General features: G+C 39.3%; 4 protein-coding genes across 14 annotated transcripts in view; 2 read left to right on the top strand and 2 right to left on the bottom strand.

Annotated features, from left to right (window-relative positions):
- Positions 1-12,445, top strand: part of DOCK5 (dedicator of cytokinesis 5) — a 214,915-nt gene extending 202,470 nt beyond the window's left edge. The window contains exons 48-52 of one of the 2 annotated variants that reach the window (XR_014247657.1): positions 790-956; positions 8,796-8,964; positions 9,644-9,782; positions 10,745-10,934; positions 11,442-12,445. Coding sequence is in view for 1 of the 2 variants with exons in the window: in XM_082402765.1 (XP_082258891.1) it covers positions 790-956; positions 8,796-8,964; positions 9,644-9,782; positions 10,745-10,848; positions 11,442-11,546 (684 nt within the window). In the remaining variant the exon portion in view is untranslated. The remainder of the gene's footprint in view (positions 1-789; positions 957-8,795; positions 8,965-9,643; positions 9,783-10,744; positions 10,935-11,441) is intronic. The other variant, XM_082402765.1, reaches the window with a different exon arrangement.
- A 990-nt stretch (positions 12,446-13,435) lies between these two features.
- Positions 13,436-22,480, bottom strand: GNRH1 (gonadotropin releasing hormone 1). Its single transcript, XM_082402930.1, has 3 exons — positions 22,207-22,480; positions 20,406-20,501; positions 13,436-18,882 (listed from the first exon to the last, which is right to left on the bottom strand). Exons 1-3 carry the CDS (start codon positions 22,369-22,371, stop codon positions 18,844-18,846), a joined length of 300 nt encoding a protein of 99 aa, XP_082259056.1. The 5' UTR covers positions 22,372-22,480; the 3' UTR covers positions 13,436-18,843.
- Positions 22,481-28,600: 6,120 nt separating this feature from the next.
- Positions 28,601-86,308, bottom strand: KCTD9 (potassium channel tetramerization domain containing 9). 4 transcript variants are annotated; one of them, XM_082402876.1, is made up of 12 exons: positions 86,024-86,293; positions 76,022-76,143; positions 73,382-73,425; positions 69,859-69,955; positions 69,198-69,256; positions 68,863-68,991; positions 59,912-59,979; positions 59,728-59,823; positions 58,864-59,013; positions 32,007-32,112; positions 31,129-31,262; positions 28,601-29,318 (listed from the first exon to the last, which is right to left on the bottom strand). In XM_082402876.1, the coding sequence occupies exons 1-12, from the start codon at positions 86,069-86,071 to the stop codon at positions 29,202-29,204; spliced, it is 1,170 nt and encodes a 389-aa protein (XP_082259002.1). In that variant the 5' UTR covers positions 86,072-86,293; the 3' UTR covers positions 28,601-29,201. The 4 variants fall into 4 exon arrangements, with proteins under 4 accessions (XP_082259002.1, XP_082259000.1, XP_082258999.1 ...); XM_082402874.1 differs by lacking the exon at positions 73,382-73,425 and adding an exon at positions 80,820-80,908 and having other exon boundaries at positions 86,024-86,146; XM_082402873.1 differs by lacking the exon at positions 58,864-59,013 and having other exon boundaries at positions 86,024-86,308.
- Positions 86,309-86,469: 161 nt separating this feature from the next.
- CDCA2 (cell division cycle associated 2) lies at positions 86,470-139,689 on the top strand. 7 transcript variants are annotated; one of them, XM_082401943.1, is made up of 15 exons: positions 86,470-86,959; positions 87,733-87,796; positions 87,921-88,094; positions 89,540-89,685; positions 102,456-102,606; positions 104,169-104,365; positions 106,129-106,216; positions 110,687-110,895; positions 112,936-113,020; positions 113,484-113,728; positions 117,983-118,061; positions 119,000-119,088; positions 120,397-120,534; positions 132,415-132,586; positions 135,038-139,689. In XM_082401943.1, exons 2-15 carry the CDS (start codon positions 87,733-87,735, stop codon positions 136,243-136,245), a joined length of 3,045 nt encoding a protein of 1,014 aa, XP_082258069.1. In that variant the 5' UTR covers positions 86,470-86,959; the 3' UTR covers positions 136,246-139,689. The 7 variants fall into 7 exon arrangements, with proteins under 7 accessions (XP_082258069.1, XP_082258072.1, XP_082258071.1 ...); XM_082401946.1 differs by lacking the exon at positions 86,470-86,959 and adding an exon at positions 87,048-87,290 and having other exon boundaries at positions 117,983-118,031; positions 120,400-120,534; XM_082401945.1 differs by lacking the exon at positions 86,470-86,959 and adding an exon at positions 87,049-87,290 and having other exon boundaries at positions 117,983-118,031.
- Positions 139,690-144,179: the final 4,490 nt, after the last annotated feature.

Below are 144,179 nucleotides of genomic sequence, written 5' to 3'. Positions count from 1 at the left end.
TGGCCGGTAGAAGCTAAGCTGGAGAAGCAGACAGAGGGGTTTGCTATTTTATTGATGAGTAATGAACATCTTGCTTTCCCTCTCTCATGAGGCTGGCAGAAAGTTAGGGTGAATTTTTCTCTAGTTTTAGAAACAAGGTAGGCTTAACCGAAGTTGTGTTTATAACTAAGAATATAAGAGGGGTGGGGGAGGGATGGACAGGGAGGGTGGAGAAGGGATGGATTGGGGGACATGGATGGATTGGGAGTTTGGAATTAGCAGATGTAAACTAGTATATATAGGATGGATAAACAACAAGGTCCTACTGTATAGCACAGGGAACTATATTCAATATCCTGTGATAAACCATTATGGAAAAGAATATGAAAAGGAAAAAATATGTATATATTTAACTGAATCACTTTGCTGTACAGCAGAAACTAAAACAGCATTGTAAATCAACTATACTTCAATAAAACAAATTTTTTAAAAATGGAGAGTTGCTTAATATACAGAAAATGAACTCACAACCTAGATGCTTAAATGTCAGGATGTTGTGATAGGCAGTTACAAAATATCTCGTATGTCATATTATAATAAACAAAATGTCAGTAAAATCTTTCAAACTACAAAAAAAGAATACAAGTATTTGCAATATTTAACAACCGACGCAACACAGGCACCAACCCATCAGAATGGGGTGCCAACCCCAATACAGGTGGGCACTCGCCACAAACCAACGGGGACTGCACCAGTTCCTAAGGGCTGAATTCCAAGCCAGCTAACCATGAGGGGTCATGTCTCCTTTAGCCGCCCAACTTGACGGAGAGGAAGCAAAACCGCACAGGGTCTATGGTGCTCCCCTACATCATGTCGTCCACACTGCGGAGATTGTCCATCACCTCGGTGACTTCCTCTGTGATCTCCAGCTCTTCTAACTCATCTGATAATGCTCCTTCCAGACCAGGATCTGATGGGTAAGGCTTCGATCTTTAATTGCCAGGAGGGGTGAGGTAAGTCCTTCCTAATGTTTGCCTTTAGTCCCCAGAGTGAGACTTGGTTAGTGTGGATGCATCATCTTCGTAAGGGAAATAATTTACAGTACCTGGGTTATTAGTTTTTGGGTCTTTCTCATCGTCTTCGTCATGAGGAATATCATTATTTACGTGATAGTAGCAACAGTTATGAAAAATGGAAAAAAAAAATCACCCATAATGCTATCACACCCTATGACCCAGCCAATCATATCCTATTTTGTTTGTTTCAGAATAATTTGTAGTTATTGCTTGACTTTTTTTGTTTCAATTTTTAAAAATAATTTTTAAGTTTATTTTATGAGTAGGCAATGTAATCACATATGAAATTTCAAAGGTACAAAAGGACATATCATGAGAGGTCTCCTGTCAGTGCCCGACTCCCAGCTCATCAGTACCACTCTCCAGAGGCCAGTGATGTTAGCATTCAGGTTCATGTCCGTGGTGCCTTTCCAGCAGCTCTTTCTCTGTACAGAAGCAGTTCCTAAATATATATCCTTCGTCACACGTTTTTTATTTATAAACGGCAGCATATAATACTCTTTGCCTTGCTTTTTAAAAAATTAGTTTATTTATTTATTTATTTTTGGCTGCGTTGGCGAGTGGGAGCTACTCTTCGTTGAGGTGCGCGGGCTTCTCATTGCGGTGGCTTCTCTTGTTGCAGAGCACAGGCACTAAGCATGCAGGCTCCAGTAGTTGTGGCACGCGGTCTCAGTAGTTGTGGCTCACGGGTCCTAGAGCGCAGGCTCAGTAGTTGTGGCGCACAGGCTTAGTTGCTCCACGGCATGTGGGATCTTCCCGGACCAGGGCTCGAACCCGTGTCCCCTGCATTGGCAGGCAGATTCTTAACCACTGCGCCACCAGGGAAGTCCTGCCTTGCTTTTTTCACTGACTAGATCTTGAAAATCCTTCCATTTCAGAACTGCGAGAGCCTCCTCTTTCCTTTGAGTTGCAGACATCTCATGATTTCCCTACCCGTGATACACTCCATCATTGTCTATTGATGGACATTTGGTTGATTTCAGCCTTTTACTATCACAGTAGTGATAGCAATGAGTAACCTTAAAAATATATTATTTTGTTAATATTCAAGTATATCAATATGAGAAAAAGTCCAGAAGTGAAATTGCTCTGTCAAACATATATAGCTGCAGTTTTCAAAATTATTCCTAAACTGACTTTCATAGAGATTATACCCATTTACAGTCCCATCAGCAACACACAAGGGTGCCTGTTCACCCACATCTTGCCACCAAATTGTGTATTATCAGGCCTTTAATTTTTACCAATCTGATAGGTGGAAAATATTTTCTTGGCCTAGGGCTTTTGTCTGGTTGCATATTGGTTTTCTTTCATCCCTCTTGTTTTGTGTGAGGTTGAGCATCTTTTCATTTGTTTAGTAGCTTGTATGTATTTTATTTTCTGTGGTCAGATATTTTGTGTACATTTTTCTGTTGGATATTGACCCTTTGTCTGTGATATGAGTTGAAATATTTCCAATTTCTCCTTTGTCTTCTGACTTTGCTTCTAATTTTTTATTTAGTTATGCTGATTTTTTTATGCAGTCAAATAAGTTAATATTTGATTTTATGGCTTCTGGATTTTATATCATAAAGGCCTTCCTCACTTTAAGACTACAAAAAGCCTAATTTTAGGTTTTCAGTATTTATTATAAAATCTGTGATTCTTTGCAATTTATTTTAGTATAAAGTGTAAGGAATAGAACCAATTTTCTTTTCCTTCTTGGCTACCCAGTTCTCCCTATAACATTTAGTGAGCAAACCATCTTTTCTCTACCGATTTGAAATGTCAGCCTTATAAAAAAATCAAATTCCAATATGTTCTTTAGTCTGTTTGTAGACTTGTTCCCCATTTCTTAGATCTACCTGTGTGGTTCATGCACTTGTTCTAATGCAGTTTTAATTACTATAGATTTTAAAGGTTTTAAAATTTCTAGTAGTTTTTTTTTTCAGAATTTGTCTGGCTAGTTATACTCATCGCTCATTTTCGTATTAACTTGTCTGGAATCCTGTTATTTTTATTGGGATATGTTAAATTTATGGATTGAATTTAGGGCTTTTTGATGTTGAGCCTTCTTGCGAGAAACATGGAGTGCCTTTCCATATGTTCAAATTTAAAATATTTTAAAGGAGTGAATTCATAATTGTGTTCAAGTGGAAAAGCATGGCATGTACCATTTTGTGACCTATTGCTTAATTTTATGTACGTGATGAGTATTTAACATCACTGTGTGTTTTAATGTTGAATATAAGTTAAGTCAGTTGACTTAACACTTATTTATAATTTTGTAATTCCATATTATAATAATCATATGACAAAAATAGCCTGTCCAAATGGCCTTCTACCTGGCAATCAAATATTTTATTTATTTATTTACTTACTCACTTATTTATTGGCTGCATTGGGTCCTCACTGCTGCATGCAGGCTTTCTCTAGTTGCGGAGAGCGGGGGCTACTCTTTGTTGAGGTGTGAGGGCTTCTCATTGCGGTGGCTTCTCTTGTTACGGAGCATGGGCTCTAGGCACGCGAGCTTCAGTAGTTGTGGCATGCGGGCTCAGTAGTTGTGCCTCATGGGCTCTAGAGCACAGGCTCAGCAGTCGTGGTGCATGGGCTTAGCTGCTCCGTGGCATGTGGGATCTTCCCAGACCAGAGCTTGAACCCATGTCCCGTGCATTGGCAGGCAGATTCTTAACCACTGTGCCACCAGGGAAGCCCTCAAATGTTTATTATTTTCTAAATTATTTATCTATCCTTTACCATTGACATAGATATCTTTACACAGCTGCAGTTGTAGCACAGATTTAGTTTGGTAATTTGCTTTTCCTCTTTGTCTTTTTGTCATAAGCATTTTCCATATTGCTATATAATTTTATTATTAGTTTTTAATTATCACTTTTGATGGCTCTCTACCATTACATCATATGAATGTGCCATAATTAATTCTTCTCCCTACTATAGAATGTTTAAGCTTTGTCACTGTTTCTAAACAGATAATCATAAAAGTTCATTATAAATTTAATATAAAGACATTTAGGGAGTACCCTGGTGGCTTAGTGGTTAGATTCAGTGTTTTCACTGCTGTGGCCCAGGTTCAATCCCTGGTCGAGGAACTGAGATCCTGCAAGCTCCTCAGTACGGCCAAAATTTAAAAAAAAAAAAAAAAAATTAGGTTGTATCAATATAAAATGCATTTATACTATTAAGAATTGTAACAAACATGTGCCCATATAGCTTTACGATTATTTAAGATATAGTCTCAGATCACTTCTCAGCCTTTAGGTTAAGATGGAGTGTAGGCTTTACTTCCCCAAAGCATATATTACTTATTCAGGGAGTAATATTTTTTACAATTCTTGATATCACAAATGCCAATATGCAATGCCATATACAATGTATGAGTGACTATATAATTTTTCATAATATAGTCACCCGTATTAGGTATTTGGACTATTCTTAATCTTTTGAATTTCAAAATATTAAATAATACCTGATTCATTTGTTTATTTTTTTCCCATCTATTTTTTTTTCATGCCGTAAAGAGATACTACCTACTTTGTGGCAAGCGTAGAAGTTCTGTTCTGTTCTCTTTTCTTAAATAAATTCTGTCTCATTCAAAAAAAAAATAAAAAGTTTTCAGGCAGCTGTTGAAAATTAGAGACACTGTAATTGCTGATCCATTAGGGCAGTAAATAGAGAGCAGGTGACTGGGGTCCTCTTTATGTCATGACCCCGGGCAAAGTGGGTTATTGCTCTTGCCCACATTTGCCCAGTACGATGACATCATTGATACCATTTTCTAACATTTATTCAGGATGTTTCTTTAAAGCAGGTCAAACTGATTCACACCCAATGACCTCAGTTCTCCTATTAGCTAGCAGTGTTATGTCACAGTATTCATTAGAACTTTCATGGTGATTATTGGGTGTGCAGTCTGTAAAGGCTCACTTTCTTGGTTGGGTGTATCCATCCTGTTTGGCACATGGGAGGCTGTGGCCCAGAAAGAGAATAACTTTATGAAACACAGTGCATCGTGTTAAGGGAAGCTGGAAGGGCTTGCACAGCAGGTCAACTCAGTACATGCTCAGAGCTCCAGCCAAGTAGGGGCCCCAAACCAAAATTTTTTAGAAAAAAAATTACTCTTTGGTATTTCAGGAAAATCATTGAAATAGTCAGTGTAAGAAAAAAATAACACAGGCACTGTGGTACTACACTATCATTATTTTACTGTTTAGTTTGGTTCATAATTAGGCCCTAATGAAACTCACATCAGGGCCTAGATCTTTGCCTGTAGATCTAATGACCCACAGACACTTACCTTCATTCTCAATCTCACAGGTAAAGTAATAGTAGACTCAGTAGAATACAGGATTGTTGTTTTGGGTTTTTTTTTCCCTCCCTGACCAACTACTGTTTGAAGTGATTCTTTTTGTTTGATTTGGCTCGGTTGGTTTTAAGAATAATAGGCGTCTGTTTTGGAATTTAGTTCTATGATTTTTTTTAATTAGTACAGATTTAAGACAAATAATAGTGAGTGGCTTCCCCTTAAATATACTAATAATTGGAAAATACCAAAAAATTGCAAATTCAGGCATGTAATCTTTAAAAAATAATAATAATAATAAAAGATGATTCAGAAAAGGAGAGAATAATTTGAAATAAAAAAGAAGAAGAATTGTAGTGTAGAAGCATCTTCCATTGTGACTCCAGTGGTTCTTTAACCAGACTTCCCTGGTACTTTCTCATCCTGTATCTTCACTGAAGAGGGCAAAATATTTTGTAGAAAGTGAGACCTAAAGTATTAAAAAGCTTAAAATGACTTAAGAAGTATATCAGCCAAATACAATGAGTGAATCTTCTTTAGATCCCGATTCAAACAAATCCCTTGCCAAAAAAATTATGAGACAGGAAATTTGAACACTGACTGGATGTTTGATGAAATTAGAGAATTATTCACTTTTTTAGGAGTGATGATGGGAGTGTAGTTTTGTCATGAAGATGAATCCTTGCCTTGTAGAGATATGCACCGAAATATTTATAGATGAGATGTGATATCTAGGAATCACTTCCAAATAACCCAGTGAGGGGTGAGGGCTATGACTGGATGGATATAAGAAATAAGATTGGCCATGAGTTGATCACTGTTGATGCTGAGTAATGTACACATAAGATTTATTATATTCTCTCGGGGACTTCCCTGGCGGTCCAGTGGTTAGGACTCCGTGCTTCCACTGCAAGGGGCGCAGGTTCAATCCCTGGTCGGGGAACTAAAATCGTGCATGGCACACAGCACAGCCAAAAAAAAAAAAAAAAAAAAGTTTATTATATTCTCTCCACTTTTTAATGTTCGAAATTTTCCATAATAAAATGTAAAAAAAAGTCTGCCCCTTCCAGTGATCTCATTTTAATATTTACATATTTAATAATTAGTGATACTAAGTTTTTAAAAAATTATTTGGATTTCTTTGTTTGTGAAATACCTGTTTATCTCCTTCGACAGTTTGTAAAAATTGAGCTACTCATTTTTTTCTTTTTGATTTGTAAAAGTTTCTTATACATTAATGATATTTGCCATCTAAAGTATGTACAGCCAATAGTTTTAGTTTACGAATGATGCTTTCTGCTGAACAGAAGCTTTTAATTTTTAAATACTAAAAGCTGATAGCTGTTTTTCTGTTGTCTTATTTTCAAAGCTTTTTCTAAAAAAAAAAAAAAAATAGGCTTTATTTTTTAGAGCAGTTTTAGTTTCACAGCAAGAATGAACAGAAAGTACAGAGAGTTCCCATGTACCTCTGCCCTGGACACGCCCAGCCTCCCCTACCATAAGCATCCAGCACCAGAGCGATACATTTGTTATACTTGATGAACCTACATTGACACATCACAATCACCCAAAGTCCATAGTTTACGTTAGGGTTCACTCGTGGTGTTGTACATTGTGAGTTTTGATAAATATATTCACCATTGTAGTATCATATAGAATAATTTCACTGCCCTAAAAATCCTCTGTGCTCTGCCGACCTACCCCTCCAAACTTTTCATTTTTATGGAGTAAGATCTACCAATTTTTAATGAAACCAGAACTGATTAAATACCCATTTAGAAGCTATAAGCAATCTATACATCACAAAGATAGGTTTTTAACCCCTCCCCCCCTTGTTTTTACATTTTGCCACCTCATTCCTCTCTGTCTCTCCCCCCAACCCCCAGTCTACCATTTGAGAGTGGGCTGCATACACCATGGCTATGGAGCAAGCAGATTGTCATATTGTAACCACGTACTACATCCAGTACAGCCTATACATTCAGGAAATGTGACATTGACCCAATACTTAAAGCTACAACCCATATTCCAGTTTTGTCAGTTGTCCCAGTAATGTCTTATAGCAATTTCTGGTACAGGATCCAATCACGATCACACATTGTATTTAGCCATGTCTCTCTATTCTTTAATTTGAAATCGTTTCCTTAGCCTTTCCTTGTCTTTCATAATGACACTTTTGAAGATTATGGGCCAGTTATTTTATAGAATTTTTTTTCGTTTGGGTTCGTCTGATGTTTCCTCGTGCTTAGGATTCAGGTGATACATTTCTGTGTGATATGTTCTTTTCAGGTATCGTATCTGGAAGCACATTACCCATTTGTCCCTTATTAGTGATTTAATTGATCCTGTGGTTAAGATTTGGTCCATTTTCTTTTCTATTTTTAAAATAGTACTTACTATTTTTCCCTTTGTAATTAATAAGCAATTTATGGGGAGATATTTTGAGACTCTCCTGTTTCTCATCAAACTCTTCTCCTCTATGTATTAACATCTAATTATGGTTCTTGAATGGATCCATTTTCACTATGGTGCTTGAAAATCTATCACTGTAATTAAAAAACATTTGAGGAGTACTCCTATATGCTAGGCACTGTTGTAAGCATTCTGTAATCACCCTATGAGGTAGGTACTATTATTATCCCCATTTCACATATAAGGAAACTGAGGTATGAAAAGGTTATCTGCCCAAGGTCACCCAGCAAGTCATTGTAGGTAGGATTTGAACCCAGGCTGTAGGACTCCAGAGAATGTGCTATTATCCACTACATAAAGCTGCCTATTCATCTTTTACTGTGTGAACTCTGTCTTTACCTCTAAGTTTAATAAGACCTTGTCTTCCTGAGATAAGATAAATATTCACTAGTATTTTCTTTCCGTACTTGGACGGCCTCATTTCTGTACACGTAGACCTTGAGAGATTCAATTGGCAGTTGGAAATTCAGATTACAACCTGAGAACAATGCCACAGGTCAAGGTTCGGCTGTGGAGTCATATCCCCTGGTCTTTTTGGAGTCAGTTTTTTGTTTGTTTGTTTGTTTGTTTTAATTTTTATTGGGGTATACTTGATTTACAATGTTGTGTTAGTTTCAGGTCTACAGCAAAGTGAATCAGTTGTACATATATCAGTTTTGACTGTCAGGTGATCAGTGTTTTCTGACTTTGTCCTTGTTCATGGCTGATAGGTCAATCCTTTTTTCAAAAAATTTATTGAAGTATAGTTGACTTACAATGTGTTGTTAATTTCTGCTGTATAACAAAGTGACTCAGTTATACATATATGTATTCTTTTTCGTATTCTTTTCCATTATGGTTTATCCCAGGATATTGAATATAGTCCCCTGTGCTCTACAGTAGAACCTTGTTGTTTACCTCTCCTATATTTACTAGTGTGCCTCTACTAACCCCAAACTCCCAATCCTTCCCTCCCCCACCCCTGATAGGTCCATCCTGGAGCCCCTTTTGGAGCGCAGGGCCTCGTCAGGGGCCAGAGTGGAAGATCTGTCCCTCAAAGAGGACAGTGAGAACCGGATGAGCAAGTTCAAGAGAAAAGACTGGAGTCTCAGCAAGTCCCAGGTCATCGCAGAGAAAACGTCGGAACCTGATGTGATGGTAAAAACAAACAGACAGACAAACACCATAGATTTGCCAGTTTGCCATTGCTTCCCCTGGAGCCAGGCATTTCACCGTGTACTTCACAGCTGTGAGTCACCAGACAGAAACCTAGCGGGGTTTCTCAGGACGCAGCAGCCTGGGGTAGGGTCAGATCTCAGATGGTGCTAAGAAAAACACGTACAGAGATCGAAGCCTCTAAATCAATAATGGTGCAAGATTTACCCACAGTATAAACATGTGGATTAATGGTTGGAGTTGTGGTTTTCGCCACTGTGGTCCGTGACTCCATCCAAACATTGTCACTTCCCTTCTTTTAACTTAAAAAAATAAAAGGTTCTTGATTCTTCCGTAAGCCACATCAAGTTGTTAAGTGTGGCAGGACCAGCTCTCCCTGAGAATCAGGGTGGCTCATCTCCAACCTAAATGGCACAGTCCAACTGTGATTAAAATCAAGTCTGTGGCCGGCCAGAAAACAGTCTATGGTCCGGTGATTCCCTGTTGGTGTCTCTGCCCTGGTGCCCCCAGCGTGCCAGTGCGGTAAGCTTAGAAAGGGCTCCTGGAATTTTGCCCTTTAACAGTTTCTGCTCTACTGATAAGGTTGTTCTGAGCATGGATGAGCCCAGCGTGCCTCACTGTGAGAACGTTTTGCTGTGTTTCTCCCCACCCCTGCTGCTAGAGCCCAGCCAGAAAAGCACAAAGGCCAAAGAGTCTCCAGCTGTCGGACAGTCGGCTGACACCGTTTCATGGCTCTTCCCCGCCTCAGTCAACACCCCTGAGCCCACCCCCGCTCACTCCTAAAGCGACCAGGACCCTGAGTAAGTCTTCCTGTAGAGACCCCTTCTATTCATTTTACTAGAGGACGGTGTATGTTTATGAATCTGGGCCATTTTTAACCAAGATAGCCACAAGGTGTATGAGGTTATCGTCAAGTAGGTTCAATTCAGTGGTAGTGGGTATAATGCAATTAGATTAGGGTTTGGCAAGGAATCCTTAGGTTGCTGAGACTCATTAAAGTTTTCTACACAGGGAGCCACAGGGTTTCACTGCCCCTTTTCCAACTGTGATGGTATAAATGAGGTAGATCTGGAATAGGACTAGACAGGAAGTGAGTAACTTTGGAACTATTGGGCAGATAGCTGTGTACTTGATATGGAGAAGGGTCCAAAATAAGGACAAGAAATAGACCCATTCCATATATTACTTACAGTCAGGCTTGGGGACTCAGCAATACACAAAGCCTGAGAAGAATTACAAGGACCGCTTAGTACAAAGGAATGATGGAGGGGTAAATCTTCACATCAAATGGGAGACAGTAGTCAGCCGAGCGTCGGAGATAATGAGACAAGTTTTCCTGGAGGAAGTGGATATTGCACCCTTTAAATGCTAAAACTATGACAGTTCAATTTAACCAATATTTATTGACTACCTAGTATGTGATAGATGCTTTTTCTAAGCACTTGGGATATATCAGAGAATAAAGTAATACCCTAAGTTCTAGAAAATATTCTCATCTTCAGCTTAAGAGTAAAAACCTTCAACAAAAAAAGTGAGATTTTTGCTTAAGAACTTTTGGTGAAGCCTTCAGTTAAATGAAAGGTGCTACATCTGTCCCAAGGCGTAGGAGGTCTTCTTCATTCTGTCCACAGAAACTGTAGAACGTGACCGTAGCGATTTGCTTGACCAGGTGGGTTTAGGTGTTACCGTGGCCAGCAGAAGTGTCATGAGATCCCTTGGTGAATTTTTCTCTCTGCCTTCATCTACTTTGTGTCCTTTCCAGGCTCCCCATCTTTGGAGACAGACGGGCTGATGATGGCTGCGGTCCCACCTCCCCCTCCCCCCAAAAGCAAGCCCTACGAGAGCAGCCGGAGGAACTCCACAGAGGTAGGGGGGTGACGGCAGACGCTGGGGCCAGAGAGAGCCCAGCACTCATGGGAATGCAGCATTGGATTTCCCAAGATTTTTAAGAGGCAGGTTTTCCCATCAATTTGTCCCTCTAATCGATTCTTGGTTCATTCCTGAAACCATAAAGAGAGGGGAATTTTCAATGGGAAGGAACAGTATGCAAGGAGACCTTTCATCAGATTGAAGGTACCTCACCCTGGGCCCCGGGGTGGGGGGTGAAAAAGAAGTGAGTTCTCGTTCACACCTGAGGAGTTTACTTCTTCTGAGTGAGTGACAGTCATTCTGCAAGGGGCCTCCGATGGGTTTCCTTCATTCATTCAACACAAATTTATTGAGTCCCTACTATATATACGCCAAGTATTGGGGATATAGCAGTGTTAGTGTATATCTGATTAATGCAAGGGAAAGGGGGAGATTAAATCAGTCTAATTTCCCTTTTCACCTTGCAAAGGCTGTGTAGAGAAACTCAGATCAGTGAGAAGCTAACGCAGAATGTCGGAAATGTGGAGTAGAAGGCAGAATTAGGGAGAAAGGTAGGACTCATCTCTCCTTTTGTATGTCTGCTCCACCAGATTGCAGCCCCACTGCCTGTCCGGAGAGAAGCCAAAGCCCCGCCCCCTCCACCTCCAAAAGCTCGGAAGTCGGGCATCCTTTCTTCTGAACCTGGATCCCAGTAAGGATCTCGTCCTCCCTCTGGAACTCTGGTGCCTGGGAGCTGGCCTCGGGGAGGCAGTGTCCTCATTGCCTGGGTCCCCTGCTGCCTGCCTCTCCTCATCTGGGATTGAGGTGCACCAGCTCAAAACTGGTTTCATTCTTTGGAAAGCTTCTCTTTGATCGATGCCCGAGGCCACGCCGTATCTCCTCCAGTCCACGAGGAATCCCGGAATCGGCCGTGCCCTGTGTTTCTCCCTCACCATCATTACATTTCAGCCTCCAGCACAGTGCCACTGGGGTCCACGAAAGCCTGGATAAGTTCTTCAGTGGTGGTGGGAAAACCCCAGTAACCTATTCCTTGGAGGAATTTCTTGCTTTGCTTCTGAAAAGCTGTGCTTATGACGTAGTTTTTCTCACGTGGACATACCTTGTTCCATACAACATATTGGAAGAGACCAACATCAAGTACTCTGGTGGCCGGAATCATCTATCTTTCTGAGGTCTCCTGTGTCTCCTCTGTGGAAAAGAACCTCTTTTTGATGGAGATTGGCTGCTTTCAAGTATGGATGGCTCTCATTATCGAAAGAACATGGACTCGGTCGTGAGCCCTGAGCACCTGTGTCCCCCCACCCACCTGTGACGTGGAAAAGCTGCCCTCCTTCCCCCTGCCCCACGCCAGGAGTTCCCTCACACTCCCGACTAATGGTCCTAACTGCAACCATGGACTCCTGAGGCTCTGTCTTTTGCACACAGTTTCTTGTCCTGTTACCTCCTCTGAGCTCAAATCACTGGATATAAGGGACTTAGAAGTCCGGATCGAACTGCTTCTCTTCCAGATCCCATTGGAATGGCTCGGCAGCCCCTGTCTGCAACCTGATTTTACCCTGGAGAATACAGTGCAATATCTCACTTTGATTATTTATTCCTCTTGATTGTGGAATTAATTTGATGACATGTTCATGGTACTCATGTCAATCCTCTTTTCAGAAGAAAAAGTGGGGTGCTTCAGAGAATCAAATATTACCACCAGATACACAAACAGCCACACAAAGTTAAAGACCTTTTGAGCTGGAAGGGCCTTAAAGCTCATACAGACACCCCCCCCCCTCATTTTGTAGATAAGGAAATTGAGGCTAAACACAGAAAATCCTACTACAGATTCTTTCTAATAACCCAGCTTGCTCATTGAGGTTATACCCAGATAACATCTCTAGAAGACAACCCTGACAAATTCTTCAATCCCTACCCCTAGTTGGAACAACAGTGGAAATGTCCCAGATGTTTCTATACTGTTTGGGTGTTTATGGCAAAATAGAAACCTTTTTGACTGTGGATGCCCTGGGTCAACCTGTGGGTATGCTCACCGGGGGCTCTTCCACAGCCTGGCCAGGTCCCCTTTCCTTCGAGGTAGACAAGAAAGAGAGAGAGATTTCACCTCTGAGAATTTGGGTTTGCTTGCCTGCATCTTCGTGTGTGTGTTTCACCCCTTTTAGGAGAGCCATGTGAATTCATCACAGGGTCAGGGAAGTAAAAACCTCTGAGATGTGTCCATGGTTACTCAAGAAATGAGTGTGCATATTTAAAAGTACTGCGTTCTTTCCTTGGCTCCACGCAGGAGCACCTGCAGTGTGATGAAATGGGAAGAAACCCAGGCTCTGGAAGTAACCCGTTGGGGTTTGAATCAACCCAGCTCTGTCCTCTCTCAGCTTTGCAAACTCCCTCAAATTATTTGAAATTGTCTTGAGTTTTCATGTCTTCACCTTTCAAACTGGGGACCATCCCTACCATGCAAGCTGCCTTGGGGTTCAAGTGAGACCGAATACGTGAAGTAAGTCCTCACGAAATGTGCCTTTCTTGTCTCTGCTGGGCCTGGGTAAGATCTGGAACTCTCCACGAGCATGATTGATGTTCATTTTTCTATTTTTCAAAGATAATTTGGAAGGTGGGTGCAGGTTAGTTCGGCACACAACAGCCCCTTTCCAAAAGGTGGCCTCTTATATAATTATGTATGACTAGAGACAAAGTGTTAATAAGACCTGGAGGGGGGGACTTCCCTGCCACTCCAGTGCAGGGGGTGTGGGTTCGATCCCCGGTCGGGGAACTAAGATCCCACATGCCGCGCAGCTCGGCCAAAAAAAAAAAAAAAAGACCTGGAGGGGATTTTAAGTGGCAAGAAAAGAGCAGGAAGGGACAGAGTCTGCAGGGCTGACATGGTGCCTGGAGCAGCTTCTGAGAAGTTGCTGGGCAGACTGGCTGGAGGGGATTCGTGGGCTTCACCCTGCTTTCCAGGCTGCCGTTAAACTAGAAGGACGTAAACTAGGTCACAGAAGAAACAAACCTGAAGCCTGTCCCTTCCGAGCTGTAGGGATGAGTTGTGAGCCTGGTCTTTGGTCAGAGGCTGGGGACATCGGATACACTGGTGCCCAAATATCTTCCCTTTTTTAACGTAACATTTTCCCATAGGCTTCCCTTTCCACATCCATGGAAATCCTAGATCTCTCCTGCCTGAATACAAAGGATTCCAGGTAATGTTGTGAATAGTCAGTCACAGGGGACATTGGACAGTTCATCTCCTTGGGAAACTATTAAGTCAGAAAGAGTTATATTTGACAAAAGATCCTAAGGAATGTTTGTCCTGAAGTCAAAGAGGAAAACTGCAAAGAAATGCCTTAGGATTACCTTAAATGTAGGAGAGATGAGGGGCAGGGCATAAAAAAAGAAACAACTGGTCTTTATATTCCTTGATAAGAATTGTGAAGTATTGAAAGCCCTTGGTTGTAACCCCCAAATTGTCACAACCTTTGTGGATGTTGGTTTATGGGATTTTTTTTGTTTTTTAATCCTTCTTTTTCCTCTCTCTCTGTCCTGGTGACTTGTCTTGCTTTGAGATTTTTTTTTTCAAGAATTGTTTTCATTCAACATATTTTAAGCTCTTACTGAATGCCAGACACCTTCCTAGACCCCCAGGCTGTGGCGATCCAGTGTGTTCTAAGGGAACAGCCCCGGGATATAAGGACTGCGGTGTGCCGTGGGATTGGCAAGAGAGTGGGGTTAGAGGAAAGGAAAACCCTAAATCAGGCTCCTGGGCCATGGGTTCCCTCCCCCTCCTCCACCTTCACGCCTTGATTCCAGAATTACAGTCATTTTCCCCTGTCAGAGAGACCCCTTAAAAACAACTGCCACCCTCAGATCCCTAAGACAAAACCAGCGATAAAGCAGGATCTGAGATGACAGTCTTTCTGCTAACTCTTCCCAAGCTTCAAGGGTCCTGCCCCTCTGCTTGCCCCCAGATCGTGGGGTGATTTCTTGTTTTAAAATTAAGACATAACTGGGACTTCCCTGGTCGTCCAGTGGTTAGGACTCCACGCTTCCACTGCGGGGGGCACAGGTTCGATCCCTGGTCAGGGAACTAAGATCCCACAAGCCACACGGCGCAGCCAAAAAAAAAAAATTAAGACATAACTTACATACAGTTAAGGGCACAAATCTTAGTGTACAGGTGGATGCACTTTTACAGTAGTGTCTACCCATGTCACCACCTCTCAGATGCACAGGCTACTCCCAGCCCCACAGAAGTTTCCCTCGTGTCCATGCTGTCATTTTATAAAAGGTATTTAGAAGGCCCTTCAATATGTACTTCCCTTCCTCTCACTTCTCAGCTATAATGAAAAGGGGAGAAAAACCCCACCATCAACACAAAACAAGACGGTGAAGGGTGTACCTTTTGGCAGGTCAATTGGTAATCAGTCCCTGGACCTCAGTTTCCTCATGAAATCATATATATTTGAGGTTACATGATTTTTAGAATCCTTTCAGCCCTAGCTTTTATTCTAAGTGAATGAAAAAGAGAGTCAGAAGAAAACTAACTTTCTCTTCAAAGGCTTTTAGGTCCATACTCCGTGACTAAGTAGGATTGTAAAATTTAATTGGAAAAGGTAAGTTGCTCCTTGGGTGGGTTGAGAATGGAAGCATCAGTTCTAATCTACAAAAGGAAAAAGTTTTCCTTTCAAGCTGATGACTTCAGGCTGATTCCTGCAGTCCAGCCAAGGCTCGTCTCCTTTATATGCTGCCCAGATTCACCCAGTAGTGAAATTTTGTGAGTTGTTCACCCAAACTTGGTCAAAAGCTCAGTTGCCTTGATTTTGTAAACTAGTCGGGTTTCAAACATGAACAGTTAAGAAGATGTGCGTTGAAGTAGAACAATTTTGTTCACATTTGCTGTTATTTATTTTTTAAATTAAAAATGGAACTGTATTTTAAAGTTTATTGTGTATTTAGTTATTACCCTTATATTAATGAAATGAACTCATTCCTGTACTTTTCCTTATTGACACATCACACTCACCATCTCTTCTGGTCTCATTTCATTACTGGTCCTATTTGTTTAAACTTGTTCTGTGAGATCATAGAGTCATCTTTGCCTGGAAGCAAGAAAAACTGCAAACTATTTGGTTTTTACTTCACCTCCACCCACACCCCATTCATCCCTTGGCATCTGAGCTGACAGTTTACAACAATTTATTTAATACAATTAGTATTAAATAAGTAAGTATAAAATAAGTCCTATTTCTTCACTCATTCACCACAGATAATTAGGCAGAGGTAAAGGGAAATAAAGGGGTTAAAAGGTATATCAAAGAACTTACATTGAAGGGATGGGAATGGATTCTCAAACCAAGTTCAACAAAGTAGGTTGAACCCGGGAAGAGGCCACGCCCCAGACCAATTAGATCAGAATTTCCGAGGGAAGGGAGTGGGACCCAGGCATTAGTATTTCTTTTCAGTCTCTCCATGTTACCCCAATGTCAGGCCAAGGTTGAGAACCATTGCCTTAGAGGAAATAACAGCTTTAACGAATCAGTGTTCAAGGTGCTTTTCTTAAACTCCCTGCTGGTGGTGAGTCAGATTGGAAAGAGGGGGCCAGCCTCACTCCGGTTAGAATAGCGCCACTGTCTTAAGTCCTGGGTTGATGCATAGATTTTTTTTTTATTTTAAAGAACGTGTCCTAGTACTTTAAAACATGTGCAGTTTATTGCCTTTCAGAGCAATGATGCTTCACTGTCTGTGTACATAAGAATCACCAGAATGCTTATTAAAAATGCAGGTGGCTTGGGCCCCAGAGACTCTGAGTCAATAAACCTGGGGAATCTTTTTGAATCTAGGGTCCCCATCAAGAAATACTACTTTAGAGCATCTTCCACTGTCAAGATGTGTACGTGCTGTTATCTTGTGCAGTGATTCTTAGCTTTTTTTCCAGTCACCTCGAGGATACTACAACGTCTAAAACTTTTGCTAAAAATGGTCTATCTTCAAGCCATTCTTTCTGTTACTTGATCATTTAAAGCCCTGTATGTTTGAGAACTCGTCTCTTTAAAGTGTATCATTTGGTATGTTTCCCCATCCTTTATTTTGAAAGGCTGCAGACTTTTTTTGAAGCTGTGTTTCCCCATTTTTTATTTTGAAAGGTTTCAGACTATTTAGAAGTTCTTGAGATTCAGGAAAGTGTTTATAATTTTAATAAAGTGGTCGTTTTCTCTCCTTCCCCTTAGTCACTTGAGCCATTTGAGAATCAAATATTCATCGTGTTCATCCCAAGCCTCTAACCTCAGCATCAGGGAAGCTGGATGAGCACGATCTTTGCCTCCCAGTCAGGGAGGCCCGCAGCTACCTCCGAAGAAATTGTCCCAAAGACGTGCTCTGGTGAAGGAAAGCTGATGTTCCCAACAGGATGTATTAAATAAATGGGTGTGTGGCCTCCCTCTTGCAATGTGTTAACTAACGCAAAGATTGTTTTTATAAAAACAAAAAGAGTTCCTGAGTGATTGGCGACGTTAAGCCCCTTATCCTGCCTTGTAAGTATTGATTAATGAAATAATGCAGGTTTGCCTTTTGTTCCATAAAGAAACATAAGGTAGCTTGTAAACCACATCACTGCCTAATTTTATTAAAATGGAATTGAGGTAGTTCTTTGATTCAGTTTTAGAGATTCCTCAATAGGAGATACTTGGGAAATCTAGTGTCGTATGGTAGTAAATATATGTTTTAAAAAGTAAGGGTTTTCTCCCCTGTGGAATGTTTCTGACACCTGTTCAAATTCCTTAGCACAAGTCCTGCCCTTTTTTGAAGGGGTGGAAGAAGGCTTCATCTGTCTGATTAAGAGAGGAAAGAAGGCTTAGATCTTTGCCGTGCAAATAGAGGCACAATTTGTTGCTGTGACATCATGCAAGTTATCTGAAATTTGGGGTTTTCAAATGGCCTCATAGCCACTGGGGAATTATGAGAATAAATGAGACAGCTAGTGTCATAGTGTCTGGGACCTCATGGAGAAATGGTCACCAGGAAAACTAAGTTGACACATGAACCCCAGTAACCAAATAACTGGGCTTCCAGGTCCAAGCTCATTGGCGGCTCATCATGGTGCAATACAGGAGCACTGACCTTGGAGCCCAGCAGGACCCGGTGGGTCTCGTAAACTCTCGGAGCCCCAGTTTCCTCATTTTAAAGGGAAGACAATATCTACTTTCCAAGGCCGTTACAAGCGTTAATGAAAATATTTATGCATCTATCTAGCCCATTCTGGAGAATGAGCGGTGGCCGTGCTGTTTGACCAGGGGACACGGGAATGCCTGAATCCTGTCTTCAACTGACTACAATCCGTATGTTTCTTAAGAGAAATACCAAAAACCTCAGACAGGTGAATGCTATTATTTTTAGGCCTTGATCCAAACCTCAGTGGCACCGCTCTCTCTGATGAACTTGGAGGGACCACGTGGAGCCGGAAGGAGCATTGGACCTAGGCTTCTGCTAGCGAGGCCTCCTTTCCCCAAGGCCTCTCTCAGGTTCCGGTTGACTTTCAAAGAGATTAGAGACAATCTGGCGGGGAAGCTTTGGCCATGGCCCCATCTTGCTTCTGTAGGGTATGGTCAAAGAGAAAGCTACCACCCCATAGAAAACTGGACTGACTCAGTATTGGCCAGGGACCAGTTGTCCTGTGGGTGCAGGTTGGTGGTGGTGGAAGTGAACCATGAGATTCCTTTAGTCAACAATAACGGTGCCTTTGTGTTGTCTCTCCTGTCCTCTGCCCCCTGTCGACACACTTGGGGGACCCCCTTTGGGGGCTTACAATGTCCCACCCTGACCAGAGTTCTGAGTTAGAGAAAGACTTCACATTTATGCCACTTTATTCCCAACACAGCACTTCATCATGTGCAACCTGGCGTAAGAATTTCTGAAAATCACAAAATTTACAGATATTAAATGGGTCACAGATTTCAAAGTCAGAATTACACTTGTGTTGTCAATTTTTCTGGTCCAGTGGATTTACATCTTCTGCCCAGTTTCCTCTTCGATCAGACTTTCCTGAAAAATATGTGAGTAGCAAATATATCAAGGTTGATTTTCCGAGCTGAGTTTCATTATGTCTGAACATTTTAATTTCTAAAATATTGATATAGAAAGATTATATCCATTTGTTTTTGCACACTAGATAGTGCTAGAGAGCTAGATCATGTCTTTATAAGTCGTTTAATAAACATAATATCTACATTAATAGTTTAAAGGTAGGATGTGAGGACAGAGGTGAAAGAAAGGTCTGATCTTTTTGTCTTTTTTTTTTCTTTTTAAATGGCTGCGTCGGGTCTTAGTTGCGGCATACGGGATCTTCGTTGCAGCGCGTGGGCTTCTCTCTAGTTGTGGTGTGCGGGTTTTCTCTCTCTAGTTGTGGCATGCAGGCTCCAGAGCACGTGGGCTCTGTAGTTTGCAGCACGCGGGCTCTAGTTGAGGCGAGCGAGCTCAATAGTTGTGACATGAGGGCTTAGTTGCCCTGAGGCATGTGGGATCTTAGTTCCCCAGCCAGGGATTGAACCCACTTCCCCTGCATTGGAAGTCGGATTCTTTACCACTGGACCACCAGGGAAGTCCCCATCCATCTGTTATGAATCCAGTCTTTGCCTCAATTCTGTTTTTCTAATGTCATGTTTGGAAAATTTCACTGCTTGCTATTAGTTTTATCATGAGATAAACAGGATTAGAAAAAGAAAGGAAATAAATATGTCCACTTTTTCTCTGTCCTATGGGTGTAGAAATTGAAGTCAATGGAGAAAATAAAAACTATTGCTCATCTTCATATATGATGTATTCAGGCTTTTTCTGCTCCTGGGCATAACTGAAAATTAATGCCTTCTAACTGCTGCAAATAAGTGGACCATGGAGCTCAGAGGACATCAGAATTGAATTCAGGTTTCAATTTCTATATTCAATTCTCTTTATATATTTTTTTAAATCAAAAACCTACATTGGGTTAGTAGAGTTCCATTTTGGGTGGGAATTTGGAAAATTAGTATTGTCCAATCAGAAAACTGGAAGTCAAATCTGTGGCTCTGAATTATAAATTTACTAGTTTGGGAGTTTTTATTCCAAAGAGAAAGAAAATTAATTAGAGCACCATTTTTGATTTCTACATTTCCCATGGAGAACCGTGTTATACCAAGAACTGTTGAAGAATCCAGTGGAGAGGTGTGGATTAGCCTAGAGAAGAATAGTCTAGAGAGTTTGATGAACATACTTGAAGAACTGACATGTAGCAGTGGGAAGAAATTTGTTTTGTCGGTCATCCCTTAGGCTAGAGCTGAGATTAGTAGATAAAGGTTGCAAAGAGATTTCAATTTAAGAAAGAAAGGAAAAAGGTTCCAATCATTAGTACTGTCTAACCACTGAAAAGGGGTGTTATGGAATGGCAAGGGCCCAGTACAGGAGGAATTCAGGCAGTCAGGAAGGTAAGCCCTGCAGTGGCTAGAGATGGTTGTCCTAAGTGGATGACCAAAGTGGTGGTACCCAGGGCCCATCCATCTCTAAAGCTCCATGTTATTAACGCTGTAACTCACCAGAGCTCCTTTCAGGTCCCTGAGTGGAGAACGGCGCTGGTGTATGGTGCACTCAAAGTGCTGAGGTTCTGCTGGTTGATCAACCTCTTTGGCTGTCTGCAAAAAAAAGAATGTGATTCTTGGAGATGGAGATACAGAAATGAAATGGTATTTTCCATTTCCACCAAAAACTGTGTGTGGGAAGTGAAGTCAAGGGGGTTGTGGGACTGAGAAAGCTGAGAATTGGGATGGAGACTTTAAAAGATCATAGAAATGCTGTCAGACACGTCTGCAGATTGGTGTGCAGTTCTGGAGGAAATGGGCCATAATAAGGAGAGAGAATATTTTTCTCCCTCCAGTTGATGAGAATGAAGCACTTCAAGCCTCATGACGGGATGGTATACAAAAAAATACAAGAGCTTATAGTTATGACTAAGGTTGATCTTATTTTCTAGTTTTTACTAAATATGTCCTAGTTAGAAGAGAGTTGCTTCACATATAGTCTGTGGAGAGGGAATGTCAGATTCTGGGCTTCTTTGTTTCATACTAAATTATCTTTATTATTTCTCCCAAATGAGATATTTCTTTTCAATGAAAACTAAATGGTTTTAAGTTTCTCTAGCTATGTTTCCCATTCTCAGCTCTATATTGAGTGTCCAGCCCTGAATCATTCATCCTTTAGGGCGTGGTTCATTTCCCATTATCTTAAAAAACAATAACAACTGTCTTTCATTAATCCATTAATGGATGGATCCATTAATCCAACCATTAATCCATTAATTCACTTAATCCATTTTTTTGGATTAAGCAGCCAAGATATATGGCTTCCGCTCATGCAATCCTCACATGGCCCCAAGAAGTCACATTTTATAGATAAAAAAACCCAAGTACCTGTGTTAGTTCTGGTACTAGAACTGAAAACTAATTTCTGTGGAATCAAATCTAGCATATTTTCCAGAATGTATTTTGTCTCCTTGAGCTTGCTAACTCCTCTCCTCTATGGGCCTCCAACTTCTTTGCTTGAATGCCCATATCATTAAAAAGAAATTGTAGGGACTTCCCTGGTGGCGCAGTGGTTGAGAATCCGCCTGCCAATGCAGGGGACATGGGTTCGAGCCCTGGTCCGGGAAGATCCCACGTGCCGTGGAGCAACTAAGCCCGTGCGCCACAACTACTGAGCCCGTGTGCCACAACTACGGAAGCTCGCGCGCCTAGAGCAAGTGCTCCTCAACAAGAAAAGCCACCACAACTGGGAAGCCCACGCACGGCAACAAAGAGTAGCCCCCGCTCGCCACCACTAGAGAAAGCCCACACGCAGCAACAAAGACCCAACGTAGCCAAGAATAAAATTAAATATTAAAAAAAAAAATTGTAGAGCATGCACCCTTGATAAGGATACTTATTTATGTTATAAAAATGTACTGCTGACCTAATATCACAGATATTTTTAAAACATGAAATTACAAGAAAAAAAAATAGGCAGAGTTCTAAGATTTTCTTTCCAAATCCCAAAGAATCATCTTGTACTAGAGACCTTGGCTCCATCCACTTGTTTCTAATTCCTTTGGCAAATCTATATCCTCAGAGAATGACACACCCCTTTGCGCTTGTTCGTCTAGGAATTATTCCTGCCCTTTGTCCCATTAGTCCCTGTCTGAATTGAAAGCAGGATTGGGACTTGACTTTGGAAGCGCCTTATCTCCCCCGGAATACCTAGGTTGGAGCCAAGAATCGGTAGCACCCTTGGGCACATGTAGGATGTTGGCATCGTTCAGTTAGATACCATAAGCCATGTCTCATTTTGAAGCTGAGAGAAACTTACCTCTTGGAAAGAATCAAGCACATTTTCAGCATTTCTCTTTCCTCCGGGGCGCAACCCGTAGGACCAGTGCTGGCTGGAGCAGCCCACCACACACAGAGTCAGCAGAATAAGTCCAGCTAGAAGTTTTGGAATCGGCTCCATTCTAAGGAACATCAATGCAACCATAAAAATAGACCCAGACTGGGTCGAGCAAAGACTCCTTTGGTGAAAAGCCTAACACTGGTGTCACTAACCCGGCAGAAGACCGAAGTGGGAGTCATCTACGGTTTTCACATGCAGGTACTTGCTTGCCTTGAGTTTCCTAGCCACTGGAGACAAAATCACTCCTTTAAACTCACATGTTGAGTGCTTTTTAGAACTAAACTATTTCAATGTGTATTATTTATTTGGTTATCCAAACCTCAGGATTCCTCCTTTATCAAATTCACTTTTTGTCTTCGTATTCCCCAGCCCCGCCCCGTGGTTGGTTTTCATTCCTGAGATAAAGAGAATCGGGCCATCTGCCCTGAAAAGGGGCTCCTACTAGGATTCTCTGGCTAATATAAGTTGCTTGACATTAAATGGCTACCCTATGGTGCTAATTACGTTTTGCTGAGTATCTGTCCTCTGGTCTTCCACACATTGCCTCTGGCTGGACCATCTGTGAGTGTGAGAGAGCAGTCCACGCTTTTCAAAGCACGGAGTTCCACACCAGCTGCCTCCGTGGCCAAGGCAGCCTTGAATTATTGAATTACATGTGGAATTCTCACAAAGGAATTTTCACTGGTGGGGAAGAGGCCAAAGACAAAATCAAATATTGGTTGATGCGCTGCTGTGATTCCCCAAAGTCTGGATCTCTGTGGCTGGAGGCGACAAGGATCAGGAAGATCAAGGTTTCTTTAGACACCGTACCTGGCCTTAGCTCTTATAAAATGCCCTATAGACAGACAATAGCATGCAGTCTAAAAAAAGTGCTAGAAATACAAAGAATTTTACCTGTTTGAGAGCAAAGAGTCCCCCCAAATCCTAAGCTTCCTTTGGAGTGTGTTGAGTCTGACTTTTCATTTTTCTAGCTTCCTTTTTATATGAAACTTTTACAGGACACTGAAATCTTCCCTGCTGGTTAATTGCACAGCACGTGGACTTTTTTTTTTTTTTTTTAATAGCAAATATTTTTTAAGCCTCACATAAAGCCCTTAATGCTGTATGTAATTGGAACACCCACTGGTGTATCTGTTAAATTTACTTAAGTCTTGGCCATTAAAACCTCAGCTAAGACTTTTATAGCTGAGGCCACAATTCAAAGCGATTAAAATCTAGCTAGGTAGGATCCCCTTGAGGAAACTGACAGACCTATCAAGAGTTGAAGGAAAATAGCTGTCTTAGAATGTCATGTTAAATGCACACATAAAAACTTTCACAGAGGAGGCCATGCAATAATTGTAGAGGTTGAGTCAGGATGCCTGGGATCTGTTCTCAGCTCTTAGATTCCTCGTGTGTTAAAAGGAGCTGATTTATAGGCAATAAGTGATTATTGGTACTATTCCAAACCCATATAGGATCTCTAGAGTAGATGGTGTGAGTTTGAAAATTCCCCAGTCTGCTACCCTCCAGGTTTCCTCCTTGACTTATTTTTTATTTATTTAATTTATTTAGTTTCTAAAATTGAAGTACAGTTGAGTTACAGTGTTCTGTTAGTTTCAGGTGTACAGCAAAGTGATTCACACACACACATATATATATGTGTGTAACTTCTTTTTCAGATCTTTTCCCTTATAGGCTATTACAAGATATTGAGTATAGTTCCCTGTGCTATACAGTAGGACCTTGTTGTTTATCTATTTTATATATAGTAGTGTGTATCTGCTAATCTCAAACTCCTAATTTATCCTTCCCCTCCCTTTTCCCTTTTGTAACTGTAAATTTGCTTTCTATGTCTGTGATTCTATTTCTGTTTTGTAAATAAGTTCATTTGTATCATTTTTTTTTTTTTTAGATTCCACATATAAGCAATATCATATGATGTTTGTCTTTCCCTGTCTGGCTTACTTCATTTAGTATGATCATCTCTAGGTCCATCCATGTTACTGCAAATGGCATTATTTCATTCTTTGTTATGGCTGAGTAATATTCCATCGTGTATATATACCACATCTTCTTTCTTGAAAGCCTTATACAGCATCAGAAAGGTAAGGAGAAACATTGTATTTAGAATCCGCCAAATGCAAAACCATCTAGAGCAGATTTAGGCCCAGGGTTCAACTCATTTCAGTAGATACTTATTGAGTTAAAAGATGCAAATCCCTGTGCTAAAGGTCATGGGAGTACAAAGATGAGGAATAATCTGGCATGTGAAAGAGACTAACCTGCTTCATTATTACAGTCCTGCAAAGTGGATATCATGATCCAAATTTTACAGGGAAATGTTTCACCCCAGCGGTGAGCCCTTGGACGTTTTATTTACACAGTACAAGCATTTAAAAAAGAGAGAGATCCACTACTCTTTATTACATTTATTTGAATACATGATTGTCTTTCCTAATTTACCCCTGGGCTTTAACTCATGATGGTCAAGGATCCCATCTTATTTAAACATCTGTTAATAAATCCCCAGCGTTTAGGGACTTCCCTTGTGGTCCAGTGGTTAAGACTCCATGCTGGGTTCGATCCCTGGTGAGGGAACTAGATCCCGCACGCGGCAAGGAAGATCCCGCGGGCTGCAGCTAAGACCCGGTGCAGCCAAATAAATAAATAAATAAATAAAAAATCCCCAGCATTTAATCAGCATTCAATCAGTATAGATTGGAATGAATGTATGAATGAGTGAATAAAAGGTAAGGACCTTTTAGCCAGATTAGACCTAATGTTTCCTCTACTTCTGCGTCAAAGATATGTGTTTTTTTTTCCCAAAGGAAGTGGACTTTTACTTTTTAATACTTCTTTCTTAAATTACAGAAAATTTAAGTCTTCGCCATCAGATCCCACTCCATAGAAAGTCTAGGGTGGCTTTAAACCAGTTTGATTTAAACCATTAAATTCTCTTCCCCTACTATTTTCAAGGTCTTAGTAAGCATCTCCCAGCACAATCGCACAGACGCTGTCCAAAGATATGTTTTATCTGACACAGAATAAACCTTCATGTACAGTTGGATGGAAGGCCTGTTACATTTGCTGAGCGGAAAAATGTTTAAAAGTAACTGAATATGTGTTCATTTTAGAGCCGGGATTGGCATTTCTCCTCGAGTAAGATGCTAAACCCGTCAGTTGTTGCCCAGTGTCCTGTGAAATAATTACATCTGCAAGGATTTTGGCATAAAGAGCAACGTTGTTCCACCCAAATAAACTCCTGCTTTGCCCAGCCACCTCTGTGGAGGTTGTCAGATCCATGATAGGGTAGGGAAGAGGATAAATTTCAAGTATAATTGCAAATAGAGGGGGAATTAAAAAATAGAACGTAAGTGATTGACTTTATCTCATTTAAATTATTTTATCTCATTTAGACACTGAATAAGCGCCATTCTGACATGGAGGAGTGCAATCTTATCTCACCGTAAAGGTAATGAGTGAGAGCCTGGTTTTCAACAAGAGTCCATTATGTTTGAACGATATTTGTTTAAATCGTCCAATTGATTTCATGTTTACTTAAAGAGATATGCTTCTAACAGTGTTGCTTAAGCAGACGTGGTCTTTGGTTAGAAGTAATGAAAGCGGAGTTGAGACTTCTGACCCTTATTGTCATGTTAATCACTTATCTCTGGTTAAGCATTCCTGGATTTCTGGTAGCTTATTTCTATTAGTTGGTATTAAATGTTTGAAAAATGCTTTGAAATTTTTAGATGAACACAGCCACATGGTCTGTGAATTCATCCAATATGCTTCATGCCCTTGAAGCCTGCCTTAGGATTGTCATAGATCTCAAAGGCAAAGGCCAAATTTATTTTCTACATCACCAAATAGGGTATCAAACAAATATGCAATTAATGGAATGTGGAGGTTTGGTGCCAAATTTTGATCCTTTTCACAGTTCCAAGGATAGATCGATTTACCAGGAAGCTGAATTTAGTTAATTGGGTTTAAATATTTGGATTTTATAGTTATCATACTTTTTTTCCCCCCTAAATTTAGAAATTTCCTAAATTTTAAAGTATGGCTTTAGAGGGAAAATGGCCCCATTTTTAGCATTAAAAAAAAATAACCCTCAAAATTATTAAAATGTAACAATAATGGTTTAGTAATCTTGCTGAATGACAGATGGAAACCTTCTTTGTCCTAATGTAAAATCTCAGCAGGAAGGACTCATGAACTCCTGCTGACATATCTAAGGTTGTGAAAGGGTTTTGGAGAATTAATCCTTGCATAAGCTACTTTATACCAAATGTAATGTAACTGCTTTTAGAGTTGTACATTTTAAAGATGATAATACTTCCTTGGAGATTTAAAAAAATTCTAGGGCTTTTCATATATTAAAGATGATTTAAAGTTGACTTGCAATAGATTTACTTCCAATTCATGAAATGAACAGTTGGAGAAAACACCCCAAGTCTTGATTTATGATGGTAAACTTCATAAGAAAACGAATTTACAATATTTCCTACTAAAATGGCTTTGAAATTATAGTTAAAAGACTAGACTATATTACAGCATATGTATTGCTCTAAACAGTTACATGAGTTCTGAATTTTCTCAGTGTAGATAATTAGCTAATTTAGGTTTAAACCCTTTTCTAGCCCTTCCCCACCCCTCCTCCAACAATTGTGTTTTTAACCTATGTGTACAGTCATGTTTCATTGATCGGGTTAATGGAAGTTTTACTATTTTGAAACTTCCCTTCCTCCTTAAACTTCTTTCTCCTGGTTGTCAGGCGAGAACATTTTAGGGGCAATGTATCAATATGTAACCATCCTAATAAAAGCTAGCTGGTAATAATGTTCATCAGCTAAAGAGTAACACAAAAATTGAATTATTGGAAGACAGTCTTTTCTTTCGTTAAGCGTTAATGAAATGTCTTTGTGTTGTTAGAATGGTGGATTTTAAGAGGAGGGTCATAAAATAACCATGCTTAAAGAAATAACTGTAACGGCACTTTCTTCCTTTTCCACCCAGACCCTCGGGGCTGGTCTTCAACACATATTGAAGAAATGTAAGTAAATTTGGAAAGTTCTGATTTTCAAAAGCAAGACAAGAAACTCCTTTTCAACATTTCACGTCATTTATTAATGCAGTATACATTAGATCCAAAATCTGCATTTTCTAAGCATACTGTGTTTGGATCTTTCAGATTCTTTTGCAGTCTTAGGTTATGTCTACAGATGTACCCTTAAGTGGATGAACAACACATTCTATGATTATTGAAAATATAGTACAGAGTGAAATGATTTAAATATAATTTAGGCACATATTGATTATGAAAATAGATATCTCAATACTTCTCTGTCTTGGTAAAAATAATAAAGCAAAGAAAATAATTCATTTCTGAAGTTGCTTTCCTTCACCTGTAAAGGTCTGATCTCCTCCCACTATGCATATATACCCTTTACTGTTAAGGAAAGCTTTGCATATGTATATATAGAAGAATAAGCTACGTAAATATTGAAGACATGTCATTCTCCCAAAGGAGACAAAGTGGTTTTTAATGATTCCTTGCCTCAAACCGATGAGTCTGTAGAACTCAGAACCCATTTGGACACAGCTTACACCCCTGCTCTTGGGGTAGACAGAAGGACACCGGTTACTGGTAAGGAAGTAAAGGCCCTGCCCCTGCTGCTGCAGAGATAATAACTCACAAAAGCCAGGCTAAAATTTATTAAAACAAAAGAAACCAGAAATATAAGAACCACAGGTGCTGACTTATTGGTATTACATCTTGGACCAGTCAAATGCCTTTATTTTCATTTAAGTTTTTTGATAGCTATAGTCAAACTGTCAGTTTAAAGTTCCTCATTCCCCGTTGTAGGGTTTGAGCTGCGATTATATTATGTTGACTTCTAAAAGATGAATTTACCATATTCATTCATATTTTATAGCTGATTGCAGTGGATTGGGATTTAATACCTATTTCGGAGCTGGCCCTGTTTAAACTATTTAGCATTTGAATTAAATGAACGTTAATTATGCACCTTGGTTTTTTGGTTCAGAACTGTCTTCCTCTGCTTGTTTTGACTGTACAGGAGGAAACTAGGCTAGCAGTGTAAATAGATAAAATTGCCTGGTCTGGCGCTGAGTGGAACTTGCTAAGAATGAAATCCTAAGGAATGCTCATTTAAAAGTTGTAGCTGTACGTAAATCCTTCCTCCATCTGGAAAGTTCCACTGTTACTTAAGCTGACAATGATGTACAACAATGTCTCTTTCCTTCCACTCTGTCTCAATCAGTAACAGAGGATTTCTTTAATTTAGCTAATGTTTTGTTCTTAAAGAAAAAAAAAATTATAAAAATGAACCTGAAAAAAGAGCCTTGGGGAGTCTGATCTCACCATATTCACACGGTGTGACAGGTATTTAAAGTAGGGGAGGCATCACTAAAGCTACTGATATTTATAAACCTGAACAACCTTTTCAAAATTGTCATAAAGGTTAACAGTTTAAATATCCATACTGCATCTAAAGATTCAATAAATATAATTGCATATGTTGTGCTTTTCATAAATTAAAATCCTCAAATGCATTTCAAACCAAGATGGTATTTCCACATCATGCCTATTTAAAAGCAAATATAATAGATACTATTCCTGGTCACAAAGCCAGGCAAATCCCCCTAACTCCACTCAAAAGGCAGCAATCTAATCGAGCTTCCCTACATCTACTACATGAGTGCTTCTCTGTTAAAATCAGAATGTGGAAAAAAAGTCACTTTTTTCCCTTATGCACCTCTGAGAACAAGCATAATCCTCTACATGTTTTTTTTTTTTTAAATTCCCTTCCAGTGTTATTTCTTCCAGACAGCTGAGTGGGTGGAGAAAGAAAAGTGATAAGGAGAACATTTCTCATCTTCGGCATCTTCCTCCAACCCTAGGATTCTCATCTGACGCTTTGTGACATATGTAGTGGTGTCAGCATCTCTTCAAAGATGGCGCCCTTCACGTTGGAACCCCTCAGGTTGGCTTCTTGAAGGTCACACCCAGACAGGTCGCAGTTCTGTAGGACAAAAACAGTATTCTTGGAAGTAATAGACAGATTTAAGGCCTTATCTGTTCCCTCTCAAAGGGATTCCTTGGGGCCTATCAGGAAAATGTTCCTATATAATAAAACTCAGTTACTTCTGGAAAACTTCCAGAAATTTTAGGAGAAAGTCATATTTTCTTCTATCTGTATTTATTCTCTCTAGTTGATGCTCAGGCTGACCACTGCAATATGTGTAAACAAAAGTTAATGATGAAGCATGTCCCTTCTGTGTTTTAGGCATTTAAATCCAGAATGGACTCCTATGTAGTAAAAAGTATCTAAACAATCCATGAACAATAATAATGCAAGGCGAGGGGGTGGGGGAGACTGTTTAAAAAGAAAATCTGAGAGAAAGGGATTTCACACTTCATTAGATCACATAATAGATTTTCCTTCAACCCTAACATTCTTAGAGCAAGGAATTACCTCTTTTTAACCCCCAAATTATGTGTACAGTTAAATGAGTTTTAACAAATGTATACAGCAGTGTAACCACCACCATAAGTGGGAGCTGCTTTCAAATTTCCCTTGAGATCAGGGAGTGACAGATGAGACAGGGGTTCTGGATAAGTCCTACATCCCTGGGGATGGTGGGGACAATGGTTAGAGAGCAGGGTGACTGCACACATAACCTGTCAGCAGCTGCCCCAACAGTCAACCTGATTAGTCTTTGCAATCAGCTGGATAAAGAGAAGCTTTTTGCTGTTTAACCGCATTGACTACATGCCAACTCAAACCAAGGACAAACGATCATCATCATAGGTGACAGTAACACATAATAAAAAACTAAATAATGGTGCTTATAATAGGTTTATACCTTCAGTCTTAGGCTGGTTCTTTTTGCCTTTAAGGTTAATGGGGCCTGCTACTACGCTGCTATCAAGAGAACAAGGCGAAAACATTTTAAAAAATCAACAGCAAGCTAAACGTTGACGTGCTAGTCTCTACAATCCAATCTATGCCAGGTTTTCTTCTATAGGGCTGTACTGTTCAATACGATAGTCCCAGCCACATATGGCAGCTTATATTTAAATGAATTAAAATTAAATACAATTAAAAAAATCCATCCCTCAGTGGCACTGGCCACGTTTTAAAGGCTCAGTAGCCGTATGTGGCTGGTGGTTGCTGGACTGAACAGCAGAGTCACAGAACACGCCCACTGTCGCAGAAAGAGCTACCAGAGAGCGACGACACAGACCTGTGAACAGCTGTGCAGTCTGCACGCCACATCTGCCAATCAAGATGATACGTACAAGACAGTGCTGATAAAAAAGGGGACTGGACAGAATGAAAATCTCAGGTTGAGATTCAAAAAAGAATATGATGCCGATTTAGAACAGGCTTTCCCTGAACCTGATTTCAAACACAGATGTCATGTCATTTCAATTTCTCAAGTAGTTCAAGAAATAATCTGGCCCCATTTAATTCTGTTTGGAATTAAAATTTAAGGAAACCACAATCAACTGGATTAAAAAAGCATCTATCAGACGTATCTACTTGAGGGAGACCCAAGGAAAAGAGGAGAAATGAAATCAGCTCAGACTGAATGCCAGATGAGTCTTCAAATCTGAACCTGGCATCTGTAACTGAGGTAACCAGATCCTACTCTGGAATTCAAATTTGTTTAAACAAGCAATTGAAAGGAAAGCATCCCTTCAGCTGCGCTGGCATGTTACCTGGCAGTTTTGACCAGCCAACTACTTTGTTTATGATCTCAATACATTTTGCAGGAGCTACTCAGTAATTCTAGATTAATAAAAACTCTTTCAACTTGCTGACTCACCTCCAAATCAGTTCCTGCCAGAGTCGCTCCTCTGAGGTTACAGTTCTTCAACTTTGCATTTTTTAAGGTAGCAACTCTCAGGTTAATTCCTGTCATTTGACTTCCTTCCATATCCACACCTTTCAGATTAGCACCTAAAGGGAATACATTTTAGGCATAGATGAACTTGAAAATATTTATAGTCATCTATCTTCAAAAGATGCAAGGTGACTTATAATAGAGGTGAATGATGACCTCTGGATCCTCTGGAAATGACTGTGAATTATAAATCTGTCTCTCAACCAATATACATATATAAAGAATTCTTTGTTAACAATTTGTTTGCTTACACTATGAATTAAGAATTCATGTTTTAGTCTGTATTTTTGATGGAGGAATTAAATTCGGTCTTATGATAATTAGCACTTTTAAATATGCTCTGGAAAGTTCATGGCAATGAAGATAAGCAGTGGGTCTTCTAAATATACAAATAAACGAACTGACCAGTTCACGGACACAACAAAGCAATAAGGAATTCATAAACAAAACATTATATCCAAAAATGACAAAAAACTGCCTGGCTATATGCAAACTGAATTTCTTAATTTTGGTCCGTGTAAGGCTATGCTGTTCTGTTTGGAAGTTTAAGATGCTGATACTTAATTCTCCAACTGAAGCCTCCTTAAACACTGGAGGCCACGTTTCCCGAGTTCAGCATGTTGGTTACCACGACTGAGACCAAGCAATGGCTTATCCCTTTGCAAATTCTCTAAGTATAAGACAGAAGAAATCTAACTCCCTATGGTTATCATGTTTTACCAGTAACAATTATTTTGCAGGGCTTTTTACTTAACAGTGTGTTTTTACCTTCGAGAAGGTAATTATAGATAGAATCTCACCTTCTAAATTGGCTTTAAGACCAGAAGGATCTTCAAAATTGCACAGTTTCAGGGATGCTCCTTCTGCATTAGAACAGAGCATCTTGACTCCCTGGAGATTTGCACACTGGCAAAGGAAAAGAGAAAAGTCCATGTATTAAGGTTCAGAATTTTGTTTGGAATAGAAAAAATTGGCTCAAACAGTAAAAGAAAAAAAAGGAGGGAAAAAAAAAGCTCAGTTTGATAAACTCACAATCAATTAGTTTCTGTTTACAATAAAGACTTTTCCAATTGAACCCAATAAAAACTGAGAAATGTTTTTTAAAAAATAGTTGTTTTAAAAGAAACAAAAGGCAAATAAACAACAGCATTCCTGCTTTACATGAAACTTAAGAGTTTAGATAAAGAAGCTGAGGAGTCTGGACCATGACATTCCTATTTCTGTTTTTATAAACAGCCCAGGCCATGACAATGTGACAGTTGAAATGTCTGGGTGAAGAAACTTGTTAGGGGTATGGATTTTCTCCTTCCTTATTATTGTAGGAATCAATCAGTGAAATTCTTGATGCTCAATAATGCTACCACTACCTTCTTTTCAAAGGCCAGACTGCTAAGGCCAGTAATGGAAGGCATCATCTAGCTACAAACACCACCAAGTTGTTTGTAGGGTCTTTCTGTACCAACCGGCAATGTTGTTGCTACACCACATTGTCAATCCTGAGTACCCAAGTCACAGTATAAGATGTAAAGAGGAAAAAGCCAGAAAATATATGTTAGAATTGTAAATTATGCTAGGTGGTCTCAGAGGATTCAATGCCATCAGATCTGAACTCTAACAACTACTAGATAAGGCAGGAAGCTATCTATAAAGGTGTTTTAAAAACTGTAAGGCGAGATAGCCTCAACCACCAGAGGGCAGACAGCAGAAGCAAGAAAAACTACAATCCTGCAGCCTGTGGAACAAAAACCACATTCACAGAAAGATAGACAAGATGAAAAAGCAGAGGGCTATGTACTAGATGAAAGAACAAGATAAAACCCCAGAAAAACAACTAAATGAAGTGGAGATAGGCAACCTTCCAGAAAAAGAATTCAGAATAATGATAGTGAAGATGATCCAGGACCTCGGAAAAAAAATGGAGGCAAAGATCGAGAAGATGCAAGAAAGGTTTAACACAGACCTAAATTAATTAAAAGAACAAACAAACAGATGAACAATACAATAACTGAAATGAAAACTACACTAGAAGGAATCAATAGCAGAATAACTGAGGCAGAAGAACGGATAAGTGACCTGGAAGACAGAATGGTGGAATTCACTGCTGCGGAACAGACTAAAGAAAAAAGAATGAAAAGAAATGAAGACAGCCTAAGAGACCTCTGGGACAACATTAAACACAACAACATTCGCATTATAGGGGTCCCAAAAGGAGAAGAGAGAGAGAAAGGACCAGAGAAAATATTTGAAGAGATTATAGTCGAAAACTTCCCTAACATGGGAAAGGAAATAGCCACCCAAGTCCAGGAAGTGCAGAGAGTCCCATACAGGATAAACCCAAGGAGAAACACGCCGAGACACATAGTAATCAAATTGAAAAAAATTAAAGACAAAGAAAAATTATTGAAAGCAGCAAGGGAAAAACGACAAATAACATACAAGGGAACTCCCATAAGGTTAACAGCTGATTTCTCAGCAGAAACTCTACAAGCCAGAAGGGAGTGGCATGATATACTTAAAGTGATGAAAGGGAAGAACCTACAACCAAGATTACTCTACCCAGCAAGGATCTCATTTAGATTTGATGGAGAAATCAAAAGCTTTACAGACAAGCAAAAGCTAAGAGAATTCAGCAGCACCAAACCAGCTCTACAACAAATGCCAAAAGAACTTCTCTAGGTGGGAAACACAAGAGAAAAAAGAACCTACACAACAAACCCATATCAATTAAGAAAATGGTAATAGGAACATACATATCGATAATTACCTTAAACGTGAATGGATTCAATGCTTCAACCAAAAGACACAGGCTCGCTCAGTGCATACAAAAACAAGACACATCTATATGCTGTCTACAAGAGACCCACTTCAGACCTAGGTACACATAAAGACTGAAAGTGAGGGGATGGAAAAAGATATTCCATGCAAATGGAAATCAAAAGAAAGCTGGAGTAGCAATACTCATATCAGATAAAATAGACTTTAAAATAAAGAATGTTACAAGAGACAAGGAAGGACAGTACATAATGATCAAGGGATCAATCCAAGAAGAAGATATAACAATTATAAATATATATGCACCGAACATAGGAGCACCTCAATACGTAAGGCAACTGCTAACTACCATGAAAGGGGAAATTGACAGTAACACAATAATAGTAGGGGACTTTAACACCTCACTTACACCAATGGACAGATCATCCAAAATGAAAATAAATAAGGAAACAGAAGCTTTAAATGACACAATAGACCAGATAGATTTAATTGATATTTATAGGACATTCCATCCAAAAACAGCAGATTACACGTTCTTCTCAAGTGCACACGGAACATTCTCCAGGATAGATCACATCTTGGGTCACAAATCAAGCCTCAGTAAATTTAAGAAAATTGAAATCATATCAAGCATCTTTTCTGACCACAATGCTATAAGATTAGAAATGAATTACAGGGAAAAAAATGTAAAAAGCACAAACACATGGAGGCTAAACAATATGTTACTAAATAACCAAGAGATCACTGAAGAAATCAAAGAAGAAATCAAAAAATACCTAGAGACAAATGACAATGAAAACACGCCGATCCAAAACCTATGGGATGCAGCAAAAGCAGTTCTAAGAGGGAAGTTTATAGCTATACAAGCCTACCTAAAGAAACAAGAAAAATCTCAAGTAAACAATCTAACCTTACACCTAAAGGAACTAGAGAAAGAGGAACAAGCAAAACCCAAAGTTAGCAGAAATAAAGAAATCATAAAGATCAGACCAGAAATAAATGAAATAGAAACAAAGAAAACAATAGCAAAGATCAATAAAACTAAAAGCTGGTTCTTTGAGAAGATAAACAAAATTCATAAGCCATTAGCCAGATTCATCAAGAAAAAGAGGGAGAGGACTCAAATCAATAAAATTAGAAATGAAAAAGGAGAAGTTACAACAGACACCGCAGAAATACAAAGCATCCTAAGAGACTACTACAGGCAACTCTATGCCAATAAAATGGACAACCTGGAAGAAATGGACAAATTCTTAGAAAGGTATAACCTTCCAAGACTGAACCAGGAAGAAACAGAAAATATGAACAGACCAATCACAAGTAATGAAATTGAAACTGTGATTAAAAATCTTCCAACAAACAGAAGTCCAGGACCAGATGGCTTCACAGGTGAATTCTATCAAACATTTAGAGACGAGCTAACACCCATGCTTCTCAAACTCTTCCAAAAACCTGCAGACGAATGAACACTCCCGAACTCATCCTATGAGGCCACCATCACCCTGATACCAAAACCAGACACAGATACTACAAAAAAAGAAAATTACAGACCAATATCACTGATGAATATAGATGCAAAAATCCTCAACAAAATACTAGCAAACAGAATCCAACAACACATTAAAAGGATCATACACCATGATCAAGTGGGATTTATCCCAGGGATGCAAGGATTCTTCAATATATGCAAATCAATCAATGTGATACACCATATTAACAAATTGAAGAATAAAAACCATATGATCATCTCAATAGATGCAGAAAAAGCTTTTGACAAAATTCAACACCCATTTACACCCAGTTATGATAAAAACTCTCCAGAAAGTGGGCATAGAGGGAACCTACCTCAACATAATAAAGGCCATATATGACAAACCCACAGCCAATATCATTCTCAATGGTGAAAAACTGAAAGCATTTCCTCTAAGATCAGGAACGAGACAAGGATGTCCACTCTCACCAGTATTATTCAACATAGTTTTGGAAGTCCTAGCCATGGCAATCAGAGAAGAAAAAGAAATAAAAGGAATACAAATTGGAAAAGAAGAAGTAAAACTGTCACTGTTTGCAGATGACATGATACTATACATAGAGAATCCTAAAAATGCCACCAGAAAACTACTAGAGCTAATCAATGAATTTGGTAAAGTTGCAGGATCCAAAATTAAAGCACAGAAATCTCTTGCATTCCTATACACTAATGATGAAAAATCTGAAAGAGAAATTATGGAAACACTCCCATTTACCACTGCAACAAAAAGAATAAAATACCTAGGAATAAACCTACCTAGGGAGACAAAAGACCTGTATGCAGAAAACTATAAGACACCGATGAAAGAAATTAAAGGTGATACCAACAGATGGAGAGATATACCATGTTCTTGGATTAGAAGAATCAGCATTGTGAAAATGACTATACTACCCAAAGCAATCTACAGATTCAATGCAATCCCTGTCAAATTACTAACGGCATTTTTTACGGAACTAGAACAAATCATCTTAAAATCTGTATGGAGACACAAAAGACCCCGAATAGCCACAGCAGTCTTGAGGGAAAAAAACGGAGCTGGAGGAATCAGACATCCTGACTTCAGACTATACTACAAACCTACAGTAATCAACACAATATGGTACTGGCACAAAAACAGAAACATAGATCAATGGAACAAGATAGATTTAAGCCCAGAGATAAACCCACGCACCTATGTCAACTAATCTATGACAAAGGAGGCAAAGATATACAATGGAGAAAAGACAGTCTCTTCAATAAGTGGTGCTGGGAAAACTGGACAGCTACATGTAAAAGAATGAAATTAGAATACTCCCTAACACCATACACAAAAATAAACTCAAAATGGATTCGAGACCTAAATGTAAGACTGGACACTATAAAACTCTTACAGGAAAACATAGGAACAAAACTCTTTGACTTAAATCGCAGCAAGATCTTTTTTGATCCACCTCCTAGGGTCATGGAAATAAAAACAAAAATAAACAAATGGGACCTAATGAAACTTAAAAGCTTTTGCACAGCAAAGGAAACCATAAACTAGACAAAAAGACAACCCTCACAATGGGAGAAAATATTTGCAAACGAATCAACGGACAAAGGATTAATCTCCAAAATATATAAACAGCTCATTCAGCTCAATATTAAAGAAACAACCCAATCCAAAAATGGGCAGAAGACCTAAATAGACATTTCTCCAAAGAAGACATACAGATGGCCAAGAAGCACATGAAAAGCTGCTCAACATCACTAATTATTAGAGAAATGCAAATCAAAACCACAATGAGGTATCACCTCACACCAGTTAGAATGGGCATCATCAGAAAATCTACAAACAACAAATGCTGGAGAGGGTGTGGAGAAAAGGGAACCCTCTTGCACTGCTGGTGGGAATGTAAATTGATACAGCCACTATGGAGAACAGTATGGAGGTTCCTTAAAAAACTAAAAATAGAATTACCACATGATCCAGCAATCCCACTGCTGGGCATATACCCAGAGAAAACCATAATTCAAAAAGACACATGCACCCCAATGTTCATTGCAGCACTATTTACAATAGCCAGGTCATGGAAGCAACCTAAATGCCCATCGACAGACGAACGGATAAAGAAGTTGTGGTACATATATACAATGGAATATTACTCAGCCATAAAAAGGAACGAAATGGAGTCATTTGTTGAGACGTGGATGGATCTAGAGACTGTCATATAGAGTGAAGTAAGTCAGAAAAGAAAAACAAATATCGTATATTAACGCAAGTATGTGGAACCCAGAAAAATGGTACAGGTGAACCGGTTTGCAGGGCAGAAGTTGAGACACAGATGTAGAGAACGAAGTATGGACACCAAGGGGGGAAAACTGTGGTGGGGTGGGGATGGTGGTGTGCTGAATTGGGCGATTGGGATTGACATGTATACACTGATGTGTATAAAATTGATGACTGATTAAAAAAAATAAAAAATAAATAAAAAATAAAAACTGTAAGGCACTACATAAATGACAACTGTAGTTATTATAAATTAGATCTAAAGAAGATTTATCTTTAAATTTTTAATGTTTTATCTTTAAATCTTTAAATCTAAAGATCTCTTCAGAAGATTTCTGAAGAAATCTAAAATCCAAAGGCTGATCAAGTTATGTGATAGCTATACCTAACAAGAAAAATCCTTGTTTCATAAGTGTAATTTCATTCACCCTACAGTCAATTCTAGTGAAAGGGAGATAAGCTATAGGCCATTTCAAATCACAGATAACTGACGAACACATGTGCATTTCCATCTATGCCTGTGCTTTAATACCAGGTAGTACAGAAGCTCAGACTGACAGGTAGGACAATGAGGACCTGGAAGGACCAACATAACTCAAAGATGACTGGATTTTATGTACTTGAAAATGTAACAGGACAGGAAGCCGATAACTTGAAAATAAATGTCTCTCGTTCCCTATGTTATGCTCCCAGGTAAAACAGACTGTAAGCATTATGAAAAGTTTCCAAGGTAATTATATAAGTACTGCTCTATACTCAAGGCTATGCTAGGGAATCTCAAAAAGAAAGAAATATATAAGAAATTCAAGTGAAGTTTTCTGTCTTCAACCACAGAAAGCGTTTCACCCTCTATTTATCTAATGGTAAAGCAGGTCACCAACACTGAGACCTCAGAATTCAGCTTACATTGCAGCTGTAAGAATTGGGCTATTTACTATATCAAGGGGCAATGGGTTTTGATGAAAGCAGTTAGGTTATTACTGTTTCTTTAAAGTACAATAATGATATTAAGATTGTTTTTAAAATGGCCCTTATCTTTAAGAGATAAATAAAATAAATACAAGTGAAATTATGAGTTGCTGTAAAATAATCTTTGGAGAGGTACAGACAATACACAATTGTTTAAACACTGATATTGTTGAAGCTGAGGAACGGAGATATAAGGAGGATTCACTATACTAGCTCATTTTTGTTTATGTTTGACATTTTCCAAAGGAAAAAGTCATTTAAAAAAGACATAAGGAAAAGAAAATACACGGCTTAGAGTCTAGTTCTAACACTGCTGACAAACTAGGCTTTGGGGCTTGGGCAAGTCTCCAGGTTTCAGTTTCTTAGTCTGTAACATGGGGTCACACTCGACCATCAAGGTCCCTTCCAGCTCTTACCATACTATAAGTCTTGCACTGGGAATGTGCAATGGATTCGTAACAGCCGGATTATTATACCAGCTTTTACACAGCAGACTAAAGTCAATAATGGCAGTTGGAGTACATGGAAGAAACACTCTAAAGGATGTTGACAGAACAGAGGGTGCAGCTCAGACATGGACCACGTAACTGTGATAACAGCTGAGGTCATCTTGGTCGACAGCAAAATTGGAGGGTTCCTATGGAAAGGTTTCACAGCCCATGAGGGAGGGATGAATTAGGAGAGAAGTTCAACAAGAGGGGTGGAACCATTAGGTGCATCTTGTGCTTAGAGCACATCATATTTTGTGGACACTGCAATATGTACAGCCATTCATCAGCAGTCATCTTCAAGTGCCAAAGACAATTAGTGATTAGTTTTGACTTTCACGGCCCACACACTCTGGGCAACAACTCCTCAACATGAGCCATTTTTTATCAATAATTAAATTTGCAATTCTATAGCACTCCAGTATGTATCAGATAAAATTACATAGGCCATTGAGAGACCAGTAAAAGGACCTTGAGCTCACCTCCTCTCATGAGCACACCAAAATCACAACTAACTGCTGAACAACCAGTGATAAAAGAGACTGAAACCTACCAAAAAAAAGATACTCTAAATCCAAAGACATAAGGAAGAAACTATGAGATGGTAGGAGTGGTGCACTCACAATATAATCAAATCCCATACCAACCAGGTGGGCGATGCACAAACTGGAGAATAGTTATATCACGGAAGTTCTCCCACAGGAGTGACAGCTCTAAGCCCCATGCCAGGCTCCCCAGCTTAAAGGTCCGGCATCAGGAGGAGGAGCCCCCTGAGCATTTGGCTTTGAAGGCCAGCGGGGCCTGATTGGAGGAGCTCCACAGGACTGGCGGAAACAGGGACTCCACTCCTGAAGAGCACACACAAGATCTTGCATGCACTGGGGCCCAGGGCAAAAGTAATGATTCCATAGGAGCCTGGGACAGACCTAGCTGCTGGTCTTGGAGGGTCTCCTGGGGAGGTGGTGTGGGGGGCGACAGCTGTGGCTCTCTCTGGGATCATAAAAGTTGGTGGCGGACATAGCAAGGATCTATGTGAACTCTGGCTGGAGGCAGACATTTTGGGTCCTTGGCACCAAGACCTGGCCCCAACCAACAGCCTGTAGGCTCCAGTGCTGGGATGCCTCAGGCCAACCAACTAACAGCGTGGAAACACAGAGCCACCTATCAACAGACAGGCTGCCTAAAGACTTCCTGAGCCTACAGACACCTCTAGACATGCCCCCAGACACAGCCCTGCCCACCAGAGGGCCAAGACCCAGCTCCACCCACCAGTGGGCAGGCACCAGCCCTTTCGGCTAGGTAGCCGGCACAAGCTTCTAGGCAAGCCTCACACGGCAGGGGGCAGACACCAGAAGCAAGAAAACTATGGTCCTGCAGCACTGAGTCCACAAACATAGGTCAGAAAGTACCCTAGGACCAGGCTGGCCCTTGGGTGACGAGAGAGGAGTGTACTGCTGGGACACATAGGACAACCCCTACTGAGGGCCACTTCTCCAAGGTCAAGAAACATAAGCCACTACATACATTAAAAATAAAACAGTAACTTAAACAAAATGAGATGGCAAAGAAATAAGTTCTAGAAGAAGGAACAAGATAAAACCCCAGAAGCAGAACAAATAAGGGCAGTGGAGATAGGCAATCTACCTGAGAAAGAGTTCAGAGTAATGATCGTACAGATGATCCAAGAACTCGGGGGAAAAATGGATGCACAGAGCGAGAAGTTGCAAGAAGGCCTTTAGCAAAGAGTTAGAAAATATAAAGAATAACAAACAGGTGAAGAATACAGTAACTGAAATGAAAAATACACTAGAAGCAATCAGTAGCAAAATAAATCAGGCAGCAGAACAAAGCAGTGAGCTGGAAGACAGAGTGGTGGAAATCACTGCTGTGGAACAGAATAAAGAAAAAATAATGAAAACAAATGAGGAGAGTTTAAGAGCCCTCTGGGGCAAATGTCAAACATACCAACATTCACATTAAAGGGGTCCCAGAAGGAGACAAGGGAGAGAAAGAGTCTGAGAAAATATTTGAAGAGATAATAGCTAAAAATGTCCCTGACGTGGGAAAGGAAATAGTCACCAAAGTCCAGGAAGCACAGAGAGTGCCATACAGGGTTAACCCAAGGAGGAACACACTCAGACACATAATAATCAAATTGATAAAAATTAAAGACAAAGACAAAATATTAAAAGCAACAAGGTTAAAGCAACAAATAACATACAAGGAAATCCCCAGAAGACTATCAGCTGATTTCTTAGCAGAAACTCTCCAGGCCAGAAAGTAGTAGCACGATATATTTAAAGTGATGAAAGGGAAAAACCTCCAGCCAAGAATACTCTACCCAGCAATGCTCTCGTTCAGATTCGACGGAGAAATCAAAAGCTTTACAGACAAGCAAAAATTAACAGAATTCAGCACCACTAAACCAGTTTTACAACAAATGCTAAAGGAACTTCTCCAAGTGGAAAAGAAAAGGTCACAGCTAGAAACAAGAAAATTATAAAATGGGAAAGTTCACTGGTAAAGGCAACTATACAGTAAAGGTAGGAAATCATCCACACACAAATATGATACCAAAACCAGTTAATTGTGAGGAGAGTACAAATGCAGGATATTTAAAATACATTTGAAATTAAGAGATCAGCAACTTAAAACAATAATGTATACATACAGACTGCTATATCAAAACATCATGGTAACTACAAACAAAAAAATCTGTAATAGATATATACACAAAAAAGAAAAAGGAACCCAAACACAACACTAAAGATAGTCATCAAATCACAACAAAACAAAAGAGGAAACAAAGAAAAAAGACCTACAAAAACAAATCCAAAACAATTAACAAAATGGCAATAAGAACATACATATTGATAATTACCTTAACTATAAATGGATTAAATGCTCCAACCAAAAGACATAAACTGCATATAAAAACAGGACCCATATATACGCTGTCTACAAGAGACCGACTTCAGAGCTAGAGACACATACAGACTGAAAGTGAGGTGATGGAAAAAGGTATTCCATGCAAATAGAAATCAAAAGAAGGCTGGAGTAGCAACACTCATATCAGACAAAATTGACTGTAAAATAAAAGACTGTTACAAGAAACAAAGAAGGACACTACATAATGAACAAGGGATTAATCCAAGAAGATATAACAACTGTAAATATGTATGCACCCAATGTAGAAGCTCTTCAACATATAAGGCAGATGTTAACAGACATAAAAGAAGAAATTGAGAGTAACACAATAATAGTTGGGGACTTTAGTACCCCACTTACATCAATGGACAGAAAATCCAGACAGAAAATCAATAAGGAAACACAGGCCTTAAATGAGACATCAGACCAGATGGACTTGATATTTATAGAGCATTCCTTCCGAAAGCAGCAGAATACACATTCTTTTCAAACGCACATGGAACATTCTCCAGAATTGATCACATGCTGGGCCACAAAGCAAGTCTTGGTAAATTTAAGAAAACTGAAATTGTATCAAGCATCTTTTCCAACCACAACACTATGAGATTAGGAATCAACTACAAGAAAAAAACTGCAAAAAACACAAAAATGTGGAGGCTAAACAATATGCTACTAAACAACCAACGGATCACTATAGAAATCAAAGAGGAAACCAAAAAATACCCAGAGGGGACTTCCCTGGTGGTCCAGTGGTTAAGAATCTGCCTTCCGATGCAGGGGACGCGGGTTCGATCCCTGGTTGGGGAACTAAGATCCCACATGCCGCAGGGCAACTAAGCCCGCGCGTCACAACTACTGAGACTGCGCATTCTGGAGCCTGCGCGCCACATCTAGAGAGAAGCCCACATGCCGCAATGAAGAGCCCATGCACCGCAACAAAAGATCCCGCATGCTGCAATGAAGATCCCGCATGCTGCAACTGAGACCTAACACAGCCAGTTAAATAAATATATATATTTAAAAACAAACAAACAAAACAAAAAATACCTAGAGACAAATGAAGATGAAAACACAATGATACAAAACCTATGGGATGCAGCAAAAGCAATTCTAAGAAGGAAGTTTATACTGATAAAAGCTTACTTCAGGAAACAAGAAAAATCTCAAATAACAACCTAACCTTACACCTAAAGCAACTAGAGGAAGAAGAACAAACAAAACCCAAAGTTAGTAGAAAGAAAGAAATCATACAGATCAGAGCAGAAATAAATGAAATGGAGACTAAGAAAACAATAGCAAAGATCAATGAAACTAAAAGCTGGTCCTCTGAGAAGAAAAAGAAAACTAAAGGGAAGGGCCCAAATCAATAAAATTAGAAATGAAAAAGGAGACGTTACAAGCAACACCATAGAAATACAAAGGACCATAAGAGACGACTACAAGCAACTATGCCAATAAAATGGGCAACCTGGAACAAATGAACAAATTCTTAGAAAGGTACAATCTTGCAAAACTGAACCAGGAAGAAATAGAAAATATGAACAGACCAATTACAAGTACTGAAATTGAATCTGTGATTAAAAAAGCTCCCAACAAACAAAACTCCAGAACCAGAAAGCTCCACAGGTGAATGCTATCAAACATTTAGAGAAGAGTTAACACCTACACTTCTGAAACTATTCCAAAAAATTGCACAGGAAGAAGCACTTCCAAACTCACTCTATAATGCCACCATCACCCTGATACCATAATCAGACAAAGATACCACAAAAAAAGAAAATTACAGGAGATTATCAGGCAAAAATCCTCAACAAAATACTAGCAAACCAAAGCCAACAATACATTAAAAGGATCATACACGATAATCAAGTGGGATTTATCCCAGGGATGCAAGGATTTTTCAACATCTGCAAACCGATCAGTGTGATACATCCCATTAACAAACTGAAGAATAAAAACCATATTATCATCTAAATAGATGCAGAAAAAGCTTTTCATAAAATTCAACATCCAAATTGGTTCAAGATGGTGGAGTAGAAGGACATGCTCTCACTCCCTCTTGTGAGAACACTGGAATCACAACTAACTGCTGAACAATCATCAACAGGAAGACACTGGAACTCACCAAAAAAGATATCCCACATACAAAGACAAAGGAGAAGCCACAATGAGATGGTAGGAGGGGCGCAATCACAATAAAACCAAATCCCATAACTGCTGGGTGGGTGACCCACAAACTGGAGAACTCTTATACCACAGAAGTCCACCCACTGGAGTGAAGGTTCTGAGCCCCAGGTCAGGCTTCCGAACCTGGGGTCCGGCAGCGGGAGGAGGAATTCCTAGAAAATCAGACTTTGAAGGCTAGCAGGGTTTGATTGCAGGACTTCGACAGGACTGAAGTAAACAGAGACTCCACTCTTGGAGGGCACACACAAAGTAATGTGCGCATCGGGACCCAGGGGAAGGAGCAGTGACCCCACAGAGACTGAACCAGACCTACCTGCTAGTGTTGGGGGGTCTCCTGCAGAGGCAGGGGGTGGCTCTGTCTCACTGTGAGGACAAGGACACGGGAAGCAGAAGTTCTGGGAGGTATTCCTTGGCATGAGCCCTCCCAGAAGCCGCCATTAGCCCCAACAAACAGCCCTGTTGTTGTCTGGCCTGAGGCTCCAGTGTTGGGTCGCCTCAGACCAAACAATCAATAGGGAGGGGACCCAGCCCCACCCACCAGCAGACAAGCAGATTAAAGTTTTACTGAGCTCTGCCCACCAGAGCAACAGCCAGCTCTACCCACCACCAGTCCCTCCCATCAGGAAACTTGCACAAGCCTCTTAGACAGCCTCATCCACCAGAGGGCATACAACAGAAGCAGGAAGAACGACAATCCTGCAGCCTGTGGAACAAAAACCACATTCACAGAAAGACAGACAAGATGAAAAGGCAGAGGGCTATGTACCAGATGAAGGAACAAGACAAAACCCCAGAAAAACAACTAAATGAAGTGGAGATAGAATTCAGAATAATGATAGTGAAGATGATCCAGAATCTCGGAAAAAGAATGGAGCCAAAGATCGAGAAGATGCAAGAAATGTTTAACAAAGACCTAGAAGAATTAAAGAACAAACAGAGATGAACAATACAAAAATTGAAATGAAAAATACACTAGAAGGAATCAATAGCAGAATAACTGAGGCAGAAGAACGGATAAGTGACCTGGAAGACAGAATGGTGGAATTCACTGCTGCAGAACAGAATAAAGAAAAAAGAATGAAAAGAAATGAAGACAGCCTAAGAGACCTCTGGGACAACATTAAACGCAACAAAATTCGCATTACAGGGGTCCCAGAAGGAGAAGAGAGAGAGAAAGGACCAGAGACAATATTTGAAGAGATTGTAGTCGAAAACTTCCCTAACATTGGAAAGGAAATAGCCACCCAAGTCCAGGAAGCGCAGAGAGTCCCATATAGGATAAACCCAAGGAGAAACACGCCGAGACACATAGTAATCAAATTGGCAAAAATTAAAGACCAAGAAAAATTACTGAAAGCAGCACGGGAAAAACGACAAGTAAGATACAAGGGAACCCCCATAAGGTTAACAGCTGATTTCTCAGCAGAAACTCTACAAGCTAGAAGGGAGTGGCATGATATACTTAAAGTGATGAAAGGGAAGAACCTACAACCAAGATTACTCTACCCGGCAAGGATCTCATTCAGATTCGATGGAGAAATCAAAAGCTTTACAGACAAGCAAAAGCTAAGAGAATTCAGCGCCACCAAACCAGCTCTACAACAAATGTTAAAGGAACTCCTCTAAGTGGGAAACACAAGAGAAGAAAAGGACCTACAAAAACAAACCCAAAACAATTAACAAAATGGTAATAGGAACATACATATTGATAATTACCTTAAACGTGAAAGGATTAAATGCTCCAACCAAAAGACACAGGCTTGCTGAATGGATACGAAAACAAGACCCATATATATGCTGTCTACAAGAGACCCACTTCAGACCTAGGGACACATACAGACTGAAAGTGAGGGGGTGGAAAAAGGTATTCCATGCAAATGGAAGTCAAAAGAAAGCTGGAGTAGCAATACTCATATCAGGTAAAATAGACTTTAAAATAAAGAATGTTACAAGAGACAAGAAAGGACACTACATAATGATCAAGGGATCAATCCAAGAAGAAGATATAACAATTATAAATACATATGAACCCAATATAGGAGTACCTCAATACATAAGGCAACTGCTAACAGCTATAAAAGAGGAAACTGAGAGTGACACAATAATAGTAGGGGACTTTAACACCTCACTTACACCAATGGACAGATCATCCAAACAAAATTAATAAGGAAACACAAGTTTTAAATGACACAATAGACCAGGCAGATTTAATCGATATTTATAGGACATTCCATTCAAAAATAGCAGATTACACTTTCTTCTCAAGTGCGCATGGAACATTCTCCAGGATAGATCACATCTTGGGTCACAAATCAAGCCTCAGTAAATTTAAGAAAATTGAAATCATATCAAGCATCTTTTCTGACCACAATGCTATGAGATTAGAAATGAATTACGGGGGAAAAAAAGGAAAAAACACAAACACATGGAGGCTAAACAATACGTTACTAAATAACCAAGCGATCACTGAAGAAATCAAAGAGGAAATCAAAAAATACCTAGAGACAAATGACAATGAAAACATGACAATCAAAAACTATGGGATGCAGCAAAAGCAGTTCTAAGAGGGAAGTTTATAGCTATACAAGCCTACCTCAAGAAACAAGAAAAATCTCAAATAAACAATCTAACCTTACACCTAAAGGAACTAGAGAAAGAAGAACAAACAAAACCCAAAGTTAGCAGAAGGAAAGAAATCATAAAGATCAGAGCAGAAATAAATGAAACAGAAACAAAGAAAACAATAGCAAAGATCAATAAAACTAAAAGCTGATTCTTTGAGAAGATAAACAAAATTGATAAACCGTTAGCCAGACTCATCACGAAAAAGAAGGAGAGGACTCAAATCAATAAAATTAGAAATGAAAAAGGAGAAGTTACAACAGACACTGCAGAAATACAAAGCATCCTAAGAGACTACTACAAGCAACTCTATACCAATAAAATGGACAACCTGGAAGAAATGGACAAATTCGTAGAAAGGTATAACCTCCCAAGCCTGAACCAGGAAGAAATAGAAAATATGAACAGACCAATCACAAGTAATGAAATTGAAACTGTGATTAAAAATCTCCCAACAAATAAAGGTCCAGGACCAGATGGCTTCACAGGTGAATTCTATCAAACATTTAGAGAAGAGCTAACACCCATGCTTCTCAAACTCTTCCAAAAATTTGCAGGGGAAGGAACACTCCCAAACTCATTCTATGAGGCCACCATCAACCTGATACCAAAACCAGACAAAGATACTACAAAAAAAGAAAATTACAGACCAATATCACTGATGAATATAGATGCAAAAATCCTCAACAAAATACTAGCAAACAGAATCCAACAACACATTAAAAGGATCACACACCACGATCAAGTGGGATTTATCCCAGGGATGCAAGGATTCTTCAATATACGCAAATGAATGTGATACACCATATTAACAAATTGAAGACTAAAAAGCATATGATCATGTCAATAAATGCAGAAAAAGCTTTTGACAAAATTCAACACCCATTTATGATAAAAACTCTCCAGAAAGTGGGCATAGAGGGAACCTACCTCAACATAATAAAGGCCATATATGACAAACCCACAGCAAACATCGTTCTCAATGGTGAAAAACTGAAAGCATTTCCTCTAAGATCAGGAACAAGTCAAGGATGTCCACTCTCACCACTATTATTCAACATAGTTTTGGAAGTCCTAGCCATGGCAATCAGAGAAGAAAAAGAAATAAAAGGAATACAAATTGGAAAAGAAGAAGTAAAACTGTCACTGTTTGCCAATGACATGATACTATACATAGAGAATCCTAAAGATGGCACCAGAAAACTACTAGAGCTAATCAATGAATTTGGTAAAGTTGCAGGATACAAAATTAATGCACAGAAACCTCTTGCATTCCTATACACTAATGATGACAAATCTGATTGAGAAATTAAGGAAACACTCCCATTTACCATCGCAACAAAAAGAATAAAATACCTAGGAACAAACCTACTTAGGGAGACAAAAGACCTGTATGCAGAAAACTATAAGACACTGATGAAAGAAATTAAAGGTGATACAAACAGATGGAGAGACAGACCATGTTCTTAGATTGGAAGAATCAATACTGTGAAAATGACTATACTACACAAAGCAATCTACAGTTTCAATGCAATCCCTATCAAATTACCAATGGCATTTTTTACAGAACTAGAACAAAAAATCTTACAATTTGTGTGGAGACACAAAAGACCCCAAATAGCCAAAGCAGTCTTGAGGGAAAAAAACAGAGCTGGAGGAATCAGACATCCTGACTTCAGACAATACTACAAAGCTACAGTAATCAAGACAATATGGTACTGGCACAAAAACAGAAACAGAGATCAATGGACCAAGATAGAAAGCCCAGAGATAAACCCATGCACCTATGGTCAACTAATCTATGACAAAGGAGGTAAGGATATACAATGGAGAAAAGACAGTCTCTTCAATAAGTGGTGCTGGGAAAACTGGACAGCTACATGTAAAAGAATGAAATTAGAATACTCCCTAACACCATACACAAAAATAAACTCAAAATGGATTAAAGACCTAAATGTAAGACTGGACACTATAAAACTCTTACAGGAAAACACAGGAAGAACACTCTTTGACATAAATCACAGCAAGATCTTTTTTTATCCACCTCCTAGAGTCATGGAAATAAAAACAAAAATAAACAAATGGGACCTAATGAAACTTCAAAGCTTTTGCACAGCAAAGGAAACCATAAACTAGACGAAAAGACAACCCTCACAATGGGAGAAAATATTTGCAAACGAATCAACGGACAAAGGATTAATCTCCAAAATATATAAACAGCTCATGCAGCTCAATATTAAAGAAACAAACAACCCAATCCAAAAATGGGCAAAAGACCTAAATAGACATTTCTCCAAAGAAGACATACAGATGGCCAAGAAGCACATGAAAAGCTGCTCAACGTCACTAATTATTAGAGAAATGCAAATCAAAACTACAATGAGGTATCACCTCACACCAGTTAGAATGGGCATCATCAGAAAATCTACAAACAACAAATGCTGGAGAGGGTGTGGAGAAAAGGGAACCCTCTTGCACTGTTGGTGGTAATGTAAATTGATACAGCCACTATGGAGAACAGTATGGAGGTTCCTTAAAAAACTAAAAATAGGATTACCATATGACCCAGCAATTCCACTACTAGGCATATACCCAGAGAAAACCATAATTCAAAAAGACACATGCACCCCAATGTTCACTGCAGCACTATTTACAACAGCCGAGACATGGAAGCAAACTAAATATCTATGGACAGATTAATGGATAAAGAAGATGTGGCATATATATACACAAGGGAATATTATTCAGCCATAAAAAAGAATGAAATAATTCCATTTGCAGCAATATAGGTGGATCTAGGGATTATCATACTAAGTGAAGCCAGACAGAGAAAGATAAATATATGATATTGCTTATATGTGGAATCTAAAAAAACATAAAGATACAAATGAACTTATTTCCAAAACAGGAGGAGACTCACAGACATAGGAAATAAATGTGTGGTTACCAAATGGGGGAAAAGGGGATGGGAAGAGGGATAAATTAGGAGGTCGGGATTAACATATACATATTACTATATGTAAAATAGATAACCAATGAGGACCTACTGTATAGCACAGGAAATTATACTCAATATTTTGTAATAACCTATAAGGGAAGAGAATCTGAAAAAGACTGTATATATATGTATATATGTATATACACACACACACACACACACACACACACACATATATATGTAACTGAATCACTGTGCTGTACACCTGAAACTAACATGATATTGTGAATCAACTACACATTAATAAAAAAATTATATATATATAATATATACACATATATATTATATATACATATTGGCCTTCACATCAATTATACAATGTGGGTAGAACAAGAATTTAAAGATAAGAAAATTTATGGGGGCTTCCCTGGTGGCGCAGTGGTTGAGAATCTGCCTGCCAATGCAGGGGACACGGGTTCGAGCCCTGGTCTGGGAAGATCCCACATGCCGTGGAGCAACTAGGCCCGTGCACCACAACTACTGAGCCTGCGCGTCTGGAGCCTGTGCTCCGCAACAAGAGAGGCCGCGACAGTGAGAGGCCCGCGCACCGCGATGAAGAGTGGCCCCCGCTTGCCGCAACTGGAGAAGGCCCTCGCACAGAAATGAAGACACAACACAGCCATAAATAAAACTAAATAAATAAATTTAAAATGGTGTTCTGGTGAAATAGAGTTTCTAAGCACCAGTTTAAAAAAAAAAAAAAAAAAAAGAAAATTTATGGTTCAGGTTCACAGTAATGCTATAATTAAATAGAACTCAAAACCAGTTGTATTCAATGATCCAATCTGTCGTATGTTTTTTTTTTCATTCCTTAACAGAAACCAACCAAGCTGCCTCTCAGCATTTCACTATTTAAAAATTAGATCCTTTAGATATTTCCTTTGTACTGTTAGTGTTTTGCTTATTTTCTTATTTATTTGATCCTTCATCATAAGATGGAACAAGGAAATGTGTTGGCATATTTTGTTATTAGATCCAAGTGTCATGGAAAAATACACTGCAGCTAAGGAACAAAGCCAAAATTATAAAATTCAATAAACAGAGAGGAGAAGATTGTGGAAGAGTAAGACGCGGAGATCACCTTCCTCCCCACAGATACATCAGAAATACATCTACACGTGGAACTGCTCCTATAGAACACCCACTGAACGCTGGCAGAAGACCTCAGACCTCCCAAAAGGCAAGAAACTCCCCACATACCTGGGTAGGGCAAAAGAAAAAAGAAACAACAGAGACAAAAGAATAGGGACGGGACCTGCACCAGCGGGAGGGAGCTGTGAAGGAGGAAAGGTTTCCACACACTAGGAAGCCCCTTCGTGGCGGAGACTGCGGGTGGCGGAGGGGGGAAGCTTCGGAGCCACGGAGGAGAGCGCAGCCACAGGGGTGCGGAGGGCAAAGCGGAGAGGTTCCTGCACAGAGGATCGGTGCCAACCAGCCCTCACCAGCCCGAGAGGCCTGTCTGCTCACGCGCCGGGGTGGGCGGGGGCTAGGAGCTGAGGCTCGGGCTTCGGTTGGATCGCAGGGAGAGGACTGGCGTTGGCGGCGTGAACACAGCCTGAAGGGGTTAGCGCACCACAGCTAGCCGGGAGGGAGTCCGGGAAAAGGTTTGGAGCTGCCGAACAGGCAAGAGACTTTTTCTTCCCTCTTTGTTTCCTGGTGCGCGAGGAGAGGGGATTCATAGCGCCGCCTAAACGAGCTCCAGAGACGGGCGCGAGCCGCGGCTATCACCGCGGACCCCAGAGACGGGCAGGAGATGCTAAGGCTGCTGCGGCCGCCACCAAGAAGCCTGTGTGCGAGCACAGGTCACTCTCCACACCTCCCCTCCTGGGAGCCGGTGCAGCCTGCCACTGCCAGGGTCCCGTGATCCAGGGACAACGCCCCCGGGAGAACACACGGCACGCCTCAGGCTGCTGCAACGTTACACCCGCCTCTGCCGCCACAGGCTCACCCCACCTCCATACCCCTCCCTCCCCTCGGCCTGAGTGAGCCAGAGCCCCTGAAGCAGCTGCTCCTTTAACCCCGTCCTGTCTGAGCAAAGAACAGACGCCCTCAGGCGACCTACACGCAGAGGCAGGTCCAAATCCAAAGCTGAAACCCAGGAGCTGTGCGAACAAAGAAGAGAAAGGTAAATTTCTCCCAGCAGCCTCAGAAGCAGCGGATCAAAGCTCCACAAACAACTTGATGTACCTGCATCTGTGGAATACCTGAATAGACAACGAATCATCCCAAATTGAGGAGGTGGACTTTGGGAGCAACGATATATATATTTTTTTCCCTTTTTCTCTTTTTGTGAGTGTGTATGTGTATGCTTCTGTGAGATTTTGTCTGTATAGCTTTGCTTTCAACATTTGTCCTAAGGTTCTGTCCGTCTGGGTTTTTCTTCTTTAAAAATTTTTTTTTCTTAATAACTTTTTTATTTTTTATTTTAATAACTTTATTTTATTTTATCTTACTTTATTTTATTTTATCCTCTTTCTTTTTTTCTTTCTATTTTTCCTCCCTTTTATTCTGAGCCGTGTGGATGAAAGGCTCTTGGTGCTCCAGCCATGCATCAGGGCTGTGCCTCTGAGGTGGGAGAGCCAACTTCAGGACACTGGTCCACAGGAGACCTCCCAAGCTCCATGTAATACCAAACGACGAAAATCTCCCAGACATCTCCATCTCAACACCAAGACCCAGCTTCACTCAATGACCAGTAAGCTATAGTGCTGGACACCCTATGCCAAACAACTAGCAAGAGAGGAACACAGCCCCATCCATTAGCAGAGAGGCTGCCTAAAATCATAATAAGTCCACAGACACCCCAAAACACACCACCAGACATGGACCTGCCCACCAGAAAGACAAGATCCAGCCTCATCCACCAGAACACAGGCACTAGTCCCCTCCACCAGGAAGCCTACACACCCTACTGAACCAACCTTAGCCACTGGGGACAGATACCAAAAACAACAGGGACTACGAACCTGCAGCCTGTGAAAAGGAGACCCCAAACACAGTAAGATAAGCAAAATGAGAAGATAGAAAAACACACAGCAGATGAAGGAGCAAGGTAAAAACCCACCAGACCTAACCAATGAAGAGGAAATAGGCAGTCTACCTGAAAAAGAATTCAGAATAATGATAGTAAAGATGATCCAAAATCTTGGAAATAGAATAGACAAAATGCATGAAACATTTAACAAGGACCTAGACGAACTAAAGAGGAACCAAGCAATGATGAAAAACACAATAAATGAAATTAAAAATACTCTAAAAGGGATCAATAGCAGAATAACTGAGGCAGAAGAACGAATAAGTGACCTGGAAGATAAAATAGTGGAAATAACTACTGCAGAGCAGAATAAAGAAAAAAGAATGAAAAGAACTGAGGACAGTCTCAGAGACCTCTGGGACAACATTAAATGCACCAACATTCGAATTATAGGGGTCTCAGAAGAAGAAGAGAAAAAGAAAGGGACTGAGAAAATATTTGAAGACATTATAGTTGAAAACTTCCCTAATATGGGAAAGGAAATAGTTAATCAAGTCCTGGAAGCACAGAGAGTCCCATACAGGATAAATCCAAGGAGAAACATACCAAGACACGTATTAATCAAACTATCAAAAATTAAATATAAAGAAAACATATTAAAAGCAGCAAGGGAAAAACAACAAATAACACACAAGGGAATCCCCATAAGGTTAACAGCTGATCTTTCAGCAGAAACTCTGCAAGCCAGAAGGGAGTGGCAGAACATAAGGAAAGTGATGAAGGAGAAAAACCTACAACCAAGATTACTCTACCCAGCAAGGATCGCATTCAGATTTGATGGAGAAATTAAAACTTTTACAGACAAGCAAAAGCTGAGAGAGTTCAGCACCACCAAACCAGGTTTACAAGAAATGCTAAAGGAACTTCTCTAGGCAAGAAACACAAGAGAAGGAAATCACCTACAATAACAAACCCAAAACATTTAAGAAAATGGGAATAGAAACATACATATCGATAATTACCTTAAATGTAAATGGATTAAATGCTCCCACCAAAAGACACAGACTGGCTGAATGGATACAAAAACAAGATCCGTATATATGCTGTCTACAAGAGCCCCACTTCAGACCTAAGGACACATACAGACTGAAAGTGAGGGGATGGAAAAAGATATTCCATGCAAATGGAAATCAAAAGAAAGCTGGAGTAGCAATTCTCGTATCAGACAAAATAGACTTTAAAATAAAGACTATTACAAGAGACAAAGAAGGACACTATATAATGATCAAGGGATCGATTCAAGAAGATATAACAATTGTAAATATTTATGCAGCCAACACAGGAGCACCTCAATATATAAGGCAAATACTAACAGCCATAAAAGGGGAAATCGACAGTAACACAATCATACTAGGGGACTTTAACACCCCACTTTCACCAATGGACAGGTCGTCCAAAATGAATATAAATAAGGAAACACAAGCTTTAAATGATACATTAAACAAGATAGACTTAATTGATATTTATAGGACATTCCACCCAAAAACAACAGAATACACATTTTTCTCAAGTGCTCATGGAACATTCTCCAGGATAGATCATATCTTGGGTCACAAATCAAGCCTTGGTAAATTTAAGAAAATTGAAATCGTATCAAGTGTCTTTTCTGACCACAACGCTATGAGAGTAGATATCAATTACAGGAAAAGATCTGTAAAAAATACAAACACATGGAGGCTACACAATACACTACTTAATAACGAAGTGATCACTGAAGAAATCAAAGGGGAAATCAAAAAATACCTAGAAACAAATGACAATGGAGACATGACGACCCAAAACCTATGGGATGCAGCAAAAGCAGTTCTAAGAGGGAAGTTTATAGCAATACAAGCCTACCTCAAGAAACAGGAAACATCTCGAATAAACAACCTAACCTTGCAGCTAAAGCAATCAGAGAAAGAAGAACAAAAAAACCCCAAAGTTAGCAGAAGGAAAGAAATCATAAAGATCAGATCAGAAATAAATGAAAAAGAAATGAAGGAAACAATAGCAAAGATCAATAAAACTAAAAGCTGGTTCTTTGAGAAGATAAACAAAACTGATAAACCATTAGCCAGACTCATCAAGAAAAAAAGGGAGAGGACTCAAACCTATAGAATTAGAAATGAAAAAGGAGCAGTAACAACTGACACTGCAGAAATACAAACGATCATGAGAGATTACTACAAGCAACTCTATGCCAATAAAATGGACAACCTGGAAGAAATGGACAGATTCTTAGAAATGCACAACCTGCCGAGACTGAACCAGGAAGAAATAGAAAATATGAATAGACCAATCACAAGCACTGAAATTGAAACTGTGATTAAAAATCTTCCAACAAACAAAAGCCCAGGAACAGATGGCTTCACAGGCAAATTCTATCAAACATTTAGAGAAGAGATAACACCTATCCTTCTCAAACTCTTCCAAAATATTGCAGAGGGAGGAACACTCCCCAACTCATTCTACGAGGCCACCATCACCCTGATACCAAAACCAGACAAAGATGTCACAAAGAAAGAAAACTACAGGCCAATATCACTGATGAACATAGATACAAAAATCCTCAACAATATACTAGCAAACAGCATCCAACAGCACATTAAAAGGATCATACACCATGATCAAGTGGGGTTTATTCCAGGAATGCAAGGATTCTTCAATATATGCAAATCAATCAACGTGATGTACCATATTAACAAATTGAAGGAGAAAAACCATATGATCATCTCAATAGATGCAGAGAAAGCTTTTGACAAAATTCAACACCCATTTATGATAAAAGCCCTGCAGAAAGTAGGCACAGAGGGAACTTTCCTCAACATAATAAAGGCCATATATGACAAACCCACAGCCAACATCGTCCTCAATGGTGAAAAACTGAAACCATTTCCACTAAGATCAGGAAAAAGACAAGGTTGCCCACCCTCACTGCTATTATTCAACATAGTTTTGGAAGCTTTAGCCACAGCAATCAGAGAAGAAAAAGAAATAAAAGGAATCCTAATCAGAAAAGAAGAAGTAAAGCTGTCACTGTTTGCAGATGACATGATACTATACATAGAGAATCCTAAAGATGCTACCAGAAAACTACTAGAGCTAATCAATGAATTTGGTAAAGTAGCAGGATACAAAATTAATGCACAGAAATCTCTTGCATTCCTATACACTAATGATGAAAAATCTGAAGTGAAATTAAGAAAACACTCCCATTTACCATTGCAACAAAAAGAATAAAATATCTAGGAATAAACCTACCTAAGGAGACAAAAGACTTGTATGCAGAAAATTATAAGACACTGATGAAAGAAATTAAAGATGATACAAATAGATGGAGAGATATACCATGTTCTTAGATTGGAAGAATCAACATTGTGAAAATGACTCTACTACCCAAAGCAATCTACAGATTTAGTGCAATCCCTATCAAACTACCACTGGCATTTTTCACAGAACTACAACAAAAAATTTCACAATTTGTATGGAAACACCAAAGACCCTGAATAGCCAAAGCAATCTTGAGAACGAAAAATGGAGCTGGAGAAATCAGGCTCCCTGACTTCAGACTATACTACAAAGCTACAGTAATCAAGACAGTATGGTACTGGCAAAAACAACAGAAATATAGATCAATGGAACAGGAGAGAAAGCCCAGAGATAAACCCACGCACATATGGTCACCTTATCTTTGATAAAGGAGGCAAGCATATACAGTGGAGAAAAGACAGCCTCTTCAATAAGTGGTGCTGGGAAAACTGGACAGGTACATGTAAAAGTATGAAGTTAGAACACTCCCTAACATCATACAGAAAAATAAACTCAAAATGGATTAAAGACCTAAATGTAAGGCCAGACACTATCAAACTCTTAGAGGAAAACATAGACAGAACACTATATGACATAAATCACAGCAAGATCCTTTTTGACCCAGCTCCCAGAGAAATGGAAATAAAAACAAAAATAAACAAATGGGACTTAACGAAACTTAAAAGCTTTTGCACAGCAAAGGAAACCATAAACAAGACCAAAAGACAACCCTCAGATTGGGAGAAAATATTTGCAAATGAAGCAACTGACAAAGGATTAATCTCCAAAATTTATAAGCAGCTCATGCAGCTCAATAACAAAAAAACAAACAACCCAATCCAAAAATGGGCAGAAGACCTAAATAGACATTTCTCCAGAGAAGATATACAGATTGCCAACAAACACATGAAAGAATGCTCAACATCATTAATCATTAGAGAAATGCAAATCAAAACTACAATGAGATATCATATCACACCGGTCAGAATGGCCATCATCAAAAAATCTAGAAACAATAAATGCTGGAGAGGGTGTGGAGAAAAGGGAACACTCTTGCACTGTTGGTGGGAATGGTAATTGATACAGCCACTATGGAGAACAGTATGGAGGTTCCTTAAAAAACTAAAAATAGAACTACCATACGACCCAGCAATCCCACTACTGGGCATATACCCTGAGAAAATCATAATTCAAAAAGAGTCATGTACCAAAATGTTCATTGCAGCTCTATTTACAATAGCCAGGACATGGAAGCAACCTAAATGTCCATCATCGGATGAATGGATAAAGAAGATGTGGCACATATATACAATGGAATATTACTCAGCCATAAAAAGAAACGAAATGGAGTCATTTGTAGTGAGGTGGATGGAGTTAGAGTCTGTCATACAGAGTGAAGTAAGTCAGAAAGAGAAAAACAAATACAGTATGCTAACACATATATATGGAATCTAAGGGAAAAAAAAAAAAAGGTCATGAAGAACCTAGTGGCAAGACGGGAATAAAGACACAGACCTACTAGAGAAATGACTTGAGGATATGGGGAGGGGGAAGGGTGGGATGTGACGAAGTAAGAGAGTGGCATGGACATATATATACTACCAAAAGTAAAATAGATAGCTGGTGGGAAGCAACCACATAGCACAGGGAGATCAGCTCTGTGCTTTGTGACCACCTAGAGGGGTAGGATAGGGAGGGTGGGAGGGAGGGAGATGCAAGAGGGAAGAGATATGGGAACATATGTATATGTATAACTGATTCACTTTGTTATAAAGCAGAAACTAACACACCATTGTAAAGCAATTATACTCCAATAAAGATGTTATAAATAAATAAATAAATAAATAAATAAATAAAATAAATATTTTTAAAATGCCAAAAAAAAAAATTCAACAAACATTTATTCAGTGACTACTAAAGGCAAGGTACTATATTAGGTGTTACTAACTCAAAAGGCACACCGACATGGTCCTTGATATTAAGGAACTGAAAGTTCTTAGAAATTAGACTTCATGGCTGGTTTTACATATATCCTCTAACCTCAAATTAACACAGGTAACTGCTACACAAATACATGCATATACATATGTACCCACACACATATATACACATATATATATGTAAACACATATTAATATAGGTAGAGGGGGAGAGCCACTGAGATGCTAACTTACACAGATTGCTGTATAACATGTTTATTTAAAAATAACTGCCACATATCCCCTGGAGCAATAACATTTTCCTATTCCAGAAATGAACCTGAAGAGAAAAATTCAAAGGTCCTTTCCAGCTTTACCCTATTAATTCATTGAAAATAGAAGTCCTGATAAATAAAGTGTTGAGATCAGGATCTAATTTCAAGATTTAATTTCTTATCAGTTGCTATACTTTTCAGACCTATGTTTAATAAAGGATACCAAAGTTGCAAAACCAACCCATTTCACTTTCAGAACCTTCAGTTTTATCGTCAACTTAGTAAATTATCTGTTTGCAAGTAAAAGCTCCAGTAAGGGACAGATATCATTTCTGCTCTGAGTGTTCAATAGACTAAAAATTTAATTTTCTTTGGTAACCAAAAATGTTTCTTACGTCAAGCACTGATCCAGAGAGATCAGCTCGTTCAAGATTTGCACAGCAGAGATTAGCGTGGGCAAGATTGCAGCGGCTTAAATTGGCCATTTTGAAGTTAATGTATCGAAGGTCCAAACGAGAAAGATCAGCACCACTGAAGTTTAAACCCTAAAATTAAAAAACACAAACTGTCACGATATTTAAACCATGTGTTGTACTAAATTCAATTACAATAGCTAACCACCATGTTTTTTAGAAGTAATTGGCAGTTCCGTCATTTGGAGTTCGTTACAAAACATGATCAAATGGAACTTCTATAAAATTAGTGTCCTTAATGGGTCCTCCTTAAACTCGACTTACATATAACATTAGAATGCATCCTGGCTGTGCCTCATTTATGTGCAGAAGTTTCTAAAGAGAGATCTCTGCTGGCCACATACCCGTTGATAAGTATTATTTTTTTATTAAACCTGATTGTACTTAAATTATTTTATTAATTCAATAATTCAAGATCATTTTATTTTTTTAAAGTGAGTATTGTGGTTCTTGAAATCATTAGTGCTATAATACATAAAGGTAAAAGTATCTTCCACTGATTAACCATACATAACAACTGTACAACTGAGTTTATTTTTATTGCTGCAATTCCTATGCATCACTCAAAAACTGCTGCATGAGGCATAATTAGACAATAAAAAAGATTATTACATCTCTTTTTCTGTCTAACCATTTTGGGAGTAAATCAATGCTATGACCCATAACTAAAATATATCTTGCATGACAAAAGAAAACAAGGCAAGAAAAAAATTCCCAGAAGAATTTAAAACTTTACTCACAGATTTGCCTACACGAATATCTCATGTAAAAGTCTGCTTTAATTACCTGGCAACGCAATTCTGATTTGGTTGGAGTGGCTAGCAGAAATCGGACAAATTCCTTTCGAGATATTGGTGAATGATCTTCTGGTGGTTGAGAATTCTTGAAAAGCATATTGACAGATCAGTGGAGCATTTTGGGAGATAGCTACAATACATGTAATACTTGGGTAAGGTAAAAAGAGCCTTACCTTTATTGCCACTTCTAGGTGTTCAATCAATGAGTCAATACCAAAAAATCTTGCTTCTTCTAACACACCTATCATAATAAAAACAATTTGACTTTTATAGAATGCTATTCATTCTAATATTTACAGAATCATTTATAAAAAAATTCCAAAAATTTAAATTCTCATAACAGAAGTGAAATACAACAAGTAGGCTATCCATCAATATAGAAGAAAAATAACTAATGTTTAGAACATATATATGTATATATAGAATATTTTAAAATATTTGTAAACAAAGTTTTTCTAAATAGTTTACATACAGCAAAAGAAAGAAGACTAATGAATTAGAATGAAAGCTTTCCATATTACAAAATTATTTCTGAAAATTAAATAGGCCACAGACAAAAAGTCCTAACATCACACATTCCTAAAATAACTGACACAGTGATTTGTAAGCCCAATAATAAATGATTAATTCACCTAATCTTAACATTTCATTGATTTTTTTAAAAAAATTTATTTATTTTTGGCTGCATTGGGTTTTCGTTGCTGCACGCGGGCTTTCTCTAGTCGCGGTGAGCAGGGACTACTCTTCGTTGCGATGCGCTGGCTTCTCATTTTGGTGGCCTCTTGTTGTGGAGCATGGGCTCTAGGAGTGCTCAGTAGTTGTGGCACATGGGCTCAGTAGTTGTGGCTCATGGGCTCTAGAGCACAGGCTCAGTAGTTGCGGTGCACAGGCTACTCCGTGGCATGTGGGATCTTCCCGGACCAGGGCTTGAACCCGTGTCCCCTGCATTGGCAGGCGGATTCTTAACCACTGCGCCAACAGGGAAGACCTTCATTGACTTTTTTTTTTTTATATATATATACTTAACACAGTCACAGTACCACGGGTTTTCTTTTTTAAATAAATTTAATTAATTAATTAATTAATTTTTGGCTGTGATAGATCTTCGTTGCTGCGTGCGGGCTTTCTCTAGTTGCTACGAGTGGGGGTTACTCTTTGTTGCGGTGCATGGGCTTCTCATTGCGGTGGCTTCTCTTGTTGTGGAGCACGGGCTCTATGCAAGCGGGCTTCAGTAGTTGTGGTTTGCAGGCTGTAGAGCGCAGGCTCAGTAGTTGTGATGCACAGGCTTCGTTGCTCCGCGGCATGTGGGATCTTCCCGGACCAGGGCTTGAACCTGTGTCCCCTGAATTGGCAGGCGGATTCCTAACCACTGCGCCACCAGGGAAGCCCCTTGAGTTTTTGAATGAAGTAGATCTGAATCGGTTTGTCAGAGATCTTTTAGTTACTGAATCAGAATATTACAGAAGTGAATAAATGTAAGACAGCTTCAAAACAAAAGTCAGCAGTGTAATTCAGAAACCTTTCTTATAGGAGAATCAATTTTAAATAAAGGATTTCCAGGGGGCTCACACACGATGGCGGAATAGAAGGATGTGGAGCTCACCTCCTCCCACAAATACATCAAATATACATCTACATCTGGAACAATTCTCACAGAATACCCTCTGAACGCTGGCAGAATATCTCAAACACCCAAAATCGCATGAAAGATCTCCTCATAACCAGGTAGTACAAGAATAAAAAAAAAAGGCATTGGGATGGGACTTGCACATCTGGGAGGGAGTTGTGAAAGAGGAAAGTTTCCCACAACCTGGAAAGCCTCTTCACAGGTGGGGAGATCAGCCAGGACAGAAATGGAGCTTTAGAGGCTCAAAGCAAAGTGCAGCAGCTAGCTTATGGCAGGCAGGTCAGAGAGAGACCTGCACAGATGGTCCGGGTCACTGCCCTGTGCTCCCCAGCCTGAGATGTGCAACTGCTGGTGTGGGCGGGAGCTGAGTTCTGAAACTCGGGTTTCAGAGGACAGACCCAGGAAGAGGACCAGGGTCGGCTGCTTGGAGAAAGCCTGAAGGGGCCGGTATGGGCTGCAACCAGGGGTGTATGTAGAAGAAGCCCAGGCCCAGCATAGAAGCAAAGCCCTTTTGTTAAGGAGCATGGAAGGGAGGGACAGGCCTGCCATAGCAGCCTCTTTCTCCACACGCTTTCAGCTGACTTGGTGCTACCTGTAGGAGCTCTGGGAGCGTGCCAGTGGGCTGCCCACATGCAGAGGCGGGGCTGAAATCTGAGCCCTCTGCCCGCTGCTGTGCAGATCTACCCCACAGCCACTGGCTTTGTATACTCAGCGCCTGCAGGACATCCAAGTGGACAATGGGTGCTCCCGTGGCTGGGACCAGGCTGGCCTTAGCAGCTCTGTGGTTTGTGGGTGCATGCACGCAGAGGCTGGGCTGGAGGCTGCGCTGCTTCGATAGCTCCAACAGCGGGTTCAGGTGTGTGACTATTGTGGTCCTGCTACCTCAGTTCAGTGGATCATTGCCAGCAGACCTATGCTGGTGACTTTGTGAACACAGCGCCTGAGGGACACCACGGCTTACTGCCTGTGTTCTCACGGTTGAGGTGGGACCGAGTGCAGTGCCAACAACAGTGTACTTTGTGAGCCCATACGATGAGTGACGGGTGACAGCACAGAATGCACTCCCTGGTGGAGAGTTCCGGAGGAGGAATACTCAGGGGCTCCTCTCCCTGGGCATACTCCAACCCCGACTACCTCACACCACAGCTCAGAAACGGATCTGGGGGCTTCTACTGCAATAACTAGGGAGCAGACCCTGCCACTGAGAGGGCTGTGACAACCACAGAGCAAAGAGGAGGCCCCACTCAACATCCAGTGTAGCCTTTGGTCACCACAACATCAGTCACACCCCCTATCAAGGGGATAATGGCCAGCACACACTGAGGAAAGAGGTGGCAGGTATACATCCGGAAAACAGCCCTTGCACCAAAAATTTTAAACCCACACAAGCTACACAGGGACACTTCCACATACTAATAGCCCTCCAAGACCACAGTAGATAATTGTCATAAACTCATAGAGTAAGAGAAATATAAGTAAAATGAAGAAGCAGAGGAACCACTCCCAGAAAAGATCATGAGAATTCCCCGGAAAGAACAAACAATGAAACAGATCTGCTCAGTCTAATAGACACCGAGTTCAAAAAAAAGATAATGAAAATATTGAAGGAACTAAGAAAGGTTATCAATACAAATGTAGATTACTTAAAAAGGAACTAGAAAGTGTAAAGAGGAGCCAAGGAAAATGAGAAAACTCATTCGCCAAGATGAAAGCTGAACTAAAGGCAATGAATAACAGGTTGAATAATGCAGAAGAATAAATAAGTGACCTGGAAGATGGAATGATGGAAATCCCCCAGTCAGAACAGCAGACAGAAAGCCAAATGGAAAAAAAAAAATTGAAAGCAATTTAAAAGACCTATGGGATAATGTAAAGTGTACCAATCTACACATAACAGGCATCCCAGAAGGAGAAGAAAGAGAAAAGGGGATTGAAAATGTATTTGAAGAAATTATGGCTGAAAACATCCCAAACTTAAAGAAGGAAACGGATACACAAGTACAGGAAGTACAGAGGGTCCCAAACAAGATGAACCCAAACAGATCTATACCAAGATATACTATAATTAAAATGGTAAAAGTTAAAGAGAGGATTCTAAAGGCAGCAAGAGAAAAAACAAAGGGATAATTACAAGGGAACCCCCTTAAGGCTATCAGCTGATCTCTTTACAGAAATGTTGCAGGCCACAAAGGAGCTGCAAGATATATTCAAAGGACTTAAAAGGAAAAATCTGCAACCTAGGATACTCTACCCAGCTAGATCAACACTTAGAATAGAAGGAGACAGAAAGAATTTCTCAGACAAGGAAAAACTAAAGGAATAGAGCAATACTAAATCTATCCCTAAAAGAAATACTGGAAGGTCTTTTCTTAGTAGAAAAGAAGTAAGAATCTGCAGGAAAGAGAAAATCACAATTGGAAAGTAAATCACATAAATAAGCCAGTATGCAGTTTTAAAAATAATAATAATCATAAAATAAAATAATTTTTTTGTGAAAGTGATAACCACAATGAACAGCAAAAGGATAAACGTGAAGACGTAAAAGAGGATCTCAGAATCATAAAACGTGGGGGAAGAGCGTAAGAAAACATAGGTTATCTTTTAGAATGTGTTTGAGGTTATATCACTATAGATTCTAAAGCAAGTACATATAGGAAGGGGTTAACATACTTGAAAAACAGGGTGACCACAAATCAAAGACATACAATAGATGCACAGAAATAAAAGGAAGAGAACACAAGCATAGTACAAAAGGAAATCATCAAACGATGAAAGGAAAAACAAAAAGAAAAAGAACAAAGAAGAAATACAAAAATCAACTGGAAAACAAGCTCTACAATAGCAGTACTTATCTATCAAAAGTTACCTTAAATGTCAATGGACTAAATGCTCCAATCAAAAGACACAGAGTGGCAGAGTGGATTAAAAAAACAAGAGCCTACAGAAGATGGCGGTGGAGGAGGACGCGGAGTTCATGTCTCCCCACAACTAAGGTGCCTGCCAGATGCTGGTGGGGGACCTCAATGCCCAAGAAGACAGGAGGAACCCCCGAGTGACTGGGTAGGACATGGGGGGAGTGAGGGGGGAGGAGAAGTGGAGGCCAGACAGGACCGGCGCCCCTGAGGGGTGACTGGGAAGGGGGAGGGGGGAGGGGTTCCCACGCCTGGACAGACCATCAGGGTCTTGGAGAATCAGGTGTTTCCCCTACCCAATCGGCCAGGAAGCGTGCAGGGCTCCTGGGCAGGGTCCTCAACCCTCCAAGGCCCCCTCTGGGCCATTTTGTTTCTAGGGGCATAGGAAGGAGGCGGGGGTGGTGGAGAAGGGGAGAGGTGGATGGGGGAGGGGCCCTCTGTGATAGGAGGACCAGGGGAAGCACGGAGGTTGTTTCACCCACTCACTTGTGCCTGGGAAGCCTACTGGGCTGTTGGGCCTGGTCCTCCATTTTCCTGGGCCCCCTTCTCTCCCAGGCCCCCTCTGGCCTCATGGGTCCTAGGGGCATGGGAGGGAGAAGGGGGAAAGAGAAGGAGAGGCGGACAGTGGTGGGGGGAACCCTCAAGGACCGGAGGATCGGGGAGGTGTGGGGGGTGTTTCCCCAGACCACTCAGCCCGGGAGACCTGCTGGGGTCCCAGGCCAGGTCCTCCACCCTCTGAGGCCCCCTCTGTGCCACGCTGGTCCTGGGAGCAGAGGGAGGGAGGAGGTGGGAAGGGGAGGAGAGGCAGATGGGGCGAGGGGACCCTCCAGGGCCGGAGGATCAGGGGAAGCAACCCAGGCGTTTCCCCTGCCCACTCAGCTCCAGGAAGCCTGTTGGGCTTCCGGGTCTGGTCCCTTGCCTTCTGGGGCCACCTCTAGCCACGTGGGTGCTGTGGACATGGGAGGGAGAAGAAGAGAGGCCAATGGGGAGGGGCCCTCTGGGACTTCCCCTGCCCACTTGGGCTCAGTGAGCATGCTGGGGTCCTGGACCTGGTCGTCTGCCCTCCAGGGCCAGAGGCACTCCTGGGCCCCTCCTGCTGTGTTGAGTCTAAGACCCTGCACCAGGGCCTTTTCTGGCCCTGTGGGTCCTAAGCATAGGTCCCGTCCACCACCTAAACCCCACCCCTACCTAAACCGCGCCCCCCACAGCCAAGGCCTTTTCTGGCTTTCCCTCCCCCCTTTATTACTACTGTGGTTCTGTTTTACCTTCCAGTTGTTGTTTCATCTATATTTTTATGTTTTTATTCTTTCTAAGATAGCTGTTAGTTTTCTCATCTTATTATTTACTCTTTCTTACTGTTCTGTTCCTTTTCTTCTTTTGTCTTTTTGGCACCTCGCATGGCTTGCAAGATCTTGGTTCACGAGCTGGGGGTCGGGCCAGAGTTCCTGCAGTGGGAGCTCCGAATCTGATCCACTGGACTAACAGAGAACCTCAGACCCCAGGGAATATTCATAGGAGTGAGGTCTCCCAGAGGTCCTCATCTCAGAACCAAGACTCAGCTTTACCCAACAGACTACAAATGCCAGTGCTGGAAGCCTCAGGCCAAACAACCAGTAAGACGGGAACACACTCCCACCCATCAAAAAAAAACAAAAAACAAAAAACAAAATGAGATGACAAAAAAATTATGTCACAGATGAAGAAGCAAGGTAAAAACCTACAAGACCAAATAAATGAAGAGGAAATAGGCAACCTACCTGAAAAAGAATTCACAGTAACGATAGTAATGAGGATCCAGAATCTCGGAAATAGAATTGGAGGCACAGATTGAGAAAATACAAGAAATGTTTAACAAAGATCTAGAAGAACTAAAGAACAAACAAACAGAGATGAACCATGCAATAACTGAAATGAAAAATACACTAGAAGGAATCAATAACAGAATAACTGAGGCAGAGGAACGAATGAGTGAGCTGGAAGATGGAATGGTGGAAATAACTGCGGAGGAGCAGAATAAAGAAAAAAGAATGAAAAGAATTGAAGACAATATCGGAAACCTCTGGGACAACACTAAACACACCAACATTCAAATTATAGGGCTCCCAGATGAAGAAGAGAAAAAGAAAGGGTCTGAGAAAACATTTGAAGAGATTATAGTTGAAAAATTCCTTAACATGGGAAAGGAAATAGTCACCAAAGTCCAGGAAGTGCAGAGACTCCCATACAGGAAAAACCAGAGAAGAAACACACCAAGACACATATTAATCAAACTAACAAAAATTAAATTCAAAGAAAAAATATTAAAAGCAGCAAGGGAAAAACAAAAAATAACATGCAAAGGAATCCCCATAAGGTTACCAGCTGATTTTTCAGCAGAAACTCTGCAGGCCAGGAAGGAGTGGCAGGATATACTTAAAATGATGAAAGAGAAAAACCTAAAACCAAGATTCCTCTACCTAGCAAGCATCTCATTCAGATTTGATGGAGAAATCAAAAGCTTTACAGACAAGCAAAAGCTAAGAGAATTCAGCACCACCAAACCAGCTCTACAACAAATGCTAAAGAAAATTCTCTAGGTGGAAACACAAGAAAAGAAAAAGACCCACAAAAACAAACCCAAAACAATTAAGAAAATGGTCAAAGGAACATACATATTGATAATAACCCTGAATGTAAATGGATTAAATGCCCAAACCAAAAGACACAGACTGGCTGAATGGATACAAAAACAAGACCCATATATATGCTGTCTACAAGAGACCCATTTCAGACCTAGGGACACATACAGACTGAAAGTGAAGGGATGGAAAAAGATACTCCATGCAAATGGAAATCAAAAGAAAGCCGGAGTAGCAATACTTCTATCAGATATAATAGACTTTAAAATAAAGACTGTTAGAAGAGACAAGGAAGGACACTACATAATGATCAAGGGATCAATCCAAGAAGAAGATAAAACAATTATAAATATTTATGCACCCAACATAGGAGCACCTCAATACATAAGACAAATGCTAACAGCCATAAAAGGGGAAATTGACAGTAACACAATAATGGTAGGAGACTTTAACACTCACTCTCACGAATGGACGGATCAATGCAAATGAAAATAAATAAGGAAAAACAAGCTTTAAATGACACAACAGACCGGATAGATTTGATATCTATAGAGCATTCCACCTGAAAGTGGCAGAATACAGTTTATTCTCAAGTGCACACGGAACATTCTCCAGGACAGATCACACCTTGGGTCACAAATCAAGCCTAGGAAAATTTAAGAAAATTGAAATCATATCAAGCATCTTTTCTGACCACACGCTATGAGACTGGAAATCAATTACATGAAAAAAACTGTAAAAAACACAAATACATGGAGACTAAACAGTGTGCTACTAAATAACCAAGAGATCACTGAAGAAATCCAAGAATAAATAAACAAATGCATAGAAACAAATGACAACAAAAACATGATGACCCAAAACCTATGGGATGCAGCAAAAGCAGTTCTAAGAGGGAAGTTTATAGCAATTCAATCTCACCTAAAGAAAAAAAACAAACTATCTAACCTTACACCTAAAGCAACAAGAGAAAGAAGAACAAAGAAAACCCAGTCAGTAAAAGGAAAGAAACCATAAAGATCAGAGCAGAAATAAATGAAATATGAAAAAAGAAAACAATAGCAACGATAAATAAAACTAAAAGTTGGTTCTTTGAGAAGATAAATAAAATTGATAAACCCTTAGCCAGACTCATCAAGGAAAAAAAGGGAGAGGATGCAAATCAGTAAAATTAGAAATGAAAAAGGAGAAATCACAACTGACACCGCAGAAATACAAAGGATTGTAAGAGACTACTACAAACAATTATATGCCAACAAAATGGACAACCACAAAGAAATGGACAAATTCTTGGAAAGGTACAATTTTCTAAGACTGAACCAGGAAGAATCAGAAAATATAAACAGACCTATCACAAGTAATGATGAAACTGTAATTAAAAATCTTCCAACGGGGCTTCCCTGGTGGCACAGTGGTTAAGAATCTGCCTGCCAATGCAGGGGACACAGGTTCAAACCCTGGTCCAGGAAGATTCCACATGCAGCAGAGCAACTAAGCCCATGCGCCACAACTACTGAAGCCCGCGCACCTAGAGCCCATGCTCCACAATAAGAGAAGCCACTGCAATGAGAAGCCCATGCACCACAACGAAGAGTAACCCCCGCTCGCCGCAACTAGAGAAGGCCCACGTGCAGCAACAAAGACCCAGAGTAGCCAAAAATAAATAAATAAAATAAATAAATTTTTTTAAAAATTATAAAAACAAACAACAAAATCCCTTAGCGTCCTTACTGATGAAATCTAAATCTATTTAGAATCTAAAATCAGAATGTATGGGGTAGATATATACCTGAAAGACTATCTACCTGTGTAGATATATGACTGTATATTTACACTCATATGCATGTAAAAACATTTAGTTTTAAAAATGGAAAAGATACTTTTACTTTATGAAAATATACATTACTAAGCAAGTGAAAAGAAAATACAAATCCTAAAAAGTGTGAGGAATTACACTGAAAACTCACCCAACAAATTAATCCCATCGTTTACAATGAGCTGTCCGTGACGCAAGTAGTTCAAAATGGGTTCAAAGTACTCAGGACTTCGGTCAATTAAGAAAGCTCCTCTATGATCTTGCTTATTTCCCCACACACCTGTGGGACCATTAAAATGAAGAAAGCCCCCCATAAACAAAAAACAAAGTTAGAAATTTATAGAAGGAAAATTGCGTAACATACTAGTAAGTTTTTACCCTTGTAAAAATTATTACTGATTCCATTAAAAAGTACAGAAGGACAGGAGTTATAAAGTCAATACAACTACAAACAGATCACACAAAATGTGATCTCACTGCACTCACCTTTGTCCTTAAACATGTGGGCCAGCATACTGTCAGGTTCTTTATTCACTAAAGTGCTCCTAAGAATTCAGGGAAAAAAATTGATTTCTCCATTTGTCTTTATAAACAAACATATTTAAGTCAAGAGTATACTTGATCCCAGCTGCTCTCTCAAAAAGATGCATGCTATAACCTGGGAGGAGTGATGCTGGGAAACAAAAATGTGCAGTAAGTTGCCATTTATCAAAATCTCTTCTAATCTGGCACTTCCTTTGATTTAAATATTGGTTTCGTTGCCTTTAATTTCAATGCTGATCTATCCTTCTAACAAGCTACTGTATCACAATTTTCTTGATCGAAACTTACATTTTTCTTATGCCTTTAGTATAAGCAGTTGTAGTCTACAAATTTCAATATTGTTAATTTTTTACTTGTGTTGCATGTACATTACTCAATATTTTAAAAGCATATTCTAAAAACAGTAAATTCATGCTTTTCATGCTTTCTCTGGAATGACTTGTGAACCATTTTCTACTCTTAGAAAAAATTTTCTAAATATTGGCTTCAAATCACATAGTATATTTAAGCAGCATTGGAATATCTTCTAAGGAAATCAGCAAACTGAAGGAGAGAACAAACAGTACATAGTACCCACTCAACACACACATACACGTGCACCTACCGTGTGGTTGTAAAGTACCGCCCTCCAACATTTAATGTTAGCCAGTCTGTGTGAGATCCTGACAACCCTTCCGGTACTTTAGAATCTGTCTGAGGGTCTAGAGACGACATGTAGAAAAAATAAACATTAAGTTGGGGGGGGTTTGGGGAAGATGGCAATAGTATAATTTTTTAAACTAAAACACACACATAAAAGCATGCCAGAGCTACTAGGACAGGAAGCCCTACTCCCACAGACAGTATCTAAAACAAAACTAGGTGATAAGGTATCCCGCCAACACCGACAACTAGAAGAGCAGCATGGCATCAGCATCCTTGACGGAAGAAGCATCCTTGACAGAAGAAGCATCCTTGACAGAAACAACAGGGTATGTGATGATCCTAAGAATTCCAAAGTAACCCATAAATGCTCACTTCAAAACTCGGCAAGTCTACTTGAGAACAGCCGAACGGAAGTGGGAGGGGTGTGCCCACTCCAACCATGGGTGATTCAAGCAGTCTGCAGTAAGATCTGAAGAGGCCGAAAACAAACTCTCAAAACCCACCCAGCCAAAGCTCTCACCTAGGACAAAGTCCCACACTGAGGATAAGATGCTGGGAAAAGAATCCAAGTTGAACAGAACAGAGACAACAGAGACAAAAGGAAAAGGAGTCCAGATAAAAGTCAAAAAAGGTCAAGCAGAACCAAAATATATTAGAAGGTGACTTCCATATTTTTTAATACTTCATAAAAACAACATAAAAGGGACACCTAGAGCCATGAAATTACAAAAACTTTCCTAAGTCAGCTCCCTTCTCAAGTTAAGGAAAACGAATTTCATGTAAAAAAGAGCAACAGAAAATCCCATACAAGATTATTAAAAGAATAGGAAGAATTACATCCCTATAGATAATGAAAATGTGCCAGATAATGAAAATGTGCCAGAAAGAAATGGCCACAAAATAGGTAAACAATAATATTCCAAATATGCTAAAAGAAGTATATAATACAAGGTATGAAAAAGCAACATAAACCAGAATCACAAAATTCAGAAATGAGGCAAGAGAACTCAGGAGAGAATTAGAAATAAAAAGCATTTCAGAAATGAAGATTAAACTAGAAGAAACACAGGAGTGAAAGAACACCACAGATAATGCCTTAAGGAAAATAAAAATTGAAGAGAGGAAAGCTTTAAAAATCAAGAAGAAATGAAGAAAGAGATGAAAAGGATTTAACAGAAGATTTCAAATATAGAAGACAAGTGTAGAAGATCCAACACATATACAATAGGAGTCCTGAAAGGAGAAAATCAAAGCATGTTAACAAAATAAATACATAAAGTTCAAGAAAACTTATCTGAAATTTAAAAAAAAAAAAAAAGATGTGAAACTACATACTGAAAGGGCCCACCACATATCTGAGAGACTCAACCCAGAACAGCTCAGAACACCCAGAAATAGTATACTAAAATTACTGTACTTTAAAGAAAGAGAATAATCCCTTGGGTGAGCTAGGAGAAATAATCACTTATGAAAGATCAGATTTTTTTTGACACCAAAACTCTATGTCAGAAAAAAATGCAGTAACATATTTAAGATATTTAAAGAAAAATAATGTGAACCAAGGATTTTTTAACAACCTAATTGAGGTATAATTGAAATACAATAAACTACATATCATTAAAGTTTGCAATTTGTTCAGTTCTGACATATGATTTTATGACCAGTCAAACTGTCTTTCAGGTATAGAAGCCACATGCAAGATGTCAGAGAATATAGTTCTCACAAGTTCTTTATAAAGAATCTACTAGAGAACAAGTTTCAGACAACCACTCGAGGCATCAGTTTAAGGACTGGAGGAGTAAAACTAAGTGATGGTTTTAAGGGAGAGAGTATAGTATACAATGGTGTGTGTGTGTGTATGTATATAGTATATAATAATAATATTTGACAATGGATACACAATACGATTATTTTTTAAGTAAGGAAAGAAAGGAATGAGCATATTAAAAAAAATGTTTAACTGTCTTGAGTAGTCACATTGGTATTCAAAGTATTGGGATTATTATTGAAACTTTTATGTGTATTTTGTGTAGGATGAAGGAAATGAGTAATTATGTGACATGACAACCCCATCACTCCCTACGTCCTTGGAAACCAGGATTACTGATATGCAAGAAAGGAGACATAGATGTAAGATAGAAGATGTTAAATAAAAATATTATAATCCTGATATAAACCAAAGTATTAGTATGGACCCATGAGATATTTTATCTGTTTATATGTTATATGTGATATAAAGCTTTATATCATATCGTATTTATTATATACGCATTTTATCCTCTAGCTAGCTATGTATTTCCAACTCTGTTCACCAAAAAGCCTAGTAATCATGACGAACCCAGTAGCAGCGAGCCTCCCCAGCACCCAGGCTGGGTCTTGAAATGACATTTTCCACTAAAAGAAATCAAGGCTTCCAAGGAAAAAACACTGATTTGGGTTTAGGACAAGAGAAGTATAAGATGAACACTTTGTTATTCCAGATGGTAAGGAAAAGACTAATGGGGAGAAGGACATGAAGGGATTTCCACTGGCCAAAAGTAAAATAATCTAGGTATCGATAAATGCAGAGGATGAAAACATACCAAATATTTTTAACTCTGAAAGTTTGTAACGATAAAACAAAACCCACTAATCAATCACTTTTTGTTTTGTTGTTTGTATGTATGCAATGAACCAATTAAGTGACCACTGCCTGCCAACCCACTCTGTTAGGCTAATGGATAAGAAAAGATGAGAAAAATTTTTTGTTCAGTCTTAAGGCAGAAACAGAGACTATGCATTTACTTCTAAGTTGCTGTGTGATGACCTTGAGCACTACCTCCACTCACCAAATACAATTATTGTGAAGGCTTAAAGAAATACTTAAATATCCAGGGTGTGATCGTCTGGAACTAAATATATCAAATATTCGTTAAAGAATATTTATTTAAGCCTCAGGCTCTTTCCTTTGAGATATACACAGTATAAGCTTACTTCCAAACTGAAGGGTAGTGTGTGTGTGTGTGTGTGTGTGTGTGTGTGTGTGTGTGTGTGTGTGGTTGCTACCAAGTCACATTTGACTGATTTGATTTAACTGCTGTGAATGACTGGCAAACATTACCTTTTCAAGCAATATATGCTTAAAAAATATGTAACATAACAGAGATTTTGATAACTACTATCAAAGAGAAAATTTCAAAACAAAACAGTTATAGTTCTAAAATCAAAACCACCCTATCATGTCATAATTAATGAATATGTGCACATCCAGAGCCTTTTAACAGCACGTAAAAGATGAGGTATCCATACTAAAATATGATCATCTAATTCAAGTTAGAAATTTACTTTCACACACCCCCCCAATGCAGAATCAAGAAAGGTATGAAGAGCTGAATACTGCTATAAGACACCTTGTAATGTTAAGCTTAGTAAAGCCATGTAAAATAGTTGCCATTTCATCTTTATTTCGGCAGACAAAATTGGCTTTTAAGGAAGTCACTTACCAATAAATGGTTCTCCTTCACACACAAACAAAACATCATCATCCCTGGGGAAATCAAAATTTAAAAAGCCACCATCAAAATCCAGAAATCACATGAATTATCTGTTGACTAGAGGAACTATTCCTTAGAATAATGTAGAAGATCTGTTTTGCTATCTATGTGGCAAAGAAGTTGACCAAGTTCCAGTGTTTTTTGTTTAAACCCAGGTTGTTTAAGCCTCTTCCTGCTCCAAAATTCTATGATCTGATGAGAATGGAATGAGGTGAACTAGACACTTGTCTTAAAAAGATAAATCTGCCGAGGGTATGTAAAAACCAAAACCAAAAAAAAAAAAAAAAACCAAAACCACTATTGTGGTGGATCACTGATGAGTTAACTCTACTTAACATTCTATTTTATTTAGCAAGTTTTCACCAAAGTAGGTCTCTGTGACGTTTATAAAATTCAAAGTGCTTAACCCCCTGACTTAACTGCCTCTGGATTTAAATTCAAAGAAGATCCTGCACATGAAAGTACTTCTGAAATGGAAAAAACAAAACGAAACCCACTATACAAATTATGTGAATTCAGCTTTCTTATCAATTGGAGAATATACTACTGAAGAATGTTATGTTCAAAGGATATGATTAAAGCTATAGCCAATTCTTCTTTTTTCACTTTAATTCTATAACCCTAAATAAATTATTAGGGTTTTTCTGCCACATCATCAGCTGCTTTGTGCTTTGGAAATGAAAATAAATTTTCATATTAAATCTAAGAAGAATATAATTGGAAATAACTCTGCTGTAAACACTCACCCACTATACTCACCTAAATGTAAATGAATACCCATAATTCAAAAATCTGGATTATCAGTGTATATCCTCCTTCCCTGCTCCACCCCACCGTACGATTAGTATAAATGATCAGAGCTTGTACTGTGAACCACAAATTATTAAACAGGTAGATATAATATAAATATATACTTGTCCTAGCTCTTTTTTAATTGAAGTATAGTTGACACACAATATTATGTTAGTTTCAAGTGTACAACATAGTGATTTGACAATCAAAATACATGAAATGATCACCACGATAAGTCTAGTAACTGTCTGTCACCATACAAAATTATTACAGTATGCTGCCAATTACATTCCTGTGACTTATCTATTTTATAACTGGAAGTCTGTACCTCTTAAGCCCCTTCACCTATTTCACCCAACCCCGCCAGTCTCCTCCCCTCTGGCAACCACCAGGTTGAGTTCCAAATAGGTAGATATTTTATAGTTCAGAAGGCTTCAGTTATGACCTTCTTCAATTACGACCTATGTTGTAGAAATTTTTATTTCTATAAGAATATAAATTATATTTCTATAAGACATCACAGGAACACATAGAATTTTTCTTGGAAGCAGAGTCTGTGTTTGTTAAGGAGATATTTAGGTTGATATAAATCATTCAATTATCCATAGAAACACACAGAAGCTGGGAGATAGATATTGAAAAACTAAGAAACTCTTCTAATTTATTTGGAATTAAAATCTTTATCTTTTAAGTCTATAATCTTTTCTACTTGTTCACCAGGCCAGTTAACTTTTTAAGACTAATATGAAAATTTGTTTTCCTCTAATTAACAAAAATCAACTATTAAATGTATGACCTGGGTAAATCATTTAACTTCTCAGATGTTTAGTTTCCTCATTTATAAAACAAAGCGACTAGAAGTGTTTAAAGGCAGTATGCTATGTTGAAAGGTTATTCTGACCTGGGTTTAAGTGAATATTAAACTTTGTATACTACCATAATTTAGAACATCATTATCTTCACAACATCAATTTTAAAAAACCCACGCAGGGACTTCCCTGGCGGTCCAGTGGTTAAGACTCCACGCTTCCAACGCAGGGGGTGTGGGTTCGATCCCTGGTCAGGGAACTAAGATCCCACATGCCTTGCGGCCAAAAAAATAAATTAAAAAGTCCATGCTTTACCGATTAAATGAGGTAACTTGGGCAAAGCAAATACAACTTAACTGGCACAGAGTCAGTACTTAGTTTGTGTTCCCATTCCATCGTCTTTGAGCCCCCTCCTGCTCCAAAATTCTATGATCCCACGAGGATGGAATGAGGTGAGCTGGACATTGGTTTTAAAATATGCCTGGCATACTTAAAAAACAAAACCCCAAACAAACAAACAAACCAAAACCACTACTGTGGTGGATCACTGGTGAGTTAACTCTAGTTAAAATGCTATCTTATTTAGCAAGTTTCCACCAAAGTAGGTCTCTGTAAACGCTTATAAAATTCAAAGCATTCTTAGGAAATGAACTGAACAATAAGCAGTAGCATATAAAAGAGATCAATTAAGTTTCTAGTATTAAAAATTCAGGTCTTATTAGATCCGTTTCTAGTAACATAGAGATTCCTCATAGCCATATATGAACTCTGCAGAAAGACTATGAGTATATTGGAATGTATTCAGGGTTTTCTATCTGATCAATGCATCGTAAGTGCAAATTACTTAAATTCCAAACAGCAAATTCTAGGCAATCATTGGCCAAAATCCTGTATTCTTAACAGTGATTAAATACTGCTTAAGGGAAACAGCATAGCACCAAGAAGCTGAGCGCACACTGTAGACAGCTTATAAAAAGGTGAAGGTTACCTGATCAAAGCAATATCATCAATCAGTCCACCTTTCCCATTATACACACTGGTGGCTTTTATGCCGAGTTTATTGCTGGCCACAGAAAGCAAATCAGATAAAGTTCCATATACAGCGACCACCTGTAAACACACCAGATTAATTTGAACAACTTACATAATAATTTCGTCACTCACAAATTAAAAACCACCACACTATAAACAGGTCTAAAAAATCAGATTATCACATAAAAAGAGATTTTGAGAGCTTCTTAAAAGTTTCTTTTTCTTTTATGACTGAAATATTTACTTAGTGCCTAACACTGCTGAAATCCAAGACTAGAGAAATCATCTCTAAAAACAAACTACAATCTTACAGTATGTTAAACAGTGCTCCAGTTCTGACATAAGAGACCCGCACTTGAATTTAGATTCTGACATTTTCTAGCTGTCAGCTCAAGACAAATTATTTAACCTCTTTATGCTTCTGTGGCTTTAACTAGAAATGAGGAAAACAGTTACACCTGTATCAGAAGGTTGTCACAAGGATGAAATGAGTTAATGCATGATAAGAGCTTCACAAAGTGCCTGAGACCTATTAAGTTTTTAAGATGTTGCTTTTACATTATTCCTTTCTTAAAGGAATGGTTTATTTTTTTAAACAGGAAAAATTTACTGTTTATTATAACATTTACCATGTCAACTACCATATGAACAGTTAACGACTTCCCACCTCATTTAACTTCAATAACTATATACTGTATAAAAGCCAGATTTTGGCTAGCATTCTTAAGTACAGCGTAGACCTGGGTTACAATGAATTGCTCCGTCCTGCTTTAAATCAGGCACAGTCTGACACTTGTCCAACATACATGCAGTTGCTTAGGTAGGGGGTAGAGACTCTGTACATGTAGTGAAATTTTGCTCCAGCCATAACTGTAACTGTGTATAGTTGTACCATTACCAGTCAGATCTCCGAAAATTATGAATAAAAAAGCGGGTAAGGAGCTGAACCTAAAGCATGAGCAGCCAGCTGACTTCCCACAGGATGCTGGATAAAGGTGCCATATGAAATGGAACCGGGGCTAGTCTTTTGTTCAGTGGTCACTGGAGTACAGTAGACAGTGAATTTTTTGTTAAGTAAATGAAGTGAACAGTCAAGTGTGGAGTGAGTTGTTTGCCAATAGGAGTGTGTAGTGTTTCAACAGCAGAGTATAGAGATTCCAACTCTTTTCTCTTGGATCAGGACCTACGAGAAGTGTTGCAAGCTGGGGCATTTTGGGGAAGAGGGGCAGGCAAGCAGAGTTTAAAGGGAACTACGTGGATTATTAAAGATAATGCACAGCCCAAGTGCTCATAAATGTGTGAATGGATAAACAAAATGTGGCATATCCATACAATGGAATATCATTCAGCTCTAAAAAGGAATACAATTCTGACACATGCTACAACATGCATGAATCTTGAAAACATTATGCTAAGTGAAATTAGCCAGACATAAAAAAAGACAAATATCATGTGATTCCACTTGTATGAGGTACTTAGAACAGGCAAATTCATAGAAAGTAGAAGAAAGGTTACCGGGGCAGAAGGGGTAATGGAGAGTTACTGCTTAATGGGTACAGAGTTCCTATTCGGGAGGATGAAAAAGTTTTGGAAATGAAAAGTGGTGAGGTTACACACATGAATGTACTTAATGCCAATGAAATGTACACTTAAAATGGCTAAAAGGGTAACTTTTATGTTGTGTATATTTTACCATATGATAAAAAAGATAACAGCACAAAGCACCTGGCCGAATGTCTGACACCCAGCAGACACCACCATAAATGATTGAAGCTTGAAGAACATGTGTCCCCCGTATTTCCTATCATTTTTCACCTTTGTAACAGAGCCTGGAATTCTAACCGTTATTGCAGATACGAGTTCCAGAGGAGAAAGATTTAGAAAATTCTTAGTATAATAGCAACTATGACAAGAACGCTGTTGTTAGAAAGGAGGATCTTCTTACTCTCCCCTCGCGGTTCCCAGACTGTAAAAGGTGTTTTGCATTTGCTTTGATCAGTCGCTTGGCTCTTTGCTTCTTGTATAGCTTCACATGGTTTTCTTTCACCTGACATTATCCGCTCCTTGCCCTAACATTAACTTTCTCCACCCATTTCTTTTCACTTCTCTCCCTCAAGCATCATGAAATGGTTGGAAATTCAATGTATCTCTCTCTGTATTATGCTCCTGAATTTAAATATTAGAGCATACCACTTTATCTAACTTATTTTTCAAAAATACATCAAATTAAATTGTTATTCGATTGACTTGATTTTTCCTGTGGGTCAGTTGTTTCCTAATGGAAATACAGGCCACCTGCCATGTTCGAAAGCTGCGCTGTCCAATTTGGAAGCCACTAGCTACAAGAGGCTATTTAAGTTTTAATGTATTGCTATTAATTAAAATAAAAGTCAGTTCATCAGTTACAATAGTCATATATGAACTGCTCAATAGCCACAATGGCTAGTGGTTACCATACTGCACAGCGCAGATATGGAGTATTTCCTTCCTCACAGAGCGTTCTATTGGACACTGCTGCTTCAAGGAGCAGAATAAAGTCAGGAACAAGGAAACAACTATTTTAATTGTTAGGCTTGACCATGCCATAGCAACTCACAGTAACCAAGTGGTAGAGTCCAACTCAAACCCTGTTGTTTTGTATGGAAGGTTGAGTAGTTACCATCTTTCTTTTCTCCCCATTGAAGTCAAATTTGATTATAAGATTAAAAACAAAAACAAAGTCACACATCACACAGTTTGGCAATTTCAGGGCAATCAACGTACAACAGGTGTTTCCTTGTAGGCTGCAATACTAAGGAGCACATTCTAGATACAAATTGAGTTCATCTTTATTTTATCATCACTTAAATAAGCCCTCACATAGTATTGAACACAATTTATCATTACCCCAAATATTTTCTAACCTGACTTCTTATCTAGACTGTAAAGGTTTAATAATAAATTTTTAATTTGTAAAAAGTGGTTATTCATTCGGTGAATTTAGGTAACCAATAATCCCTTGTAATGCTGATGGGCAGCACTGAGGTACATCCTTGTACTACCCAAATCTCTAACATCCAGAAAAGAACTGCAGCCAGTTTAAAAAGACGGATCCTCTTAAGTGTCACAGTATCTGGCTTATAGTAGGTCTCTGATAAATGTTTCTTGAATGTCAGATGAAATTTTCATTGCTTTCAGAGTGTTGAACGAGGACATGCCTTTTCTGTGTGTGAGTCAGTTATATTTGTCTTTTCCACTGACATTAAGTTTAAAAAAAAAACAAAGTACACAGTAGAAATGCAATTCTAAAGTGATGTTCATACAGTTCATATGAGTATGGAAAGTGGCTATCTTTGGATAGAATTAAGGTTCACTTATGAGTTTTTGTTTTGTCCTCCAGATTTGTTACAATGAACTTCTATTATTTATGCAATAAAGGAAAAAAGTTTTAACTTAGGGTTTCCATAGCTCTAGATATTAGATTTACAAATAAGAATTATTTTAGCAGTTGACAAGTAATCTGGTAATGGACAATTTTCTTTAAGTGAAATAACCAAAGGGCCATCAATTAGAGAAAAGAGCACTGAAATTACTGCAAAGAATCTTATAGCACTGAAAATCTGAAAATTTACCTTAAGTTGGGCCAACATACTTTTCATTTGAAAGGCATTTTTAGCATTTGTTTTCAACAAGATCACTTTAGCTGACTCTCTTGAGCATACTAACAAATAACTCACAAATAAAGACTGTAGACATAATATTTTAAATCTCTTTTATATAAACCAATGAGAATATCAGATTTTAAAATGTGATATACCTGTAAAAGATTTTATGTTTGTGAGAAAGTCTCAAACAGACTGGCACATGTACCCTTCACTATATATCAACTCTGCTGGGAAAAAGCAACATTGGAAATCTTGTGTATCATGGATATGAGCTTTAACCGTTATTTACTACGCTTACTTTAAGTCCTCAGAGAGGCCAAGCATTTATAAAATGATCACGCTTACAATGGCTATTTGCTTCACATGTGTTCTACTTCCTAGTGTGGACTTGAAGTTTCCATGCCACTGTGATTATCCATTTTAATAACCTAAGCACTATACTTAGAATGGAAGCATTCTATGGAATAAACTGAGAAGCATGTCTATTAAAGTTTATGGCCAAAAAATAAATACATAAAGTTTATGGCCACTATGTTATACTACTATTTAACTTAATTCTTTCTAAATTTCAGATCCCACGACAAGTGAAAGCTATCCACCAATTGGGAAAGTAAATGGTACACTGTGCCTACCAGGACAGATCAGTTTAATGAAGTTTTAATCTGTCTTTAAACACTGTTTTCAAATTGTAATCTATGTTATTCAAATTTAAAAAGTAAAACCTGCACGTGTATTTAAAACATGTTTTTTTAATATGCCCACCATAACTATTACATAATACACAATCAATAAATAATCATTGAATTTATGCAGGCCAATTTACCCAACTGACCCACCAATCACAATAACTAAATGTAGAATCAATTTACTCTGCCTACACTTTTAGTTTAATACATTTAAAAAATTAACATGATTTTATTCCTAAAAAAGATGACTACATCAGGAAGACAAATATTAAAATATTTAAAAATTTTAAAGTCTGACAACAGCAAATGTTGAAGAGGATATGGATCAATGAGAGGGTTTATGCATTGCTGGTGGGATATAAATTACCACAATGACTTTCAAAAACAATTTGGCATTATTTTAAAAAATTAAACATTCACATACCTTAATACCCAATAATTACAACTTCCATATATATCCTAGAGCAGTGGTTCTCAAAAGTGGGGTCTCTAGACCAGCACCATTAGGATCACCTGGAAGTAGATTAGAAATTCAAACTCCTAGCCTCACCCCAGACCTAGTGAATCTAAAGCTCTGGGGAATGAGGCCCAGCAATAGTTGCTCAATTCCTCCAGGTGATTCCAACACATGCTAAAGTTTGCAAACCACTGCCCTAGAAAGATGCTTGCACTTGTGTGCACCAGGATATACAGTAATACTCATGGCAGCACCATCAATTTCATTGCAAAATATAAAGAAAATAAACAACCCAACTGTCCACTGACAGGAGAATGGATAAATTGTGATAGTATTTGTATATACTTTGTATAATTATTATAAAGCAGTGAAAATGACTAAACTATCAGTATGTGGGACAAAATGGATGAAATCTTAGAAATATTATACTGAATGAAAAACTCACATCCAAAAAGACTATGTACAATGTGATACCAATTTAGGATATGATATATCCCAAAGCTGACAAAACATATAGTTTACTTATACATACATACGTGGCAAAACTATTTACTGAAAAAGAATTCATGAAATTGGCTGCCTTCATGGGATAAATATAGGAAAGTAGACAAGCACATTAAGTTTTGATAATATGCTATTTCTTGAGCTGTGTGGTAAGTTTACTGATATTCATTATATTATGTTCCTTTTAATTTTTATGCATATTAGTATTCTTTACTGTATCCTTTTATATGTATCAAATACATTTTAAAAACGTTTAAACTTGAAGAGCAGGTTTCTTATTAATGTTTAGATTTCAATAGACAAAGCTTTACATAGATTTCCACCTTTCTTCAACTCAACACAATGAATTCAACTCTGGAAACTCTGTTAATACCAACAACACATTTCTGACCTAATATCAAAGCCAGAAGAAAACAGGTCCGGGACCAAGACTGTAAACATCAGTACAGAATTAAGATCTATTTCATATCCCACTGTATCTGCAGTGCCTGGCATGGTTCCTCCTCAAAGACGGAACTCAGTCTAAGTGTCGACTGAATGAATGAATAAGGTATACAAAAGGCCTACAACTGGCACAGCACATTATTGAATATTCTCAATTTAAAAAAAAAGCAACTTATGTCCAAGATGCACGGAAACTTTGAATTTACATCGGGTTGCTCAGAAGCCACTCACTACATTCAGAGATCTAAGTTCTCACTTCATATTCCTCGATGCCAACTATTACACAGAATATTAAAAGGAGAACAACGGGAATTCTGAGGCATATGGAGAGAGGATGAAAAGGTTCAAACCCGACTCTTCTGGAGCAACTTAAACAAACTAAAATGTAAAGATCCCATTTTTTTAGAAATATGGCCTTCAAATGTTTTTCACTACGTACCCCTTAAGTAAAACGTTTTTGGGCATGTGCTCAAACATTTGTATACTTATTTACTTACTTATAAAGTATATACCACTGTCAGGAAGAATATAATTTCCCAAATGATAAGAGGACTTTTATTGACTTAAGACGATGAGTCAACCAGTAAAAATCCCGTAAATATTTATCATTAAATTTAGTGAACTCCTGCCAAATTCAAGGTTGACTTTATACATTAAAAGAAAAAGAAAAAAAAATCTGAAACTGCCTTTGTGTGCTGGAAAGTATTTTGAAATGTCTTGCTAATTGGGATGACCTCATCCTATTATTGGCTAATATCTCAAAGAACGACATACACTTGGGGAGCAGTTTACTGTTAATAGCAGTTATTAAATAGGACTTCAAATAGTCTTCTTTAAAATTTGGGGCTTTTTGCCCTCTTCTCCGATCTAGAGATCCATTGTTTTTTGTTGGTTTGTTTTGTTTTTTTTAAAGATTGGCATTTTTAATTTATTAATTAATTTATTGGGTTGCGTTGGGTCTTCATTGCTGTGTGCAGGCTTCCTCTAGTTGCAGCGAGCACGGGCTTCTCATTGCAGTGGCTTCTCTTGTTGTGGAGCATGGGCTCTAGGTGCGTGGGCTTCAGTAGTTGTGGCTCGCGGGCTCTAGAGCGCAGGCTCAGTAGTTGTGGCGCACAGGCTTAGTCGCTCCGCGGCATGTGGGATCTTCCCAGCCCAGGGCTCGAACCCGTGTCCCCTGCATTGGCAGGCCGATTCTTAACCCCTTTGTGCCACCACGGAAGTCCCTTTTTTTTTTAAAAAATCTGATAGTTTATATTAGAAGTGGCAGCCTTGGGGAGGATCCTCTGGGAGGATCCCACATGCCGCGGAGAAACTAGGCCCGTGAGCCACAATTACTGAGCCTGCGCGTCTGGAGCCTGTGCTCCGCAACGGGAGAGGCCGCGATAGTGAGAGGCCCGCGCACCGCGATGAAGAGTGGCCCCCACTTGCCGCAACTAGGGAGAGAGCCCTCGCACAGAAACGAAGACCCAACACAGCCATAAATAATTTAATTAAATATTTTTAAAAAAGAAGTGGCAGCCCTGCCATTTCTCATGGCTTACTTGTGCTTGCCTAGTTAGTATTGTCTTCGATCTGCATCTTGTTTGAAGGAATCTTGTCAAGCCACTTGGCATTTTGGTGAGGGTTAACTTAGTGAAAACGGTATAATACACATCTTAACCTGGCACATGTAAGCTTCACCACATCACAATATGCCAAAGGGAACCAACTAGTGAAGAAGCAACTGTCAGCTTTTCCCATGTGAACGTCCGGCCTCCTCAGAAGACCTGAGACCAGCTGACAGTCTCAGTCATTAAAAGCACCTGTGTCTTTCCAGATTGGATAAACCAAGTCTTAATATAATTTTATATCTTTAAGTAAAAAATATAAATAAAAGGTATATTTCTTCTTAAACTCTACTGGATCCTCTTGCACGCCCCGTGTGGTGGACCCTCTCACTCTGGAAAGCACTGTTTTAGAGAAGGCACAGCCCCCTCTTCAAAACATTTAGTAGTCACACTTATGTTTACTCAGTGTACGGAAAAGTCAGAAGTCTATGATGTAGTCCCCTGCGGTGACTCTGTGTCTTCCTAACCCCAGGCTTCAAGGCCCAGTCTGGCAATCACTGAACAAGCCTTAAGGGAGGGAAACTTATTTGAAAAAGACAGGCATTATTACTCTTATGGCCAGGAAACAAAAATAGAGGCTAGGTAAACAAGGAGATGATGAAAGTGACACAGACATTCCAACCGGTGGATAGGAAACCAAACTCTATCTCCTTGTAGTGCTTTGTTTCAGCTCCACGAAAAATCATGTCAAGATTATGCCAACCCTGACGAAATACAGTCACTTTATTTATACAGAAAACGCAGGCTGTGATTGTATTATTCCGCTCTCTTTGGTCAAATAAGAGTAATTACAGTATAATTTTTTAAATCAGCTTAAGGGAGACGAGAGGAAACACTGACAAGTTTGGCACAGAATATGTTTTCCAGTTAAGCAGCAAGGATTATGGCATGACTTATTTTTAATATTGAATCATACTGGTATTCTCCAGTTTGGGTTTTTATAATCTTTGTAACAAACACATTTAGCTATTTGAGATGAGTTTTTTCCAATTCTCTGAGATTCTCTAGCAAAATATTTTTAAAGCAAATAAAATTAAATCCAAAAACCTAACCTAGTCAAAAGTAAGCAGCTTTCAGAAAAAAGCCACCTTATTGAAAATATGGCAAGACTAAGCCAGCCAACTTTTGACAAGAACAAAATTCAGTACTTTCAGAAGAAATAGTTAAATATTTATGGCTGGGTCTAAACATCTTGTTTTCCATGGAATAACACAGCAGAGATGTTAAATAAAAGGGTCAATCAGAGATCTGTTTTTGAGAACGTACTGCAATTGTAACTTTGGATCTACTAAATCTTTCTTCCTGTAACAATATATGTTTTAGATTATGAGTAGTAATCAACAGACAAAACAGGTACAGAAAAAGTTAATAAGGGTCAGAAATAATGTGAATCTTGGGAAGCCTATTTTGAGGCAGCATTTGTGAAAATTCAAGAACTTGAATTTATGCCAGTTCTGTTTTTATATGAGTATTAAATCTCCAAAGCCAGAAAAACGCAACATTATATAGTCAACACACTACAGTGCGGTTCAAATTTTTACAGCACGTTTACTCAAAACTGCAGAGTAGTTGGAAAGCCATTTTTTTAAACCGTGGCACAATTACTCTATTTAAAAATGTACAGTGTTTCCGAAAGATGCAGGAAGCAAACCATTCTGGCAAATGAAACGGAGCCCAATCTATCTTCATCTCAGACTCACAAGGCTTAATTATTTCTAAATGTCATTTAGCCACACCATAAACGTCTGCCTTGAACAGTCAAATTTTCCAAAGAAGCCGAACTTTCCTGGGTGGGGCAAGAGGCTGAGAAGGAACAGGATTCATGTTGGCTTACTGCAGCGTTGGAAAAATATTTAGCACCACACACTCAACAAAGGCCTAACACAGCAAAGAGCAATGTCCAATCAATCCATTTTGCTCTATTGCCCTAGTCCTCTAAGGAACTAAAATACGGCGAAAGACTAAAGAGAGTACAAAAGTTTGGCGGCGGCGGGGCTTGGGGCTCCTAAAGGGGGGGAGGGAGGTGGACCATCAAGAAAATGTCACCAATTTTCCATCCGTCTTATTGGCCCTAGGATGGGAGAGTGTTTTACTTATCCAGGGAGAGAAAGAGTTGAAATTCTTTTCACCTGATCAACCTTGCACGCCTTAGCCGTTACGGCTACTTTCTGGAGCAGACCATTACTCAGCACGAAGGTGGGAACCGGCGCCTTCTGTAGCTAGGGGTGGGGGGCAGCGGGGTCTTGGGGGAAGTGGGAAGAGGAATAGAAGCATCAGGTGACAGCGGCCCTCCCCACGCCCTCCGAGTCCTCTGTTCTCCAGGACCCACACCTGGACTTAGGAACGACTGAGCACAAGCTGACCTGCGCGCTGGTCCCCAGAGCAGCTGGGGAGTCCAAGGGCAGGCTCGGGCTAGGAATCCCGGGGGTGGGGAGGAGGCCGCGGGGACCCGACGTTCGCCTCCTCCTGGACGCCCCCCACCCCGGCGCACGCCCACCTCCCCTCTCCCAGCCCCTCTCCCCAACTTCAGCCCTCTGCCCTGTGCGCCCGCTCCGCACTCCGCTGCCCTCGCCCCCCAGCAGCCGGGCCCGCCTCGCCTCCTCCCGACCCCCTTACCTTTCCATTCTTGGGGCTGCCGTTAAGGAACAGGGTCACCCGCCTCATCGCGCTGCCCCCACTGGGTCCTGAGTGAGTCGCCACCCTCCCACCTGGCTCTCCTCCCACCTTTTTCTTTTCCCGCCCTTCCCCTCCCTCCACCCACTCGGACTCTCCTCCCTTCGCCACCTTCCTTCCCTTACTGACTGACACACACACACACACACACACGCACACACACACAGGCACGCACTCTGTCCCACACCCCAAGGTTGGCGGGTCCTCCTTCCCACCCCGCCCCTGGGCTCCTCAGTCAGCCTGGGGCCCTTCCCCCACCTCTCCCAGACTGACTCTAAGCTCCGCCAATCATCGGGCAGCGCCGGCCAAAATTCAGCCAATCATCGCCCTGCACTGGGTGGGCTCTAACTAACCCAGCCCAGCTGGAAGGAGGGAAGAGAGGCTGCAGTCTAGCCGACGGGGAAGGGTTATCAGCCAATCAGAGCTGAACCTGGAGCCGAACGGCGGCTCAAAGCGTTACTGAGCAGGCGCATAGCCAACACCAGGTAGCGCTCATCTGCATACGGAGGCGGGGCTTGAGGGAAGAGGCAGAGCGCTGGCAGTGATCCACAACCAGTCAGAGCCTCCCAACTTTAACCCCTCCCACTCGCTCAACCCACCGAGGAAACGGCTGCGGTCGGGACTGGCTGATTGGGTAAGAGCCAGCCCGTCGTTCTGTCAGGATTGGTTCAATGATTCTTTTCGAAGTTCGCAGCATCCAATCGAAGGCCTGGGACGGAGCCAAACGGCTAATCAAAAGGTTCCTCCGCGAGGCTCTCACGGAAAATAGTTCCCGCGGACACAGGTCAGCAGTGGATCTCTCTGGACAGTGTGTTAACGGCGGCTAGCGGTGGTGTTTCTCCGAGCCCACGAAGCCACTCCTGTTCCTGGGAAGGCGAGGTAGAGGTCTGGGAGAGTTCGGTGCGCGCGCGCACACGTGCGAGTGGCGTGGGCGTAGAGATTCGCAGAGTAACGCCGGGACGCCGAGGAGGCGGGGCCGGCGATTTGAATCGGGCGGCGGGCCGCGGCCGGGCGGAGGGGTGGGTGTAGGTAACGCCGGCTGTGGGGTCTGGGTGTCGGCGGCCGGGGACCAGGTAGCCCCCCGCGGCTGGCTTGGCGGCCGACAGTTACTTTCTCGAGCGAGCCCATCAGGACCAGAGAGCCGAGGTCTAGAAGGCACGACAGCCACGACACTCATCGGCGGAGTGTTCAAAATAAACCCGAGAGCGAGGTAAGGCAAGCGGCCTGGTTGGGATTTCCGAGACAGTAGTGCCGCAGAGCTGTTTCTTCGACGTGTTTCTCAGAAGTGTGTTCTACTGGATCACCCGCGTGCTTTTTAAAATGCAGATTTCTGGGGCCCAGCCAGACCTCCTGAATTAGAATTTTTGGGAATCCGCAAAGCTGCTTCTCCAACAGGGTGCCTAGATGATTCTCATGTTCGCAAAGGTCGAAAAGCCTTGGTTTTATAGTATGGGATCTGCTTTGTTTCATCCCGAACAGCAGTTTCCTCCATTTCTCTTTAATTTGAGCTCCAAAAGTAGTCTCTTGTCATCTGTTTTCGTGCCAGTATAGGTTGTATTAGAATTCAGTCTTGAGAGAGGATCTCGATCAAATCACATTAATTTTGGAGGTGGGGTTATTTTTCTTTTTTCTTTCTTCTCTCTCTTTTTTAGATGGATGATAGTTCAAAAGACAGCAAGCCCCTTGAAACCAAGGCGTCTGCTATTAATAACGCTGGTATGTAGTGGCCTGTTGTTTCTTTGTGAAATTTAAGGTTTAGGTGTTTATCTTGATAATGATGTTTAGACATCATTATCTACATATTGTCATACATATCATATCTACATATTGTCTGTTTCAGAAAATACCTCTTTTATTTTGGGAAATGGGAAGCTTGTAACTCCTCACAAGCCTGCAGCTGAAGTGACTCCTAATCGTTGCATGTCAGATGCTTTTCAATCACCTTTGAACTTTTCCACAGTAACTGTGGAGCAATTGGGAATTACACCTGAAAGTTTTGTAAAGAACTCTTCAGGTAAGAGATGTTGTTCTTCTATTGCAGTGCCTTTAAAAGTTGAAAAATTAAACTCTATTTTGTTCACTTACCCTGTCTATCTTATTACTTTATCTAAATTGATTGACTCTCAGACTTGCTGCATCAGGGAGATCAGGGTCCCAGGGCACCCAGCATGATAGTGTTCCTAAGTCACAGCTACGCTCCAGGCCCAAACTGGAAAAGGACATGTTGTGCGAGTCGCTTTTTGACCCGACACATGGGATACAGGAGTGTGTATGCGAAAATGTAAAACATTTTATGGTCATGTGTGGTAAAAATGAGAGAAAGTTGAAGGGCAATTAAAATATGACATTGACAGACTGGGGCATGCCTCTTTCAAAATCGCAAACAAAATTGACTTAGGCTTATCTCCTTTATGGAATAGAAATGAAATTCACCTGTGAAGTCTGATTTAGCTGAAGAAACAAATAATGGGAATGGAATTAGAGAACAGAATTTAGAAATGGAGGGTAATGGGGTACTTGGAACTCAGAGGGCACTAGACTAGTAATACCTGATGGAGACAAGACTGAAGTGGATGCCAACCTGTGTTCCCTTCTCAAGAACATCATTCTTAGACCTTTAAAAAGCTAGACTGGCTGGAATTCAGGGTAGTGTGCTGAAGGTAGACAGGTATCTAAGAGAAACAAATTATTTTGAACAATTGAGGACATGAGAGTGTGTGCCTGGGGGGAGATCGTCCTTGGGGATCAGAAAAAGAGAAGTTTTTAGTCCAAAGCAATCCATTACCAACTCTGTGCAGGAAATAAGAAACAAAAATGAGACCTGTTAATTCAAATATATTCATGCGTTTGTTCCACAACTTTTTAAAATAAATTTATTTATTTCATTTATTTTATTTTTGACTGTGTTCGGTCTTCGTTGCTGCACGCGGGCTTTCTCTAGTTGTGGCGAGTGGGGGCTACTCTTCGTTGCGGTGCGCGGGCTTCTCATTGCGGTGGCTTCTCCTGTTGTGAAGCACGGGCTCTAGGCTCGCGGGCTTCAGTAGTTGAGGCTCGCGGGCTCAGTAGTTGTGGCTCACAGTCTCAGTAGTTGTGACACACGGGCTTATTTGCTCCACGGCATGTGGGATCTTCCCGGACCAGGGCTCGAACCCATGTCCCCTGCATTGGCAGGCGGATTCTAAACCACTGCGCCACCAGGGAAGCCCTGTTCCACAACTTACTGATAAACGCCTCCTATGTGCCAAGCACTGCTCCAGGGGCATGGAATAAATCAATAGACAAAACAAAGGTACCTACCCATCTGATGATGTGTGCACAGTTTTTCCTGGACTTCTCCACTTAGATCTCTGTACCATACATTCATCATATTCTCTCTCAGGCTGGTGGATCATGGGTATTCAGGGCATGATTACTGATTGCCTTGTTTTGTTCCAACTTACAAGAGAGTTTTCATTATAGGAAAGTCATCATCCTACCTTAAAAAATCCAGACGACGCTCTACAGTTGGTGTTCGGGGCTCTCCTGAAACAAACCATCTAATTCGTTTCATTGCCCAGCAGCGGAATTTAAAGAATGCTTCTTTGACCAAGAATTCCCCTTGTCAGGTATGGTTTTCTTTTTTAAGTTCTGTCATGAATTCTTCTAGGGGATGTTTTGCTCTGTTAGAAAGCTTTTGTCCAGTGTTGGTACTCTCCAGTGCACCTCATCTGTTTGGGATCTGGAGAGAGAATATTTTCTCTGTGTCTTACAGAGATTGTGCGCTTAGTGTAAATGTTGATGTTGAGCATGGATCTATTAAAGGTTATGAGATCCTGGCTAGAAATGGTGTTCTGGAGGCGCTTTCTGTTTTATTTTGCACATTTTTGTCTAGTTCATGTCTGTTTTTCTCTAATGAGGTGAGGCAGTGTTTTCCGACCTTCTTTTAGTATTTTGTCTGTAAGTGTCTAATACTTTTGTGACTACTGTGTGTTGGCATGTAGGGGCAAGAGTTCCCCACACCCCCACCAAAATGTATTTGGGATAACCTTGTGGAAAGGAGCGAAGTGTTTGTTGCTGGGGAAGTATTTAGATATTTTTGCAGATTTTTATCAGAATAATACATGCTTCTAAAAAAGTCAAATAGTACAGACTCGCTATGAAAGGCAGTCCCGGGCTTGCCCTTCTTTGGCTCTTTTGGCTCTTTTGGCTCTTTTGGTATGGGCCTTCCTATTTTAAAAGGTACTTTTATTGCCACTTCTTTATTTTTCATTTTAGACCCTGTGTATACATGAGGCTGTTTAGTGCAGTGCAGGGCTTCTCAGAAATTATCTGCAGATTCCTGGGAATCCCTGAGTCCCATCCAAGAGGTCCATGAGGTCAAACTATTTGTTGAAACAGCACTAAGGTGTTATTTGCCCTTTTTCACTGTGTTGATGTTTGCACTCATGGTGTAAGAGCAGTGGTGGTTAAAACTGATGGCCTCAAGCAGTCATTTTACCTTCAACCCTGTTCATCATTTACAGAAAACAATAATAAGTCCAGTTTCACTTAACATCCTTGATGAAGCAATAAAAATTATACATTTTATTAATTTTCAACCCTGGAATATTATGTGTGATGAAATGGGAAGTAGACACCAGGCACTTCCGAAGTATATACCAAAGTGTGGTGGATGTTTCCAGAAAAGTCATGGATATGATTGTTTGAGCTGTGAACTAGCCACTTTTTTCATGGAACATCGTGTTTATTTGAAAGAATGACTGACAGACATGGTTAGTCAGACTTGGGAATGTGGCTGGCATTTTCTCAGAAATGAACAGTGAACCTGCCACTTCAAGGAAAGCCAGATATTTCTTACCAATGAAAAAAATTCGAATTTTTGAGAGCAAACTAGAATTTTGGAAAACTTGTATTCACCACTGTGATCTTACTTGACAGCTTCCCAATGGCTGCACTTTTCTGATGGATCAGTGGGGATATTAATGTGACGTTTGGCTATTGCACAGTAAAATATGTCAACGTTTGGAAGATACACATAACTGAGTGAACCAGTATTTTCTACGTGATCAGTACATGCAAATTATACCCTCAAGTTGCAGGATAGGCCCATGGATTTTAACATAACAGAATATGAAAAGTTCATTGATAAGATTTCATATTTGACATTGCAACTAACATTTAAGAAATCTTCATTGAATTTTGTGTTGCATTAAAGGATATCCACAATTCTGGAAAAGCTGTTGGAATATTCTTGATAGATATAACGAACGTGAACTAAGAGTCTTTGGTGTGCTGAATAATTTTTTAGGGTGTAAAAACTTATTGAGAACTGTGTTAGAGTATATGGGAACATGGCCTGTGGAGTTGTATTGTTGGTGTTTGATTCTAGGCTTTATTATTAGTTAATTGTGACTTTTGGCAAATTACTTGAATTTTCTGGTCCAGTTTCCTCATGTATAAAACAGGGGTGATAATAGTAGCAAGAGTTTTATGAGGTTGAATAAATTAATAGATATGAAATACTTACAACTGTGCCTGGAACATGGTATGTTTTATGCTATCATTGTTGTTATTTCTGTGAAAAATGAGGATTTTGCTCTCACATCTCCCAGCCATAGCTGTCCTGACACTTTCCCCTTCCTGCCTTCCTACCAGTACAACCAGTTACAATTTGTGTTTAAATTAGGGTTTACTATGTATTATCTAATCCTATAGATATTTTTCATGAATTGCCATATGGTGTGTTAGGGCCTTATTTCCTTTCTTGCATAACTTTTGTTTTTCCTGTGATTAATAAGTACCTTTTTTTTTTTTTTGGTTTAGTCTTTTAATTTACCATGATGGACTATCTTTCACTGTGGATTGTTGAGGACATTATAGTTTTGTTGAAGTTTTCTTCCTTATTTCATGGGGTCTCATTTTGCTACCTAATTATTTTAGGTTCTGGCTCATGCTCAAATCTTTCTTCAGATGCCTAGTGATCCTTGACTCTGTTCACATTTGAAGGTGCGACACTTTAAAAACTGACTGGGAGCTAACAGTGTATGTTCTGGCTCTGCTGGCTGGTGGATTTCCAGGTAGGACAACAGGGCCACTTTTTCAGTGAAGGAACTCCCAAATATTAGAATCCCGTGGGTATTTTCTCTTTGGTAGATCTGTTTTCTTTGAGGGAATTCCTGTGGGTGTAAACCCGAGCCCTAGAACCGTGGAAGGCAAATGTGGAAAGCGGCTGGAAGTCATTGAGAAGACTTGGACAAACTGTTTTCAGTACAGGCCTCCTATCCTTAGCTGTTTAGATCTCATAGAGTCCTAAATCTCTGTGTTCCCTCCAAAACATAAAGGTTCTTTCCTATTTGTGGAGAGATCTGTGGGTTCACGTGCTACTGATACAGCGTCAACATTGCCCTGGACCCTTGTTTCAGACATATTGAATATCTGATGCTTTAGATAACCTGAGCCTTTCTGGGGGTCTCTAGCAAGTCAGCTTGTTTCCTGTTATCAAACCACCCTAAGGAGCCCCTGTCAGTTTCAGCTTTCTCTGGACTAAGTCAGTTTTTGTTTGGTGACATTCCATATCTGCTGTTGATTTTTCTCTTTTTTTTTTTTCTTAAGGATATACATACACATATGTACATAAACACATCCCCACACATATCATATGACTGTACTTATTAAAAGAATTGCTGGAATATATAGTTGTAGTATCTAGCATTGAGATATTCAAGAATGAAAACAAGAGTAGTGGAGGAAAGATGAGGGGTATATATTGCAAAATGATCACCACGCATAGTTACAAATTCTTTTTTCCCTGTGATGAGAACTTTTAAGATTTACTCTTTTAGCAACTTTCAAATATGCAATACAGTATTATTAATTATAGTCACCATGCTGTACATTATATCCATGACTTATTTATTTTATAACTGAAAGTTTATACCTCTTGACCCACTTCACCTATTTTTTGTTTGTTTGGTTTTTTTTTGTTTTTTTTTTCCTTCACCTATTTTTTACACACTCCCAACAACCAGCCACCAATCTGTTCTCTGTATCTGTGAGCTTGGTTTGATTTTTTTGTTTTCTTTTGTGTGTTTGTCTTAGATTCCACAGATAAGTGAGATCGTATGTATTTGTCTTTCTCTGATTGACTGACTTAGCATAAGGCCCTTGAAGTCCATATGTGTTGTTGCAAATGGCAAGGTTTCATTCTTATGGCCGAATAATATTCCATTGTGTGTATACCACAATTTCTTTATCCATTCATTCATCAAGCGACAATTAGGTTGTTTCCATATCTTGGCTGTTGTAAATAATACTGTGTTGAACATGGGCTTACATATATCTTTTTGAGTTACTGTTTTCCTTTGATTAAGTACCCAGAAGTAGAGTTTCTGGATCATATAGTACTTCTTAATTTTTTGAGGAACCTCCATACCATTCTCCATAGTGGCTGCACCAATTTGCATTCTGACCAACAGTGCACAAGGGTTCCCTTTTCTCCACATCTTCACCAACACTTGTTATCTCTTGTGTTTTCAATAATAGCCATTCTGACAGGTATGAAGTGATATGTCATTGTGGTTTTGATTTGCATTTTCCAGATGATTAGTAATGCTGAGCACCTTTTCATGTACCTGTTGACCATCTGTATGTCTTTGGAAAAATGCCTATTCAGATCCTCTGCCCATTTTTTAATCAGATTGGTTTTCTGCTGTTGAGTTGAAATGAGTTCTTTTTATATTTTGGACATTAACCCCTTATCAGACATATGATTTGCAAATTTGCTCCCGTTTGGTAGGTTGCCTTTTCACTTTGTTGATGATTCTCTGCTGTGCACAAGCTTTTTAGTCTGATATAGTCCCACTTGTTCGTTCTTGCTTTTGGTGCCTTTGCTTTTGGTGTCAAATCCAAAAAATCATCACCAAGACTTATGTCAAGTTGCTTACCACCTGTTTTCATCTAGGAGTTTTACGGTTTCAGGTCTTATGTTCAAATCTTTAATCCATTTTGTGTATGATGTAAGATAGTGGTCCAGTTTCATTCTTTTTTGTATCTGTTCAGTTTTCCCAACACCGTTTATAGAAGAGACTGTCCTTTTCTCATTGTATAGGCATACCCCCTTTTATTGTGCTTTACTTTATTGTGCTTTGCATTTTTTAAAATAAATTTATTTATTTATTTTTGGCCGCGTTGGGTCTTCGTTTCTGTGCGCGGGCTTTCTCCAGTTGCGGCAGGCGGGGGCCATTCTTCGCTGCGGTGCGCGGGCCTCTCACTATCGCGGCCTCTCTTGTCATGGAGCACAGGCTCCAGACGCGCAGGCTCAGTAGTTGTGGCGCACGGGCTTAGTTGCTCCGCGGCATGTGGGATCTTCCTGGACCAGGGCTCGAACCCGTGTCCCCTGCATTGGCAGGCGGATTCTTAACCACTGAGCCACCAGGGAAGCCCCCTTTTTCTTTTTTTCTTTTCTTTTTTTTTTTTTTTTTTAACAAATTGAAGGTTTGTGGCTACCCTGCGTCGAGCAAGTCTACTGGCACCATTTTTCCAACAGTATTTGCTCACTTTGTATCTCTGTGTCACATTTTGGTAATTCTTGCAATATTTCAAACTTTTTCATTATTATCTTTTATTATGATTATATTATATCATATCATTACTATTAGGGTGATCAGTGATATTTGATATTACTATTGTAATTGTTTTAGGGCGCCACGAACTGCACCCATATAAGATGGCGAACTTAATCGATAAATGCTGTGTGTTTGTGTGTGTGTGTGTGTGTGTGTGTGTGTGTGTGTGTGTGTGTGTGTGTTCAAACTGCTCCACCAACCTGCCGTTCCCCAATCTCTCTCTCTCTCTCCTTAGGCCTTCCTATTCCCTGAGAATAACACTATTGAAATTAGGCCTTTAACTGTTCAAGTGAAAGGAAGAGTTGCACATCTCTCACTTTAAATCAAAAGCAAGAAATTATTAAGCTTAGTGAGGAAGGCATGTCAAAAGCTGAGATAGGCTGAAAGCTAGGCCTCTTGGCCAAACAGTTAGCCAAGTTGTGAATGCAAAGGAAAAGTTCTCGGATGAAATTAAAATTTCTACGCTAGTAAACACACAAATGATGAGAGAGCAAAACAGTCTTATTGCAGATATGGAGAAAGTTTTAGTGGTCTGGATAGAAGATCAAACCAGCCACAACATTCACTTAAGCCAGGGCCTAATCAAGAGTATGGCCCTAATTCTCTTCAGTTCTATGAAACCTGAGAGAGGTGAGGAAGCTGCAGAAGAAAAGTTTGAAGTTAGCAGATGTTGGCTCATGAGGTTTAAGGGAAGAAGCTGTCTCCATAACATAAAAGCAAGGTGAAGCAGCAAGTTATCCAGGAGATAGATCTAGCTAAGATAATTAATGAAAGTGGCTGCACTAAACAACAGATTTGCAATATAGATGAAACAGCTTTACATTGGAAGAAGATGCCATCTAGGGCTTCCATAACTAAAGAGTAAAAGTCAATGCCTGGCTTCAAAGCTTCAAGGACGGGCTGACTCTCTTGTTAAGGGCTAATGCTGCTGGTGACTTGAAGTTGAATTCAAAGTTTATTTACCATTCTGAAAATCCTAGGGCCCTTAAGAGTTGTGCTAAATCTATTCTGCCTGTGCTCTAAAAATGGAACAACAAAGCCTGGATGATAGCATATCTGATTACAGCATGGTTTACTGAATATTTTAAGCCCTCTATTGAGACCTACTGCTCAGTAAAAAGATTCCTTTCAAAATATTACTGCTCATTGACAGTGCACTTGGTCACCCAAGAGCTTTGATGGAGATGTACAATGTGATTCACGTTGTTTTCATGCGTGGTAACACAACATCTATTCTGCAGCCCATGGATCAAGGAATAATTTTGATTTTCAAGTCTTATTATTTAAGATATACATTTTGCAAGCCCATAGCTGCCATATATGATGGTTCCTCTGGATCTGGGCAGAGTAAATTGAAGACATTCTAGAAAGGATTCATCGTTCTAGATGCCATTAAGGACATTCATGATTCATGGAAAGGGATCAGAGATCAAAATATCAACATTAATAAGAGTTTGGAAGAAGTTGATTCCAACCCTCATGGATGACTTTGTGGGGCCCAAGACTTTGAGGGGTTCAAGGAAGTAACTGCAGATGTGGTAGAAATAGAGAATTAGAAGTGGAGCCTGAAGATGTGACTGAATTGCTGCCATCTTACGATAAAACTTTGATGGATGAGGAGCTGCTTCTTATGGATGAGCAAAGAAAGTGGTTTCTTTTTTTTTTTTTTAAAGGAATTCCTTTATTTTTATTATTTATTGTATTTATTTTTGGCTGTGTTGGGTCTTCGTTTCTGTGCGAGGGCTTTCTGTAGTTGCGGCAAGCGGGGGCCACTCTTCATCGCGGTGCGCAGGCCTCTCATTGTCGCGGCCTCTCTTGTTGCGGAGCACGGGCTCCACACGCGCAGGCTCAGTAGTTGTGGCTCACGGGGCTAGTTGCTCCGCGGCATGTGGGATCTCCCCAGACCAGGGCTCGAACCCGTGTCCCCTGCATTGGCAGGCAGATTCTCAACCACTGCGCCACCAGGGAAGCCCAGAAAGTGGTTTCTTGAGATGAAATCTATTCCTGGTAAAGATGCTTTGAAGACTGTTGAAATGATGACAAGGGATTTAGAATATTACATAAGCATAGTTGATAAATCAGCTGCAGGGTTTGAGAGGATTGGCTCTAATTCTGAAAGAAGTTCTCCTGTAGGGAAAATGGTGTCAAACAGCATTGCATGCTACAGAGAAATCGTTTGTGAAAGAAAGTCAATCTATGTGGCAAACTTCATTGTTGTCTTATTTTAGGAAATTGCCACAGACACCCTAACTTTGAGCAGCCACCAGCCTGGTCAATCTTTGAGGCAAGACCCTCCACCAGCAAAAAGATTGCTGCTCACTGAAGGCTCAGATTGATGGTTAGCATTTTTTAGCAATAAAGTTTTTTAATTAAGGTATGTACGCTGTTAGACATAATGCTGTTGCGCACTTAATGGAATACAGTCTGGTGTGAACAGAACTTGTATATGCACTGGGAAGCCGAAACATTTGTGACTTGCTTTACTGCAATATTCACTTTATTGTGGTGACCTGGAACCTAACCCACAGTGTCTCCAAGTTATGCCTGTAGATTCTTGGTTCCTTTGTTGTAAGTTAATGGACCATATATGGATTGGCTTATTTCTGGGCTCCCTATTCTGTTCCATTGATCTATGTGTCTTTGTCTGTTTTGGTTACTATAGTATTGTAGTTTGAAATCAGGGTGCATGATGCCTCTGGCTCTGTTCTTTCTCAAAATTGCTTTGGCTCTTCAGGGCCTTTTGTGGTTCCATACAAGCTTTAGGATTGTTTGTTTCATTTCTGTGATAAATGCTGTTGGAATTTAGACAGGGATTGCAATGAATCTGTAGATTGCTTTGGGTAGTTATGGACATTTTAACAATATTATTTCTTCCAGTCCGTGAGCACAAAATATCTTTCCATTTATTTGTGTCGTTTTCAATTCCTTTCATCAGTGTCTTATAGTTTTCAGGATGCAGGTCTTTCAGTTCCTTGGTTAAATTTATTCCTAAGTGTTTTATTCTTTTTGATGAAGTTGTAAACGGGATTGCTCTCTTAATTTCTCTTTCTGATAATTCTTTATTTGGGTGTAGAAACACAGCATTTTTGTATGCTTATTTTGTATTCTGCAATTTTACCGAATTTGTTTATTCTAGCAGTTTTTTGGTGTAGTCGTTTTCTATATATAATATGTATCTGAAAATAGCGACAGTTTTATTTTTCCCTTTCCAGTTTGCATGCCTTTTGTTTTCTTTTTCTTTTTTTTTTTTTTTGCCTAATTGCTACTTCTTGATCTTTAAGTGTGACGGCATTACTTATTGACTTCCCATCGTGTTCAGTGGAAAGTTAGCCCTCTTTCTTCCTCATACCTTTTATCCTAAATGTACGTGTGCACTTCCCATCCTCTATAACTTCCCAATAGATTGGTTCCATCAATATTCAAATGTTTACCTTATTATGACCGTGTGTGTTATTCTGCCCTGTTTTTCCTCATGCGTTTATCTTACTCTGTCCCTTTAACTCTTCCTGGACCCCCATGGCGTCCCATTCCTGTGCCTGTCCATCACAGCAAAGCTCCCTGAACAGCCATCTGTCCTGTCTTGCTCCGCTTCCTTCCCTCCCATTCTCTCTACTGTAGCCACTCCAGTCGGACTTTTGTTTCTACCACTCCATGGAGAAGACTCTTGTCACCATTGATCACAAATGGCCCACATCTTGGCCAAGACAAAGATTAAGTCTAAGTTTCATCCTACGCAACCTTGCCTCGGCTTTTGACTGAGTTTAGCTACTCCCTCCTTGAAGCACTTTCTTTGCTTTGTTTCTGGGATACCACACTGACCTGATTTTCTTCCTGTGTCACTGTCATCCGTTCCTGTGTTTCATTTGCTTATTCCACCCCTTCCAGTTTTCCCCTTACAAATGCTTGAGCTCCCCCACGGCTCTCCTCTGCCCCCTTTGCTTTCCTTAGGTAAACTAATCCTTTCCCATGGCTTTGAACATCAATTATAGGCTGATGACTCAAATGTCTAACATTGGCCCAGAGTTCTGTAGAGCTCCAGACTTAGATACCCAGTTGCCTAGTCAACATCTCCCTTTGGGTGTTCCAGTAAGCATTTTGAGTGTTACCTGGCCATAGCCAAACTCCAGGTTTCCATTCCCCACGAGATCCTCCTGTTCACTTCCTCATCTCAGTACACGCTGTCATCCAGTTGCTCAGGCCAACGACCTACCAATCTTCCTCGGTTCCTTCCTTTTTTTTTTTTCCTTTTCATCTCCCACATCCAACCCATCATTACCTTTTGGCTTCACTTCAAAAACCTATCTGTAATTCCTCATGTCCCCCAGCTCCACTGCTACAACCCTAAGGTGATTTCTACCTGAATCACCAGCTGCTTCTTCATAACTGGTCTCCTTATTTCCCTCCTTCCCTGGTCCGTCCACCATCCCACAGAGCAGTCCAAGAGATACTTTTAAAGAAAGAATCAGATCATTCACTCTGCCTCTTAAAACCTTCCTGTGGCTTCCTGTTATGCCTTGAATTAAACTCAAACCCCATCTTGCAGCCTTGAGTGCCCTCCCTGATCTGAGCCCTGCCTACCCCTATTCTCAGCTCCCCATCTCCTGCCATTTTCTGGGCATGCTGGCCTTCTTTCTGCTGCATCCTCTTTCCATCTCAGGGCCTTTGCTCTTGTTCCGCCTTGTTCTTGCAGAATGCCTCCCTCCCCCAGTATCTTCCCTTAACTACCACTTTCTGTTGCAGTTCCAACTCAGATGTTACTCCTGATAGAGCGCTGTCCTGACTCAAGTAAAGCAGCACTGTTATTACTAAATCACACTCCTTTTTTACCTTCTCAATGGCACATCTTGTACCTGAAACTATATTAATATATTTTCAGAGTTTCACTCTAGAATGTAGTTTCCCCCTGTATCCTGAGCCCCTTGAATAGTTTCTGGTACATGGAAAGAATGTTGACTGGACGATGTAATTGCTAAGACAAAAGCATCAGAAAAGCAGTCCGTTTTGAATGCTTCCTTTATTTTTTGTACATGAGCATTGTTCTCTTTCTCCGTCAGGAAACAGAGAAACAACAGTTTTGACTGGGGAACCTTTAATTTGTTTAAAGCAGTATTTCAGAATGCTCCCAACTCCTAGCACATTAAACCTAACCCTCCCATGTTCAAATATAAGTACAAAAAATGTACATTCAACGTAAATTGTATGACTTTGGGATAAACCCTTTCTTTCTCTATATCTCAGTTAGGTAAGAGTTGACCACCAGCTTTTTATAAATGTTATGTGCTGTTTATGTCGTAAAGGTTTACATCATCAACCATATTTGAATTTTAAATGTTGTGTTATTATGCAACAGAGTTTGCTTTCTGAAGGTATTTAACTGGGAATAGAATCCAGTGTGTGAGCAGATTCACCGTCAAACATGGCTTCAAGGTTTTAACTGATTTTTCTCTATATGATATCTTAAAGGGAGGTAATTTTTTTACCTTACTTTCGCCTGTTAGCATAATTTTTTAAATTGGTATAAGCTCCAAATCAGTGGAAATATGTTAGTCTAAATAATAAAGGGGGAAAAAAACCCCAGAGAACCTAACCAGTAATTTATTTTATAGGTAACAGAACTATTAAATTGTATATTGCTTACACTTATCTGGCACTTCTATCCCTGCTAATACCAATTTGACGACTCTTTGGTTGAAATCCTGTTAGCAGAGTCTCCAGAGAGCTCCTGTGCTTAGACCATTTTTAACTATTTGGCTTTGTAGTTTCAGTGAATGGCTAGCTTTTAGCTCTAAGGAAGTAAGCTCCCATGACATCAGGAAGATTTAGCTGGTGGGGCGCCAGAGGGGAGAGGGTATATATGTGGGTGGGTGTCTAAGCTACTTCAGAACGTCTGTATATTGTCTGGCCCCTGGGGAGAGGGTGTGTCTGGATGGAAATGAATAGAGACTAGGTTGGATGGAACTAGTTATGCTGAGACCTACATGTGACAAAGGTGCCATGCAGATCATTTTCTAAGGATATTTTTGGAAAACTTTGGTAAAATTTCCAAATAGACAAGTTCTTCCTATCCCTTCTTCCTTAGCCCTATCTCCAGGATTTGATGGTTTCTTGTGATCTCCATATAGTCTGTCTCTCTCGCTCTCTCTTTTTTTTTTATGTTGTTCGTATTGGATAAACTCTCTGCTAACTGTACAGACATAAAATTCTTACTACTGATTTTAATTTTTATTTTGTATGCAATTTTTAAAGGTTACACTCCATTTAGTTATTACAAAATATTGGCTATATTCCCTGTTTTGTACAATACATCCTTGTAACGTGTCTTACATCCAATAGTTTGTACCTCCCATTCCCCCACCCCTATATTGCCCCACCCCAGCCCCATAACAGCTAGTTTGTTCTCTATATCTGTGAGTCTGTTTCTTTTGTGTTATATTCACGAGTTTATTGTGTTTTTTATATTCCACATATAAGTGATATTATACAGTATTTGTCTTTCTCTGTCTGACTTATTTCACTTAGCATAATGCCCTCCAAGTCCATCTGTGTTGCTGCAAATGGCAAAATGTCATTCTTTTTTATGGCTGAGTAGTATTCCATTGTATACATATACCACATCTTCTTTATCTGTTGATGGACACTTAGGTTGCTTCCATATCTTGGCAATTGTAAATAATGCTGCTATGAACATTGGGGGTGCATGTATCTTTTCGAATTAGTGTTTTTGTTTTTTTCAGGTGTACATCCAGGAGTGGAATTGCCGGGTCATGTGGTAGTTCTGTTTTTAGTTTTTTGAGAAACCTCCATACTGTTTTCCACAGTGGCTGCAACAATTTACATTCCCATCAGCAGTGTACGAGGGTTCCCTTTTCTCCACATCCTCGCCAGTGTTTGTTATTTGTGGTCTTTTTTTTTTTTTTTTTGGCCACGCCACAGGGCATGCAGGATCTTATTTCCCAGATCAGGGATCGAACCTGCACCCCCTGTGTTGGAAGTCCAGGGTCTTAACAACTGGACCACCAGGGAAGTCCCTATTTGTGGTCTTTTTGGTGATAGCATCCTGACAGTTGTGAGGTGATATCTCATTGTGGTTTTGATTTGCATTTCCCTGATGATTAGCGACGTTGAGCATCTTTTCATGTGCCTACTGGCCATCTGCATTTCTTCTTTGGAAAAATGTCTATTCAGTTCTTCTGCCCATTTTTTAAGGTATTAATATCCAACAGATGTAAACAACTCGTGCAGCTCAACATCCATGTAGTCTCTTCAACTGGCCTCTCAAACATTTTGTGCGGAACCTCTTTCCCTTTCACGTTTGATTCGCTGAGGCTATCTCAGGTTATGGGCTCTCAGTTATAAAAGAGGGTCCTTAACCACCACTCCCACTTCCCCCCCCCCTCCCCCCCGCCCCCAGAAAGAATCCTATTAAAGATTGTTACGCCCTCAAATAATTGGGATGTGTTTTGTCTGGGTGCCTTTTTAAAGTGCTTTCCATCTCCTCCAGATTTCTCCTGTCTGGTCCATGGGCTTGTCAGTGTCAGTACTGGCCAGCCTATAGCTCCACATTTATACTTCCCATGTAGCTATTGCCCTTTGCTCAGATTAAGGAGGAGAGAGGAGAAACGAAGATGATGGCCGTACACCGAATATTCAGACTCAGAGTGTGTGATTCACGGGAGGAGAGGCTCTGCTCTATTAACTTATTACCTCTGCTCTTCGAACAGCCTATCTTTGGTTTGATTTATAAAGTCCTCTGTGCTTCTGTGTTTTAACAGGGCAGCCCTGTTTTGTATCGAAATGTTCATTCTTTAAGAGAGCAAATATCTGCCTTCCAGTCGGCTTTTCACTCCATAAAGGAAAACGAGAAGATGACCGACTGTCCTGAATTCTCAGAGACGGAAGGAGAGTTCAAGACCACAGCCTCGAGTGAGTAGAAAGAAGGGCTATAGTATTTATTCAGACCATCCTCAGTATAAAGAAGATTTAGTTCTACGGTGTGAAAGCAGTCTTTTCTGAGTACAGCTGTATTTTTCAATAGGGCCTACCATTTAAAGTTTGGGACATTCCACACAAAAATCTGGATTTCTGGTTTCTCTTGAAAAAACATGATATCAAGCATTCCTGAGCCTAACGTCTTAACATTTCCACATGGCCACAATTAAGTGCTAAGTGTTATAATGTCGAAGCCAATGGGCTCATTTCATCTTTAGAATAGGGCATGTGGTAGATTTGAGTGCACAAAGCTTGATTTTTTAGAGGATTATTATTAAGTTCAGCAAGCATTTACATGAATACCAAACTCCCAACCCTGATATTATAAACAGATACATTCAGTCTGACATCTTGATAGCCTGCCATATTCTTTACCATAACTTTTAGATTGTAATTTATTTGGTAATTTTTTTCTGTCACTTTTGATTTTCCAATTGCAAAGCATTGCAAACACCAGAACTAAACAAAATCTTGGTCTTGCTGTAACCACCATAACCCTAAGGTTCCAAATGGCTTTGTTTGGTTTCTTGAACTATCTGCAAGTACATTTCAACACCTGCTTGGGTGCAGGGCGTTGTTACTCAAGACAAATCCAGTTCATCTACCTCTGCAGTACATGACCTGCTCCAACGTACTCATTTTTATTTGTAATTTGTAACTTACCTATTCTTCAGTTTTGTTTTGTTTTTTTTTTATTATTAATTAATTTATTTATTTTTGGCTGTGTTGGGTCTTCGTTTCTGTGCAAGGGCTTTCTCTAGCTGCGGCAAGCGGGGGCCACTCTTCATCGCGGTGCGCGGGCCTCTCACTATCGCGGCCTCTCTTGTTGCAGAGCACAGGCTCCAGACGCGCAGGCTCAGTAATTGTGGCTCACGGGCCTAGTTGCTCCGCGGCATGTGGGATCTTCCCAGACCAGGGCTCGAACCCGTGTCCCCTGCATTGGCAGGCAGATTCTCAACCACTGCGCCACCAGGGAAACCCTATTCTTCAGTTTTTATCTGAGCTTTTAAATATTTTATTTACATCATTACTAAAGTTCTATAGACAATTAAATTCCCTTTTTGTACCTAGGAAGAACTTCGGCTGTATTTTTCATAAAATCATACACGGTCAAAGCAGAACCAATATTAGAACATAACCACATCCTTTAAAATGTTCAAAAGAAAAGGTTTCATTCTAAACTTAAAAATAGAATGAGATACTATTTCAAAAATGCAAATGTATCTTGACGTATCTTTGTACATTTTAAAGTCTGAAAAAAGTCAATTCTAATAATTAAATTTTTATCTTTTTAGCAGTCATGTTCTTTTACTTTTCAGTTAGATTTCCTTTTTTGAATAAAAAATGTACTACTAGAGTTTTCATTGATAAAGTATTTAGGCTCAAGCATTAAATTTTACTAAAATTATTAGGATATACACAATTTTCAAATGATGCTGTAAAAGAAAATATTGAAGCCTGTGTTGTTTTGCTTTTATTTTGTTTTGTGTACCTAGCCAAAAAGGAGAGTCTTGGTGAATGTCAACAGTGTGAGTTCCCTGCAAACTTGTCATCCAAGCGACAGAGAACATCCTCTCCGAGCAGCTCTGATGGAAATCTAACTGATGCCTTTGGTCTCCAGATACACAATGTTGCTGCTTTTCCCAATACAGATAGACAGTGTGCTGTTGAAACTTCTGCAAATCTCTCTGAGGTAATTCACTTATTGGAAACATAGGAAAATGAAGCTTTGGATTTCTGGCTAGTCAGTTTTAGGACTGACTGTCAAGGCCCTTTTGCAATTACAGTACTTATGTATATTGTATTGCTGTATTTTATCTGGGTTTTAAATTGTGTGTGTGTGTGTGTGTGTGAGAGAGAGAGAGAGATTTCCTGCTTGTTAAATTTTTTTTTGTGGTTGGTTGGCTTATTGGTTATTAGAGACGGTTTTGATTAGCATGTTGCTTTTGATATGAAAAAGACTTTATGAAAAGATGAAGCCCTGTGGTCTTCTATTTTTGAGGTGTTGTTGTAGGTACCAGTGGTACAATTGTGAGAAAGTCACAGTCCTGCCCTTGAACAGCTTTCTGTCTGCTGGGGGAGACAGACATATGAGCACCTAATTTACACAGAACTGGTAAATGAGGTGAAGATTATACTTGGGCTGTACCCCTCAGGTCTGGGGGTCTGGCATTTCTCCCTTGCTGCCCCGCACTGGTTTAATACCAGCTGGAAAGCATGGTGCCGTTTAGCGATTTCTCCCTTGCTCTCCCCACTTCGTTCAAGTAGCTGTAGGGATTTTTTTGTTGCTTATAACTACCTAGAGGCTGTCAACATCATCGAAAGATGATCACCATCGTGAACTGAATCATACCGTTAAGTGACTTCCCTGGGGGTTAAGACTCCTCGCTTCCACTGCAGGGCGCGCTGGTTCGATCCCTAGTTGGGGAACTAAGATCCCGCATGCTTCACGGAGCGGCCAAAAATATATATATAATAATAATAATAATCATACTGTTGAAGATCCTTGACCTTCACACAAGTGTAAACGGGGATCTAGTTCTCGCACGACCCTTAGTTCTGGTTTGATACAGCAGGTTTCTGTTTTTTTAGTGAGAGAAGACACCTAATGCCGGTAGAGTGGAAGCTTTTTTCCTGCACCTTCTCTGTCATGTAGATCCAGTACATGTCCTGTTGACCTTATCTGGACTGGCCTAATAAATGGTTGATGGTCATTAGGGTTGACCATCAGGGCCCCCGTGGGTTTCATGTGTATCTCAGAGATGCCTATAATCTCCACTACCTCTGCTCTATTCTAGTAGATATGAAATCATCATCTGACCCTAATTTTTCTTATCAGAACTTCCATTAATTTTTGGCCATACACCATGATTTACAAGTGGTTTTTACATTAATATGAGTGTGTTTTCTATCCTGGCCATTGATGGTTTTCCTTTTGTAGCTATTGATACCTTCTGTTGTTTGATTAGTAATTATATTTTTCGTTATTTTGAGAATTTCCTCTTTAAAGAAAGCGTTGGCTGGTCCGAATGCAGTGGTGTTTACAATTAATTGATCACAGCCAGTTACAGATTTCTTTGTTCCTTCTTCACTCCCACTGCTTCACTTGACTAGCCTTTAAAAAAAAAAAAAAAAAAAAGAGAAAAAAAGAAAGCAGTTAACATAGTTTTCTAGACTTCAAACAATAAGGCAGCAAAAATGTGCCCTATCAACATTTCGTAGGGAACTGAAAATTGTTGGGTAGGATGTTTTGGAGGTAATTAGAATGAATGCTCTGTTTTTAGTTCGATTCCTATATACTTCCGTAAGAATTAACTAGATAATGAAGGCGATGGACTGATTGATTTAATATCAGATTTCCAGATAATCTATAATGCTTACTCAAACCTTTATAAAAATACCAGTAATCCTGTAAGTAGTAAAATTTAATACTTTTTACTCTTTTTTTTCTCCAAGAAATCTTCTGAATCTGGTTTAAATCTACAGTCTAGATGTTTAGTTGGAGAGTATCCTCTACTTTCAGAGCTCACAGAGGCTTCAAGTGGTAAGTATTTCATTTTTTTTTAGTACATGTGCCCATTCACCCATTGAAATGTTTGTTCAATAGACATTTATGCTTGGTTTACCTATGTGCTAACATTTGGGAAAACTAAAACCATTCCTTACATTTTAGGAGCTCATGATATATTAGAAATGTTTTAGAATTCTTGTTACGTGAGAGATGACGTTTTCTTTTTTGAATTACTACCAATAAGGATTAGTGAAATATTTCCAAGCTGATAGAATCTATTATAAAGGATAGGATTATACCAATAGCTCATACAGCTCAATATCAAAAAAAAAAACAACAACCCTATCAAAAAATGGGTAGAAGACCTAAATAGACAGTTCTCCAAAGAAGACATACAGATGGCCAGTAGGTACATGAAAAGATGCTCAACATCGCTAGTTAGTAGAGAAATGCAAATCAAAACTACAATGAGGTGTCACCTCACACCGGTCAGAATGGCCATCATCAAAAAGTTTACAAACAATAAATGCCGGAGAGGGTGTGGATAAAAGGGAACCCTCCTACATTGTTGGTGGGAATGTAAATTGGTGCAGCTATGGAGAACAGTATGGAGGTTCCTTAAAAAACTAAAAATAGAGCTACCATATGATCCAGCAATTGCACTCCTGGACATATATCCAGAAAATACAAAACTGTAATTTGAAAAGATACATGCATCCCAGTGTTCATAGCAGCACTATTTATAATAGCCAAGACATGGAAGCAACCTAAGTGTCCATCAACAGATGAATGGATAAAGACGTGGTGTATGTATACAATGAAATATTACTCAACCATAAAAAAGAATGAAATAATGCCATTTGCAGCAACATGGATGGACCTAGAGATTATCATAAAGTCAGAAAGAGAAAGACAAATACCATGTAATATCACTTATATGTGGTATCTAAAAAACGGATACAAATGAACTTATTAACTAAAAAGAAACAGATTCACAGTCATAGAAAACAAATGTATGGTTACCAAAGCGTAAAGGGGTGGGGGGGAGGGATAAATTAGGAGCTTGGGATTAACAGATACACAGTACTATATATAAAATAGATAAACAGCAGGGCCCTACTGTATAGCACAGGGAACTATATTCAATATAAAAAGAAAGAATAGGATCTCTAAACATTTAACAAGTATATTTTGTTAGAGAAAACACTACACGTGATTTTTTTGGTCTTTAAGTATGTGAAAAGGGACCAGCATTCAATATGCTTGTATTGAATGGAAGTCACCATAAGGTATTAGGTTTACTTTCAACATACCTGTGTCTTTATCTTTAAGTAAAACTCTTGTATCTGTATAGCTGGCCCTTGCTTTTTTGTCAATCCTGAGGATTTCTGCCTTTTAATGGGCGTATTTGGTACATTAACCTTTCAAGTCATTATTGAAATGGTTTTATTTAAATCTGCCATTTAAAAAAAAATTTTATCCACACAGCTTGCAGAATCTTTGTTCCCTAAACAGGGATTGAACCCACTCCCTCAGCAGTGAAAGTGCGAAGTCCTAACCACTGGACCACCAGAGAATTCCCTAAATCTGCCATTTCTTTCATACATTTTCTGTTCTATTTTTTGTTTTCCCTCCTCTCGTCTTTTGGGCTTATTTGAAATTTTAGAAATCCATTTATCCATTACCTTCTAAACCATACCTCATTGCATCTTTTGTTTTGTTTTGTTTTGTTTTAATGGTTACTCTAAGGACTGTGGTATATACATCCTTAGATTTTCACAACCTTCTTAGAGTTAATGTACAACTTCAGGTGAAATACAGAAACTTTACAAACTGTATAGATCTACTTCCTCTCCTCCCACCCATGTCTTTTATGGTCCTTTTACACTATAGATGTCATCTATACTATATTTATATTCATTTTAAACCCCACAAGATAAGGTTTTTTTGCTTTAAACCACCATGTGTATTGGGAAATATGTGTATATTGGAAATAGCCTTTTATAGTTACCCAGATAGGTACCATTTCTGGTGCTTTTCATTCCTCGCTGAAGATCTAAGTTTCTGTCTGGTATCATTTCCCTTCAACCTGAAAAAGAACTTCCTTCAGCATTTCTTGTGGTGCACATCTGCTCTGACTTCTTAATTTTAATCATGAGATGGATGGATGGATAGATGGGGCAGAGAGCAGGGTTATGAGTTTGTTACCTGGATGAAATAAGATGATTTTGCCTTCAGCAATTCTTACCAATTCTCTTGCTTTACTCTCATGGGACTTTGTCTTAGGAGTGACATATTCTTTGACAGTGGTTATAGAATGTATGAAATATGGTCATTAAAAACTGTCATCATACCTAACACCTCCCTGTACAATCTGTCTTCTTGGGAACATCACAACGAGGGCCAACGTATCCCATTTTAACGCCCCTCTAGGCCCTAAGCAGGAACATTGTATAAGACAGGAAAAGACAAATCTCCCATAGGTGGTGGGGCCTTGATTAAAGGAGTCTAGTGCTGATTCCAGTGTTTTATTTTAAACTGGTTATCTGGTGGCACCCCAGAGGTTATTATATCTCAGACGGTGCACCTTTAGGAAGAGGGAAGAGGTCTTATAAAGTGGGATACTTCAAAAACAAACACACACATAGAAAAAGAGCTCAGATTTCTGGCTACCAGAGGCCGGGGGTGGGGGGAAGGGAGAAGGAGGAATTGGAGGGAGGCAGGTAAAAGGTAAAGACTTCCAGTTATAAAATAAATAAGTAGTAGGGATGTCATGCACAACATGATAAATATAATGAACACTGCTGTCTGTTATATATGAAAGGTGTTAAGAGAGCAAATCCTAGGAGTTCTCATCACAAGGGAAAAAAAATTTTTCTATTTCATGCTGTATCTATATGAGGTGATGGATATTCACTAAACTGACTGTGGTCATCACTTCATGGTGCGAGTAAGTCAAATCATTATGTTGTACACCTTGTATCTCAATAAAACTGGACAAAAAAAAAGTAACCCTTCTAAATACTGACGGCTATAAAAAAACCTGTTACCCTTCAAACAAAAATAGCAACAACAAAATAAATAAAATGCAAGTCACACTGTGTCACTCCCCTCAAAATCTCTCACTGGCCTCCCAGCATACTCAGGATAGAATCCAGTCCACCCACTTCCTACTAGGCCGCACCTGGCCTGGTCCTTAGCCTTGGCTCTGAGCTTGTGGCTTAGCTGTCTTCTTGTTCGCTCTGTTCCAGTCACTGTGGCCTTGCCCCACCTCTTATATGTCACTGGTCTTTGCACTTGGCTTTGAGCATATGTATAATCTTCCCTAGACACATGTGCAGCTCGCTTCCTCACTGTGTTCAGATGCCTGCTCGGGAGGCTGTCCTTGAACTCACCCCCACCCCCTCCCATACCCTAACCCCATCTCTACATTATTCTCCTTAATGGCATGGGTTACTGCTTGTTATTATATATACATTTCTTTAACTTTTTATTTTAAGATGACTAGATTCACATGCAGGTGTAAGAATGAATCCATAGGAAGAAAGCCTATCCACCCTTCCCCCAGTTTCCCCAGTGGTGACATCTTGCATAGCTGTAATACAGTGCATGTCCAGGAAATCAACACTGATACAATCCACTGACCTTTTTGGTTAGATTTCACCACTTTTGCATGCACACGTTTGTGTGTATATTTTAGTTCCATGATTTTATCACAGGTGTAGACTCACATAACCACACTACAGTCAAGATATATCACAGTCCCATCACACGGTCTCTCATGCTACCCTTTTACACAGGCACAGCTACCTCCTTCCTTCTGTGCCCCCCAGTTACTATATTTTATGTTGTCTATTTGTCCCCTGAGGCCAAGGGGGCTTTATCTGTGGTGTTTATATCTCTCGCAAAGTGCCTGTCACATCTTAAGCGCCCAGTATATATTTGTTAAATGTCAGTCATCAGGCACTGATGAGCAATGAATGCTCTCTTGTGAGAATTTGCAGGGGGGGGCCTTGCCTTGCTTGGGGGTACATACAATATGTTCATTCTTTTATTTGACAGTCGTTCTCTTCAGCATTCTGTCCCTTCCCTCCCACTACCCTTGCAGGCTGCAAATGCCTCTGACTCCACCAGTAAAATCAGTCATGATTCATTGTCTGGCTCAAGTTAGTTTCATGGTGCAAACCGTAGGTGTCGTGAGTGGAAGCAGATTAACAGTTAATGGCTGAGCTGTGGGTGCCTTCTTAGATGTCCGTGGAGCCAAGGCACCTTACTTACTGTGGCCCTCAGTAGTCAGATTTGAAGTAAAAGCTGTGGCCAGTGCCGCTTCTCTTTGTTTTATGTCTCCAAGTGAAATCCCAGATGCTACTCCTCAAGCAGGATATCTTAGGGTTGAATTTCTGAATAGGTTGTTATTCCTTTTGTAAATACGTACTACTTTTGGTGTAGAACAGACTGACTCAGATGTCTGCCACCTCTCATGTTTACACCTCTATGTTGAAGGAATCCAGGTTGCTGACTCTGTAGAGGGCGAAAGATCCAGCGATGCCGTTTCAGTTGACAAATTTACAGAAGTGAGTATAGACATGGCTCCTGAAGCCGGGTCACTGGTTACTCCACTGTGCCAGAGGGACATTCCATCCTCTGAGACCTTTGTACTTCGTTCTGTGCTGAAGAAACCTTCTGCAAAGCTGTGTCTAGACAGCCTGCAGGTCAGTATAGAGCTACATTTCCTAAAGCAAGTTGAATAAAAATTCATTTTGCTTCAAAGAAATACCTCTGAAATGTTACGTAATACTGGCCTAACAGGAAATGTCTTTTTTTTTTTTAACTCAGTGTGGAATATAGTATGTTGAGTTTAATATAGGTAGACCATATTTTATAAGAGTTTCATAAGTTATTAATGTGTGAGTTTGTTAATTATTTCCACCAAAAATATCTGCTCTTCAAGATACCTCTTACAGGCGTGCATGTTTAAGTTGAGCTAGCATGAGAAGAGCGTAGGTTGATGGGAACTAGCTGGCATTTATTGAGTACTTGCAGTGAAGGTTCTGGGATATATGACGTACGTGCAGCAGCAGTATCCAAGGAAGGTATTAGCCCCATTTTACATGAACTCAGCCTTGAAGTTGTTAAATGAACCCAGACGAATCTGATGTTAAACATCCATGACAGGCTGTAAACACTCTGAGAGGTTGAGAGGATGGCTCTGGGGTCACAGGGCCTGGTTTCATGTGCTGACGCTGAAGTTTAAGAACTAGGCAGATTAGTTAACCTTTTTGTACCCTGGTTTCCTTATCTATAAAAGGACAATATTAGTAACTTCCTTACGGGGTAATTTGAGCATAAAGTAGGATAATAATGTGCAGTTAGCGCCAGTGCCTGGCAAATGAGAAGTACACATTTTTTTTTTTTTTGTACTTGACCATACAACTATACCTATAAATCTGTCTTTAAAGCCAAAATGAACTAGACTACCTTCTATCTACATGGATATATGGTCAGTTGTTATTTTTAAATGTTTTAACAGTTTTTTTGGTTAAAGAGCTTGATTTGGGTTTCTATACAGCACTGCTCACTTTTATCTTTTATTTGTTTTATCTTCTCCTCAAAGAAGAGACTTAGCATCTCAATGATCTGTGTAACTCTTATCAATTAACAGTGTTATGTAGCAGAAACATCAAGTCCTGCCACTAAAATCATATTAAGACTTTCACAACTAATGGTCTTCTTGCTAAGCTGCCCAAAGCTTGCAAGTGTATTCTGTTTGAGTTGTTGGATAACTTTCATGGGAATGAAAAGTCAATCTAAAGGTTAACATGAACTTTGTTTTGTAAGTTCACTTATTTCACAAATATTGATGTGAGCATTTTCCTGGTTAGGAAAATGAAGCTGACTCTCAGGAGATGCTTGATGAAGGAGGTTTGTTCAGAGCAGGACTGTTTCTTAGAGAAGGTACTGCTCTTGCGATGGGTGTGCTGGAGAAGATGAACAGCTCTAGAGAACAAGGGCTGGTCAGGGCTGAGGCTGAGACGGGACAAACAGATGGTGATTTGGAGGTGCCTCTCAGCCAACCACAGCCCTGGCTTTCACCCACTTTGCTCCAGTGGCCCTGTGTTTGGACTTGCCCTTCCTGTTCTTCAGGATTCACATTGTCCCTTCCTCACCAACTTGCCTACTCTATAATCTTCTTCTGGAAAAGCACAGAAGGACAAATGCTACTTTCTTTCCTTGTTCTAACTCAGGAATATAGTATCATAGACTGGAGATTTATACACTTATAAAAGGTGTGGTTCCCATGTCTAAAAGACAAAACACCCTATTACGCCATTTACATATTTGGTTTTTTCTTGTTTTAGTGGAATTCTTATACTTTAGACCATTTATATAGTCTACCTCATTTGACACCATCCAGAGAGTACATTGTAATTCTGGCCATTCACATTTTCCTTAAAGTCATTTGCCAGGTCAAAAATGAGGGAATGAATTTAGCCCACATTATGGATTTCTGTTCTTTAATTTTGGCCTAAAACTATTTACTGAAGTATTATGATAGCTAGAGAACCCAGCTTTTCGTTGTGGGCTAATATCATGATATTTTAAGTCAGATCAACTATGAAAGTAAAGGTAATCTGCAATACTATGTAGTATCTACCCTTGGCAGGAAAAAAATTGGAAGTTGTCCTTCTTAGTGTCTGTGTGTGTGTGTATTTATATATGTAAAATCATTCATCAGTGTTTATTTTATTTAGGAACGCCGTGACAACCTCTGTGATGGTGGGACTCATCCTAACTTAATCTTAAATCTTGCAAACTGTTGCAAAGAACGAAAAGCAGGTAAGAAATTCAGATTTATTTTGAAACCTAAAGATATCATTTGCTTGTTATTAAAAAAATCTGAGGTAGTATGTAGTATTTTCAATGATCTACTAATGCCTGATGCTTCTGAAGTTACATGGGAATGAAGAAGAGTTGGGAGGGATGGACTCTGTTGACGTTTCAGAATTGGTTCTACCCATGTCATCTATCCCTTTTTGCTTAGTGGTGAAACTTGTAAGGAAATTGATATTCAATTTTGTAATCTTTTAAGACAGGCTTGCAGAATTTACTTTAAAATCCATGACCATATTTTAATTAGAAATATTGCTTATCTTTTCCACTTTAAACTGTTTTTCTCTACAAACTATGTTTTGTGTTATACAAATAGCCAGATCCAAGCATGTTAAAAGAGTCTAGGATATGTCTTTTAGATAAGAAATGTAGCTTAATCTTTAAATATATTCCCACTTATTATCTATAGAAGGTCAAGAAAATTGTAAAGTACCAGACTCTCTAAATATGAGGAAGAGGAAGAGAGTTACTTTCGGAGAGGACCTAAGCCCTGAAGTATTTGATGAATCTTTGCCAGCAAACACTCCGTTGCGTAAAGGAGAAACACCGGTTTGTAAAAAGGATTTAAGTACCCTCAGTCCCCTGCTACTTGAACAGTCCCCAGCTCCTGAGGGGTTACTTCAACCAAATTTTGATGACAAGGGAGAGAATCTTGTAAGTGTGAAAAGTGTGGAACAATCTTGTTTATATTTTCATCAGACCTCACCTATTTTGCATGAGCAATAATTGTGCTTTGAAATCATGAGATGGACTGAACAATGTGTCATGGTATAAATTAATGCATTTTCTAGCTAGATGACTACCAGTTTTCTCCTATTAAAAACAATACTTCCATGACTCCTTGTACATAGCATATTTCCTGGAACCTAACTGCTATTGACTGTTAAGATGTGCCATTGTTTTATCTATCACTAAGAAAAAATGCTGAAAGTTAAACTGTGATACACACCATGTACTCAGATTTCAGAGGTGTTAAAAGGTGAAAGAGCAACAATCTTAGAATTGATATATTATAAATATAGATTGTTCTTCCTCCTAAGATAAATTTCTACAGGTGGGATTACTGGATTAAGGAATATGAACATTTTTTGAACTTTTTGATACATACTGCTAAATTATTCACAAAGTATGTACTAATTTGAACTCACAGTACTGTAAATGATTTTATTTTATTATACCTTTGTAAACCCTGGGTTTTAATGGTACTTTTTTAAAAATAGCTTGATAGGAGAAAAAGATGACTGGAAAATATTGTTAGTGAGGTTTGAACATTTTCACATGTTTATAGGCTATTTGAATTTCTTCTCTTGAGAACCGCCTATTAATTTTACTTACCCATTTTTATATTGGGACCATCATTGAATCTCTCTCTTGCTGTTATACTTTGAAATAAGAATATTCTGCTTTTGGCCAAGATGGAATAAGAGGGACCTAATTTACATTCCCATGAGAAACAACTAAAAAGCCAGAGAAAAAGATATGAAACAGTGGTTCACCGGCATTGACTGTCCGGAAGCACAGACAGTAATCTCTGAGAGGGGTAACAAATGAGGTAAGCCTTACGAGAGCCCCAACTTACTGCCTGGGCTGAATTTCCAGGCTGCAGCACAGGGAGGGGTTACCTTGGTGGAGCCTGGCAGTCTCCATGAGTTGAGAAGATGGATTTGGAGTCTGGAAAAGTGAAGGAGGCTGGAGTTCACAGGGTAAAATACCAGAGAGAAAAGACCTGCCGAGAGAGAGAACTCTGGAGATCTGCAAAGGGTCTCGTCAAGTCTCCAGCTGAGTGCTGGTCAGCATGTCCTTGTGAGTAAACTGCCTCAGGCCAGGGAGGAACTGCCCAAATGGAGCAGAGGGAAATGCCTAGAGCTCACACAGGGCAGGAATCGTGTTCCCACCAACTCACGTAGAAAAACCTTGTAATTCAGAGGGTGTCAGGTACTCAGAAGAGTATTGCTTCATTAATAGAGCAGAATTAAACTAAAAGCCTGGCAAAGCTTAAAAGCAAGTCTTGAAAGGATCTAACTTATACCCATGTAACTGCATTGCATAATGAACCTCAAGAATATCAAAACTGCTTTTGGCAGCTGTGAAGGTGGGGAGATCCCAGGGAGGTCAAGGCATCAGATCTCATTGTCCTCCCAGCCCTTCAACCCTCCCCTGAAGGCCCTCAATAAAATGGTTTTATCCTTCCCACCAAACCAAAGCAAAACAATCTAGCAGCAAATAATGTTAAACTCAAAATGTCTGGCATTCAATTAAAAATTAGTAGTTGTGTAGGAAAAGATGCCCCATAATGAGGAGAAAAATCAATCAATAGAAATAGACCCAGAAATGACACATATGATAGACTTTCTAGAGAGACATAGAAAGAGTTATTTTAACTATATTTCATATATGTTCAAGAAAGTGAGAAAAGATTGAGCTTCTTAAGAACATGGAAGATAAAGAAAAGACCCAAATCAAACTCTGTACATTATAATCTCCAGGAATAAAAATATGTTGGATGAGGTTAATAGCATATTAGAGACCGCAAGAGAAAAGATTAGTGAATTTGAAGATGTAGCAATAGAAATTATTCTTAATGACACACAGGAAAAAGACTGAACGAGAATGAGCAGACAGTTCGTAATCTGGGACAACTTCAGCTGGTATAAAGTGCTTGTAATTAGGGTTCCCAAAGGAGAGGAGAGATTGGAAGGAACAGGAAAAAAATATTTGCAAAATAGTGGCTGAAAAATGTCCAAATTTGATAGAATTATTAACCCATTGATCCTAAAGTTCAACACATTCCCAGCACAAGAAACATAAAGAAAAATACACAAAGCTTAAAATCAGCAATGAATGGCCTAAAAGGAGCCAGAGAGAAAAAGACACGTGACATAAGAAGAACAAATATAAGAGAGGCAGCAGATTTCTGGTTGGAAACTATGCGAGCCAGAAGACAGTGCAGCAACATCTTTTAAAGATGTATTTAACTACTTAGAGCAAAAAACCAAAAATACCTGTCAAACTAGAATTCTCTATCCAGTGAGACCATCTTTCAAAACAAAAGGTGGAAATAAAGGCTTTTTCAGACATAACGAAAGTTGAAATAATTCATTACCATAACAGGTTAGCATTAGAAGAAGTGTTGAAAAGGAAGCCCTTTAGTCAAAAGGAAAATAGTTCTGCATGAAAATCTGCATCTACACAGAGGAATGAAGAGCACTGAAAATGCTAAATATGTGGGCAAATGTAACAGACTTCTTTTTAATTAGTCTCTGTAAAGGATAATTATTCAAAGCAAGAGTAACAACAATATTTTGTTTGGTTTATAACCTAGGTAAATAAAATATACAACCAAATTAACATAAAGGTTGGGAGGGGTTCTTAGGCTATAAACAAAGTGGAATTAAGTTAAAAGATATGTACTGTAAACCCTAAGCCACTATAAAGTAACAAAAGATGCATGGGATGCAGGTAAAAGCAGTGCTTCGAGGAAAATTTTTAAAAATTAAAGCCTGTATTTGAAAATAATAGAGGTCTCCAATTAATGATCTCAGCTTCTACTTTAAGAAACTAGAAAAAGAAAAGCAAATTGAAACCAAACTAAGAAGAGGAAAGGAAGTAATAAAGATAAGTGTAAAAATCAATGAAATAGAAAACAGAAAAACAATAGAGACAAATCATTGAAATCAGAAGGTTTTGCTGCAGAAAATAATAGTAAACTTCTAATCAGACTGTTCAGGAAAAAGGGAGAGGATACTCATTAGCAATATAAGGAATAAGGGAGGTGACATAATTATATATCTTAATAATACTAAAAGGATCATAAAAGAATATTATGAACAACTTTATTTTATGCCAATAAATTCAACAACTTAAGCTACATTCCTTGAAAGACACAAGCTATCAATCTCACTCAAGAAGAAATAGGTGGTCTTGTTAGCCCTATATCAACTAAGGAAATTTAAATTGTAGTTAAAACCTTCCCACAAAGAAAACTGCACGTGCAGATGATTTTGCTAATGAATTCTACCAAACATTTAAGGAAGATACAATACTAATTCTGCATACATTCTTCCAAACAAGTTGAGTTGGGAATGCTTCCCAATTCATCAATGTCAGCAGTAGCCTGATACCATAATCAGACATCATGAGAGAAGAAAACTACAGTCCAGTATCCTCACAAACATACTAACATATAAAAAGAGAATACATTATGACCAAGTGAGATTTTACCCCCGAAATGCAAGGTTGGTTTATTTGAAAGACAATATGTGGAGTTCACCATATTAACAGAGTAAAACAGAAAAACTCTATGGTCATCTCAGCAGATGGAGAAAAAGCATTTGACAAAATCCAGCATTCATTTCAGATAAAAACTCTGAGCAAATTGGTGAGAAAAAAGAATTTCTTCAACCTGATAGATTTTATCTATGAAAAATTAACAGCTACCATTATACTGGCTGTGGGAAAGAAAATATTTGACATCTGCATTTATATTTACCCTTAAGGTCTCCTGAATAATACTGTAATGTTTGGTTGTGTTTATTAATGAATTTTCTTACTGTATTGGGGTTAGGATATGGGATTTTAAATAAACCAAAAAGTAACTTATTAGTGGATCATCATGACTACTTTCACTTTTTAAAAATTATTATTATATTTTAAATTATTATTTTGGTGGGTTGTAGTTAGTAAGCATGGTTTCCTTAAATATGATTGGTAAATATTATAAAACATTTATTTTTATATCCAGTATCTTGTTTTTGCTCTGACTTTTTTTGGTTAATCTTTTATTTCCCATCTTTATGCTTATTACAATTCCTCCTACAAAAATAAATACGTGTTATTTTCTTTTGGGCACATTATTTCTATGTCCACTGGATTTAAAGATATCTAATTTCTACTTTTTTCTTTGTTTAGGAAAACATAGAACCTCTTCAGGTATCATTTGCAGGTCTCAGTCCTCTTAGTAAGTCTTCAATCTCTGAGACTCTTTCAGGTAGTAACTTTGGCTTATCTAAAAATCATTAAATGTCATTTTAAATATGTGTATATATGAAAATCTCCTTATTTTTAAAATTTTATTTTTATTATGATCGTACTTGATTTTTCAAAATCTCAAATCGTGTAGAAAAGCTTACAAGAAGTCTCTTATCCATCCTTTTCCATTCCAAGTCCGTACTTTATAATTACCCACATTTAACTTCCTCCGATGGGTAGCCGCATTTTTCAAGTCACTGCAAGTAGTGGAGTTGCCCTCTCAACACTTAAGGATTGACAGTAAGCTCCTTTTCACGTTGCACAATTGAAATGATATGGATCCTAAGGGTCATTTTTAAATACACAAAATTGTTGATCAACATCAACATGGCATTTTGTGCATATGTACTTTCTGAGGTCTCTAGGTTTTTTTTATGATCATGACAAGGCAACAAAGATCTCTCTGTGCTTTCCTGACAAACCAGGACTTGGCCAGCAAATGTCATGAGCAAAGCACTTGCAATGGAACCATTCACGTTTCTCCCCTGGTCGAAATCCTTTAATGGATCACCAACACATCTTGTTGGCTCTAGGACACAAACCAAGCTCATTAGCACAGAATCCAAGACATGGAGTGTTAAGTTAGAGCTAAATTGGAAGCATAGCCTGTCATCTTCCAAAGCTTATGCTCTTTGACAGGTTATACTGCCTTTTATTTATACTGTTAAAAGTGATCAAATTAAAATTTTTTGAACTTTGTGAAATTAAAGTTTTTTCATGTTTTTAAAAATGTTTTTGAATCTCAAAATTTATTTCTTCTGGTAATATTTATGTTCAGATATGGTAGGATACTAAAAGCAAAATTGGTATCCAAAAGAGCATCCAGTGTGTCCAATAGATAATGGATCTTACAACTTTTTGTTAGCTACCCTAATTTTGCTGTGTCTTGCTCATCAGGCACTGATACCTTTGCCTCTTCAAATAACCACGAGAAAATAGCCTCCTGTAAAGTTGGTAGAGCAACGCGGACCTCTAACAGAAGAAGTGTAAGTGTTTGTATTTGGCACAACGTATCTGTTTTTAAATCTTGCACTAGATATTTTTCTGTTTTCATGATCAAATGATTTATCAGTTAAATCGTGGTTTAATCAATGTGTTAAGAACTAATACCTTATCCTACCTATCACGTGAGGCAGGGTAATGCTGTTTTCCTGATTTGATTTTAATTAATTCTCTTAGAAGAAAAATACAATAAACAAGATGCTTTCAGAGTGTGTGTTCATGTGGAAGGTAATCTGTTTAGAAAGTTTATTTGGGATCTGTGTGGTTTTATGAGTTGTATTGAAGTGCGAAGTGGAGAAGAGTCACATTTTTTTTTAAATTTTTTAATTTAATTTAATTTTTTTATACAGCAGGTTCTTATTAGTTATCTGTTTTATACATATTAGTATATATATGTCAATCCCAATCTCCCAGTTCATCCCACCCCCCACCACCACCACCCCCCAGCTTTCCCCCCTTGGTGTCCATACGTTTGTTCTCTAGAGTCGCATGTATTAACAGTCAGAAAATGGCATAAATATAACTTTTTCAAAAACTACCTTCAGTTGTTTTCAGTGTGAGCATAACTCCCATCGAATGCGTGTCTTTTGCGATTTTATTAAATTAGATGAACTTGGATTTTTATCTATAGCATCACAGTGCGTAAACATATAGCATACTGATATTGTTTTTCACTGATCCTGTTTATGATAAACCCAGAAGTCAAACTTAGATAATCTGACGGTTCATGACTTTTCCCCCCATAACCCATCAGTAGTTAGGTGCTACATTGTAGATGTTCAATAAATATTTGATGAATGAATAAGACAATGATTCATTTTTATTTTTTATTTTCAAAAATTTTATTGAAGTATAGTTGATTTACAAGGTACAGCAAAGTGATTCAGTTATACATATGTATATTTTTTTCATATTCTTTTCCATTATGGTTGATCTCAGGATATTGAATATAGTTCCCTGTGCTATACAGTAGGACCTTGTTGTTTATCCATCCTATATATAATAGTTTGCACCTAAAACAACGATTCTTAAGTTGTTTTTTTTCTCTTCCATAAAATAGTTGGACAGAGTGCGTATGCTTCGGGTCAGTGTTTGATCAGAAATCAGTAATTACTGTTTCCCTCTTTTGAATGTGACTTGGTTAAAATACTTCTAATGGAATATGTGAATTAAGCGGAAATGGGATGTAAAATGATAGAATCCGCAGGGAAGGGAAAAGAAATGTGAGAGACACTCATGAAAATTTAACTGACTGTGTTTTATGGTAGCCCTGCTTTTAATTTTCTTTATAGCAGTTGATCAGTTTTTCAGAAGAGAGTGTTTGCAACTTATTTAATACAGAAGCTCAGCCTTGTAAAGAAAAGAAAATTAATAGGAGGAAGTCTCAAGAAAGCAAGCGCGCAGACAGAGCACTTCCTAGAAAGAATCAGGTGAGTGTGTGTTTAAAGATGTAATAAAGAGTAGAAGTGGTGCATTTCTTTGTTGTATGGTTAGGAAAACACAGAAACAAAATTTTTCCTAGTTGGCCTTGAACCAAGAGTATTAAAATCATCTTATCATAGAATCGAAAGGGCCATAAGAGATTATATACTCAATTATGAATTACCCGAGGGCCATTTTTGCATTTTCTTCATTGGGTTACATACACCCAGCACAGGGAATCACGGGTACTCAAATGTGGAATTGATTCTTATCTTTGAATCTGATCTAATCTAACCTCACCCTCTTTGGGGAATCCTCTGATTTCTTAGGGATGCGTGTGCCATCTGCCTCTTGTTTGACTTTGCTACTGCCAGTGGCTGGTTGGATGACCTCCCCATATTGCAGGAAGAATTTAGAAACTAGCTCTGTCTTCCTCCACACTCAGAGGCCTGTGCCGGCTCAGGATGTCACCACCTCTTTGTGGATAGCAGATCTAGCACCTTGACCCAGGTCCTGGTGTTGCCCTCTGCTTCACTGAGCTGGACCCTCCCCTGCCATACCCTACAGCTTGTTGGTATCCAAGACCTTCCCAGTTTTAATAATACACATTTATATGTCCCCCCACTCTCCGACCCCAGCCTCCTATCCATCCAGTGTTCTCATGCCATCTCACTCATGCCTCTTCTAGTATTATATTAACGCTTCAGCTTTCAGAGATCCTTTAACTTCCTGTGTTTCCTTGTTCATCCTAAGCCGTCTCAGCTGCTTTAAACACTCTTGTCCATAATCTTGGGTCTTCATCCCTTTCATTCCGCTCCCACCCTGGATTAATGCACCATTATCCCCTTTCCCATCCAACACTGCTGCTGGAGAGACCCACAGAGGCTGCTACAGAGTCACTGTTTCAGATACTATTAGAAGTCTGGCCTCATTCACCACCACTTTGCTACTTCACTTTCATTATTTTTCCAAGGCATTTAATAACCTAGTGACTAAAATCCAGTGCGTCCTTAGAGGTCTTGTTCGCAGCATTTGACATAACTGAGAATTGTCCTGTGTGGTCTCTGTTAAAGGTTTGTTTTCTTCTGCCCATTCCTAAATGTTTGTGTTACCCAGAGTTCTAATCTTTTTTCGAAATGGCTTTATTTTCTGGGTGGTTTCATATGCAGCACGGTTGATGACTCCCAAATCTTTCCCATCTGTTAACATAGGTTCAACTACCTACTAGACATCTTTTCTTAAACAGCCCTGCAAACATCTCAAAACTCAACATTTCCAAAACCAAACTTATCCATTTCACCCCAGCACACACCCACCCAAAACAGTAAATTTCCCTCCTGAACCATGAACCAAAAAGTGTTGCCTCACTTGGTTTAAACACTGTACAAACATCCCCAAGTCGGCAGAGCTGGAAGAAACCGGATGTTGTCCTGGTTCAGTTTCTTCTTTAGGTCACACACTCCTTTGAAAGATCCTCTTGCTGAAAAAAAATACACGTCAGTTGAAAATATGCATACATCTTAGATTATGGCATTAGAGACTGGGTTCCTTCCTACTCTCTACAAAATGCTGTTACAAAGAAGGTCCACCTACTTCTTCACATGAAACTAATAGCCAGAAAGTTCAAGAAGGGTTGACCATTAAGTTTTGCCCCAACCCCTCCCAGGACCCCACTGAGTCAAAATAATTGATAGGCTTAGATAGGCTTAATCCTATTATTAAAGGAATAGGCTTAGAATAGCGATGAGAAGAGGAAGGGAGTGAGGAGGGGTATTCAGCAACCGACAACAGCCTTCAGTGAATTTCTGGAAGACAAGCAGATGGGAGCGGGTTGACAGATAAAAGAGGGGGAAAGATTTACAGCCCAGAATGTGCTGGGAGGGAGGGAGCCCCAGCCTGCTTATGGGAATCCCGAGGAACTCTGGGCCCAGTATTGGCAGGTCCAGTGGTGCTGAGAGTGAGAAGTGGTAGTGGAAACAGATTAATTGAAGTCCTGTATGTGAAACAATTTGCGCCAGTTTGCCCCTCACCCCCTCTCCCATCCTGAAGCTCAGAACAGGGGTTGACACCTGAATGTTCTCATTCTGGCATTTGGAAGGTCCCACAGTCTGGACAGCCAGCTCGTCTCCCTAAAGCAAAGCCTGCGGTTGACCCTCTCCATCTGCCCTGCCGTGCGTTGCACAGAGTTCCTGGTAGAATTTCCATGCAAGAAAGAGGCTGAGCTGGAAAGCAGAGGAAACCCATTACCAGTTTAGCCAGTATCTTCTTAAGTAAGAGTCAGATAACTGAGTAGAACCAAGAGCATCAAAGACCAATGTTAGTAAGTTTGAAAAACTGACCCCCAGAGAGAAAGGTTATTCAGAAAATGGAAAGAAGCTTTATGAAAGTAAATATTCTGATATACTCAGATTTCAGAAAATATTATCTGCAGAAAACTAAGAAGCGGGGGATGCTATGAAAAAAGAGCAGAGAAAGAAAGATTTGCAAAAATATATACAATTTGGTAGTTGGACTAGAGAATCCAGTTAAGGAAAGTTAAGGGAGGACGAGAACGACAGACTAGTAAGAACAGACGTGGAAGACCAATCTAGGAGACCTCATAGGAGTCTCAGAACGAGAAAATGGAATGGAAGAAGTTATCAGAATAGAAGGGAGGGTTTCCCGGAGCTGAAGAGAAGAGCCTTCAAGTTGAAAGGTCCTACTGAATGCCTAGGACCAAGAGAAAAGACCACAACTTCGACATGTCAGTGTGAAACTGAACAATAAGGATAATGAGAACAGTGGACTTTTCCTACCAGGAAACAAGGATCGGAGTGGTATCAAGTTTAACAGCAGTCTGAATGCTGAAAGACTTCAACAGGACATTTAAAGCTTCGAAAGAAACTTAATTTAAGCCCAATATTCTGTATCCAGCCAAATTCAGTTACTGTGAAAGACACTCAAGACCGGTGTTTTTTGGTTTTTTTGTTTTTTAATATTACTGGAGGGAGATAACACTCTAGCAAAATGAGGAAGTAAGCTTGAGAACCCAGGACACAGTGGGTCTAATAGCACAGGAGAGGAGTGCTGCGGAAATCTCTGATTATAGCTGTTCAGTCAGCCTAGAAGAGCAGTCAGGCCAAATTTGAGCAAGAGAAGGGTGCTCCAGGGAGGAGGTCTCTGGAGGGAAAAACAAAAAGACCTATGATTGAGCACATGGAAGTTGTGCCATATGAGAAGAAAAAGAGGGACTTCCCTGGTGGTCCAGTGGCTAAGACTCCATGCTCCCAATGCAGGGGGCCCGGGTTCCATCCCTGATCAGGGAACTAGATCCCACGTGCTGCAACTAAGTGTTTGCCGCAACTAAAGTTCCTGCACGCGGCAACGAAGATCCCGCGTGCTGCAACTAAGACCCGACACAGCCAAGTTAATTAATTAATTTTTTTAAAAAAAGAAGAAAAAGAAAGGTCATTCTATACCATTCCAAAGAAAAGTCTGCATGCAGGAGTTTTGGAGCGAATATGAAGCAAACTTTAGTAAGTGTGATTTCAAGCAACAATGGGGTATAAGGAAAAGGATATTTTGTAGTATTAGGAATCATCTACAGGGGGCGCCAGAGGAAAGAGAAGGAATCGGAGCTCTGTCCTTGGCAGAGCAGTGAAAAATGTTTACAGGGACCTAATCATGTGAAAGGCGAGGGTATTAACAACTAATAGTATGGTGGTTTAAAAAGTTCAGGCACTGGAGCCAGACACCCTGTCTAACTCCTAGTTTGGCCACTTCCAGCAGTAAAATGGTGGGCAGGATTCTTCATTTCTCTATTGGTTTTAAAATGGAGGTAGCAATGGTACTTATTCTATAAGCTTACTGGAAATATTAAACGAGTTTTAATACATATAAAATGCTTAAAACAATGCCTGGTAAGTAAGTAAGCACTATGGCTGTTTTTAAAATTATCATCTTGCAAATTAGGGGTTCAAGATATACTTTTTTTAAGTTGTTAAAAAGAAATAGAAATGTAAATTCAGAGGTAACCAAGAGAAGAAGCAAAACTAACATAGGGAAGAGGAAGGTTTAGTTTAAGAAAGCGATAGCCTCATGGTTTATGGTAAGGGAGCAGCAGAGATCTATACTGTATCGTAGGCTGAAATGTGCTAAGAGAGTGGATCTTAAGTATTCTCGCCACACACACACACACACAAACAGTAACTGGTAACTCTGAGGTGATGGATGTGTGTATTAACTTGACTGTGATAATCATTTTGTAATGTATACATATATTAAATCATGTGCACCTTAAGTCATGTGAAACCTAAATAAATACAATTTTTATTTGTCAATCATACCTTAATAAAGCTGGAAAAGTTTTGAAAATAAAATTGCTAACTTGGAAGTAGCAGTAGAATTTATAAGCATGAATTCCTTTATAACCTAGAAATGGAAAAAGTTTACAAAATATGACTCAAAAACCAGAAACAGTGAGGTCAAAGATTGGTAAATTTTGCTCCATTTGACCCAAACAGCATGGAGCATGCATGGGGAAAAAGCTCCGTAAGAAAATCTAAAAGACAAAGGACAAACTTGGAAAAAAGTTTTTGCAATTCGTATCAAAATCTCCAAGAGATTTTTGTTCACAAAATTGAAATGAAAGGGCCCTTAAACATGGAAAACATGTTCAGACTCACTCATCATAAGAGAACTGCGAGTCTAACATGCATTGAGATACCGTTTCTTACCATTTTTTTTTTTTTTTAATTTATTTATGGCTGTGTTGGGTCTTCGTTTCTGTGCGAGGGCTCTCTCTAGTTGTGGCAAGCGGGGGCCACTCTTCATCGCGGTGCGCTGGCCTCTCACTGTCGCGGCCTCTTTTGTTGCGGAGCACAGGTTCCAGACGCGCAGGCTCAGTAATTGTGGCTCACGGGCCCAGTCGCTCCGCGGCATGTGGGATCCTCCCAGACCAGGGCTCGAACCCGCGTCCCCTGCATTGGCAGGCAGACTCTCAACCACTGCGCCACCAGGGAAGCCCGTTTCTTACCATTTTTGATTAGCAAAAATCCAAAAGTTTGACAGCGTACTTTGCTGGCGAGGCTGGGGAGAGATAGGCACGCTCGTACATTTTCTGGTAGCGTGAATCTCTGTGGAGGGCAATTTGGCAATATCAAGCCAAATTAAATATTTTCATTTACCCTTTGACCCAGCAATCCCATTTCTAGGAATCTATCACAAAGATCTAATGACAGAAATACAAAAAGGCACATGTACAGAGTTAGTTATTGCAACACTCTGTAATGCAAAAGATTAACAAACCAAATGTCCGTCAGATGTCCACACGACTGGTTGAATAAACTGGTGTGTTCACAAAATGAGTATTTTGTAGATGTAGAAAATAGCGGAGAAATGATCCAAACCGCTATGCAGTGATGCTAGGATGTATTTACTGTTAAGTGAAAAAAAAACAAGTTGTGAGCTACCCGGTGTGGGATAAATTGTGTTCTCTCAGAATGCATACATTGAAGCCGCCACCCCTGTATCTCAGAATGTGACTGTGTTTGGAGACAGGGCCTCTTCAGAGGTGATTAGGTTAATAAATGAGGCCCTTAGGTGGTTCCTAGCCCCAATCCAATCTGATTGGTGTCCTTATAAGAGGAAATTTGGACACAAAGGGTGACGCCACGGGGGGCACAGACAGGGGGAAGAGGCAGCAGGACGGTGGCCATCTGTATGCGCATGGGAGAGGCCTTAGGGGAGACCAAGCCTCTCAGCACCTCCATCTTGGACTTACTGCCTCCAGAACTGTGAGAAGATAAATTAATATTGTTTAAGCCACCCAGTCTCTGGTGTTTTGTTATGGCAGCTAATATGGCAAACTCATACGTTACCGTTTATCTAAGGAAGTAGGGAGCATTTAAAAAAATGTATATATCAATACACATACATATAATCTTACACCACTACAAAAAAAAGGTGGGAGAATAGGCCAAAGACAAAATAAAACCTGGTTACCTCTCGGGAGAAGAGACAGAGGAGGGAACAGGAAGGAATGAAGGCTAGATTTCCTTGAACGTGTTTTTTACTTTTGACTTTGAACTGTGTAACTGTTCTACGTGACTATGGAACAATTATAGCTCAATTTTTAAAAATTGAAAACAAAATGAAACATGTAACTATAATCAAGTCGGTGGCTTAACCTCGTAAAGTTTTTTTTCAAATCAGAAGTTTGAAAAGCCCAAATGGGATGTAACCTAAGGACAAAAATAACTGCACAAAAAGTTTAAGCAGTTATGAAATACTCACTGATAGAAGAATTCAATCTAGAATGAAGCAAATAAGCAGGGTTTTGTGGGGATGTTTTTTACTGTCATTAGGAATCAAGACCCTTCACTAGAGACAAGGTAAAATTGAAATCAAATTCAAAACCTTGTTAGGCTAAATTTTCTTTTTTTAAATTTTTATTTATTTATTTATGGCTGTGTTGGGTCTTCGTTTCTGTGCGAGGGCTTTCTCTAGTTGTGGCAAGTGGGGGCCACTCTTCATCGCAGTGCGCGGGCCTCTCTTGTTGCGGAGCACAGGCTCCAGACGCGCAGGCTTAGTAATTGTGGCTCACGGGCCTAGTTGCTCCGCGGCATGTGGGATCTTCCCAGACCAGGGCTCGAACCCGTGTCCCCTGCATTGGCAGGCAGATTCTCAACCACTGCGCCACCAGGGAAGCCCTAGGCTAAACTTGAATTGGAAATATCATGAACACGTGCTTTTACCCATTTAAAATAAATTTCTAGCTCTGTCTGTTGGTAAGGCATAGAAGCACTGAGCATCCTTTGTACCTATGTTACCATCTCTACCATTTCAGCTAAAAGGGATCAGCGTTACCTTAGTGAAATGGCTGCTTTCAGATTTACAACAGCAAATGTAGAAAATGAGCCCAGGTCTGGACCAGTGTGCAAGCAAGGAAGCCACGTTAAAGGACACAAAATCATTTCAAAGGGGCTTCCACTGACCAAAGATAGGACAGTGTGACCATCAGAGATAACGATTGCAATGGATTAAAACACTGGCATCAAATATGAAAACACAATTTCCTCATAATTAAAAACTAACAGCAAAACTTAAAGGCCACCTTAGAAGCTGTCTAGGGCATCAACTCTTTTTTATTTTCAGGGTTTTTGTTTTTCTTGGAAAGTGGAAAATAAAATTTGAGCTCTATTTCAAGTAAACAAATAACTGATAAGGGAAGATTCTTTATCGAAGAATTTTCACTAATCAGAAAGACCTGTTCACAAAAGCTGTTGGATGTTAGGTAGAAGCCAGTTGGGGAGCCAGAGGTAATGGATGGATGGGACGGGACACCTGAGAGCACTGGCCATTCATAACACCACACAAGGAGAGAATATGAGCCTCCTGGTGCAATGAGGACGTCAATAACCTTCCATGAGATGCTCTTTCCAACAAAGATGAAAGCTGAATCGAATCAAGCCTGGATCTAATGACCAGTGGATAGGAAATGCCAGGGGATGGAGGAACATAAAAACACACATGATTGCAGTTACCCAAATCCAGAGCTTCGCAGCTACTACAGGATAAATGCCTCAGAACATTCACCAAGTAAATGGCAAGGGGGGAAAAAAGGAGCCATAGATCAAAGGAAATCCATCAACCAAATGGCATGTGTGGAGACCTTGTTGGGATCCTGATTTGAACAATTGTAAAAAGACAATTAGGGACCAATTAGAGAAGTTTGAACTCTGAGGAAATATTAGGGAAAACTGCCTCTCGTTTTTTTTGCATCTAAATTTTTATTTTGAGATCGTTTTCAAGATGCATGCTATTGCAAGAAGAATCAGAAAGATCCCAGACACCCTTTGCCCAGCTCCCCACAATGGTGACATCTTGTAAAACCATTATACAGTATCACAGTAGTACAATATCAAAATACAGTCGAAATGCAGGACATTTCCAGTGCTGCAAAGATCTCTTCTGGTCTGCAGCTGTGTCCACTTCCCACTGTCACCCCCCACCTTAACCCGTGGCAACCACTAATCTGTTCTCCATTTCTTTCATTTTGTCATTTCAAGAATATTTTGTAAGTGGAATCACACACTGTGTAACCTTTTGGGACTGGCTTTTTTCACTCAGCATCATTCTCTGGAGATTTGTCCAGATTTGTGTGTATCAATAGTTCCGTTTATTGCTGACTAGTATTTGTCATTATTATAAAAAGAAAAAAGTAATCATTTCACTATATATATATATCTCAAGTCATTACCTTGTATACCTTAAACTTACATGCTGTTATATGTCAATTATATCTCAAAGCTGGAAAAGAAATAAAACTCCATTGTAAAAGAGGAAAAAAATCAACAGTAAAATACAATGCCAGGTAATGTTTCATGTTTTTGGTGGAAAAAAAAAGAAGTCCTTATCTCTTAGAGATACTGTAGGATCTTCAGATGAGATGATGTAATGTCTGGGATTTGCTTTAAAATAATCTGAGGGAAGGGGGTTATAAATGAATCACGATTTCCATGTGTTAGTAATTATAAGAGCTAATTGTTGGGTACGTGGGGTTCAAGATACTATTCTCTCTATTTTTGGGGTGTTGGAAATTTTCCGTTATTAAACATTAAAAATACAGCAATCTGGGGCTTCCCTGGTGACGCATTGGTTGGGAATCCACCTGCCAATGCAGGGGACACGGGTTCGAGCCCTGGTCTGGGAAGATCCCACATGCCGCGGAGCAGCTGAGCCCATGTGCCACAAGTACTGAGCCTGCGCTCTAGAGCCCGTGAGCCACAACTACTGAAGCCTGCGCGCCTAGAGCCCGTGCTCCACAACAAGAGAAGCCACCGCAATGAGAAGCCCGCACACCGCAATGAAGAGTAGCCCCCGCTCGCCGCAACTAGAGAAAGCCCGCAAGCAGCAACGAAGACCCAATGCAGCCAAAAATAAATAAGTTTATATATATATTAAAAAAAAAATACAGCAATCTCAGCCCCTTATTTAGAAAGATGGAGCCAGCCACAAGAACTAAAAATGGACCATTAAATAAGTGAATGGCAGGGACAGGGAAATGTTTGCTTTTCACCAGAAGGTTTCCTGTTCAATTTGATGTGTTGCCATGTACATGAATTATTTTAAAATAATTTTAAAGCTACTCTCAGAAAACAGTTTGACTTAGTTGTGCAAATAACACGAGAAGTAAGCATTTGCTTCTGTTGCATGACCTCCTTCACTGTATGAGAAGAAATACTGGTGATTTGGGAGTAAATAGAATCCTTTTAGGTATAATATCTTCAGTTGTCCTTTGTCTCCTCCAAGTCATAAACCAGTCTCATTATTTCTAGATCACGGGGCTCCCCGAGGATTCCAATCACATGTGGCTTCTCTTGTTTATTACAGTCTAAGCAAGGCTTTTTGTATTAGAGTAAATTCAAATTTTGATAAGATTCTAGCCTTTGCAGATGAAACCCTGTGGATAAGATAAGCGTTGCTAGATATATTTTCATGACAGACCACAGGTGCATTCATCTTTACTCCTTTCTTTTTGGGTGGTGTCCTCCTCCTGGCCCATGACCATGAAAAAATAATGTTAGTCTTTCATCATGGTTAGCAAATTTTATGAAGTTTAACTGTACCTTTTCTTTCACAATCATTCATTCATTTGTTCATGTATGTTTGTTGAGAAGCCACTAAGTGCCCGGCGCTGTTGCAGGTGCTTTTGCAGTTAATGTAAACAGGTTTCCAAAATCCTGCTAAAAGGGGATTTACCTGAGCTATGAATCAGAAACTGTTCTGGAGGTTATAACCTGATGACATTGATCATAGTATATTAACCAACCTACTAGGGCCTGGGTCACACAGTAATACTAAGAGCATAATTTAATATTAAAAATATTTTTCTCCATATCAATACTCAAAATAGTAAGAAGGAATTTAAAAGAAAAAGAATAGCTAACACATAGCCCTTACCATGAATCAAGCCATACTTTACCCATTTCACATATATTAGCGTATTTAATAGTCACCACAACTTTCTGTGGTGTGTGCTTTTGTGGTTCCCATTTTGCAGATGAAAAGAATGAGGTACAGAGAGGTGAGGTAACTTGCCTAAGATTATACAGCCGTAAAGTGGCAGGGTCAGGATTTGAACCGAAGGTGACTAACCCGAAGCCAAATGTTTCTCTCTTGCAATTCATCTGTGGAGCCCAAGTCAAGATTTTTCTCTTTGCTTCCGTTTCCATTGTCCATGCTGTTATTTTCCCAACTGTTTCTTGGAAGTCAGCAGATGTTCCCTGAAAAAAATGTTTCGTGGAAAAATATTTAACCCAGCATTTTTCTAACATATATAGAGGTTATTTATACCGAGGGCTTCTTAGAGGATTTAACGTTAAGTGTATATGGTAAATCACTAAGAGGAACATTTATCTTGTACAGTTCTAAAATTATTTTTCCATGGAATGTTTTTTCTTGTTTTGTTTTTACAGGATATCTATAGATATCTCAAGGAACTTATAGTTTTGTGCCACTTCTGTGCTCTTGAATATCTTCCACACCATTAGTTTCTGTGCTGTCACCCAAACGATCTTTCTTAAATGCAAACTCAGATGTCACTCTCTAAATCACCATGTGGTGAACACTCGTGGCTGTCAGGCTCAGACTTATTGCAGAGAAGGGCCCTGCTTGCTTTGTTGGCCTCTTCTGCCACTTCTCTGGGGGTTCACTGACCACGTACAGCTAATTGCAGTTCCCCCTCTGCTCTGTGCCGCCTCCCTTAGACCTGTTCCGTATGCCATTCTCTTTCCTTTGAAAAGCCCTTCTGTGCCACTCCCATCCTCAACCGAAACAATTCTCACTTGTTGAAGACTTGGCCTAGACATTCCATTTCCTGTGGAGCCTGTCTTGAAAACCTCCCGTAGGCCAGGTCTCCGTCTTCTCAATCTGTAGAGCCTGTCCTGGTCTGTATGTATTAAAATTAGACCAAGAGTTCCCTAAAGACCACTTCCTGTTTGTTTTTATATCTCATACCTAGCAAATTATTACCTGCACGTAGCAGTTTCTCAGTAAATCTTTGAATGGATGCCATTTTCCAGAAGCTGTAATTGTTACCAGTGTGTTCCTTATGTTGACCTAAAATCTGGTTCTTTCCAATATTATGACGTTGAATATATTTCATTTTTGCTCATAACAACCTATTATTTCAATACAGTGTTTGAGTTTCCCTCAAGACTTCTCCATATGAAACTTTTTTTTTAACATAGAACATGAGTGCTCAGTTGCTGACATGCAGTCAGAATTGAATACTGCATTCCAGATGTTATTAAAACAGTTTTAATTTTTATAGAAACCTATGTTTTCCATCAGTTATTACCAGACCTCTGTCCCTCCTCTTCTACTTGTGCTTATTAAACTCCATCTTATTTTGACCTAGTCATTTTCGTCTTGATTAGATCACCTGTTGTTTGAAGCAGCTTTGTGTTATCTTCAAATTTTATGTACACACCTGTGGTTTCTTCATCCAGATCTAGGAACAGAAAACCAGTCTCCCATAGTTTCCAATAGGTAACTCATTCTACGTTAATCCTGAGTCATCGTAACACATCCTAGTTACAAATTCCTCATGTCTTAAGTCTGTCCAGTTTTACAACATCTCACCTATTTTTCACTCATCCAGAACTTATTTTGGCAAATGCTTTGTGGAAATATAGACCATTACTCTACAATTTGTAAACTGAGTTCTGTTTCATATTTTATTTGACTTTGTGTAAGCTACCTAGCCCTTTAGCCCTGACTGAGATTCCTACAATTTTGAATGGAATAACTAGTCTTTAAGTTTTTTTTGTAAAAATTAGTTTGAGTCAACATTGTACATGGCGCTACATCTTTCTCAGTTACAGTGTTTTAATACATTTTCTCAGGTTTTAAAAAGTTGCAGAAGGAAGAAAGCAAAGGGAAAGAAAAAAAGTGTTCAGAAGTCTTTATATGGGGAAAGAGACATTGCGTCTAAGAAGCCGCTCCTGAGCCCTATTCCTGAGCTGCCCGAGGTATCTGAGATGCCGCTGGTTCCAAGCATCTGGAGGATGTGTTCAGGTAGCCTGTCCTTTTCCTGTCATCCATATTGTATCTCTTCTCTCCTCCCTCTTTGTTGCTATTTCCCTCTTTTTTCCCCTTCTTCCCATTCATTGTGCAAAGAGTGCGTAAATTTAAAATAGCAACTTTCCCTCCTATTCCCACAAGAATTTTAAGTTAAAGAAGCCGTGGTTTGTAACTTTCAGGTCACCTAGACCCTTTTCAGAACCTGTTGGACACTCTGGATCCTCCCCCCAGAAAAACTCAGGCACAAAATATTACATATAATTTTAGGGGAAAGAATTTCCTTCCACCCTGTTTCTTTTTGCTTTTTAAAGTGTTTCGGTAAAGTAAAATGAATTGTTTGGTGTTGTAATCCATCACTAAAAGTCAACAAGGTGATGGCTCAGTAATAGGTATATCTTCTATGAATTAAGAATAAAAAATTAAAACAAAAAAACCTTGCCCTCTGATGTTTCAGTAGAGTTGGCACTGCTAAGCATCTTCTAGAAATAACATTTATAAATTGAACTTAATTACTTGGAAAATTTTGTTTAAAAGGAAGATTCAGTCTGTTGATATCCTGATTCGATAAAAATTGGGTTGGGGTTGCATCTGGTTGGTAACGCTTGAGTTTAAATTGACTAAATCATGCCGAAAAGCTGGAGCATGTGTTCATTTCGTGTGTGAATTTTGTATGTAATCATTCTTAAGATAGCTGCCTTTGTCAATCACCACATATTTATAGCCTGCGTCCCATTTGCAGCATAGCATGTAGGATCTATCATAGATTCAAGGACAAATATGGACATGCCATTATAGACTCTTGGCCTCTGCCTACTTGTTATTTCAGGAAAGCCCAAAAGTTTAAACAAACACACAACCACCCCACATACAAGTAATCCTCCGGCCCCGGGGCACCAGCAGAGGCCGTGCTGTCCTGCCCTAGCCTCTTTATGTGCTGCATCGTGGGACAGGATGTCGGCCACCCCACCTCTTTTAAATCTGGCCTAATGCTGCTTAGCCTTTAGGATTTAGCCATGCTGGCTGCCTTTCCAGGAAAACTCTTTGTTCACATTACACCTTTACCACCTGGTTTATAACGATTTGTCCACCTCCCTTCCCTGCAAGTTGCCTTTCCCTTGAGACTTATTTTCGTTATATCCGTAGTTCGTAACAGTTTCCTTTTTTCCAAAGATACTTGAACAATGACTGTTAGTGTATATTTTCCATCTTGCATCTTATTAGAGAATTTCTTTTCAAAAATACATGAAGCATTTTTTATCAGTAACCAATGGTTTCATCTGCTATGAGGGTCTAAAGCTGTTCTCTCTCTCTCTCCCTTCTTTCCTCTCTATTTCTCTCTCTTCCTCCCTCCATCCCTTTCCCCTACCTTCCTTTTCTAGTATGTTAATTTCATGAAAAATACACGAATATCCATTTTTAAAGTTGTATAAAGAGCCCAGTTGACATATTGGTTGGTTGATACCAAGGGGCTCCTGCCCTATGTTAATCTCTAGCTTTCTGTGACATGATTGTAAGTACCCAAATCCTGGATGTATATATACCTTTTCACACTGAAACGTTTTTTGTAGATTTTTGGCTCAGCTTATGTTTTATCTTTCAGTTTTTATTTTGTTTAAAACATTTTTTATACTCCTTTGACCAATTAAAAACTTTATTATGTGAGATAACGAGAGAGATGGCTTCTAATAGTACTGAGATTTAGAACTCATAAAGCCTAGATTCACTTAGGCTGTGTTATGTGACTTTAAAACCTTGATGATGTGTTTTTCACCTGTGATGTGACACTGTGTGCCAGAAACACATGGCAGGGCCCACATGGCGTGTCTTCCTAGAGGGTGAATTATATTCAGAGATTGGCATGGAAGGGGAGAGATTTCTAGAATATTGAAACAACAGGGGCTCTATTTGAGAGTTTGGTGCAGTTTAATGTTAATTTTTTAAACACAGGGCATAAGACTTGAGTGTCTTCAGAAGTACCCTTTTAGCTAAGTCCTCAAATCCCCCAGAATTCCAAGTTTTCTCTCTTCTATTTCAAGGGGGAACATTGATGGAAAAGTTTCAGAAGCATGATGTTGCCGATTTTCAGTAATTCATTTTTCGGGAGATAGGAAGTGTGTCTGCCTCATGCTAATTGACCTTGTAGAATGGGAAGCACATTAGAATAGAGGAAGCAATTTCAGATACAGTTCTCATTTCCATGGTCTCAGGTTATATGCTTTATTAATTCATGCATTAAGTACATATTTTCTTAACCTGTGGGGTGAGGAAGAACTGAAAGAGAAAGAACAATGACAGATGGGGACAAGTACAGGGTAGCATTTGTAGGTCTTGCGATTGTTTTGAAAGCTTGACATACAGAATACAATTTGACACCTGTTTGATTTGTGAAAGTTTATTTCCACTCTTACTTTTTAATTCGATTTAAACTTACTTACATGCCCATAGATGATTTCAACTCAAATGGTGAACTTGAAGAAGTGAAGCTTCCGAAGAGAAATAATATTTTGCCCCAGAACCCAGAGGATTGGCAGATGATTCGAGGCTTTAATAAATACGATGTGTCTGAATTCTGCAACTCTGACGTGAAAAGTTCCTCGTCACTTATTAATGCTACTTTTGAGCAAGGTTCAAATACAAGTACTATAGAAACTAATGAAAACAAAAATATTCCAAAAGCAGCAATTATGTTGGAAAGTGAAAACGAACTAAAAACTGGGACTGAGAATGAAAACAGCCATATTTCTTGTCCTTCTGTGACTGAAACACCCATTGTATCAGACAATCCAAAACCTGATTTTACCATGCAGTCCCAAGAACTTTCTGCTGCTGGTCAAAATATGGAAAACCTTTTTCAAATCTTTAAAATCTCAGAAGATATAAACATCAAATGTGAAAACCAGGATGACTTCTTAGTTGTCCCAGAAGGAAAACTGCAGACCAAGCATTTAATGCCCGACACACAAAAAGAATGTGATTGTTCAGAAGATGTCTTAGTTGACCACATGAAAGAAAGTAAAAGTCAAGGTGAGGATTTGGGAAGAAACTCCATAGCAGGTAGTCGTGGTGTGAGTTACAGAGAAAGGAAATACAGAAGACAGTCCGTGGCTTGTTCTGATGGGCAAAGTTTACATTTGGAAAAAACCGAGAATCCCGAACTTTCCTACAGTGTGAGCAGCCCTGTAGAAATTAGTTTAGAAAATTCCCAACTGTATAAAGACTTATCTGACTCCATTGAGCAAACCTTTCAGAGAACAAAGAGTGAAACCAAAGTAAGACGCAGCACAAGGCTACAAAAAGGTTTGGAAAGTGAAGAAGGGCTTGTGTGGATTTCACTTCCATTGCCTCCCGCTTCTGGCATTTCCCAGAGAACCAAGAGGAGAACAATAGGTACCTTTGACAGCAGAAGATTTGAGAACGGGTCCTCCAGGCAAAAACCTTGTGTGCTGCCCTCCACATCAGGTGAAGAAAGCAGTGAGGGCTTTGCTGCTGCCGCTGCCAGTTTACCTGCGAAGAGAAGGAAGAGCTTTTGTACATCTACACTTGCAGATCCTAAAAATACCACCCAGTCGAGAGGCTACCAAAGAACCACCTTTCTCAACCAGAAGGAAGCTCTCCAAGTGACTTCGAGAGAATCGGACGTATCAGCGAACTAAAGCAGTAACTGACATTCCCTGCAGAACGTTTTGGCAAGAGAGAAGGTAACCAGCCATTCATGCCTGAAAGATTCTTTCATCCCAGTTCCCATCCTTTGTGAAACCTCAGTATTTTAAAAGTTTCAAATAAAATTATTTGAGTAGAACCTACTTTGAAGTAGAAATAAGTGAATTTCTCCATCTTTCAAACTGAAAGCATTGTATTAAACATGTTCTCCCCCCCAAATGATAAATGCTTTATTGGTATTCTGTTAAAAAGGATTGCTTTTAGACCTAACAGCATGTCTCTTAAGTTTTATTTCATGTTAGGACATATTTACCACTGAAGGTTTAGAGTTTCTGTTGTAAAAAAAGCATCTTTTAGAGTTGACTTGTTATATCTGGATGAGAAGAGCGTTTTGTTTTGTTCTTTAACAAATTGATAGAATTAATGTAACTTTATGAAAATTGAAGGTAACATAAGGTTGAAACTGTTAAAGAAAGTGGGGTGAGGTATGTTTTTATTTTAAAAGGCTGCCCCAAAAAAACTGGTTAAAAATTTTAACAATTAGGAAAGATGGGAATGATAAAATTTGGTTTTTTCCCTTTGGGTTAAAGTTAAGAGAAGCTTTAATAATTTACTTTGTCTCAAATAAAAATTTTGTTTTAATAGATTAAAATCAAATCTTAAACATGGGATTTTGGAAAATTCTTTCAATAACCAGAATATTGCAAATCTGTCATTATCAAGTGAATATATAATTTAGAAATAACTAACATGGAAGCATTTTGACCTTCAAACAACACTCTTGTATGCTTTGGGGGGGTAGGAAGTACGGGTTTGGTTTTTGGTGAAACTATAAGCAGTCTAGCTGAAGACTCATCTCCCAGATCATTCAGATTAGTCACAGGTAATTTGGGATTGAATTCATGGTTTTCCATTTAAAAAAAAAAAAAATCCAGAAACTCACTTAAAAGGCCCTAAAAAATTGGTTTACTAACATGAAGCATGGTGGCAGGTTGCTGATTTCTTTTTTAACATGGCATTTTCCAGCCTTTCTGACTTTTTATTTCACCATACCAAGAACTAGTACTTGTTTTGGTTTGTCCAGTTAAGCTTCAGCAGTATATCCTACCACAATTTTGGTGGCAGCAGTTTGAAAATCTAAATTGCTATATTTTTAGAATTTGTGAATGCAGGTAAATCGTTGTAGCATTAAACAGTTGTCTTTGAAATCCTTTAAATCATTAAACTCTCCTCCTCCTGTGATAGCAGAAACATGTTAACAAATAGGGCTCTCTATAAATAACACAACAGGGAAGAAAGCTCCTGCTGGGCGCCCATTTCCCCTGCCTTAGATAGAGACTATTTGTTACCTTCTTGGCACCAATAGGTCTGGAACTCCTGCTGCTAAAGACTAATGTATTTTACATTAACACTCAAAGTGATCCCCAATTTCTCCTGCTAAAGGGTGGATTGTTTCAAAAATTCTTTTATCTTTACACGTAAATTATTTATGGGCTTTTCCCCCCATTTATAGTTTGGTATGGTTGGCAAATGTCTACCACTGAAAACAAACCAAAAAAAAAAAAACTTCTTATGAAGCTTTTTGGTTTTGGTCAATAAAAAAAAAAAAAAAACTTTCAGAAACATACAACGTTAGAGGGTTTTGTTTTTTAAAAATTTTGTGTTCTTTGTTCATAGGAAGGTTAAAATTACTGTTATTTTCTGCCATTTTTACTGTATGATATATGATCTCAATTGTATTTGAATTTTTTTCAGAATTTCACGTGCTTTGTTTTATTTCCCAAAAAGTGCTAGTGAGGATGAAGGAGACATTTTGGTCTGTGATTTTTTTGGTTGTGATTTTTTTGGCTTGGTTTTTCAAATGTAAAATTGTTCTCATTTTCAAGCATCTGCAGTTAGAAAGATAAACACTTTACAAGTCCTATTCCTTTTAAAATATTACACTATGAATATTTTGTTGCTATCTGTAAATAACAAATGGGCTGTTTTCCTAAAAAGAAGTCTTGAGAAATCAAAACAACTTGGAGGTATTGTATCCACCATCTCATTTGTATCATAAAATTTGTGAAAAGTTAATGATTTCTGTATGTCATCATGCTTGTGTGTTTTTAACTGTTTCTTTTCATTAATGGCTAAATCAAAAATTTGCCTTATCTTTTCTACCGCAGTAACCCTTGACATTTTGCCTTAGAATGGCTTCTACTTTTATCTTTTCCTGCTCCCATAGATTCTTGCTTGTTCCAGAAGATGGCAGCATGACATCTGAAGTTCTCGTCCTGTGTGCACTACCTTAACCCAGGGCAGCTCTTCACTGTTGCTACGGGTGCTTCCCCTTAACTTTTATTTTCACTCATTTTTATTACAAAAGTCATATGTGTCTACTGAAAGAAGTAGAGAACTGTGCATAATGAAAAAGTGTCTTCCCCCCACTTAATGCAAGCATCCTGCAGCTACGCCTTTCTCTCCCCACCTTCCTAGGTGTCAGCACCAGTAACAGCAGGCAAACCTCTTCCAGACCCTTTGCCTGTGTAAACATAGGTTTTGTTGTTTTCTAATGGGATCGCTCTATGTTCCATTTTGCAAGTTAAAATTTTTATTCAACATAATACCATTTTGGAGAGCCATGGTGCCATTGCAGTCTTTTTAACCCCTGCATAGAATGATACACTTTGGATATCTATAATGTAGTTAGCCATCTCCCTACTGAAGGACGCTAGTTGCCTCCAGTTTTTTGTAATTGAAAATTATGCCACACTGGGCTTGCGTGACGATGTAAGATAAATTCCTTGAAATTAAAATTAAATGGTTATTTGGTTCTTTTCTCTGGATCTGACCTGGCAAACACGTTGCTTCCATTTTCTCTCACTGATTGCCTCCACCCCCCAACGCCCAGACTTCAGCTGTAGACCTGGCATAACAAGGAGGAGATACTTAATAATGCCTGATTTGTGCTTTGTATTGAAAGAGCTCTTGTTTTCCTTTTCCTTTTTAAAGTCAGGTTTATTGAGGTGTCATTCACCTACAGTAAAGTTTACCCTTTTAAGCCTAGCAGTTTGAATTTTGGCAAATTGACGCCGTCATGTAACCATGACCGCCCCCCCCATCACCCCGAAAGAAGTTTCCTCCTGCCTCTTTCCCTCTCCCCCAACCCCAGCCCCTCACAATCACTCATCTGAGTTCTATGCTTATAGTCTTGCCTTTTCCAGAATGTCATATAAATGGGATCATACAGTGGGTATCCTTTTGTGTCTGCCTTTTTAAACTTCGCATAATGCTTTTGAGGTTCATCCATGTTGTATAAGTAATTGGTTCCTGTTTGTTGCTAAGTAGTATTCCATTTTATGGCTGTATCACCAGTTTATCCATTCACCAATTGATGGATATTTGGGTTGTTTCTATTTTTGGGCTATTATAAATAAAGCTGCTATAAACATTCACATATGGATCTTTTTTATAGACACATGTTTTCCTTTATCTTGGGTAAATACCTAGAAGGGGGATTCCTGGGACGTATGGCTGGGATATGTTTAAGTTTTGAAGACACTGCCAAGCTTTTCCATAGCAGCTGCACCGGTTTGTATCCTCACCTGCAACATATTGTTTCAGTTGCTCCACGATTTCATCATCACAAGGTGTTGTCAGCCTTGTTCCTTGTAGGCATTCTAGTAGGTGTGCAGTGGTATCTCATTGTGATTTTGGTGTGTATTTCCCTAATGACTAATGAAGTTGAACATCTTTTTCCTGTGCTTATTTGCCATTCTTACATCCTCTTTATTGAAGCGTCCATTTAAACCTCTTGCCTATGTTTCCTTTTGTTGATATTGTTGTCTTGTTTTTGAGATGAAAGAGTTCTGTGTATAGTTGGATATAGTCCTTTATTGGATATGTATCTTGCAAATATTTTTTCCCAGTCTGTGGCTTGTGTTTTTTCCTAGAGTGTCTTTTGAAAAGCAGATTTTAATTTTGATGTAGTCAAATTTATCCATTTTTTAAAAAATGGATCATACTTTTCTGTCCTAAGAAATCTTTGACTAACTCTAGGGTACAAAGATTTTCTCCTAAATTTCTTCTAGAAGTTTTAGAGTTTTAGCTCTCAGGTGTTAGATCCACTTTGAGTTAAGTTTTGTACAATGTATGAGATGAAGTTGTTTTGGGTTTTTTAGTGGAAGTCATTCAGCACCATTTGTTGAAAAGATTGTGCATTCCTTATTGAATTACAGTGGCACCTCTGTTGAAATCAGTTGACCTTATATGTGTAGGTCTATTTCTGGACTTGATTCTGTTCTATTGATCTCTATGTCTGTTCTTAAACCAGCATCGCACCATCTTGATTACTCTAAGAAAGCTTGTCTCCCCCTTTACTGTGAATCTGTGTCATAGTTTTTGTTTAAAGTTCTTTTTGTGAAGGAGGAGGCCAGTAGAAGCAAAAGATTGACCAACCAATTCTATGTGGAGCCTACAATTACACCCAGACATGCATTATCATTTAGGGCAAAAAAGTCAGTAATAATAAGCTATCAGAAATATGGGAAGGAAACCAACTTTCTTGGGGTACCTATACACTCAGCCCAATCTTCTCATATAAAAGGGTTTGCTACAGTTCATGATTTAAAATTGTCACCCTGAGACGCTAAGATTTAGTCATTGAGAAAGAATTCTCCTCTTGACCACTGTGTAATATATACCAGTAAGAAAATGAAATGAGTTGAATTAAAATAAGGTTCAAAGTTGTTTGCTAAAAATTAAATTGTCTAATTAAGTCTGATTCAATTCTTCTCATAAATTAAGATTTTTATTATAGTTTGGTTTAGTATAAAAATTGTCGCTATCCTTACTTGGAAAGTAGCCTTAGCATTTGAGAATTATTTCTTAACATAGGAAAACTTCCCTGCACCAGGTCATCCCAGGTGAGCAGATCGTAGATTCGTTAGTACATGTGCCAGGCATTAATTTCTAAATGTGATCACTGCCTTAAAGATGCTCAATTTTCTCTAAAGGGTTGGGGGGTGGGGCGGGGAGTACAGAATTACAATACAGGGTATGATTATAAAGGAATGCCCTGGACCGGTCCGCCCTCAAGGTGGCACCAACTTCAGATCAGGTAAGTTTGTTTTGTTTCTTTCTGGAAGAAGTGATGCTTGAACAAAGTTCACTTATAGGAGTTTTAGAGAAATGGGGATCCCAAAGCAACATTCTATTCCAAATGTCTTTTCCTTATTATTTACTGAGACTAGGCAGTGTTAAGTTGGCTTCATCTCATACACATTTTTAAGTATTTTTCTTCCCATTATATTCTAACCTATGAATACATCCGGATGAAGCATGGATTCAAAACTAGAGATTGTGAATTGTCCATAACAAAGTTTTAAAGAAATCTCTCTCCTTAAATCCTTCTGCATTTCTATCTTTTGTGCTACCAGATTTCTTTGTAGTATGTCTGAAAGGTTGACTCTGGACTTAGATTCTTAGATCAAGTGAGCAGACGTTAGGGGATGAAGTTAAATTACGATAAATAATTGCACATGCAAAAAGATAGTGAATTTTTTTTTCTTGGTCTTAGATTTATTTGAAGATTATTTTTAGAGCCTTGACTTGGCTCTAGAAGGACTCGTTGTACTGTGGCCTAACAATTTCAAGTTTGTATGATTTTTCACTGGTGTGTTCAATTCTGTGCATTCTTTGATGCTTTTCTGTTATGAAATCGTGATACGAACTACAAATAACCTAATAGCTTTAGTGAGAAGATAAGTAATTACTGCTATTCTCGTGATACATATTTTTGTCCCACATCTTCAACCAAGATCATACTTAGCCTGGCTATGACCTTAATTTTAAGATTTATTAGAAAGGTTTCTGGAAAATTTTAAGATATTGGGAAGCAAGTATTTTTTTGGAACTGCTTCTATTTTTTGATACTTTAAGCATTATATCACTTATATGAAAAGGAAAAATAAATGAGCATGCACATTAAAAAACAAATACAAGTTTGCATTTTCTAAGGAGTAGGTTGGGAGTTCCAAAATTTCCAATGACCAGTTTGAAAGCAGCCTTCTTAAATCTTCCCTTTTCTCATTTGTCCATGGCACAATGTTGTCTGACTAAATGGTTTAATTGACTTCTCTATGATACAAGTAGCCTGCTGGGAGCAAACAGCTGGCTTTTGGGTTTTAGATGTCATTCAAGAAAATTCAGATTTTATCATTTTGTTCTGAGTTCCAAATTTCTAACTCTATTTGCATGTGAGTTTTTTAAGCTCCAAAATGTAAAGATAACAGTTAACATCCATTTACATCTACTAGTTTCTTTATTCTCACAGCTTTATTCACTCACTTAAAATTTGCTTTTTAAAAAAAAATTCACTTTGGCAGTGTCTTGTCCTGTCAAGTGGAGTGATCTGTTAGTGGCATCTTTATTTTTGACATTTAAAAACAAACTGCATTTCTAGTGTTCTGATGTCCCGGATGCTTGCTGGTAAACACAAAGTAAATGTCAATTTTTTCTCTATTTAGACACATCAAGTAACTGCTAAGGAGCATGAGACGTTTGCAAAACTAGGTCCTTTCAGATGTATGGTCCAAACAGTGAAATAATTTTTTTTTTTTTTTGAGTATAAATTTGGTGTCAAACAGCTGAAACTTCCTAGAGAAAGTGAGTAAAAAGGTTTTTCAGTTCAAGTAAGTTTAGTTTGGCTGCCAGGCTCTTGGATGTTGCTATGGCTGATGTGAGAACACGTACAATGTGTCCATTTTCCAATTGTTCATAACAAAGCAATAATCCAATGTGACTAGTCTTTTCTTATTTGACGTGTACATGGGGAATGAAGATTTCAGAAGGATTCCCTAACTCAAACCTGAAAAACCTGGTGTTAGTCTTGGGTGATTTCCAGTGACCCTGTGACCCCCTTCTTCCTGCCCCCTGTGTAGACTTGGAACTGGGCAGCCATTTTTGTTTTTGGAAGGGAAAGGAGACAGATATAATGAATGACTTTTATTGTGCAATATTTCAAACTCTCTTGAATGCATTCGAATGGGATGGAAACTGTTCTGCCCTATGTCACAGCCAAAACAAACAAAACATATTCCCTGAACCTGGATGTGTGTTTCTCTCAAACTGGCAGTAGTTAGAGCTCAGCTCTCAAACGAGAATTTGGTTTGACAATTTTTAGCCCTTGTTCAACTGAATGTGAGGAGAGGTCACAGCCAAAGCAAATACTGTGGGGAAAAATTAATACACATATTTACAGCTTGCAGGTGGCATTTGTTCTGAAACGTTAGATATTTGTCTTAAAGAATTGCATTTGTGGTAATACTTTTAAATGGACTACTTTTTTTGGCTAATATTTTTAAAATGAACTCTTCAATAATAATAACTCCTAATGTAAATAAATTCTACAGAAGTCCCTGAAGAGTGATAAATGCTTGAATTTAAGTATTTAAACATCTAGAAAGGCCACTAAGAACCTGAGAATTCTAGGAATATCAGACCCAGCAAATATGCCATAAAACTCCCTTGATGGCAGCCTTCTCCGGCCCCCAAAGCACCCACTCTAGTGTTACCAACGACTCCTTTATGACGACGCCTGCAACACAGTTTACTGGCTCCAGCCACTGCCATCCAGGTTGTTACGTATTCCCACCCTTTGGATCTGTGGGGAGGATCACTGCACAATCAAGATAATTCATGTTGCAATGCGCCATTGTGCTTCATGACCCGGGCAAAATATATTTTTTACTAGTCACACTAATAACTTTGAATTTATGGTCACCTACGACCAACAGACTCTTGGTTTGTGCCTTAACTTGAGAAATACTGAAAACGTAAATTGTTAAGCCAGGCAATCTGCCTCTCAGAATGGTAGAACAGACTTCAATCCACATTTTAGGTCCTCCTTTGGAAATATAAAACTCTAACTTTCATGGACCGCTCT

The sequence above is a fragment of the Balaenoptera borealis genome (assembly GCF_965194805.1).
Source record: "Balaenoptera borealis genome assembly, chromosome: 8".
NCBI lineage: Eukaryota > Metazoa > Chordata > Mammalia > Artiodactyla > Balaenopteridae > Balaenoptera > Balaenoptera borealis.
This window is presented reverse-complemented; position numbering and strand designations above follow the sequence as displayed.

Coding starts and splice junctions, on each gene's coding strand:
- GNRH1 (XM_082402930.1), bottom strand. CDS start 22,371: ATGGTTGCATTGATGTTCCTTAGAATGGAGCCGATTCCAAAACTTCTA. Junction 20,502..22,206: donor TGCTTGATTCTTTCCAAGAG/GTAAGTTTCTCT, acceptor TTTTTTTTGCAG/ACAGCCAAAGAGGTTGATCA. Junction 18,883..20,405: donor GGGACCTGAAAGGAGCTCTG/GTGAGTTACAGC, acceptor CATATTTTTCAG/GAAAGTCTGATCGAAGAGGA.
- KCTD9 (XM_082402876.1), bottom strand. CDS start 86,071: ATGAGGCGGGTGACCCTGTTCCTTAACGGCAGCCCCAAGAATGGAAAG. Junction 59,014..59,727: donor AATCAGAATTGCGTTGCCAG/GTAATTAAAGCA, acceptor TTTTAATTTTAG/GGTTTAAACTTCAGTGGTGC. Junction 32,113..58,863: donor TCTCTGGATCAGTGCTTGAC/GTAAGAAACATT, acceptor TTCCTTTGCCAG/TGTGCAAATCTCCAGGGAGT.
- CDCA2 (XM_082401943.1), top strand. CDS start 87,733: ATGGATGATAGTTCAAAAGACAGCAAGCCCCTTGAAACCAAGGCGTCT. Junction 87,797..87,920: donor GTCTGCTATTAATAACGCTG/GTATGTAGTGGC, acceptor TGTCTGTTTCAG/AAAATACCTCTTTTATTTTG. Junction 113,729..117,982: donor ATGACAAGGGAGAGAATCTT/GTAAGTGTGAAA, acceptor TTCTTTGTTTAG/GAAAACATAGAACCTCTTCA.